The sequence below is a fragment of the Passer montanus genome, unplaced genomic scaffold, assembly GCF_014805655.1.
Source record: "Passer montanus isolate IOZ18808 unplaced genomic scaffold, ASM1480565v1 scaffold15, whole genome shotgun sequence".
Lineage (NCBI taxonomy): Eukaryota > Metazoa > Chordata > Aves > Passeriformes > Passeridae > Passer > Passer montanus.
The window spans coordinates 4,311,886-4,453,144 of record NW_024362051.1 but is presented as its reverse complement, the minus strand read 5'-3'; the positions used below and the strand labels follow the sequence as shown (position 1 = coordinate 4,453,144).

The 141,259-nt window shown below is 46.4% G+C and overlaps 3 protein-coding genes and 1 long non-coding RNA gene across 7 annotated transcripts; all 4 read left to right on the top strand.

The window, feature by feature from the left end:
- The first annotated feature begins 19,738 nt into the window (after positions 1–19,738).
- Positions 19,739–66,842, top strand: PDLIM4 (PDZ and LIM domain 4). Of its 2 annotated transcripts, none has more exons than XM_039701753.1 (7): positions 19,739–19,895; positions 33,982–34,133; positions 42,410–42,494; positions 55,864–56,042; positions 59,287–59,444; positions 63,131–63,251; positions 64,117–66,842. In XM_039701753.1, exons 1-7 carry the CDS (start codon positions 19,803–19,805, stop codon positions 64,319–64,321), a joined length of 993 nt encoding a protein of 330 aa, XP_039557687.1. In that variant the 5' UTR covers positions 19,739–19,802; the 3' UTR covers positions 64,322–66,842. The 2 variants fall into 2 exon arrangements, with proteins under 2 accessions (XP_039557687.1, XP_039557686.1); XM_039701752.1 differs by having other exon boundaries at positions 59,284–59,444.
- A 6,292-nt stretch (positions 66,843–73,134) lies between these two features.
- Positions 73,135–97,478, top strand: SLC22A4 (solute carrier family 22 member 4). 3 transcript variants are annotated; one of them, XM_039701139.1, is made up of 11 exons: positions 73,135–73,670; positions 75,411–75,491; positions 79,691–79,794; positions 81,379–81,533; positions 85,121–85,244; positions 87,128–87,254; positions 89,194–89,294; positions 90,255–90,469; positions 91,132–91,314; positions 93,725–93,860; positions 95,011–97,478. In XM_039701139.1, the coding sequence occupies exons 1-11, from the start codon at positions 73,278–73,280 to the stop codon at positions 95,084–95,086; spliced, it is 1,695 nt and encodes a 564-aa protein (XP_039557073.1). In that variant the 5' UTR covers positions 73,135–73,277; the 3' UTR covers positions 95,087–97,478. The 3 variants fall into 3 exon arrangements, with proteins under 3 accessions (XP_039557073.1, XP_039557072.1, XP_039557074.1); XM_039701138.1 differs by having other exon boundaries at positions 73,137–73,670; positions 85,073–85,244; XM_039701140.1 differs by lacking the exon at positions 75,411–75,491 and having other exon boundaries at positions 73,142–73,670; positions 85,073–85,244.
- A 671-nt stretch (positions 97,479–98,149) lies between these two features.
- LOC120498622 (solute carrier family 22 member 5-like) lies at positions 98,150–124,778 on the top strand. Its single transcript, XM_039701600.1, has 11 exons — positions 98,150–98,154; positions 98,675–99,143; positions 107,300–107,403; positions 110,025–110,179; positions 111,540–111,711; positions 112,748–112,874; positions 117,381–117,481; positions 120,328–120,542; positions 121,820–122,002; positions 122,670–122,805; positions 123,337–124,778. The coding sequence occupies exons 1-11, from the start codon at positions 98,150–98,152 to the stop codon at positions 123,422–123,424; spliced, it is 1,755 nt and encodes a 584-aa protein (XP_039557534.1). The 3' UTR covers positions 123,425–124,778.
- Positions 124,779–128,597: 3,819 nt separating this feature from the next.
- Positions 128,598–140,900, top strand: LOC120498738. Its single transcript, XR_005626720.1, has 4 exons — positions 128,598–128,773; positions 128,891–129,000; positions 136,403–136,495; positions 138,327–140,900. It is a non-coding gene; the product is annotated as an uncharacterized LOC120498738 (long non-coding RNA).
- Positions 140,901–141,259: the final 359 nt, after the last annotated feature.

Below are 141,259 nucleotides of genomic sequence, written 5' to 3'. Positions count from 1 at the left end.
ACCCACTGCGTGCTGGGTGTTTGCTGTGCCTTGACACAGCTGCGATGGCAGCTGAACTGGGGCATCAAGGCCTTGCACTGACCTGCCTCTCATTTGTGCAGGTGGAAATGCCCCGGTGAAGAAATTATGGGAACTGGCTCCTTGCCATGGCCTGGCTGCAAAATTGTGGAACTTAGTTTGTTCTAAACACATCAAGCCAGCTGTACATTAGCAGAGGGTGATTCCCAGTGGTGGAAAAGGACTTTGGAGACAGATAACGTTGGGTCTGGAGTTGGATATGACATTGAGCTCCATTCTGTCAGCACTGATGGGAATCAGCCCTGGCTATTTAAAGTACCTCCACGAGCACCAGGGAGTTCAGCAGAGGCCTCCTGTCTGCAGGACACGTGTGGAACAGTTTCACCTTCCTACTTCTTCATAGCTTGGCTTTTTATAGCTCCAGATGTGCTCATTAACTACAGAATTATTCACCTCCTCTTTGAGTCCTATTCATTCCTAAATAAAAGCAACCCAGTCATCAGACTGAAAGATGAAAAGCCATCACGGCTGACATGTGGGTGCAGACTGCAGATGCTCATGCATTAGTACATTAACACAAGATATTTATCTGGGCTGAAAGCAAATAGTATCTTTCATCTCTCAACAAAGTATTTTAGTCACATAAGGTCACAGAGAGAGAGAAGAATACATCATCCCATTTATTAATGCAAGACCATGAAAAATTATGTACTATATAAGATTGTATTATAAGGCCGTCATAAGAGGGACAATTTATAATTAAAGGTCAAAAGAAACAGAAAACTAACCCACAGAGCAGTTCTTGGCCTTCTGTGTCTCGTTCTATTTCCATGTCATTGTTTAAAGACAGAATTCTGGGCATCCTTCACAACGGGCAGCTCCTGTTCCCACAGCAACAAAATTCAACAACATTATCGGTATTTTCCATCTTAACATGCAATTTTCCCTCTGCCCAGGACAGAGGGCTCTGTCTGTGACTGATGAGGGATCCAAGCATGTGGGCAGGCAAGAACACTATAACTGTTGAATCAAAGAGAGCAACAAATTAAAGGATCAGCTTTACAAAGATCCAGGATATGGTGGTAACATCCTAACACCATGCTGGGCAGACAGAGAGCCCATGAGGCTTCTCATGTTAGTACCCAAACCCAGGCTGCTCAGGCAGCTGAGAACTGCCTTACATCAGGACAGAGCACTGAAATCAATGGATTAAAAGGTGTAAACCAGATGGAAATGATGGTGGTCAGTTCTGCTGTTGCAGTTCTGTTTCCAGTCCATTAATTTACAGCATGAAAAGTGACGAATACCTGTCTTGGGATAGTTCTCTAGTTCAAGATGCTCCCTCCTCCACTAAGCTGGGGATGTGTTATTACAAGACACATCCCCAGCATAGAACTGTGACCAAGAGGATTAGGCTGTTCTCAGAGTGGTTATAATAAAACTGATTTACACAGAGAGAGCTGTAAATGCCACTTTTGCTCCCTAAAGAACAGATTAAATAAACCCCAAAAACAAAACCAAAACAAAACAAAAACAAAAACAAAAAATCCTCAAAACAAAACAAAACAAAACAAAACAAATAAACAAGCCAAAAGCACAGAGAGGAAAAACCTGATTTCAAGCACTACTTACAAACCACAGAAAGTGACAGATCATGCCTGGTGTTTCAAAAAGTGGAATTGTCAGTGAAAAACTGTCAAAGTCCATTTGCTTTGTGTCTCTAAAGTCTCTTTGCTTTGTGCCCTAAAAAGAACCAGCTTGCATGACACACATCCTCACCAGCTGGGGCCTCTCCACAGCAGGCACAGAACAAGGGTTCCTTCAGTCCTCTCACATCCAACTCTGCTTCTGTTCCAGCACCATGCTGTGTGTCCTGGCAGGACCTGTGCAGACAGGAGTTGCTTGCCCCCCACTCATTCTCAACAGAAGTGAGCACCTGTGCCCCTAAAGAGTTAGTCCAGAAAGCCCACCCAAAGCAGCCATGGATGTACAGCACTAACCCATAAGTCAGTCCAGCAACTGGCCAAAATTCAGCTGCTGGTCTAACATCTCTCTTGTTCTGAAGGGATTTTTTCCTGGGGGTTTCATACTGAATGAGTCACTTTTCCTTTTTACCTCACAGCTCCAACTGCTTGGATGTATATCTGTCATCCCAGCCACAGCTGGGGTAATGCAGAGGTCAAAGGGATAAATAGCAGAGAGGCTTTATGAACTTTCTCCCCCACAAAAAAATCCCATGTGTAGCCAGGAAATAAAAATCACATAAAATCCATCAAATTGCTTGCTTGCATCATTGCTACTATAAAAAATTATTAAAAGTTTATATAAAATACCCTTTGTCTTTATTTTCATTTTTTTTCACCTTCTTTATGAAAGCCTGTGGAATAGGATTCCCTATGTTCCATGTTCTCCTGACATGGTGCCAAACAGCAGAGAGCAGCTGAGGCCATATTTTGTCAAACAACCCAAAAGCCAGCATACTTGGCAATGAATATGCACAAGATGCTTCTGATACAATGAGTGGGTTTCATTCCAGACCAGTCTGTTTTCATTGCTCTTAGAGTTTTCATGGCAATGGTCTGGCAGGCTGATTATTTTTATTCACAACCAAGTTAGCAATTTGGTTCTTGCTAACACTATTATTACACTAAATTATCAGGAGAGCTTGAAATCCCTGCTCACATCTGCTGTCCACTTCAGAGAGCAGAAATAAGGTCCCAGTGCTCCTAAGTTTGCAAGATATTGTCTAGAGGTGGAGTCAAGTGCATTTCTTCCTCTCTAAGTTTTCCTGACTTTATTAAGGAGCAGTTTGGAAAACAAAGCAGGGAGCTGGGAGCCAAGGAGAGCTGCTGGGAATTACTAGGGTGCAGAGCTGAGGCAGGGAAAGCCTCGCTCTGCTCCTGCAGAGGATGAAGACAAGAACATAGGTGTATGTCCTTTCAACAAGAAGACATGGATTTGTTAGAGGAGGTCCACAGGAGGTCACAAAGATGCTCCAAGGCTCCCTGTGCTCTCAGGACAGGCTGGGGGAGCAGGTTGTTCAGCCTGGAGAAAAGCAGGCTCCAGGGAGATATTAGAGCCCCTTTCAGTGCCTAAAGGGGCTTCAGGAGGACTGGAGAGGGGCTTTGGACAAAGGCCTGGAGTGACAGAACAAGAGGGAATGGCTTCAAACTGATGGAGGTTGGCTTTAGACTGGACATTAGGAAGAAATTCCTCCCTGTGAGGGTGCTGAAGCACAGGTCACCCAGAGAAGCTGTAGTTGTCCCATCCCTGGAAGTGTTCAAGATCAGGTCGGACAGGGCATGGAGCAATCTGGAATAGTGGAAGGTGTCCCTGCCCATGGCAGGGGGCTTGGATTGAGGTGATCTCTAAGGTCTCTTCCAACTCAAATCATTCCTTGACTCTCTCAGGAGGAAGCCGCGTGTCCCACAGGGAGAGGGAGGAGGAGGCAGGGCAAAGGGCTGTGACCTGCCTCAGTCCCTGCACAGCCTTCCTGCACTGGGCACAGCACAGAGCAGCCTGACTGTGTGGAGCTCTTTGCACCAGGGGATGTTTGCAGCAGAGCCAGGAAACTCCCTTTGACAAGGATGCTAACCCTAGAGAGGAGTGGTGACAAGTGAGGACGTGTTCCCTGCTCTTCCATGGCAAGCAGCTGGGGCCCCCTGCACCTCTGCCCTCCTCAATCTGTCCTGTCCCCACTGCTGCACCCACTGGGCTCCTTTTAGGAACCTGCTTGTTTCCCATGCAGATGGACACCCTCCTTGATTGGGGTCCCTGTCTGGGCCTGTCCCCTCTGTCATGTCTGGGTTCCTGGGTAAAATGGAATCCAGACTCCTGTGATGTCTGTGCCAGTAAAAATCCACATGTCAGAACCACCTCTGATTTCCTCAAAGAAATAATTAGCAGCGAGTCACTGCGTGGGGCCAGCAGTGAGCTGAGACAAATTGGCAAAGCCTCATTAACTGAGGTACTCTCCAGACTAAAGCAAGCAAAGAGGCTGAGTGAGCTGCTCACAGGAGCCCTGCGAGTGACTAATTCCACAGGCACTTTCCAGGACAGGGAAGGGCAGTGAAGGAGCTGCTCCCTGCGCTGCTCCTCAGGATTCAGCAGCCGAGGTCAGCACTGCTGGCTCCAGCCTCTCAGTGTTGTTCTTCTAAGCCAGGACTCACAGCTGCCACCACCGTGAAGGTGGTGACAGGAATTTGGGGGTTCTGGCTAAAATTTCACGCTGGGGCACAGCAATTCAAACAGCTGGAAGGGGAGGAGAGGGCAGCAGCTGAAAATAAACAGTGTTTAGCCAGGGCTCGCACAGCCCAGTACAACCAAGTGATGTAAACATGAAGCATATCTTCAGCATTTACTTGGCAGGATTCCTAATAAACAACTCTGATGGCAACCTGAACTTCTGCTGTAAAAACAGCCTCTGACACCCAAAATGCTGCAGTCTTAGACTTATAATATCCCTTTTGGCTACTGTCACACACAAAAAAGGAAAACATTTTGCTGGTTGGGCTCAATGAGTGAATAAATAAAGAGCAAATCCTTATGATCCTCTGAGTCTATTTCAAAAGTAAAAAAATACATCCAAAATGAAGATGCATTCATTTAAATGAAACATTTATATGAATTTATTAGAAACTCAAAATCTGTAGGGCATTGCTGTTGTCCTGAATTTCATTCCAGCTGCAGATTTAGTAGTCAAACACAAATTAATCAAGATTGGTTGGGTTCAACTCAAGATACACACAATACACTGGGAATTATGTAACACGTTTCTTAACAGGATCAGATTATTTTTCCTGGTCAGGTTGTTATTAATAGTAGCACTATACCAACAGTGTAGACTAGCATACATACATTTGTGAGCACCTGGTCCTAGAGCAAAAAACCAAAAAGCCTCAAGTTAACGAATAAAAAAAAATCTAATACTTTTTCCTTGGCAACCACAGCAAGTGGAATATATGATTCTTTCCACATTAAAAAAAAAAAAAAAAAAAAAAAAAAAAAAAAAAAAAGTTTCCTCAGGGTTATCCTGAAGTGAACTCCATTCCATTTAGGGCCCCAGCACAGCCTCAGCAAATTAAAACCCATCTTTCCACTAACTTTGGTGGGAACTAAGGATTTGTGAATAAAATGTTGGCACATAACTTTAACAACACAGGAATTCTGTATTGGGTCCTTTAGGGAATAATCCCTTCATTTAATGCAGCAGAAATATAGAATTGTGTGTTAGTTATTGTCCATGAAGAGAAGCGGGTGCTCCTAACGTGACTTCCAGACACTGCAGGAAATGGAGACCCTGCACAGCCTGTAAGTTCTGCAAGCAGGCTTTGTGCAGGAAAACATCCACCACAACATGTTTGATTCTCTGTGTGCTCTGTTGGAAATACCCAACTGGAAGATCAGGGAGCACTGAGAGGAGCTGCCAGCCTCTGTCTCTCCAGGCACATTCCCTCTGGGCTGACTCCTGCTGCTGCTCCCCAAGGCTCTGCTAGCGCCTGACGCAGGGAGCAGGAACGATGGGTTCCTATGAATTCACAGGACTGCAACTGGAAAGACATGGGCCATGCTTTTGTCCCCAAAGGCCTCTGTCAGGTCACTTCATTTCTACATGTCTCAGCTTTGCAACTTGGAAAACAGTTCTTCCTTCTCTCCACCTCACTAGTTTTTCAGTCTCCATCTGTTGGCCCTGGAGTCACCAGGGAGGGGGACATACCAGTTCCAGCCTGGGGCCAGGTCTGTCATCTGTCCTGGCTTTCATCTGTCCTGGCTTGAATTACTTCCAGGAGGGCAGGAAGAAAAGCCAGGACTGCAGCTGTTGACACCAGGGTCAACAGAGCTGCCCCAGTGACAAAACACTCCACCATTAGACCTGCAGATGGACAATTATTGAATGACAGAATGGTTTGGGATGGAAGAGACATTAAAGATCATGTAGTTCCAATTCCCTGCCATGGGCAGGTTGCTCTAAACACCATCCAACTGGCCTTGAACAGTTCCAGCAATGGGGAAGCCACAGCTTCTCTGGCCAACCTGTGCCAGTGTTTCACCACTGTCATAGGGAAGAATTTTTTCCTAATGTTGAATCTAAAACTCTCCTCTTTTAATTTTATACAACTTCCTCTTGTCCTGTCGCTGTCTGCCTCTGTGAAATGTCATTCTCTCTCTTTTTAATGGACATCCTTTAAGTACTGTAAGGTGGCAATGAGTTTCCCTAGAGCCTCTTCTTCTCCAAGCTGAACAACCCTGACTCTCTCATAGAGCCATAGAAAGAGGAACTATTGCCACAAAAAAATCTCCTTACAATAAAAGCCCCATTCCAGAATATCCCACTCACACCCACCATATGATTTTATTTACCATATGATTTATTGTTTATTATGATCACGCTTTATGATATAGTTGTGTTTTGCTTCTGGATGAGATAAAGCACTATTCTCAACAAAGCACATGCATTTGCACTCACCCAGAAATGTTACAGGCATTTACACATCCAGCTGTACTGTGGGATAGAGCATGGGGCATATCTGGCTGAAAATGTCCTGTGGAAATTAGGACTAAACATGTGCTGTGGCATGAGAGTGACACATTCCTGACACAGCTGGGGCTTGGTGCCTGTATGGGATGCACCATTACACCCTGGCAGGAAGGGTGTGCTGTGCCTGCACAGGGTGGACACTGCATGAACACACCAGCATCACCAAGCTACTAATGCCCTGCAGCCAGATAAGCCAGGGCTGGGGGTCCAGGGAGACAGGAATGTGGGGGTGGGGCTGGCCTCTGTGATAATATCTGCTCTGTGGTGGTCTTATGGGGGAATTCATTTCCAGTCAATGCAAAACAAATGGGGTGGTTTTATATGTCACGTAACGCTGGGCTACAAAAAGCAAAACAAGGGCAGGAACTTCATTATGCTGAGAAACATCCCTGTTTCATTAGAAACCAAATACACTTTGTCTTCAGTGACTATAAAGCAAATGCCTGGGAAATATCGCAAGCAATCCATTACTGCTCCTGGCCTGCTCCAAAAGCCACGCTGACGGGAATGCTCACATGGCTTGGACTGGAGCCAATACAAAGTCTTTAGGGGCCCCTCAGAGCACTCAGCAAAGTAAACCCCATTTAGGCTCCAGCCTCACTCAGAAACTTCATTCTCAGGCACATCCAATGGGCCAGAAAGGTTTTTCCTACACCTCAAAATTATTTGGGGGCATCTTTGCAGGATGTATCACCTGGAATTTGTGTCTGTCTGTGGACACCCACCTAAAATGTCCTGTTGCTTTTAGTGAGTGGGACAGCAGAGAAGGGACCATGCGTCCAACAAGGAAAACCCAAGTTTTATACAAAGCATCATAGAAGTGTCCCCATGCATGACAGGGCACAGCAGCCATTTGTTCAAAGTTCCAAGGTTGATGCTGGCTCACAGCACATCAGGAATTGACCCTCTGTGTTTTATACATCAATAGGAAACCCTTTTTTTATTTTTCAAAGGATGCTTAGCATTTATAATTAGAAGCTGCAAGCTTTTCATGCTGGGGACATTTAAAAAACCATTGGGCTGACTATTGTAGGCACACAACTTCACACTTTTATTCTCCTGTGGTGATGGTTGCCAGCAGCCAAAGGTTGAGGCACCTGCATTTCCTACTGACACACACCCAGGAATGCAAAGGAAGTGCCTGGGAAGGGCGATGGAAGAGAACTAGATTTCTTTATAAACTAACACGCCTCAAATGAATGCTTAAAGGAAATTACTTTAATTTCTTGCATGTAATGCTTTAGGTGAATGTGATTTGGTTGGAGGAAAAAACATAAGACAGAAAAAACCTTCCTAATAACACTTTATAGTGGAGTTACACAGTGCTGGGAGTGGGAGCTGGGAAAAGGGGAGATTTCTAGCTACAAAGAATCACAGAATCATGGAATGGTTTGGCTGGGAAGGAACATTCATGCTCATCTCAATCCAATACCCTGCCACTAGCAGGGACATCTTCCACTAAAAGCAGGGACATCTTCCACTAAAAGCAGGGACATCTTCCACTAAACCAGGTTGCTCCAAGCACTAGAACATGAAAATACATGGGACAAATTGTTAGCTAGCACAAATCAGCAGAGATGAATACACTGGACACAATGACACAGGCTGACACCAGCCAGGGATCCAGCCTCGCCAATCAGCCACCCATGAGGAGGATTACAGAAAAAAGGCCTCTGAAAACAGGAACAATAAATTTGCCACCTGGGTATAATTTGTGGAATTTGGTATTTGTTTAGGTCATCACATATTTCCTGTCAAATGAAGCGGCCATAAAGTAGCTTCATATTTTGTCTAACATCAAACAACTCCATAAATAGAGATGCATTAGCAGGAGTTCAGTTCAAACCAGAATCAGGCTTTGTGGTTTGTTTGGGTTCTGTGTCCTGCCTTCTCCTCCACTTGGGTGTGACTGAGTCAGCAGCCAAAGTCTCTTCTTGACATCGAGCTGAGGCTCAGACATGATGGGGTGTTCAATTTTGTCTCTTTTTGGCTTTTTACAGTGGGCAACCAAATCTGATGAGCTAACAGGAACCTTACATCATTACAGAGGAGAAAACTATGGGGCTAGGCTAAAAATACACATTTGGTTGTCCAAAAGGAAAGAAAAAGTGTGCTTCCCTCAGGATGTTGTAACTGTTGTGTTGGACACCAGCTGTAAGGGCCTCTTAGTCATTAATTCTGTCTTCATAGTTACAAAAATACAGAAAAGACCTAAAAAGCTCCACCACTCATTCAGTGAAGAATATTTTCCTGACAGCACTGTCCAAATTTTTTTTTGCCAAGTCCAGCGAAGGGACTTCCCCTATTTCCATTGTCAAATCCCTCACAGGAGCAGAAACTCTTGGGGATTTTTCCCTGTGGTATCTATTGTTGTCAGCTGGACTCCATCCCTGCCCGACATCACGGAGACGGCGTGTGCAGCCAGGGGGTCAGTGGGAGTGGTGGGATGGAGGCTTCGTGCTGGCTGGGGACAAGCTGCCAGCAGAGCATTTCCAAGTGAGTCATCAGCAGTTGAGCTCAGTGGCTGCAGATGCAAACAAACCTCTCTGCTGTTAACTCAGCTGTGTGCTTGCTCCATCCCAGCTTCGGTTTACAAACCACCAAGATGCTCGAGCTTTCTGTTGCATTCCAAGAGCACTATACATCTCTCCCTCAAAGAATCAAGGAATGTTTTGGGCTGGAAGGCACCTTTAAAGTTTATCTAGTCTGACCCCCTGCCATGTGCAGGGATACCTTCTACCAGAGCAGCTTACTCCAAGCCCCATCCCACCTGGCCTGGAACACTTTCAGGGATCAGGCATCCACAGCTTCCTTGGGCAGCCTGTGACAGGGTCTCAGCACCCTTCTGGGGAAGAATTCCTGCCTAATATCTAAATATAATATCTAAATATAATATCTAAATATAATCTAAATATCTAAAATCTAAACTGGCCTTGTCTTGGGCTGGTTTGTGTGGCTGCAGTATGGCTGGCCTGTGGCTTCCTGGGGAGCGGGCGGTGAGGGGCTGGAGCCACGCTGGGCTGCCTCCAGCACTAACTCAGCAATTTCACTTCCTCTGCAAAGTGTGCTCTGAAGGATATTCCTTCTGTCCTCAATTATTTTTTCAGCCTGCTTTAGAAGAACAATAGTACACCTATTTGAAAAATTTTACCAAAGCACAACTTGGAATAATACCTGGGGACCCATAAACTAAAAATCTTCATTGAACATATGTTTAAACAATTCATGCTTCTCCTGAGACATTCTGAACAGGCACAACTGACTCCACGTCCATGAAAACAGAAAAGTAAATGTCCACCTGTGCCAAGTATTTGTATTCTCCCTCCCCAGGCAGTGACACTGATGCTTTTAAAAGTAGTGCTGAAATTAAGATACTGAAGGAAGCAGTGAAAGGTTTTGGGGTGAACTAAACAAAACAATGGATCTTGGGCCAGGTGAGATTTTCCTGGGAACAGGCAAGCTGGGGCCATGGCACAGGGCTGCACAGCAGGGCACCCTCTGGCTAAGCTCAGCAGAACCATCCACAGATTGATGTTGGGGTTGCTGAGAATAAATAAAGACTTTTAGAGCACTGTGAAGATTTAAAACCAACTAAAAAAAACCAAACCAAAACAAAACAACCCATAATAAATCTTTAAATTAGAGTCATGGAAGAATTTTAAAAGCTGAGTGATTCACCCTTCCTGCTAATTTTATGAGCATCAGAATTGCTTGGTTCTGTTTGATCTTGTGACACCTCACCTTGCATGCCTAAACATTCATAAAATATCCCATTCTTTGGCAATCAAGTGTTATTTTCTGTGGTATCTTTAACAGATGAAATACCTTTGGTGGAACATCATTAGCTCTTTCTGCTAAGTGGTTATATATCCAGTTGGACCTCAGGACAATTGATGGTACAGAAGAGGACCCTCAGTCCCTAGTAGGTTTTTCAGACACATCCATCTTTTGCTTAAACCACAGGAGAGTGAACTAGGAGATTTGGTACAATTTCTAGCATGACTGTTTGTCTTGGAACTGGTTATTTAATCATTTGATGCCACGGTCTCATTTATTTGTTAAACATAATTTATTGTATGTGTGAGGACAAATTTGGAGCTAATGTTTGCAGAAGGCTCTTAAGGTTAGAGAAGCAGATGGGCGCTATTTTCTTAATAATAAATTAAAATACAGACCTATATTCATTAGCACAGTGTAATACTGTGCTTGAAGCAGACAAACAGTTAATAATATTTGCTTTTCATGCTCCTTGGATTTTAAGTGATTTTTATTATTTTGTTCAGATATAAGGCATTTTATTCCATAGTCAGGTCATAGCCTTTCCCAAGAAAAGCAGAAAAAGGCTGAAGAACATAAGGGGCCACATGTGTTAAAAAAAGAAACAGTGAGATCTGACCCTTTTTTAGGAGGAATCCCTGGTGATCCTAATGCCAACTGGACACTTGGGATAATGGCCAAAGTTCTCATTGAATCACCTTCCCACCATCACTGGTGGGATCTTTTCTATTGACATCACTGGATCTTGCATTAAAGTTTGCAATGCTGCTAGGTAAGGTTTTGTGCAGTATCACCAAACAGCCTTGCAGATTCTTAAATATCATTCAGGTTCTTTAAGCTCCAAGGGCAAGCCCTCCTCCAAATCATGCAACACAGCTCTCTCAGCCTAAATGAGTTGCCCAGATGGAGCTGAAGGCAGAGCTTTGGCCAGGCTGAGGCAGTTTCTGAGGAACCCATTTTGTTCCCTCCACTTCCTTCCACTCAAGTGAACGTCAGACCTATTTCTCTGAGTAATGACAAATCCTTCAAAATACTTCAAAGGTTTATTTCAGGCTCAGCTTTTCCACAACCCAGTAACTGGATACTTGGAATGAGGGGTAAAAGAAAATTAAATTAGCATTTGTGCAGCATCAGTTTATTCAAGGAATATGATCCAGAAGATATCCTGGGGCAATGTTCTGGAGAGACCAGAGGAGCATCTTCAGCAGCAGGATTGTGCAGCTGATCAGCCACAAAATTAATGTGCTAAGAACCTAATAATAGCAGAGGATAGATGTGCTTGAACTTCTCTGAACAGGGGTGTTGATTCACATTGTTCTCTGACTGCAGCCACCACGCTCAGTCTCAGCCCAGACTGTGTCCATTTAACCATCATTTCAGTCCCCAGTATGAATGCCTGTCACAAAACCTGCCCAATCTAATCTTGCTTGGCTGAACCCAATTCATGCAACCAGCTGAGCAGGTACAGGAGGGGTGCTGAGGAACCAGAGGAGTCCCTTCATTGCCCACAAAGCTCCAGCTGCAAAGGGCGAGCATCTACACCCTGAAACAACAAACACGGGGGAAATCCAGACAGCTCAGACCTGGGGAAACAGGTATGGAGCTGTGGGCGGGCAGCTGGAGGGCCTGACAGATGAAAGGAGCAGTGATGGATGGTGTTGTAGCAACAGTCACTGCAAAGGCAGAAAAGGAAACAAAAGAAACAGGATATGGCTGTTTAAGGAGGCTGATATGTTACATTCCTGCAAGCATTTATGAATTCCTACTTATGTGCTAGAACATAAATATTGGCAATTACTTTGAATTTTTTTTTGCCTATTCAATAAAGTCACTGCCTGTGTTCAGGGTTTGGAATTTGTGCTGTTATATTTGTGAAATCTGGGTGCACAAGTGCAAACTTCAGGAATATTAAGAGAGAACTAAGACAAGACATAGTAATTCAGAAAACCAATCTTGAATTGTTATAGAAATATTTAAAATTCTGTTGGCATGTTATTTGCCTCCTTTTGGTCTCAGTTGGTGCCCAGGAGATTCTCCCCCAGAAATGGCAGAATTTGGACCAAAGCATCTTAATTCTGGCCTGCAAGCCCTAGTAGTGAGATGAAGACTTCGTCTATTTGTTTCTTTACAGTCACCGAAAAAATAAGGAGTAAGCTAAAGCCTATGACATCAGGAAGGAGTTTTTTCATTTTGTATTATTGAGTTTCTTCATTTCTTGCTCATGGATGATAAATGCTTAATCTTCTGTCCAGTGTGAGCACCTCATTGCATTTCACCTCAAAGTTCAAGAACAATATTTTTCAAAAGATTCTTGGAAATCCTCCTCTGATGAACTGGTGAATTCAGGAAATTGGGAGAGTTCAAACTGTTAAACATATCTCTCTCCTCCAGGATAAACACCCCCAATTATGCACTGCATTTTCCATGTCCTTCTAGGGGATGTTCCCTTCCCTAAGATGTGACATAAACATGCATTAGTGAGTAGAACCTTGGTGTGAGAGATGCCTTGAGCCTCTTCTGCAAGTCCTGGAAGTGATGAAGAGAGTGGAGGGAGAAAGTATCTGCTCTAGGAGCTGAGCTGTGTGCCTCATGTCCTGTTCTCACACCCTGAGCTATTCCAGCAGCATTGTTTTGCCCTTACCATGCAGTTTACACTTTGCAGAGCACAGCCTCTTACACTAGATGAGGACTGATCCCTCTGGATCCTCCCCAGGTAGTGTATGGTACACCCTCAGCACAGCAGGAATGCTTTACATGGGGTGAGACAGCAGCTGATGGACTGGGCTAAATGAATTCCAGCAGAACATACTGGGACAAGATATCACAAAACTTGTCCCCTCTTTCTTAGCCTAATGTTTGTCCCTCTGTCCCTATCAGTTTAAGGCTGAAATGAATGGGAAAACTTCTGTGAAATCCATCTACAGGAACTTTTGTGATCAGTGAATCTTAATGCCGGCATCTGTGGAACTCAGCCTTTCAAAAAGAGTTAGTTTGCTGTACTTATCTCTGAACGATAAAAGGCAAACTCTCCTTGACCTGCATAAATTGGGAACATTCAGCTTAATTCTCTCCAGTTGCCTGCATTCTGGAGCCGTACAACACCCAAAAAAGGATGCAGCACTGTAAACAGAGTCAAGAGAGAGGGTGATAAATGCTGAAATCCCCAGGAAAGGCTGGGGAGCTCTTCTGCTGGATAGGTACAATCACTTGGATTCTACTGTGTGAAAGAAAAATGTGCCAAATTTGTTTGCAGAATATAGCAACAGCTGACATCTGTCATGATTTCACAAGGGAAAAACCAACAAAATCTCAGTGTTTAGCTGCTCAGTGAAGTGACTCACTAGACCAGAGGTTTGACTTTGTTGTTCCAGGCACCGTTTCTGATGGGAAATCAATCAGTTTAATCCCATAATAGGAACAATTATCCTTGCAGAAAAAGCAAATCCCTTGTAATCTCATCTCCTGCTTGCAATATTATGCCAGTATTTCTTTTGATTTTCTCACCTGCCATTCACTGGTCACAGTGGCATGGCTGTGAAAAGGTTACAGCTCTTGCAGGGCGAGAGCCAGGGTTAATCCTGCCCTTGTTGTCAGCAGCAGCTGAACCCGCCAGGAGGAGGTCATGCCCCTTCCAAGCAAACAGACCAGCTCCTTCCATCTGCTCCCTGTATTCCAGGCTTGCAGCTATGCAGGTGAGGTGAAAAAGACCCAAGGATCTGTTTTGGTGTGGCAGCAGTGAGTGTGGCAGGGCAGCAGGACAGTCCCCACCTGCCTGCTCTGTGCTGCCTGGCTCATCACAGCATTAGTCTCAGTCTGGGGATGAATGTCAGATGTGACAGAGAGGTCAGATGTGACCCAACAGGCACCTGCTCTGTGCTGCCTGGCTCATCACAGCATTAGTCTCAGTCTGGGGATGAAGGTGAGAGAGGTCAGATGTGACCCAACAGGCATTTGCTCATCTGTTTGCTCTGACTTCTGAGATGGAAAGTGAGACTGAGAATAGGGTGAACATTAAACCAATTCATTTTCTAGCAAAATTGGTAAGAAGGGAATTTTTTTTTTTTAAGTGGTTTGTTTGCAACATTTTGAACGTGTTGTGACCTTTCTTAGAGCCCTGATGTCAGCCTTGTTCTTGTCCACAGCCTTCTGTGGAGCTGCCATTATCAAGGACAGGCTGCTGTTGAGCTCTGATGTGAGCTGGCCACGCTGTGTCGTTGCTTCCTGGTGTTCCCCTTGGGAAATCCATCACAGCCTCTTATCTTGTGTTTAGTCTGCAGGGTTTGGGAGGTAGGGACTTGTCCTTGCTGCTTAGCGGGTCGCAAAACCTCAGCACATGAAGTTCTGGTAGATGACTGATGGCCTGATGAGCAAGACTTAGCATAACGTCTCATGAATATTTGCCAGAATAGCAGAATAAACTGCATTTTGTGTCAGACCCTGCTGCATTTTACTCTCTGAACACATCTCACAAAGGCAAAGGATTTGCCTTTGTCCCTTTTGCAACTCTGCTCCTGCTGCACAGTGTTGCAAATCAAAGATGAATCTGACCCTGTACAGCAAAGTTTCTTAGTTTTTATACACACATGGAATGTTTTGGGTTGGAAGAGACCTTAAAGATCATCTTGATCCAACACCTTGCCATGGGCAGGGACATGTTCCACTAGACCAGGTTGCTTCAATCCCTCAAATCTCCACAGCCTTGGGAGGCAGCTGGCTTCTTCACCTGAACATGATTACAGAGAAGAAACTCTACTGGAGGAATGAGATTTCTTTCATTACCCTAATGGTTTCTATCACAGCTGGATTTTTCTCTGTGGGATGCTTAGTTCCATGAGATGAACTTCTTAGAAATGATTTAGACAAACAAATGAATTAAACAGAATTCAGAATGACAGTTCCCAACACTTGGGCATCTGCCAAGGAACTTTCAAAGCCAAAATAATAACTCAGATCTGAGAGATCCTGCAAAGCCTATAAATTAAGTAATCCTTGGGAAACCTGCAGCTAAAGCTGCCATAGGGTTGAGATTTGCCTGTATTAAATCCAAGTAAGGAGTTTCAAATTTAATTGTTCACAGGATGTTGAGGCTTTGGAATTTTTTTTAACTATTAAGTAAAGAAATAAACTGGAACCCTTGAGAATCTGTTGTATGTGAATCCTCTTGGGATAGGAAGGCACCAGAAAGGACTCATTCAGGCAATGGAAATAGAAATCAAGATGAAAAAATCAAGGATTACTGATTAATGTAAGAAAGGAAAAGAGATTGTACTCTGAGAAACACTGACTACTGGGAGGGCAAATTGCACAAATGCCATGAAATATAGCTTGGAGTTCTTTACTCCCACGAGGATTTTGAATTCATATGATCAGCATCACTTTTAGAGACCTTTTCCAATCAAAAATATGAAGAGGAGTAACTAGCATTAAAAAAATACAAATAACCATTCACAACAAATGATTTTCAAACAGAAACCATGAGCCTCTGACACACAATTTTAACAGGAGTGTGTCTGTTGGTAAGGCCAACCCACAGGCTAATGGCTAGTTTGGTGCTTAAAGCTACTTTAAATCATAGAACCACAGAATGATTTGGGTTGGAAGAGATCTTAAAACTCATTCCTGTCCCCTGCCATGGGCAGGGGCACCTTCTATCATACCAGATTGCTCCAAGACCCTTCCCACATGGCTCTGAATACTTCCAGGGATGGATAACTCATGACTAGCTTCAGCCACTGAAATGGCTCTAAGCAGAAACAGCCAGAGGCCTGACTGCAATTTGTACAAGCAAGAAAATCTCCTGACTTGGAGAACTATCAAGCCATAATGATGCTTTAAGTCACTCTCATATGGACAGATGTTCAAAAACAAAGCATTGAAGGGTCATTATCAGGACTCTCAGAAAAACACAGACCTCTGCTAAGTATTGGGAGGGTGGCAGATGGAAAACGTGAATGTTCACTGAAAATGGGACACAAAGATCCACAGTTTACCCAGTCAGTCTGTGATAACAAAGGAAGGAAACTGAGAGTGTCACCGGTGGTGAAGTAGAGCCTGAATGGAATAGTCAAAAACAGAAACAAAGAGGTGATAAGTCTCTGGAATGGAAAAATACTGGAAACAAATATCAAGGAAAATATCGAGGAGGGAAAGGATAAAGTGAACAGAGTGATGAGATTGAATTCATGAACATGTTTGACCTTTGAATAATGCATGGTCTTTGTTAGAGCTTGCTGTAGGGTTTCAGCACTCAGCTGAAGAATGAGCACATTGGCAATACTGTATTTCAGCTGGATGTTGAGGCTTGCTTCCACTGCAAGGTTCAGCTGCTGTTGGTCCTGTTAATTTCTCTTAATTAGTTCCAAATAGGTTTTAGACATTACCTGAAATAGAAATGAAAAATTCTTACTGAGCAACCTGTTCTAGAGGAATGTGTCCCTGGCAGTGGAGTTGGAATAAGTTGATCTTTAAGGTCTCATCCAACCTAAGCCATTCTGTGATTCTATGATTCTATCAAAGACAAAACCAGAAATTTATGAGCCCACTTTAGGTGGTTGAAGTGAGAGCTGACTGGGTCCTTTGTAGAGTGCAGAGTCATGTCTGCTTTGCTCCAAGAAAGCACATATGAAAAGGTGTGCGAGCAGCTGAGAGAACACGGGGCACCTGTGACCCACAGACCTCTTTAGGTAATGCTCTCATTCCCTGCATCCTGGGGACATACATCCATGACAGAGGGGTGCAAAATTAGTTCCTGATACAGTTCTGAATTCTGAGAGTGCTGCTCTGCATGTGAGCACTTTCCATCAGGAGCAATGCAAATGCATATAGTTTTCTTCATAGTAAAACTGCCTCTACTTCACAGAGTCTAGTGTATTCTGGAATACAGTCTCATTTGGAATAAACACTCATACATTTATACCAATTTGGCTAATTTTGTTGTACTTGGATTAAGTTTTAGATGCGACATCAGTTCCATAAGGAGTGATCTGGGCTGAACATTCAAAAAGCCTTGAAGAGAAAGTGCCTCGGAGCCAGCAGTTTCCTGTCTACTTTTGAAATGAATACTCTAATGGAGGGGATTTCTGTGTTTTGATCATCTCTTGCCTCTGCCAGCGAATTACTTGGAACCCCTGAAGCTTTGCTGCACAGCAGAGCTGCCCTTCACAGCAGGGTGCAGTTCAGAACCCACCCAGGGAATGGAGCTCCAGCGAATGGCAGTGGGAAATGTTTGACTACAGAACAGTGGGCTTCATTTTTCCTCTTTTTTCCCATAACTCTAGCTTATTGTTGCTACTTTCCAGTAAACTTAGTGCCCTTCACAGCAAGAATTTTTTATTTTCCCTCCTAAGAGGAAGGAGATGCCATTGCTGACACGCTGCATTTGTGCACATTTTTAACTCTGTCCTTCAGAGAATCCTCTTCATCACTGAACAGTGAGAGCAGGAGAGGTGGGACACAGCCAGTCCTCCAGCTCTCTGTGAGAGGAATTTCACTGTTTGCTGGGTGGATTTTCTAACACAAGCAAGAAACCTCAGACCAGCCTACTCCCAGGCTTCTGCAAGCTGGGTGATATCATGCAGGAGTAAGGAGGTATGATTCATCACCCAGACAAAAGTCAGCCTGTGTAGCTCTGTTGGTGAAGGCAGGCGCTTGTGAGGAACAAAAAGCAGAGGAAAGCTCTGCTGGTATTGGCTGCAGCTGGACCTCTCCTCTGCAGACACCTTTCTAGCAAAGCAAACCAAGTTTATTGTGTTTCAGGTTTGTGACACAGCATGGAGACTGTACTCATGCTGCTATATCCCAAAGCTGCAGGACAGCTCAGGAGCCTATTTAAAACTCACAGCTGTGCCCCCTGTCCCAGACCAAAGCCCAGAAAAATGGGCACAGCAATGAGCCAGTCACACAAACCTTCCCATGTCACAAGCAAAGAGCATTCACAGCAAATGGCACATAAATCAATATTGCAGAAACCAGGCGGTGAGAAGGGGCTCAATGAAACTGGACTTTTTAAACAGTGAGTCCTTTGTTAGGTCCTTCTTTTTCAAGTGGGAAATTCTGGTCCAGCCCTTTCCAGGAAGAAAAGGAATACAGATATTTGGAGATTTTTTTTCTCAGCTTCTGGGGCACATGCTTTGCAGTTCTGCTGACCACCTACCCCACCTGCAACCCACCACTCTGTGCCTGCAAACCATCCCATTAAACACTCATGGCAGCATGGACATCTCCATGGTGCTCCAACAGTCACTGATCCAGCTGTACCACCAGGAAACGGAGATCCTCTGCAGTGCCAGGTGCTGCTCCAGAGACCCCTCAAGGACACAGTAATGTTGGGGTACAATGAAGGTATTCTGAGGACCTCTGCTGTGGGGACAGACTGAGACACATGGGAGCATTCAGCCTGGAGAACAGAAGGCTCTGGGGACAACTGAGAGCATCTTCCAGTGTCTAAAGGGGCTCCAGGAGAGCTGGAGAGGGACATGGAGCATGGAGCGACAGATCAAGGGGGAATGGCTGCAGACCGACACAGGGCAGGGGTAGATTGGATATTAGGAAGAAATTCCTCCCTGTGAGGGTGGGGAGGCCCTGGCACAGGGTGCCCAGAGCAGCTGTGGCTGTCCCATCCCTGGAAGTGTCCAAGGCCAGGTTGGACGGGCTTGGAGCAGCCTGGGATAGGGGAAGGTGTCCCTGCCCACAGCGGGAGGCTGGATTGAGATGACATTTCAGGTTCATGCCAAACGAAACCACTCTGTGATTCTGTGATTATTTTCTTGGAAGTTTATCCCAAGTGATGACCGTGAAAGATTCACAAACTGCTTTAAACCAAATCTGATTATTTCCTTGAACTTTTTTCTCATTCGGGAGACTTATTATAATGAATAAAACAGTCACAACCAAACGTTTACTGACCTATTGCATCATTTTCCTTCCACTGCAGGGCATGAAACTGCAGTGAGGGGAGCTTTGAGCACACCAAACGTATCCTTTATCACCAGTGAAGTACCGCAACTTTACCACTGCGAGTACTCGCTCCGAATCCCACTTATAAAAGGACCCAGGGGGAAATCCGTGCTGGAGCTCCCTCAGCGCCAGCGGAGCCGGGTCCATGCCGCCCCCCAAGGCTGGAGCTCCCTCAGCGCCAGCCAGACCCGATCCATGCCGCCCCCCAAGGCTGGAGCTCCCTCAGCGCCAGCCAGACCCGGTCCATGCCGCCCCCCAAGGCTGGAACTCCCTCATGCCTAGCCGGGCCGAGTCCATGCCGCCCCCCAAGGCTGGAGCTCCCCCAGCGCCAGCCAGACCCGGTCCATGCCGCCCCCCAAGGCTAGAGCTCCCTCAGCGCCAGCCAGACCCGGTCCATGCCGCCCCCCGGCCCGCCCTGAGGGCGGGGTGTGCGGGAGGCGGGATCGCTCCGAGCCGGCGCTCGGGAGCCGGAGCTGCCTCAGTCCGCGGGCAGGGAGCGCCCGCCGCCGCCGCTATGGCTCATTCGGTGGTCCTGCGTGGCCCTTCGCCCTGGGGCTTTCGTTTGGTGGGCGGTAAAGATTTCAGCGCCCCGCTGACCATCTCCAGGGTGAGCTGGGAGGGGTTCGGGGAGCGGCCGCAGGTGATGGGCGGCGGGGCGGGTGGTGCCCGGGGCGGCGGGCTCTGCCGGGCCCGGCGGGCAGCAGCGCTTCAACTCCAGTTTATTCTGTATGCACTCGATTGAGTGCTCCCCTCTGAGCTTTGCACTGTTTCAGCTGCTTTCCTCAGCGTTACAGCCTTCTCCATGCTTTATTTTTTTGGATGTTAATTCATAAGGATCTGCTTTCAAAGTTTTTAGTGTTCACAGGGTTTGGATTCGTGCCCTGGACTGAGTTCACAGGCTGTTGGGGTTTTTAAAGACGGCATGAGTTAAGTCAGCAAGAAGTTTCTCCATGCAGGCTGCAGTGTTCTGGGGTCTATGCGGGCTGGTAATAATTACTGTGTAAGTGTACTCACACTTGTGTTTGCCCTCACAAATATGTATTCTGGAAAATTCTTTGCTAAGATGCCACAGATAGATTGAAATGGGCTTTGTGTGTAGATACACGTGAGAAGAAACCATCCCCCAGGCAGGAGGGCTCGCGGTGAGGTGCGGTGATGGGCTGTGATGGATGAGGCGCTGGGTGTGAGCTGGGCACATCCTTGGGCCGGGAAAGGGCTGGGTGCCCTTCGCCTCCCCGGCTTGTCGGGCTCTGCAGCGCTGCCGAGCTCCCCTGGGCAGCTGCTGCTCAATTTCTGGAACAAACACCGAGTGCATTTGAAAGGAGCCGTAACTTAAAAATACTGTAGCTTAAAAATACTGCTGTAATGCGCACAAGCTGTTTGCCGTCTTTTCATTCATCTGCCAAAGCTGTGACAAAAAAAGAGAAAACATCTACCCTGAGTTTCGAAGAAATAATTATGGAAGAGAGTGTGTTTTAAAGAGGTTTAGTTTCTCTTTGAGTGCATGCATGTCTATTGCATGGCTTTGTTTCTGTTTTTACTTTGGTCTGTCCCTTTCCAAGTGCTCCAGTGAGGGCTGTTTTGGAGGAGATGGATGGAGGAGAGGGAAGGTGGGGCTGGCTGTGCAGCACGGGGGGCAGGTGTCCATACAGCTGGGGGGCTGTGCTGTGAGAGGGGCACTCAGCTTTTGGGGTTCAGCCTGAACCTCCTGGACATGGAGAGTTCTGTTTCTCCGCTGGTAACATGGGATGTATCAAAAATCACCTCCCGGCAATTGTAGAAATGTTCTTGTTGTAGAAGTGAATATCTGAACTTAGTGGAGGGAGCCAGTTTTCCTGTTACTTTAAAAAAAAAAACCAAACTGGTTTAATATTAAACAAGAAAAACCTAAGTCTGCTTCTGCCTAGATAGGTGCCTTGCCAAATTTCTTGTTTGATTCAGCAAACCTGGGAGGTGTGAGGAGGATGATTCTCCTCAGACCAGTCTTGCTGTGGATCCCCAGGAGTTGCAATGCAAGAAGCAGATGTAGGGTGTTATTCCATTTGGCAGTCTTTTAAATTGGATCCTTTTTTAATTCTGTTCCCACTCAGGAGTGGGCTGTTGCTCTGATGTGCTGTACTCTAACGGCTGCTCCTGGAGGGTGGGAAACAAATCACTAGGATGTAAATAGAGATGTAGAGTGCTCTGCTTGGGCTCTAGTCCCTAAACACAAGAAAAGACTTCACTTGCTTTGCACATAGTACCTGAACATGTTAAAGCTGGGGAAGAATTACCTTCTGCTGCAGCTCCTGGCCGTGGGGATGCAGGAAGGGGCTGCTGGAGGGCTCTCTGGGCAGCCTGGGCTTTGCTTGGTGGTGGGTCTGTGCAACCCTGCTGCTGTGCAGAGGACTGATCGTAGCTGTTGTGGTGCTATATTCCTTTTTATTTTGTAATTGTCCAGGAAATCTGTTCTTCCTGGCTTTAAGTCTTGGCAAGGGGGCTGGGGGCTTCCCATCTCCAGGAATGAGAAGCCTCCATCCCCTTTGCCCAGCCTGGCTCACAGCAGGAGACTCTTGCTAATTGTGAAGGCTTTTGGCTGACTTCTGCTTCTCTTCAAAGTGCCTTTCTTCTTTAATTTCAGTTTCATTTGTTTTATACTCAAATGCCATTAAATTACAAACATCTTTGGAAAAGCAGAAGTTCTGCCGGGAGGCAGGACCACACTCTGGGATTCCCACATCCAGCTGTGGGCCAAGATGCCAACATGTTCTGGGTGTGCTGGGCTGCCGTGGGGATGTGGGGTTGCTGTGTCCCACTGCTTGGCCCAAAGGGGGCCGAGGATCAACGTGTCACAAGGTGTTTGGGCTGCACAGCTCTGCAGGCATCCTACTTGGACTGGTTATGTTGGGAAATCAGGTTGCACTTTGGGATTTTAGGCATCCAAGGCCACCCACATTCAGGTCTGGGTGCTGGAGGCTGGAAATAATGAGAGGAGCTGCCAGGGTGAGCTGAGGAAGAGGTGCAGTGGTGCAGGGCAGAGAGGTGTCAGGCAGGGGACAAAGCTGAAGGTGGTCCACAAAATTGTCTTGTGGTAATATTGTCAAGAGATAAATGACAGTATATGGATTTGGTAGCATGGAACGTGACAATGACCCTGTCCTGCTTGGGGATGGAACTTGCCTCGCTCACAAGGGTTTACTTGGCCTTTAGCCCCTGTGAGGTGGCTGTGGCTGGGCAGGTGCTGATGGTATTCAGTCTCTCTTGCAGCTGTCTCAAATAGGCTCATGACATTAAGCAATGGTCTTTTTTTCTTGAAAACAGGTCGCTTCCCTCTGTGATTTGATAAGTCTTAAGTGACAAGGGGTAAGGATCTGATTGCTCTGCTGAGCAGCTGATGCTGAACTCTGCCCTGGAGAGGCCGGGGCTCCAGGTGGGGTGTTGAGTTCCTTGGTATTAGGATAAATGCAAATCCAAAAGGGCATGCTTAGGGCACTTCTCATACAGTCACATGAAAAGTTTGGTGTGCTATAGCTACCCTTTTATTCTGTTTCTTCTTGTATATTCAGGAGGACCCATATTGTCAGGGCTGGAGTTTGCTGGGCTGGTTTGGGGGCATGCAGCCCTGGGGGGTGATACTGGTGTGCTGTCAGCACAGGGCTCAGTTTGTTTTATACCCACTGTTACAGTGAGCTAACACCAGGTGTAGGACATGACATCATTAATGGTAACTCCTCCTAATTATATTTATGGGGGTAGGAAATGATCCAAAAGAGCTGCTTCAAGTTGACCTTAATGACTTGATAGAAAGTGGTTTTAAGATTTAATTAAATTTCTGGTAGCTGCTTTTCCTTGGTTGAGCAGCCTAATACTGGGTGCTGTGTTTGCTCTCTGTGGGAATGGGGGTTCCCTGTGGCTCTGACTCCAGTGACAACATTCCCTTTGACCAGCAGCCATGGCTCAGGAGCAGCAATGGAATAACTCACTTGGCTGTTCTCAGTGTTGTGCTTGTAACCACATCAGTGAGTGCTGTGGTTCTGTGTGGGATCACAGTTGATCTACCCCTTGCCTGGGATTAAAAGATAATCAGTCATTAGCGTAACTAGAGGAGCTGAATGCATTTAATCATTTGAACTTGCTTGTCCTGCTCCTGGAGCAGCTGATGTCATCATCTGCCCAGTTCTGCCAGTGTTAATCCATGCACTTGCTGTTTTTGTAATCATAGATAAATTACTTAGCTAAACAGATAATTGGCAAATGGACCAATTCCAGTCATTTTAAAATGAGATTTTAATACAATTTTTCCTTTATCTGCTGGCTTCAACATTAGTTTACCCGCTGGTCTCTAGCGGAGCAGCAAAAATGCAAGTTTCAGCTTTGGCTTGGAACTGTAACACAAGAAGGATGAGAAATAATTGGTCTGCAATCCATTATCCAGGTATTGTTTGAGTTAAGGTTGACTTTTAAACTTAAGCAGCTTTCACATTTGAGCAGAGACGTGTCCTGTTAAAGGTTAGGATACTTGAGAAAGAATTCTGCTGAGGAAGGAATTCCAGTAAAAGTGATTTTGTTGACTCTGTCAGGGCAGCCAGCAAATGCCCAAGTCTCTGCATTCACACAGGATCACAGCACAGAGAGCCCACTCCGTGCTATAATTCCTGGGGAGGCCTGGGGGGTTTGTTCTGGTGTGGGTGGGATGGCTGAGCAGAAGGGGCTCCCCAGAACTAGGGCTGGGAGTAACAGGTTTGGTTACCCCAGGAACTCCACATGTCTTGCTGTAGAAGGCAAGGATCAGAGATGGCAGCAAAAGGAACAGGAATTTTGTCTCTGTTTGAGATGTTAGGAGGATTTAAATTTCCATAAGGTGCGGTTTTTGTTTCATGTAGTTCTTATGTATTTGATAGTTTGTTAGATGGAAATTTTGCACTCTCTGTTCAGAGCTCCCAAATGGACTGAAGAAGCCTCTCTGTGTTGCTGAATCCCAAGGCTGTGGCCCCACCTGATTTCTGCTGACTTTCGGTGGTTTGCTGCCTGTGTAGAGCTGAGTGATGAAAGCTGTCCCTCGGTTGGTTGCATAGTGAAGTTGTTACAGTATTTCAAGTGGGATGATTATTTGAAGTGGAAGGAAATACTTTTCCTAGTCAGTTTTTGTTTTTCTCATCATTCCTATAAACTCAGGGCTGAGAGGTCTGGGTGTTTAAGTGTGAAGCTGTGCTGGTACAGAACACTTAATCTGAGCTACAGATAAGAACTAACAGAAGTATGTCACAAATAGATTTGCTGCTGAAGTGTTTCTGTCACTGAGGCTTTAATAACTGAAAGAGAAGAATAAATGCTTGTGCTGGTTCAGGAGACAGTAATGGTGGAACATACTGGAATGAAAACCTAATACTAATTACTGTAATTAAGCACCCTGATAATCCCGAGTGGGAAAGCAGGTGGAAAGAATGATTCATGTAGATCCATTTAGGCAGGGTCTGACCTTGGGGCAAGTTAACAAAATAAACCCAGCCATGAAAACACACCAGGCCTCTGCCAGGCTGGACAAAGCAGCGTAGGTTCAATGTCCCTGGTATTTGGGTTTTTTTTCTTCTCCCTCCTTTTTGTTTTAAATGGTGGTGATGTCAGTTTTCCTTGAAGATTGAAAGATTGCCTGTTGGGACAGGTATTCAAAATTATTTTGTAGAGGTGTGCACTTAAATCCCACTTGATAAAGTGGGTTAAGGAGAATAGCTAGATAACAGGCTTACTAGAACAGCCATGTTGGTGCAAGAAGCATACAGGGGGAATTATGTGCAATTATTTTTTTTTCCTAAACTTTTTTTGCTGTGTAACACAACAGGTTCAGGTATTCAAAATTATTTTGTAGAGGTGTGCACTTAAATCCCACTTGATAAAGTGGTTTAAGGAGAATAGCTAGATAACAGGCTTACTAGAACAGCCATGTTGGTGCAAGAAGCATACAGGGGGAAATATGTGCAATTATTCTTTTTTTCCTAAACTTTCCTAAACATTTGCTGTGTAACACAACAGGTGATAATCCTGGTCCTCCTGAAATTGGGTAAGTCCTTTAATTTTAATACAAATATGTCATTAATGCAGAATTAATGCAGACCAATGCAATTTAATTTCATTTTTGATAGCTTGGGGGTGAAATACATGTCACAGGAAATCCTAGAAGGAGCAATATAGTATTTCTAACTGAATTTGTTTTCCAGTTTCTGAGCTCTCAAAATGCCTTGACTTGTGGTTCTCAGGTACCCAAACACTTAGTAAAAACATTTTTATTTTTTAAGTCATCTGTAACCACAGGTTCTAAAGTGTGAAAGAAAACAGTAGCTCTCTCAAGATCTAGCAGTGTTGATAGAAAAGGTTAAAACAAACAAGTTCACAGCAAAATACTCTGCTTGATTTGTTATCAGTGCCAGGTGTGTGCCAGAGCAAACCCCGTATCTCACCGAGCTTGTTCGTGTAGTGGGTTTGTACACAGCCCCTAACACCCCACTTGCCCCAGGCCCTGGTAGATAAGGTTGTGTTTGGCTTCTACTTCACAATTTACACAAAAACTTCAAGCAAACACAGGTTTCACTGTGTTACTTGAGCAGCAGCAAAGATGTCAAGCCAGTGTGGCTGTTGAGGAACTTGTACAGCCAGGAGAAGCCCAAAACAAAACTTGCTTTCTCTCCACAGAGAACACAGCTCTATTTAAAAAAAAATAAAAAGTGCTGTTCAAGAGAATTTCAGCCAATGAGTTTTCCAAACACCATAAAGATACCTCACAGCCACACTCAATCCTTCTTGACAACCAGAGCAACTTGCATTCACACCCATTAAGCCTTAAGTAGTTTTACATATTGTGTGGATTGATGGCAGATTATGTGGCAATGACATTTTACAGCCCAAGCTTCAGAAAACAAAATATACCAGAATAAAGATTATTTCAAGTCCTTATTCTTAATTATTAGCTATGGGCAGTGCACAGCTAAAAGAGAAGCTGTCTTGTTGACTCCAGGACTGGTTGATAACAGCAGAGGAGATTGTCAGAGGGGAGGTGTGCAGGATGCTGACACTGCTCTGAATGCTGTTGTTTACCATAAGCAACAAAACACTTCAGAAACCTTTATCATGTGTACAGGGTCTGGTCCAAAAGACCAAACCCTGCAAAATACTTGACATTCACCATAAAAGCAGCTGTGTAGCAAAGGCACAAATCTCTGCACTCTGTGATTAACACCTGAGTGTGCTGCAAGAATGAAGCTTCAGGTATGCTCACCAACTGGATTAAACTTTTTACGTTGAAATTTTTTTCCTCTTTGGAGATCATTCTGTGTACATTTTCCTTTTGATAGGAAGGAGAGTGTCAGCCTGCCTTCCTGGCCAAGAGGCAGATGGTTTGGAAGGCAAACTCAAAGCAGTTCCTCCATGTCTTCTGCACAGCACTTAAGGCTTGCTCCTGAGAAGGGCTCGAGAAGCTCTGCTGCTTGTTGAGGGGGAAGACTTCACTGGAGAGCTGGCTCCTTAACCCCTGAAGAAGATGAAGTGCTTCTGGCCATAAACACTTTGTGTGATGCTGCTCAGTCTGGTCTGTGCAGTGGTGCAGTACCTGAGAGACTGCAGTGGTGCTCCAGGCACACCCACACCAAGGGCTCACTGCTGTCCCCAGGGCAGCTGTCCCTCCCTGGCCTTGTTCCTTAACAAGACAAAGTAAACACAGAGCAGATTTAAGTGCAGTAGCAGCTGTGTTGCTGAATGGGGCTGTTCTGTGCAGTACAGCAGCACAGACTCTTTAGCTTGCCTTTGGAGGTGGCAGTAAGGGGCTCCTGGTGGCCGTGACCATGGAGAGTGCTGCCAGAGCTGTGTGCCCTTGGGCTGAGCAAGAGAGCTGCTCACAACATACACCAGATGATCCTTGTGGATCCCTTCCTTGTTTTTCTCAATCCGTGTTTTGAGATATGCACATGGGTTAGTGGCAGGTTGCTCTAAAACACATGTCCAATTTCATTGATTCTCAGCCTCTTCTTTGTACAGACACCTCATACTTTGTGCTGGGTTAGGACCTACTCTATGAAACTGTTTCCAAATTTGGATTTGAATCCATTAGTACTTGGATTTAAAAGGATTTTTGAGTATCTTGCCTTTTATAATACTTGTACTCTGATTCTTTCCCTTCTATTGTTTTAAGCTTGTTTTCTTTAGTAGTTAAATTAATTCAGATTCCATGAACAGTGTTCTTCATGTACTGGGCTGTGACCTTATCTAAATAATGTCTTGATACATCAGACTTTATATAAGCAACTAGAAAAATGCAAATGAATTGGCAAGGAATTCAAGGCAGGATGCTTTGAAAAACTGAAGAGAATCCCTGGAAAGAATGTTTAAAGGGTTTAAGGAATTTATTTTCATTAGTTAATTATTTGACTCTTGGTTCTTCTTGTTTTAAAAGATGTAGCTATGTCAGATCATTCCCTTCCCCATAGCATGGAACAGACAGGCTTTGTTTAAAAGCTGAGAATTTTGTCACACTGTCATGAAAGTCTCTCAAAGACTTTAATCGGGTCCTTTTGATCACAGTTGCAGAACAGAGAATTCCCCCGGCCTTGCCTACAACAAACTACCACTGATTTAAGAGAAGAGTGCTGTGGTCTGTGTAGGCTTGTTTGGGATTGCGCCTTTTAACCCTTTAAATCCTGGCTTTGTTCACTGATGGGGTGCATTAGAGAACACTTTCAACAAAAAGTGAAGATGTGGCAGAGATAAAGCTGCCTTCATTATGGGACATGGGAATGGCCTGAATAGGCACCTTTTGTTGATTTGGATTAAAAAAATTCTGTGTGAATAAAGACTCACCTAATCTTTGCCATGACTGTGCTGAGGCCTTGCAGGCAGTGAGGAGCTGCAGCCCTCATCCTTCAATCCTGACACAGGTGACCTTAGATGCAGGTTTCTGGGGAAAAGAGCAGAACTAAAAAGGGATTAAGTTAATATTACAAATTAACCTTTTACTAAACTATTGATTGTTTCAGCTTGTGGTGTTTGCCCAATTCTAAAGTTGGCTTGAGCAAAGCTGTTTCCAAGTAGAGCCATCCTGGTGGTGGGCAGGGCTCCCATCCCTGTGAGGGCAGGGGATGCAGGCATGGGGATTTCACCCTGGCTTGAATGCTCTCCCAGCCCTGGCTCCCTTCTGTGGCCAGGCTCCAGGGCAGACAGAACACTGTGTTTCAAGAGCAAACTTCTCTTGGTGCAAATAATCTTGCTTACTAAATTAGACTGCACAGCTCCAGCAGCAACCAATTTAGGTTAAGCACAAGGCAGTTGCCCCAATGTACTTTATTTTAATGGCCTGTCATTGTCAGATGCCAGCACTCAGTAAATCCTAGCGATGCTCCAGTGGCCAGATAAGAGAGCTGCTGCTGTCTTTAGGACTGTCCCAGTCTGTTTCGTAGCATTCAGAGTATGCACTTGGCTGGAGAAGGGGGCTGCTGGAGGGTAATTGCCTTAGAGGAGAGTGGAGAGGTGGATGATAATCCTGGAAAAAGCAGTGGGGAATATGATTGAAAAAATTATTTTTAAAAATTGGTTGTGTTTATTGAGATAGAGTTCCCTGGTGGATGATTTGGCAAAAGACATGCTGTGGAGGTGATGCTTGCAGTGCTGTCACTGAACCTTCTGTGGTGACTTCTTTGGAGGCAGAGGACAGTGAAAGAAGGGCTGTCCACTGGAAGCTCTTTCTTTAAATTTGTCTTTTTCTTGCTGGGACAATAGAGGGGGTTGGGACAGACACCACTATTGGACCTCTGGTATTTTTTGAAGCTATATGGAGGACATAGAAAGATGTGACAAATGAGATGTATCCTGAGGGGATTAGGAAAAATAATATTCTTATTAGAAAAGGGGGGGGAAGTACATTCTGGCTCCCTAGAGGAACAAATCCCTGCAGGACGCGCCCTCCACAGGCATGCTGTGTGGGGAGGGGCTGCTCTCTGGGATCTGGAGGGCCTGGGGCTGCTTACCTGGGGCATGTGCTCTGCAAACACCCCTCCTGCTCTGCTCCACGGTGTCATTGCTGGGAAAGTGGTTTGTTTCTTTTAGTCTTTGTTTATAAGCTTTCTGAAGCATCTCCATGTTTTGAGCGAGAGAAGTGAGGAAGCAGCTGCTTGTTTTTGTGGAGGGGTTAAGCTCAGAGGGTTGTTCTTTATTTAATTTTGGGAGAGCAGTAGGGCTGGCAGGCGTGCACGCCGCGTTCTCAGAGCGGCAGCCGTGCTGTGCGTGCGCGGCTGCCTTGGGCAGAGAGCACACCAGAGCTTCTATGGGCATAAAAGGAGCTGTGGAAACACAAGGGCCGGGACCTCCCCAGCACATGAACTGGTTCTGCACTTATTTCATGCTTGGTTCCTTCCTGCTGAAAATGTAGCAGTGCTCAGGTGGTGGGGAGCACTGGGATCTGCCCAGCCATCTCATGAAGAGCTCACTCCAGCCCTGCCATGTCCCTGATGACAGATCCATTCCACTGGACCCATCCCTCTGAGCTGCTTTGATTCACTCACAGAAAACTTGGGGGAATGGCCTTAAGCTGAAGTAAGAAAGATTTAGATTAGATATGAGGAAAAAAATATTTCTGTGAGCATGGTGAGGCATTGGCATAGGTTGCCCAGAGAAGCTGTGGCTGTTCCATCCCTGGAATTGTTCAAGACCAGGTGGGATGGGGCTTGGAGCATCATGGTCTAGAGGAAGGTGTCCCTGCCCTTGGCAGGGTGTTGGAGCAAGATGACCTTTAGGGTCTTTTCCAACCCAAACCATTCTGTGATTCTATAAAACAATCAGCTCTTCTGGATTGCATCCCAGGCTGTGTCTCAGAACCTGCTGAGCACCAGGGATGGCACACAGGAGGAGGCTGGATGGTACTCCTGGAGCAGGTAGATATGGAGACATGGTCCTCTCCACTTTCTGCAGGTCTGGTTGGGCAACTTCACTCCAAGTCTCCATTAGCTGAATTTATGTTGTTGGAAAAATACTTTTGCATGCAAGGCAGCAGTAACCAGGAGTGTGAGTTAGCTGATGGCTGGGAGTTCACCTCAGTGCTTCATGAAGTTATGTCTTTGGAAGCTCAGAGCTTCCACAGGAGGCAGGATTCTTGTCTGATTGAAAAATAAAACCCTTTAGGGGAATTGTAATACAAATACATATGTTTCTTTAAGCCCGTGGTGTTTGCTGTGGTTTTGGGGGTTTTGCAGGGGTCTTTGGGAGCTACATGGCCTCACAGGAAGCAAGACCCCGCTGAGCTGCTGATGGCATGATGGCTTAGACCACCTCAGAATTCCCCACCTGGAACACCCAACAGATGGTGGGGCGCTGCTGCCCTGGGGCTCAGCAGGGTGTGAGGGACAGGGCTGGCTCCTTGCTGGTGTGTAGCTGCCCTGCCTGTTACAGAAAAGGACACCAGCAGCCCAAATCCTGGCAGGCAGCTAGCCCGGCAAGATGAGGCGTGGCACAGGGTGCAGCAGGTGCCAGGGCCCATAACCCACGTTGGGCCCTGGTGCATGAGCTGGGACTTGGCTTTAGGGCACTCTCTGCTGCCTGTGGTGGCTAGATAGCTCACACCCCCTGAGTTACGTATCCATCAGTCTGGGCTTGGTCTGTGCTCATTCAGCATTGATTTTTGAAATGGTGTGTTTTTGGCACAGATGGAGAACTTCAAAACCAAATAAAATCTTGCCACTGTTTTTCTTAATCCTCTCCTGTTCTCAGACATCACCTTCTTTGGAGGCCCCTTTCAAGAGCACAAGGCTGCAGTGACTTGGTGCAGGTTTTCTTTGCAGTGTTTTTAACTTCATGACCTGTCTGATTACTCTCAGATTCATGTGTGCTTCCTTGAAGTCACACACACTGTGGTTCTCACTCAGGACAGACCTGAGGGCTCTCTGGAGAGAGGCACAAGTGAGTGCCTGTGATACAAGCTCCATCCCACACCTCTGTGCACTGCCAGGCTCCAATGTCATACAATCACAGAATGCTTTGTGGGACAAGATTTTTAGGGCCATCAAGTCCAGCTGTTAACCCAGCACTGCTGAGGTCACCACTAAGCCATGTCCAAAGCAGGTAGAACCCCTGCACTAGGATTCAGGCACAGCACTGACCCATAACCAGACTTGTCAGGCTTTCTGTGGAGTGTTTGGTATCAATGGCTTTGCACAGCTGTGGGTTAGGAGAACTTAGTCTACAGTATTTTAAATATTATTCACTAAAATACAAACTTTGGGCCTGACAGACATTACAATAATGATTCCCAAGCTGTTGAGACACCGATGCTGTATCTCAAATGAATTCTTGGAGTGCAGCTCCATTTCAAGCCCTTGGTCATCTCCACAGCTAGCATAAAATGCTAATATGAAAATACTGCCAAAATAATTTGAAATAAAGCAGAAGCTTACAATAGGAAACAGCTAGGAGTCCCATTTGTGAACATCCTATTCTTCAAGGAAGCTACAACGTGGTTAAGATCAGTACAGTAGGAAAAAATCCATCAGACATCTAGACAGCACTGAATAGACAAGAACAAAATACAGCTGTCCTGGGTCAAGCTGAAGGTCTGTTAGTCTAAAAGCCTGCTGGCAGCCAGGGCTGTGGGATGGACATTGTGGGAAGCAGATAACAGCAGGCAAGAGCATGGAGGTGCTTCCTTGGAGTTGCTGGATGAGCTTTAAGTTGACTTTCTGATGAGTCTGGCAGCTTCCGTGGCTGTAAAAGGACCCTAATACCCTGTGGATGGGTACAGGGGTCAAAAAATCCCTAACAATGCCAGGGGAAAAATAATCCTGTCCTGGCTTGAAATGCCCTGTGCTAATGTGCTAATGTGTGTGGAGCTGGAAGCCGTCTCCTGTTGTTTGCTCTGCGCTGAGTCATGGGGCAGCCCCTGAGCAGTTGGTCTGGGCGGGTTTGTTGGAGCCAAACAGCCCAGCTCAAACTATTGAAGGGCAAATGGCAAATACTGATTTACTCTGACAATGCAACAAAAGCTGGAACTCGGGCTGCCAGTTCTACTTAACTGTCAGAAGTGGTTTGGAGCTTCTCAAACACCTTCAGGTTCGTGTTTCAGTGGTGCCAGTAGCTGTGGTTCTGCAGGGAGCAGGGCAGCAGGCCCTGGGGCTGTCTGCTTCTCAGGGATAGCTCTAGTGCAATCCACAGGGGCTGTTGTGGTAAGACTAAATCCTCTTTGAATTCCCTGCAAAAATAGAACAAATTGTCCCTGGAAGTGTTGAAAGCCAGGTTGGATGGGGCTTGGAGCAACCTGGGTGGAAGGTGCTACTCTGTTGGAACAAGATGATCATTAGGTGATCTTTAATCCTACAAGCCATTGTAGGATTGTATGAAATCAAGATGAAAGCTGGGAGGTGCATGTGCATGCCCCTTTTCTAAAAAAACCACCTGTTTCATGATGGCCTGTGGTGGGGGGGCTTCTGGGCACGGGGGAACTGGCCCACTTGGTCTCAGTGTCTGAAAAACTGTGCCTGGTCTGCCTGGTTGCTGTCACACACCGCTGTAAACCAAGGGGAGGTGGTGGGGAGAGCAGTGCTCCTCTTGTCTGGATTTCTCAAGCAGGGTGGGGCAGAGACCCACCACCTGAGACAGGGAATTCCATCTGTGTAAATCAAGAGTAAACAGAACCAAAGCACCAGCTTGCTTTAATGCAGTGACACATGAATAACTAAAAGTCAGGCTTGCCATAACTTCTCGGTTGATAAAATGTGTTTGGTTAGCAGATGCTGTGAATAGACTGAAGAGGAAATTAGAGGGAAAACACATAGCATGGGGTTTAACCAGACACGTTTACCTGCTCTGAATATGCCTTGCGTCATTCTGTATTACTGTAGAAATTAAAACCACATTTAGGATGATGTAAATGAAATGGTAATTTCTCAAGAACCTCTTTTATGGGCTATAGGATTGGTCTTGTTGCTGACCACAAACTGTACCTGGACCTGTCATTAGTTCCTCAGGAAAGAAGTTAGAAGTTTTATAAGGTTCTGGCTCTCTGACAAAACCAGAAGGAAAGAATTGTGGAGGCTTAAAGAGCTATGTGATATTTATAGAATAAAATCATGGAATCATTTAGGATGGAAATGATCGTAAAGATCCTCAATTCCAGCTGTTACCTCACCACTGCCAAGACTACCACTAAACCATGTTCCCGAGTGCCATATCTGCTAAATCCCTCTGGGGCTGGTGACCACGCAGGGCTAGAAAGAGACAGGACATTTGGAATGTCAGTCGAGAAGAAGTGATGTCAAATGTGACCTCTCCCCCAGGCAGGGGTGGTGGTTAAGCAGAGGAGGGTTTCATGTGCTGCTTGGGGACTGACTCTTGCAGCATTGTGAAAAGTCTGCAAGCTAAAGGAGTGCGAAGCATCTCTCTGGAAAGAGTGGATTACATTTATTTCAAGCACGAGACAAATGTGAAGATGGGACCTGGTCACACAGTGGCTGGAGTTGACTGAAATTCCTTATTTCAAAGAATGTTGTTGTAGGGGATGGCCCTTGGAGACCTGGGGCTTACCTGAGAGCTCTGACATCCAGTCTTGGGTGGTTGAGATTGGTGTAGAGAAAATACATCATCTCCAGAAATAACTGTTCCCTTTACCTGCATCTTATTCCAAGAAACTGGACTTCTTTTTAAAAAAACCCCAGAATTCTTTTAAGTAACCCTTTTTTGTTTTTTCCCAGATTAACCCTGGCAGTAAAGCAGCCATGGCAGACTTGTGCCCAGGAGATGTTATTCTGGCAATTAACGGAGAGAGCACGGACAACATGACACATCTAGAAGCTCAAAACAAGATCAAAGCATGTGTGGATCAGCTGCTGCTCTCTGTGAACAGGTTGGTTCTCTCTGATGTGCTCCTGTCTCAGTTTTGCTCAGAGGGCTTTTGGCTGGCCCTGGAGCAGATATGCTCTCAGGCTGGGTTCTTGGAGCAACCCCATCGTTCTGGGAAATTGTCCTGTGTTTTCAAAAAAATTATTTTTAATGGTTCACTGGTAGAAAAAGTGGGTTCAGTTCATTTTTACATGTGGACTATTATTTGTACCTTGTAAGGCTTGTCCAGGCTGTGGCCTGAGTTGAGTCTTTGTGGTTGTGTCAACTCAAGCAAGAGTAGCATGGGAATCAAAATGTCCTTTGGACAAACCCTTCCACTTCATTGACATCCACCCATCATTTTAAGCATCTGTTCAATAAAAAATATTTGAAGCTCCTGCCAAATTCACTTTTTAGGGTATTTCAAAGCAAAATGAAGGCATGAGTTTGGTATTGGGGTTTATTTTTTGTTTAGTTTTCTTTTTTGTGTGTGTGTTGTGGCTTTTTTGTGTATTTGTGGGGTGGTTTTGTTTGGTTTCTTTTTCGTGGTCTTTTTTTGGTTTCTATTGGAATTAATTTTATAGCAAAATCACAAATTATCCAAGCAAAATGAGTGCTCCTTATAAGGTTCATAAATGGCTAATACTATCTGGCATAAGTTTAAATAAGTGAATATAGTTTTCCACTTCAGATTAAAGAGGCATTTCCTGATATAAAGAGCTATCATTTACTGTTTATAGTTTTCTTGGAAAACCATGTAGTTCTTACTGGATGCCTGGGAAGTTGGGAAGGAGCACTGCCATAAATGGAGCAAACCCTCAGTGGTTGGTCATGGTTCCTCAGACAGGATCTCTGAGCTGCCTGGCTAAAGCCAAGTCCCCTGAGCTCAGCCCATGGTGTACAGATGATGTGACTTTGGTATTACAAAAGAAAGAAAAGGAAAGCAAGCAAAACCCCTTCACACAGGTGGAGTTTCCCATAGCCAAGGAGGGCAGTTGTTCTGCTTTCCATCTGGAGCAGTTTTAGGGAGACCAGGTGATTTTCTACCCCCAAGAGGACCTGTGCCCAGGGCAGGACCAGGGTTCCCTTCCTGACTGCCTGCAGGCTACTGGAGCTCTCCTTGGGAGAGGTGAAAATCCGTAGTGGCAGGAGGTTTTGGTGAGCCACCAGCTGCTGGGCTGGTCTGGCAGCAGAGCAGCTTCACTGGGAGTTAGAACCACGTTCTGCTGAAAGCAGCTTTCACCTGCAGTGTGGCAGGGATTATCCTCATGGATGAGGATTTCTGCTGTGTGACTTGATGGACTGGATTCCCACCTTTACACTTCGTTTTAGCCCCTGATGTCAACTGGTGGGGTTTTTTGGCTCAGACTGGACCCTTAAATATCTCTGTGCAGGTGCATCTCCTCTCCTAAGTGGTGGTTCCTGCACAGGGCAGAGGTTGTGGTCACAGTGGTCTCACAGCACTGTTGGTATGTGACTTGCTGGGGTTGGGGGTGATCTGGCTGCTTGGTTTCCCTTCCCATGGTCATTCATGACCTCAGGGTGATCTGGAAGATGCTGTGTGGAGGGTCTGTGGCTTCAAGTCGGTTTTTTCCAACTGTACCTAGCAAGGTGTGGATATTTTTAACAGTGAGACCTTTTGGTGTGTCCAGAGGAGGTGAATTTTCTAACAGAGATGTTGCTGGTGGTGGCCCACAGCTTTTCTGTGGTGCAGGGTTTGTGGGTGACATGGTTGGTCTTTGCTAAGCAGTAGGATTGCAAAGGTTGCAATTGTCAAGCCTTAAAGTCTTCATAAACACAGATTTTGAAGACTTTTGTTTCTCATAGGCAATAAATGCTCAGGGCTCTGCAAGGCAGGAACAGATGGTGAGGTGAGGAGCTGTTCAGCTTGGGGTGGCTCCTCTTGGAGGTAACACTGTTTGGTGGCTTCTCCAAGGGCGGAACTCACCTTGGCTGTGGCCAGAGATGCCTGTGAGAGTGGCATTTCTCTTGACAGGAAAAACTGAGTATTTAGGTTTTTTCTGCAGTAGGGACAGCAGCTCCAGTGATGAGCTATTAGGTCAATTTTTAGTTCGGCCCAAAGTGGGTGCACAGTGACTTGGTTCTTGGATTTCTCTCCTGTCTCCCAAGTGACCTGTGGGATCCTGTTGCCCAGCTGTTAGTCATTGCTGGAAGCACATCTGGCATTCCCTCCTAGGTGTGAGTGGATCCCTGCTCCAGGATCTGCCTCCTAGAATGTGGGGTGACCTGGTCCTGCTCAGGGAGCCATGTCCTGGGGCAATAATGAGGGGTTTTGTTGGTTTGTGTACATGTCCAGCCACTGCTGTTTGTCACAGCTCTGGATCAACACCCTGGGCCCTGCTCTGAGGCTGAGCTTCAGGAAAGCCCTGCCTGTGGTGGTGTGGATTAGGATCTTTTCCTTTGGGCAGAGGTTGCTCTTCAAGCAACATCTTTTCTGTACGCTGCCTTCAACAAAATACAGTTTGCAAGCCAACACAAAAGATTTATTTTTAAATGTGTTTGTCTGAAATACAGTTGAAATAAGAAGCCTGTCTGTTGCATGTCTTTAAGTGAGGAACTGTTTTGTCAAAGCAGGCTTCCTCCAGCCAGGCAGGAGTGTGAAGGGAAGGAAAGGAAGCTGTGCAGTGTTTCCATCCCCACGGTGCCCTCTGGACTGCTTCATTCCATGCCCTTTCTCCATCAACCCTTGACATTATGTGTTACTGAGCTAGAGAACAAGATGGGTTTTGTTTTCAGACTCTGGTCAGTAAATGCCCTTGGACTAGGAAGTTCAGTAGGAAAGTCAGAATGTGGGGAAAACAAGAAGTGGGAGTTGCTGTGGCCTGACCAAGACCAAGAATCACGCATCAATTAAAGGCAGCCATAAAATTGGGTTGGAGCTGTGTTTTGCTGCAATCACTTGAAAGTACCTTGGGTGTGGGATGGGAGACCTCATGGCATTGCTGTTCCTGCTGACACAGACTGCCAGGAAACCCTTGGCAGCACTGTCCAGACCTGCCCATCAGTGCCAGAGGGCCAGGGCGAGCCCCACAGCTTTTTCTGAACCTTTTGTCATCTGCCAGGGAGGATGAAGGCTTGTGCTGCAGCTTTCCTGAAGAAACTGGCCCTGTGCCCACATTGGGAAAACTGCTGGCAAGGGGATGTCACAGGTTTTTAAGCACGTTGGGCTCCATGGCTCTCCTGTACCCCTGGAGCCCACAGTCAGTGTTGGTATCTGTGAAGCTGCCCCTGCTCTCAGGCTGGACTAGAAGATATTTTCTTTTTTTCAAATCTTCTTGTCCTTTATCAAGGACAAATCTCTTGAGGGGGTTTTACTTCTTTCTTCATACCCTCCATTTTCTATCTCCTTTCTTGGCCAGAGCCCTGACCTCCCTGAAGTTAGTGGGTGTTTTGTCCCTGGATTTCTTTTGGATCCTGCTTTTCCCCAACATGTGCAAGTCTGTCTTTGGGCAGTGAAAGGCAAAGCAGCACAGTGGCCTTACTGTTCTGAAACAAAGTGATTGAAAATCCTCATTGGTTTACAAAAGGAGTTGATTTATGTAACTGATGCCTATGTGGGCACTGATGTAAGATGTGAGGAATTACTTGGTGTGGGCACTCCTGGAACAAGGCCTGGATGTTCAGGCTGTGGTTAATGGCTCCAGAATGGGAGGCCAAGAGTCCACATGGGCTCAGTGAGGCTGTGGGGAGGGCAGTGATGGTGCTGATTAAGATTCAGCGGGATGGTTCAGGCTGCTCTGGTGATAAATTAGGCAGCTGTTCCATCATCATCTTCCCAGCTGTTGAATCTCAAGCCAAGGTAGCACGAGATGTACTTTGCCTGCCTTAGTGCAGGAAGGGTCAGGCCAGTTATGTGGCAGCTGGCTGGAGAAAGATCCGGGGTGTTGAGCAGCCCCATGAACTATTACTCACAAACACCTGGTATAAAACTTGTTCTTTTTACTCACTGTGAAGTTGCTTCCAAGTTACACAACAAATTCCTTAAGAGGCAAGAAGTGTGTTAGTGTGCCAGGGGAGGTTTCAATTGGCTGTTGGGAAAAATTTCTTTGCTGAAAGAGTTTTCAAGCCCAGGGACCTCATTTCCCTGGAGGGATTTAAAAGACATGTGGATGTGGCACTTGGGGACAAGGTTTAGTGGTGGGCTTGGCAATGCTGGGGTAGCACTGGGGCTTGATGGTCTAAGAGGCTTTTTCAGCTTTCACATTTTTGTGATTTCCAGTCCAATCCAATTCCAGCCCTTTCTTGTGGTGACAGCCCTGGGGCTGTTGTGCACAGGGCCAGGTGGGTGCTGGACAACTGGGAGCATCGGCCTGGCCCCAGGTGCAGCCAAGAACCCCAGGGTGGTTCAGTTGAATTTATTTCCTGACTGTGGTGTCAAAGAATAAATCCTCAAAGGTTCAGCTTTGATTTCTTCTATCTAAATTATGTCCTGGAAGCAGTTTCTTCCTCCTTGGTTTGCTGTTTATGCCACTGAGTCTGCTTGGAGAATTGACTAAGAATATTATCTATCCCTGCTCTATTTAAAAAGGAGTTTCTCTGAAAGTTTGTGTAAGAAAGCCCAGTAATGAATCTACTGGACTTGTAGCCCCAAGAGTACCTGAAACCTCACGTAGTTGGTGTTCCTCCCATCTCCCTCAGTTCCTGGGGATTTTATTGGGGTCTGTTAGCTGTAAGCAGCACAGGCAAGCTGCTGGAAGATGGGAAGGATGACAATGTATGTTCTCAAGTTTCCAGTAAAAGTACAACTGAAAAAGTGAATCACAGCTTCCCCTCTGGAGCTCCTTGAAGGCTAATAGAGAGGAAACCCGGCAGCTTTCCAGAGCAATACACAATGGTTTCAGCTGAGAGGAATGAAGGAGGAGAAATCCTCCAGCTTCTTCCCATTGACTGAAGGAGCTGTGTCCTTTGGGGTGCAGAGGATGGATCCCACACCTCCTGGTTATTGGGGTGAGGTTCACAAGCCTGGGAAGTTTGGCTGTAGCTGCTTCTAGACAGAGCTCAGCTAATGGCCATGTCAGTGGTAACAATCAGCTGTGAGCACTGTGATGTGCCACAGTGGGAGGTGAAGAGCATGCTGGAGATGGGCAGGACCCTGGAGTCACCCCCCAAAGAAAGGGGGTGAAATATAGCAACCTGATGATTCTGGTGGTTTGTGGTTGCATGGTGACAGCAGTGACCTGGATCCAGGCTGGCACATCCCCAAGTGATAAATGTTAGTTTTTAGGGGATGGAGAAATAAGAAATTCGGTAAGACACAGGAATTCTTGCAACTTAAGAGCAGCTCTACAAATGTTGAGAGTGAGACTAGCAGATCACTACCAGGTGAAAAAACATTCTGGTAAAATATGTGAGCATGTGCAAGTAATCTTTGAGAATGACTGAGACATTTAGAAAGCAAATGGTGGGATAAAAGATGTCTGCAGCTTTGGGTTTTTTTGGTGATGTCCTGTTTATGGGTCCGTTTCCTATGAAGCCCTGTGTGGAAGGCCTTGCACTAACCTAGGTTAAGTTATTTTTCTTGGGATTGTCCTAGATGCCATTAAGAGAACAGAGTGGTGTAAGTGCAGGGTAATGATTTCCACATAACTGCCTTTAATCCCCTATAGCACATCTGAGAACACTTTTCCTGTCCTTGAGCTGTAAATTAAACAACTTGGAACATTTGAGTGATGCCTGATCTGTTGCCTGTGACGTATGAGAAATGTGTTGGGATTTTGCTGTTGCCTAAACACAAAGCTCTGACTGTTGGTGGGGTGAGCCTGCTGCTGGGGGTTTTGGGGTGACTCTGCTGGCCCCTGAGTCCCCCCTGCTCTGGGGGTACAGGGGACCCCCTGCTGCTGGTCCTGCTGGGGATGTGGACATGGGATGTTCCTGGCAGCTGGGGTTGGGCTGTGGGCTCCAAGCATCAGCCCCTCCTACAGTAGCTGCCTGAGCATTGTTCTCTCAGGCAGAGTAATCTCTTAATTGTTTTGGATTAGTTCAGATTACATGGTATTTTGCTGTTCCCAGGGAAAAGAGGGGGTCTCCCTGTATAAGCATAAATGCTCATTAAACTTACAACTTGACTTTCTTTTTGGTGAGGCTGGTGATTCTCCCATTCACCTTAGCTTTGCCTTTCAAAGTGCCAAGTGGGGCCCAGATTGTGCTGTATCAGCTTGTTTCAGTGTACTTCAGTTGGAAGCTGGGGCTGATGTGAGCCTGTCTGTGTTCAGACTGTTGCTGGAAGCTGTCAGAGTTGGTCTCAGTTCTTGTCACTCTGCAGAACTGATGGTGAAGCCTTGAGTTTAATCATTAAAGCATTAACCATGAATGGGCTTCTCCATGTAAACTGAAGTCTGTCCATGTCTGTCATTAAGTGTAAATATACCCATGAAGACTTTTGGAAAGCACAGGTTTATCTGCTTTCTGGTCAGACAGTGTGATCTCTGTCAGGGCTATGGAGAACTGGGAGTGCTGGCAATTCTCGTGACTGGTACCTTCACACAAGAATGAATTTACAGCTATTGCTCCTAGCTTCTGCAATCAGAATCACTTGCTAAAGCTCTGTTCTTATTTACTGGCAGGTTGAAGTCTTTGGGGATGCTTTAAGCTGTGTTTGGCATGTGGGCTCCAGAGCTGAGTGGGGGGATGTCATCCTGGACCCTCCTCAGGGTGCTGCGAGCTCTCATCAGGCTACCTCAGTGCAGGGAAAGCACAGAAATAATAATGGGATCCCTGCAATGTAATGAGGCATTTCCATTGTTCTGGGCCTCCGGATTTGATTTTCAATGTGGAAGCAATGTGCACAGCACCAGATCGTGGCAAAAAGCAAGTGGGGGTTGCTGGAAATGCTGATGTCCCTGGGAGGGACTTTGTCCCAGTTGGAAAGAGTAATTGATAAGTGAATTGTCCCAGCCTAATATCAAAAACTAACAGTAAAGATGAATTACCAGAACAAGATAACTAGCTATGAGAGTAATCACTCCCTGTTGAAAAAGCTGTAATGGCAGTAATGAGAAAAAAAATCTGAAATCCTCAGGGGCTGGATCCAAAGTGTGTTCAAGTCAGTGGGAGCCCCTGCATTTGGTGGTCAGACCCTAGATTTGTAAAGGCAGCTTTGTATGTTGACTTGTGTAGCTACAAAATACCAAAGGTACAAATCTCCTTGAGAATTCCTGGGTTAAAGTCATGCTCCCTATTTTTCAAACTTGGACTCTGCTGTTAATTTAACTCAAAGTGAATGTGGTATGTGGCAGGGGTGAGAGTCCACAAAGGATGCTTGGATGCCTCTGTGCCCATGGAACAGCACCTATTTTTGTGAAGTGGTGCATGTACAGACTGTGATGATAAACAGAATAGTTTGCATGTTGAAAGCTTTATCTTGAACTTACTAAAGTCTTCCACCTTAACCTTCTTGCATCCTGAGAAGTCTGTGGATGTACCTGCTGGACCCTGCTCAGGCCCCTGTGACTCCCTCATACCCAAAGTGCTGGAGATCTGTGCTGGAGATCACATTCCAGCCATGTCCCCAGATGCCTTTGTGGGGAAAAAATGATCAGGCACATGGAAAATCTTTGGACAGTGACAGTATTCTGCTCTGCCTTGGCAGGACTGAAGATGCATTTGGGAATGGAAACTCTATTTTTCGGGCTTTTTCTATCTGGCAGCTGTTGAAAGGGTCAGGATGATTCATACAGGGTGGTGAAAGCCTTCTCCCTGAAAGGTGTTTATAGAATTCCTGATGTGGTCTAGTACACAGGCCTGCCAGGGATTGCATGTCTATATGTATACATAGATCTATACACATGTGTAATCAGAATACTTTCAGGATTCAAGGCCAGAATAAAGGGACAAGGCCAGGAATATGCAAAACAGGAGCTACCAAGAGCCTGTATTCTGGTGTCTTGACCAAAATAAGTTTGTTTCTTTAACCCCAAACTGAGACAGAACCTTGTAGCTCAAGCATAGTTTTGAGCTTTAATAGGATAAAACTGTCATCTTCTCTATTTATCATTGTAATGTTTCTGAGGATAATTTTGGACAATTGCAAATACAATATAAACCTGCCAGGGAATTAATAGATGCTATATATATATTTGGCTTTTCCTTTTTTTTTTTTTGTTTGGCTTGTTTGTTTTAGCTTTTTTTTTATTAATTTGTTTAATTGCTTTTTTGTTTTGTTCAAAGAGCCTGTTTCTTTCTTTGGGATTTTTGTGGGTTTTGTTTGTTTGGGAGGGAGCACTTTGGTTGGGGCTTTCTTGAAAGCAGTTTAAGTAGTGTTTACTTAATTTCCCACTGCAGATCTGAAGGGAAGAGCTGGTCCCCCCCTGTCCTGGAAGATGGCAAGGCTCAAGCATACCGCATCAACATCGAGCCGGACCCACAGGTACGGCAGCTGCAGCCCTGCCCCACGTCTGCTGCTCTCCCAGCTTGCTTTTGAGGACAGGACATCCATGTCTGGAGGCTGGAAAGTCCTGTGCTCCTTCCAGAAGTGAAGGAGTTTCCATGTGTGGTTTTCAAGTTCTCTGCAGGTCTATCTGTGCTTTTCTTGGGCTGGTTCCCGCAGTGTGACAGATCTTGAGCAGATCTGGCCCAATCCCATCTGTGTCACTGCCTTCCAGCCAAGCCAGGCTTTGCTGGGTCAGCCTGCTGGGGACACAGGATGGCTGGGCAGCACGTGGAGGGTGGCATCCAGCACTGACCCCATGAGGCTGGGACCAAGCTCAGAGTTAGTGTTATTTTGGATGGAGCTCTTGGAGTCCTCTGACTGTCCAGTGCCTGCTTCCCAAGGTCCAGCACGTCCAGGGTCTGTCTGCATCTGCCTCAGCTGATGTGCCTCTACCTTGGCTGCTTCCAAAATCTGCTTCACCCTCCCAATTCTGTGACAGTGATTCACCTCCCATGATGGTGGATTTCTTTTTTTGTAATGTTCTCATCTTTTTCCTTTGGGTTTTTTTTCTCTCTCTCACTTCTTCTCTCTGTTTTGCAGCTTCTCTCTTCCCTCTGTCCTCAGCTCTGTTCCCTGGAGCCTTCTACCTGTATCCTGCCCTGCCTTACTACCCCGTCTCCTGCAGCAGCCAGGTGGTGGATGGAGCTGAGCAGGTCTCTCCATCTTTCCTACCCATCTCTAATGGCTTGTTTGCAAGGTCAGAGGTGACTCTCATTCTCCTTTGGCTTCTTGATGGAACGAGAAATGGGGTTTCTCTTCTCCCTCTCTGCTTATAAGGTACTGGATTGTCAATTTTTGCATATTCTGGTCCATGTTGTGGAGATATCTGGGGAACAAGGAGGAGACTGGGGGATAGGCAGAGGGCAGCTCCTGCTGCCTGGCTCCCCCTTGAAGTGTGCTGAGCTGGTGCACATGCTGCCAACTTTCCCCGAGCACCCAGATGGCAAGGCTCGAGCCAGCTGAGGCTCCTCACTGCTGTAGGTTGGCCACCCCTCCCAGGGCAGAGATAGAGGCCTACAGCCTTCAGACCATCAAAGTTCAGGCTGTCAGAATGCCCTGTGCTTGCCCCCAAAGCATGTGAGCTTCCTTTGGGTGATGCTGAGTGTTCAAATATTGCTCAGATGGCTGTCTCCTCCACAGAGGTGGTTAATGTCATATGCCACTCCATGCTTTTTCTCCAGCCCTGACAAAATGCCTGTGTGCAGGATCTGCTGGTTTAGCTCAACTGCTCCTTTCCAGAGAGGCTTTCAGAGTGTGCTGATGAGGGTTCCAGGGTGCCCCCTCAGCCTTCCCTGGCTCAGTTCAGAAGGAATACAAGAGCTGCAAGGGTGGGAGAGAGGGGATGATGCTGTAAGGAATGGGGTCTTCTTCAGTGAGGAATGGGGAGGAAGAACTGGCAGCAGAGAGCCCAGCGAGTGCTCAGGACGAGGGTGAGATCCCCCAAACCCATGAGAAATGGACCAGAGTGTGAGGCCATGGGGTCTGTTGGCCATTCCAGCGATGTGGAATTTGCAGATATTCTGCATTTCTGCCTAGGACAGCGGGCAGAGGCACAGCACAACAGCAGTACCAGCAGAGCTGCCTCAGTACCACACCAGCAACACGTGGGGCTGTTTGTCTTTCCTGCCCTGACTCACAGCACAGGCTGATGTGTGAGCTTGGACCTTGCATTCTGGCCATGTTTGCTTCATTTATCAATTACAGCCATCTTTTCTGACAGATATTTTTTCTTACTAGGCTTTACCTATGAATAATATTAAATGAGGAACAAATGTGCAGCAGTTTCACTGCCAGATACAACTTCCTGAGGTTTAATGCAGATTGGATTTGAATCTGGCTATTAATATATGTTACATATGGATCTTTTTAAAAATTAGACAGTTTAATAGAATATAATGAAGGGGGTAGGGATGCACTGTTCTGAATCCAGACCTACACTGAAAATATGTAAATCTGGGGAGGAGGTGTGTAAAGCAGATGTGTTTGTGGTAGGGCACCAAGAGAGGTGTGTGTACTAGGGTACACAAGTCTCTTTTTTTGGTGCCTGTATCCATGTGTTGTCTTCCTTAGTGGCTTTTTGGGTTTCCCAGAGAGGAGGTGAAGGTGGTTCCAGGCACACCTCCAGGTTGCTGTGCTGGCACCCAAGATGTGTTGGTTGACTCTTCTCCCCAAGCCGCCTGTGCCTCCAGTGTGGTTCATGCTGACAGCCTGGAACAGCAGCTGTGCTGACCCAAGTGTTATCACTGATGTCCTCTGACCTGTGTGAGGCTGAGGGTGACCATCAGCACCCAAAGAGAGCCTATCTTTGCTGCAGGCACCAGTCCCCTGGGAGCAGAGCTCCCAGGCATGGCTGGGATCCCTGTGGAGCAGTGCCAGGTGACCCAGGGCTGTCCTGTGCTGTGTTCATTCAGCCCCTCTGGCAAGGTCCCCTACTAGATTGTGAGAAGGAAAAATCTCATTGTGAAGTAATAACTTGGCTCAATATGTGCAACCTTTAGGTGCACTTCCTTGCATCTGGAAAAAAGCAATCTGCTTTGAAACACAGGGGAAAATTTATGCTGGAATTCTGCCCTCAAATCACAAAAATAGGTTGGGGGTTTGTCCCTGAAAAAGATTTTGAGAGTTTACCCCAAGTGGCCTTTGCAGTAGTGTGGAGCACATATCCTTTCTTCCTCCAGATTTTACTCTATATGCTTTTTCATCATACTGGGCAAAGATCTGTTGAAAATCTTGACTTAAAACTGCAGTAACTCTTGCCTGAAACACGCGAGCATAAGCAGAATGTCTCAGTCTGAGTGATTTGTAGGAAAATCTGTATTTCTGTTATTACAGTATAGCTTTTTAGGTGTAATCTTTGTGTTGAAGGCAATGAAATTTTGTAGTTACCTTCTGTGCAAGAGAACTTGGAAGGTGTGGAGTAGCTGGTGTTTTCCTCTCCCCTTTTTCTAAATCTGTTGTGGTTTCTCAGTTGAGCTTTTTGGTAAACCACTACTCAGAGTCCAAGAATGTGATCAATCCTCCTTATTAAAACTTTGATTATTGCCATGACTGTGGGGAATAGCTGCCCTCAAACTGAAGAAGCTGAACTGGAGAGCTGCTTTTTCACAATTAGCAGGAACAACACTGAACAGGATGAGTGAGTAACTTCTGGGAATTTTTTTTTATTTTTTTTTAAAGCAGACTTTGATTATCAGCTGGACAAGTCTGTCCTTAACAGGAAGGACCTACAGAGGAGGTCACAAATGCAGTGATGTTCAGACTTGCTAGCTAAAGAAGGGCTGCCTGTTTGTTGGACCCAGAGATGGGTGGAGGTGGGACCTGTGGGATGCTGGGGACAGCTCAGAGCTTTCTAGCCAGCAGTTAAGATTTCCGTCACACAGACATGACATCCTTGCTGACATGGTGGGATCCCCAGTCTCAGCTGGCATGGTGTTGGTGTCCTTGTGGGCCCTGGTCCAGCCACTCCTCCCCAGCAGACAGGGGGAGTGGGAGCATCCATCCATCCATCAGTTTCTGGAGATCCCACTGCTGTTGGCTTCCTGTAGCATGAGCTTGCTAGTCAAAATACTGCCATGCAGTGCTAATAAAAAGAGAGGATGTTTGTTTTCTTGTTCATTCCCAAGCTGCCAGAATTGGCAGCTCTCTGGCCCAGGGGGGCTGGAAATGTGGGCTTTGGGGACCCTGTCAGTGCTAATTGACAATAGATCAAGTGTGTGGGTGGGAGAATAATTGCAGCAGAAATTAAGCTGGCAGCACGTAGCCAGAGCTGGAATAGTATGCAAGTCCTCCCAAACATGGATTCTTGGCTGAAATAGCTGTGTGGGGTGAAAGGCTGGGTTTCCTCTGGTAGGGCAGACAGCAGAAGCACTTCCCACAGCAGTCCGTGGGGAGTGGTGTCCTGGTGCTACTGAGCTAGCAGAGCAGCCCTGTGTCATTCTCAGGAGATGCATGAGGGAGGTGCATCAGCACTCTTGGTCCTCTCTTGTGCTGTGTCCTGAGCAGTGGCTTTCCCAGCCTGACCACCCGACTGAGAGGGTGAGCTCTGGGCAGTGGGGAAGAGCCACAGCATCAGGGGAGTTGTACAGGGACCATGAGGAGGCTCTTTCTGCTCATCACTTATTAATTATTTTTCCTATGTGTTACTCTGTTCTTGACACCCAGGTCTCAGTCCACAGAGATTTGTTGTTAGTTTGCTCTGACTAAAATCAGGTGCAAGGTGTGTGGCTTGCTATGTGAAAATGCCAGCCAGAATGGGGTGAAGAGGAGGAATTGGGACAAATTTGCATCTACTGTTTAAGCAGCCTAATGCAGGCAGTGCTGGGTGTGAGCCAGGCCAGTGGAAATGTGACCACACCTTCATTTGCTCCTGTCAGAGGGGCTCAGGTGTGTGTGGCTGCAGGGCTGAGGACCTGCCACCTCTCATTGCACATGGCATCCACCCAGCATGGGCTCTGCAGCATCATTCCTGGGAGCTTTTCATACTTGCCCTGACTTCACAAACAGTATCACTGCTGATGGTGCTTGCTCCTAATTACATAAATGAAATCACATGAGGGCTTCAGGGCAGTCTGAGCCTCTGGGAACTCGGGGACAGCAGTGGTTTCCCACAGTAGAGCAGGGAGGGTAGTTGGCTGCTGACCTGTCCCATAGAACTGATTTTAAGACCCTTAAAAAGGTGTTAAATATGCTCATATTTACTTTTTGCTAGATTATAGATTTTTTTTTTTTTAATTTTTTACTAAGGGTGAATGTCTCCTTATGTAATTAACTGAGTAATGGATTTAAGTGAACTTTAATTAGATGGAGTATTTGTTTTAAGTTCTCTGTGGGTTGCTGCCAAGCAGGAAACTTCTATGTGCTTCTTTGCAAAAGCCTGGCATAGGCCATGCTGAGTTCTGTGAGCTGGGGGTTAAAGCCTCCTGACTGGAGAGATGGAATTTCCTTTCTTAGGGAGACTGACCATCCTTCCTCCCTGGCTCTTGGGGCAGGATGGGCCGTGCCTGCTTCTGGGAAAGCTCCTGCTGTGACCCCCAGTCCCAGCCAGTGGGGCACCAACCAGCACTCTCCTGAGGAAGGAGGGAGAATGTCTGCCTTGGGGAAAACAAAGGATGAGCTCATGGCCTGGCACAAACCCGGGCTCCCTTCCATGGGAACTCGCAGCTCGTTGTTTGAGGGCTGATTTAATAGCAGAAACATGCTGAATGCTGACAGCCACTGTGGGTGCATCAGCCATGAGCTCTGGGTGCTCAGGCAACATTTCACACCCAGATATTGGGGTTTTACACTACAAAAAACACTAATCTCATTTACTCGGTGAAGAGGTTACACACACATAGCATGTGCACTTGTGTTTACTTTTGCCTTTGGTATAATATTGCATCATTTGAAAGCAAAGAAATCTTCTGAGTACCATTGTAACATCAATTACCATTGTAACCTTTTATGTGAAATTGTCTGTGTATGTCTTAGGTAAATTAGCATCTTTAAGTGAGTTTTTATAGTCCTGGTATATGAAAGAGGCAAAAACAATATTAGGATAAAGGAGAGAAAAAATGGGAATGAAAATTTCAAAATAGTGTTTTCTTCTGTCCAGGTAACTTGAAGAATTGGTTCTCATTGAAGGTAGATAGGAATTATATTGAAATTATAACAGTGCGGGTTTGTTTAGGACAAAACACAGTGCTGTTGGATTGAGGGCTAACACAGACATACACTGTGTTATTTTACTTGATAACATCAGTTTCAGTGATGACTCCATTAACACAGGTAAGGAAACTGCTGCTTGTGTACTCAGAAGTGTGTTTGGAAGCATAGGTGCAGCTCAGTGTTTCTGTTCTTGTCCATCAGGAAAAACAGCTTATCCTCTTTCACTTTTCTTTCTGTCTCACTTAAGAGGAATTAACTGCTCTTGGAGGTCACTTGAGTGGATGGAGCCATCCCCAGTGGTGCAGAGAGGGATGCTGGAGGGATGCTCACGTGGTCCCTCAGGTTATCAGGCTGAAGCAGCTGCTTCCATCCCCTATAGCAGCTCGTGCCACAGAGGGCTGGGAAAGGCTGAGACATGTTTTTTAATCTACCTGAATTTGTCTTTTTTTATTAATGAGGAAAAACAAAAGGTTGGGACATTCTAAAATGAAACAATATATCATCCTGTCGCTTTTGCTGTGTTTTCTGGTGTACTTTATCCTGGCTTTTACAGAAGTAGGTTCAGATAAGGCATCCTGGTGAAATAGGCACCTTTGGTTTTAAGCATATTTTTATAGCCTGAAGCTTAGCTTGTTGCCAGTGAAACTTTTAGTTTCAGTTAGCTGCTGATAATTATGGAAAGAATATCAGACTGTGTGATACGGTAACACCTGAAAATGCAACAGTTCCCCAGCTGAGAGGAGAGTGACAGTGAGCTGGAAAACATGATATCAGGGTATAGACTGTTAAACTCACCAGGTTTGTCCTGTAAGCCAAACACCAGATGGTGAGTGAAGTGGTTCAATGGAAGCATGGACTGAAATGGGAACAGCAGCATCTTCCCTGGGAGAAAGGGGGCAGTCAGGAGGGCAGTGGACACTTTCTGTAATGGTTTCAGGTCTTTTTCCATCTGTAGTGGATATTGTTTTCTGTCAGTGGGCAAGTTAATCCAACAGCAGCCTGTGCATGGTGGGGGCATCAGTCCAACACCTGCACTGAGCAATGCCCTCCTGTTCCTGAGCTTGGAAGGTGACTCTGAGCACTGGGATCTAGGACAGCCCTCTCTAGGGTTTGGACTGTTGTTGAGCCTAGCTCTAGTGAGGTAGTCACCTGGCAGGAGCCTGCTGCTGCTGGGCAAAGGAGGAAATTTCTAGGCTCTTCTACCAAGACATTCATATAAAGCTCTCCTCTGTCTGCTGGGTAAATGCCCCTCGCACACTTATGTTAGAAATGTGCTCTCTGCACTGTGCAGGCAAGAAAAATGCAAACACATTTTAATCTTGACAGTCTTAGGTAACTTATTTCCATTGCTGTGAATTTTTGAGAGACTGCTGGGGAGCCAGGTAGGTTAAGGGATAAAGTCCTGGCATTGCAGCTCAAGTCTCTCCTGAGCTCTTTAATTTGCATGAGGGTGCAGCTTCTCCCTGGAGCTTGAGAGGAAACACCCATCAGAGCCTTGCTGATGGCTGTCCACATGGCTGCTCCAAGGTGGAGAAATGTTACTGCCCTTGGAGTGTGAGAGATTTGTCCCTGGGTTAAATGTGTGCTGGCCTTGTGCTATACAGAATCACAGAATGGTTTGGGTTGAAAGGGGCCTTAAAGCTCATCTAGTTCCACACCCCTTCCATGGCCAGGGACACCTTCCCCTATCCCAGGTTGCTCCAAGCCCCATCCAACCTGGCCTTGAACACTTCCACAGATGGGACAACCACAACTTCTCTGGGCACCCTATGCCAGGGCCTCACCACCCTCACAGGAAAGAATTTCTTCCTAATATCCCATCTGAACCTGCCCTCTGTCAGTGTGAAGCCATTCCCCCTTGTCCTGTCACTACATGCCCTTGTGCAGTACAGCCTGTCCTGGGAGTATGGGCGGGCTGGGGCTCCACCAGGCTCCAGCTTGAGTCATGTTTCACGTGAACATTGTCTGCAGCCTTTTTACAAAAAAGATCATCTGATTTTAAGAGTTTGGTCTCTTACTTAGAGAGATCTGAAAAACTAATTTGATCTTTAGCTGACAGCTGTAAAAGGAGTGTAGTGAGAAGGATGTGATGGATAAGGCTTTCCTTCAGACTGTGGTACACATTTGTTATGCTCCAGCTTAAACCCAGAAGAGTGAGGAAAGCTAAGTCTCTGTGTATAAACCACAAAGAACTTTGAAGGTTCGAAATATACCCAAAAACTAGATTAAAACCAAATGAGGCTAGATGTTGGTGCCAAAAAAAAAAAGATGTATTTTTTATTTAATAGTAAAAGAGGCAAAGAGAAAGAAAGAGAGAAAAAGAAGTGTGTGTGTGTGGGAGAGAGAGAGAGAGAAAGAGAGAGGGGTTATCAGAAGCATATCACCCATCCAGGGGTCCCAATGTCTCATTGCTTCCTTCAATCTGCTCTTCTTGGTGGTGTGGATGCCACATCATGCTGCCACATGCCAAAGAGTGCAGAATTCCATGGATTATACACTTTGGCCAGGTAGCAAAGCCCACATGCCTCCCTTGTAGGAGCCTGTTTGACACTGTCCCTTGCAACACTGAGGGTCTGTTGCATCATCTCTGGTGCAGGGTCTGGAGACCCCTTTGGGTCAAAGGTTTATTAAACCTCAACACAGCATAGGACTGAATAAGGAAGAAGGGACAGCCCTGGGAGCATGGCCCGCTGCCACAGGCTCATCCACAAAGTGGCTGCTGTGCCTTTTATACCCCTGGGGTTGCCTCAGCCAGCCCTGGCCCCTCCTGAAGTCCATCAGTCAACTCTTCTTTGCTGCCCTTGGTGGAGACCTTCTTGCAGTTTGACTGGAGGTGAGGTGTTGTCATGCCAAGCCCCCAGCAGCAGGCTTTCCTCATTCCCACTGCCCCATGCAAGGGACACATGCACACTGTCCCTCCACATGTCCCTGACAACCCAGGCTGTCTGGTGGCAACAATACTATGGGGAGAACAGAGGGTGTCCAAACAACAAACTACAGTAACATAACCATACATCAACAAAATCTCTTAACATACCCACAATATTCATCCCTAAATTGTGAGAGCCAGTCATCATACTGCCCATCTGTAACACATCTCTCCCCCACCCTTGGGTGCAAGGGTCTGTGTGAGCCTGGCAGCTGATAGGCCTGGGGCTGTGGTCTCCTCCCCAAGGTGCTAACCTTGTGCTTTGTGAATTTCCTGAGTTTCATCTTTTCTTCATCAGTGAACAGTCCAGGGCCTCACTCAAAGGCCCATTCAGGGTGTGGTGATATTCTGTGCAGCTTTTGTAATACAGTTCTAAAAGTCCTTCATGGAAATGTTTAAGTCAAAAACTGTAATATTTCAGGCTCTGACAGTGTTGAAAGGGGAGCTTGGCATATTTAAAATCTGTCTTGTAAAAGAACTCGCACACTCAGCTTATCCAGCCTCAGCAAATTAGACCTTATCTTTTTTCCTCGATCTTCTGAGCTGAGCAAAGTAATGGGATCATACTTACTAGAGCTTTTGAAAGTTAGATTGAAGGCTGCTTAGTCTGTAAAAACAGCATATACACAGAACATCTGAACTGTGCTTATAGGGAAATATGTGTTAAAATGAGTGCAGCTTTTAAAATTTATCCTTTTCTCCAAGCTTTGGGAGCAGCTTTGTCATAAGGGTTCCCCTGGGACGACTTTTGAGGCTTTTTTTGGAGAATGAATCCTGTTCCTTCAGCTATTGGCCACAGTGTGAATCACTTATTTTCACTGAAATTAAATCCATGCTGTCTGTCCCATACACCCCCCACTGTGGGATAATAATAAGATTTCCATTTCTGGGACTTTTTAACTGGTTCATTAGAGATGAAGTAGTGTCTTTACTTTTGGAAACCCTGGGGGGAAGGAGAGGAGGGAGCTGCAGCGTTGCAGTTGTCTTCTGTGCAGAGGCTGAGTCTTGGCTTGAGGGTGTCAGGATGTAGTGGGATAGGTCTTTAGGCTTAACTGCTTGGCACATGTACATGATAAGAGGACTTGCAGTAATGAAGGCAAAACTTCATCCACAGAAAGCTCTCTGCCAGGAGAGACCAGAATCAGCTGGGACTCAATTACCCAAGCTTGGAGCAAGGGAGAAAGAAGCCAGAGGAGGAGCTGAAGCAGACAGGTTTGTCCTGCTGCTGCTGCTGGATGGTGGACACAGATAACCAAACACGGTCACCAGAGGCACCTCTTCCAGGTGACTCTATGGCTGAGGGATGCTGTACCTCCTGGTGCATAAACAGCAATGCTTGTGTCTGTAATTCAGCATTTTGGCAGCAAACATGCAGCTGGCACTGGCTCGTCTTTGTCTGGTTTTGAGAAGAGGGTGAATCTGAAGAACATCAAACAGAATGGGCTGAGCCAAGCATGGCCTTCAGCTCTGTTTGAGTCTCATGTAGTGTGTGAGAACAGGACCAGCACCCCCAGGATTAGGAAAATAAACAAGATGCAGGCAATTCCTTTGGGGATGGGCACCCACATCGCAGGGACAGAGCTGCTGCTGGTCCTGACTGGGCAAATATCCCATCACCATTGCACAAGTGGGCAGATGGAGGGTGGACTTGGGGCTTGGAGGTGTAATTCAGGAGATGTTTCCAGCTCTGCAGTTTGCTCCCTAAGAAGGTTTCTTAGATACACCAAAGCCATCATTGCTCAAAGCCCTTCCAGATCATGCCATGGGTAGAGGGGCTTGCTTGGAGGTTCTAGGAACCAATGTTGGCCTATCAAATTTGCAATCTTCAGTTTTAATCTCTGGTAGTCTGGAAAAGTGAGATTAGTTATTTTGTTTGTACTTTTGGTCTTTTAACAGCCTAATTTATGACATGCTGAAGTAAATGAACTTAAAATGCCTTGGATCAGAATATGAAGTCTGATGTTCTCTAAATCTCTGTGGTCTCTAGAGCTAAGGACCTGCAGTTGAAAAAGGGTGGGAGGACAGATAGGACATTTTGCAATATGCATTGAAAATACAGCCAAGCATGAGAAAACAAATTGGGAGTTTCTGGTTTGTAGGCTGAAAGAGTTCTCCTTGGTGAGAGTTCACAGGCCAGCTCTTAAGAAAGGTTTGCAAACTCAGTTTAAGAAAGGCCATAAAAAGCAGGAACAAAATCCAGCAACAAAAAGCAAATTAGGCCTCAAAGGGGGGAAATTTGAGCTGATCTTGATTTTGACAACTGGAAAAAAATCCATCTGGTTCTGAGGGTGAATGTGTGAGTGTTTTGCACAAAGTGAAGCCTTGCAGAGATCTCACAGCCTTTGAGGGAGTGGAGACTGAGCTCTGGCCTGGGAACAGCATTTTGGGCTACACTCTTGATCCCTATGGGTGCTGCTGGGTCACCTGTGACTTTATGACATGGCTGAGCAGAGGAAAGGTGAGCTGCCACCACCCTGAACATCCTCCTCTCCCAGCGACAGGGAGCTGTTGGCAGCTGGGGGTGCCAGGCAGTGCAGGAAGGGCTCTGTTTCCTCCCTTCCATCAGGGCCTCCTTTTGGAGACTGCCCAAGCAATAAGTTTGAGCTTTATAGCAGCATTTGGTCCTGATGTACAAATTGCTGAGCTTAACAGGGACAAAGGGGCGACGCTTTACAAACTACCCTGGATTTAAGCAAGTCCATGGAGATGATGGTCTGGAGGAGGTTTCCATTCTGGAAGCAGCTGCCAGTTCCTTGCTCCCCAGCAAAGGTCTGGCAGGCACCAGTGTGCAGGAGCACGTGAGGTCAGAGGAGAGGACCCAGCCTCTCCTCCAGCCCCCCGGGACTGAGTGTGAGTCTGGCCCAGATAATTAAAGGTAATGGCTTTCTAAAAGCATTGCTGTCAGTGCTGCCACCCATATGGGCCATTGCTTTTATCCCAAAAAATGTTTATGATCCTTCTTTTCCTCTCTGCGTCATGGTTGAGTGTTTTCTTTATTTCCCTTGAAATAATAATCTAAATCTGGGAATTGTGAACCCATAGCCTGCTTGTGTGTGTGTGTATGTATATATATGTATTTTTTTAAGAATATAAATTGGGGAGCAGTTAAAATTATATTATTCCTGGCAGCAAAATTCCTTTTTTAATAGACAATTTGAAGTTATTATGTTGGAAGCAGTTTTCCCCACGTGTTTGTGCTTGTGTGGTGTGGAGGGAGCCGTGCCAAGAGGGCTCCAGGCAGCTTCTGAGGCAGGGGAGGTTGCTGGGAGCTTGCTGAAGGCTGCAGGTTTTCAGCTGATGGTAGGGAAAAAACCTCAAAGACACCATCCTTCAGTTCTTAAGTAAGCTTGGTTTTATCAATGGACATTTTGCCTTAGGAAGAATTCAAGGATTGGACTTTCAAGATCTTTTTCTAGCAGGATCTGTTTTTTACTTCTCTTAGCTATTTGTTTTTACAAGGTTTGTGAGCGCCAGTGAGTTCTCCTGTGTGCCAGGGATAGACACTTGTTTCTAATTAGTATTTATTGGATTACTTTAGTCAAAAATAAGCTTTGTATCAGAGCCCCACAATATACACTTTGTTATTTGTTCACAGGACGGTGTTTTATTTCTCTGCTTGGTTTTTTATCAGCTTCAATCTACTGAAAAGCTGGTGGAAGGCAGCTGTGTTAGGGAGCTGCCCTAGCACAAATTAAACCAGGTTAAACAGATTCCAGCTTCTTACACAGCATCTATATCTTTCATCAGTCCAGGCATGTTTGTGACTCACGTGGCTGGAAACAGCAGCCAGCATGTGTCCATGGGCTGTGTCCAGCTTCCTGCTGCTTTTCCCAGTTGCTGGAGTTAGCTCCTCTCTCCATGCTGAGTTTTTGCAGGCAAAGGCTGGCTCAGGTGACATTAGCAGTAGGTATTGCTTGGTTTATGGGTGTGGATGGGACTGACTAATAGCACACCCATGTATGTGAAATTCCATGTGTGTGGAATAACACATAGGTAATGTTTGACATTGGTAAAATGGTAGAATAATGTGGAAAATTTGTCATTTAATGGCGTCTGAGTTCCTGACTTGAGGTCATATGACAAAAAGATTTCCACAGTTTACCTTGGACTTAAAAAGCAAATGGAAATATGAATATCAAGCTAAACCCTTGACTGATGTGTTTCTCACACTGTAAATAACTAATCTTATTTGGGGAGAAAACATCCCCAAATGAACATGATCTGTGTGGACAAAGGTAGCTGCAAGTGAAAACCCCAGGACTGGTCCCTTGGCGCCGGGTGTTGCCCATCCTGCACGTGGAGCTGCCTAGCATGGGTTTATCCTGTTTTCCTGATAGAGATGGAAGGGATGGCCCTGAAATCAGGAGCACAGCAAGTGTGCTCAGAGTGATGGAACGTGGAATAAGAAGTAGACTCACAGCCTTTCTTTTAAAGAAACAGTACATATGCTTTTAGATATAAAATAAATGCAGGAGAAATAAATGCAGAATATTTGGTAGTGGCTCACCATGGAGAAACAGCAAATTCATTTAGTTGGGGACCAAGGGGAGCTGTGTAGATTCAGCACAATTTAACTGCAGGTCAAGCCTGAATTTCCTTTTCCTGCTGAACATCCCTGTTTTCCACAGCACACATAAAATGTTATTACTGCAAACTGCATGTCCCAACACAGCCCCTCCATGTACATCACACTCTATAAATCTCATGTTTTCTCCCTTCTTTCTCTTGCAGGACAGTGGCCCTGCCCAGAGCAGGAGGTCGATGCCCCATGGAGCTGGGGGCAGCCCTGTGGACAGCAAGCAGATGTTGAACATGCAGCATCACCAACCAACCCGGCTCTACACAAACAACAGCTCCGAGTCAGCCCTCCCAGGCCAGCTGGGTGGACTCCACATCACTCCTGCACACAGGTAGGACCAGGGCAGGGCTTGGCTCTGCATCTGCTGCTGCTCCTGCAAACTAAGGTTCAGGGAGTGCACAGAGGCTGTTGTGCTCCTGAGGCTCCTGAGATCATGGAATCTTAGACTCACTTCAGTTGGAAAGACCTTCAAGATCATCCTCTCTAACCATTGACCTAACTCTGCCAAGTCCAGCAAGATGCTGGGCTGGACCCCTGCTCTGTTGGTCAAGTGTAGATGGGAGGAGAAAACAAAATAACCTAACTAAACAAAACAAAGAAAAAATAAAAAGGTCTGGAGACACCAATTCCTAAACAAAATGGCCACATCTACATAGGTAGCAACTACAACATTAAATTGAAGCTTGTGATGCTGAAGCAATGCTCAGGTATGCATTTGGTGAAGGTGCTCACTCTCCAGATCTCTGTTAAGATCCTTCTGTTGCCAATGTGAGTAGGTAGATTAGTGGCCCCTAGGTACGGTCCCTCAGCTGGGATTAATGTCAAGGAAGACAAAAGGAGGAGAGGTTTAAATTGGATATTAGCAAAAATTTCTTCACCACAAAGGTTGTCAAGCCCTGGCACAGGCTGCCTAGGGCAATGGTGGAGTCACCATACTTGTAGGGACTTAACAGACATGTGGATGTTTCTCTTGGGGCCATGGTTTACTGGTGGCCTTGGTAGTGCTGGGGGAATGGTTTGGCTTGATGATCTTAGAGGACTTTTCTAACCTAAACAATTCCATGGCTCTGTGAGTGTCATAGATAATAATATTTTGGTTTTTTCAAAGTGTATCTCCAAGGCAGGATGGAGGGTACTGCCCTCCTAGGGTGGGGGGGTGGTGGTGGGGATCACCTTGCCAACGATCCAGGAGCCAATACTTGCCCTGGAAGCTGGAGATATTGGCTGAAAGGATGAACTCCAGTAACTGGGATGTTTATAAGTGTAAGAGCTGCTCAGTGCAGCTGTCCGGGAGGCTGAGAAATAAATAATGCTCCTAGGAAAGAAAAGGCTTTTGTGTAGCCAAGAATGGTTTGGGTGAATAACTCAGACTTTGAGACAAGCCAGGTTGTGGACTGGGATGCTTTCACATGACTTATGAGGATCTTGATTTATGTTCTTCCAAACTGGCAAAATGTCCTGCAAGAAAGTAATGTCTGTATCACATGCAAAGAGAGTTTCTTTTCAGCTTGGGAACTCTGTGTCTGCATGAATCTGTATTTCAGTGATGCAGCAAGCCAGCTCATTCCCTGTGCTGCTCCGGGAAAGTTATTGAAGTTGGAAAGAGGAGAACTGCACAAAAAATAGAGAACAAAATCTGGTGTTATCTGCAAATGAGCCTAAAGCCAGGACACTCACTGGGGTCTTTGAGTAGAATTGGGGCAGGAATTTTCTCTGAATTGGAGTACATTTTCTTTGATGAGGCTGGGCTGGTGTCATGGTTTGACACTGGCCAAATGCCAGACACCACTAAAGTCACTTGCTTACCCTCTTTTGTTCCTGCAGGATCCCACAGCACTGAGAGATCAATTTTGTCTTAAGTTCTGCACTGGAGAGTCGCTGGCCATGTTTCCAGCACAGGCCAGGCCCTGCAGCCATGGAGCCAGCAGTGGTAGCCATGGTGCCAGCGCTGTTTAATGCCTCTCTCCCCTGCAGGGCATGGGGAAGGAGAAACCACTGCTGCCCCTGCCCCTGTGCCTGCAGTGCAGCTGGCCAGGCGTGGCTGGGCAGGCAAGGCAAGGCTCACCACAGGCCGTGCCGAGATGGCAGCAGCCGTGGCCGTGTATCACCACAGGCCGTGCTGGGGATGGACCCCAGCAGCAGTGCCTCACCATCCCTGCAAAATCTGCCCCTGCATCGTTTTCATTTTCTTCTTAAATATGCCATCACAGAGGCATTACTAGCCTTTCTAATTGGGCCAGCAGCATATCCAACTTCAGAGCCATCAGAGATTGGTTTTGTCATGGTGGAAACTTTTAGCAGCTTCTCACAGAAGCTACCCTTGTGGCCCAAATTAACACAGCTGGCCAAAACCCCCCCTTTCCCATTGAAAATGTGTGAATTGATGTAGGAGTGAACTGTAGCAGGGTAGAGAAGCACTTGGAGCACACCTGCGGGGTTTGGACTGGCTGGGAGTCACGGGGATGGCTCTGTACCAGCATGGCTCAGCCCCAGCACCCAGGCTGGCCCTCACCTCCCACAGGGAGCAGAGCTGCTGGGCAGTCACTACCAGAATATGGAGCTCTAGCCATTCTTTGGAAGTGATTTTTGTCTGGAGGTTTTTTCTTTTCCTTTCTTTCTTTGAAAGTGAATGTTATTTCTTTTGTTTATTTGTTTAAGCAGATGTGAATATAACACTGGCGGAGAAAACGATCCAGATGATAGCTAAAGTATGTGAAGCTGATGGAGTTCAGGGCTCTTGCTATTTTTATTGGTTTTATAATGACCTTGATGACCTGCTCTATAACAAAGAAGAAGAGTCCCTTCCCCTGGAGCTGTGCTGTGTATTGGGGCCTCTGGAGCACAACAGCACTTGGATTCAGCTTTTCTCAGCAGGACATTTAAGCATGTACCTGAAATATATTAGATTCCAGACCATGCTTTTCATGTTTTGATGAATTAGACTGGAATAATGGTTTAAATTGCTGTTTGTTGTCTGTGCATCCCAAATGCTCCTCATACAGACCAGGAGGAGCTCCAGGCTGAAGGCAGGAGGTGGGGGTTACAGGGCAGCCCCAGTGTTCCCCTCCCTGGTGAGGTGGTTTTCTCAGTTAAGCTGTGCTCTGTGTTTGTGATGTATCTACAGTAACACAGCTTCACAGGAAGCACTTGTGGGTGGTGAGGGATTTTGCTGTCCTGCCTGGCACACACTCTCCAGATGCCCTTGCAAGGGGTGGGTGCATGCCCTGGCCCTACATAGTTAATGAAATGCATATTTTTTCCCATTTTATCAATACATTCCGTAGGTAGCAAAGCAATTTACAGCATTTGCAAGCAGCTGCCCTCTTTCCTGAAGGCATCTGGTAACTGGGCCAGCCCTTGCTGTGTTGCTCAATTGGAGCCCAACAGGGAACAAGTTTAACCTCCTTGGTTCAGCAACTGTTCCTGTGCCAGACGTACCTCCAGGCAGGGAAACACATGAGAACAGAGGTGCTTAATTGAATCTGTGGGAATGTGGAGATTTCAGTACCTCCCTGATGAGCTGACAGTAGCTGCTTCTGTTTGACTTGAGCCTTTCTTTCTTTGCTTTAAAGCAGCATTGACCCCGTGAAGTCTCTCCCACGGAACAGAAATGGGATTGATGTGGAGTCGGATGTCTACAAGATGCTTCAGGATTATGAAAAGCCCATTTCAGAGCCAAAGCAGTCTGGATCCTTCCGGTACTTACAGGGCATGTTGGAGGCCAGTGAGAATGGTAAGGAGGCTGGCACCCAAGCACCCTCCTGTGAGGAGACCACTGGGATGGCAGGTTTCAAATCAGTGTTTCACATACTCCTGCTTACCAAGTGTTGTGGCTGACTTGAGCCCCGTGTGAAAGCTGGGTTTGTAAGCAGCGTGGCAGCTGTTTTCTGGGATGGTTTGTGAAATGTGATGGCCTTAAGCGGTTGTGTAAGATCACTGTTGGAGAGCCTGGTCTGGTGAAGTAAATGGCATTTGCATAAGGACGTGGGATGGTCCTCAGCAAAGCAGGGATAGAGATCAGGAGCTCTTGGCTCACTTCTCAGTTCTGTCACAGCTTCCTGCCCTTGTCATTAACACATTAAATAATAAGATCCCAATCTATACATTTCAGCTTCTTTTTTTATTTTATTTGCCTTTCACTATTAAGTCTATTGGGGCTTTTATGTTCAAACTTTTAGGCTTTGCTTTACAGTTTTACAGGGCAAGACCCCTCTTCTGTTTCCTTCCAAGGGCCCCATAGTGCAATCATGTGAATCCAGGAACATCTCTTTTATGAGAAAATACCAACTGCTGTAAATCTCATTATGGAGCCGTGAGAGGTAGTGAGTTGGGCTGTTGCATTTCAGTTTCTGTTTGTCTAAAATGTTGGTGAAGTCTGTTCTTTGACTAGAAGGATGTTGGTTCGTGCTTCACAAGAAGCACAATTGCAGATAACTTTTGATCATCATGGAATTCCACCAGTACTGGTTTTCTCAGTGGGACTGAGCCATAGTTGCAAAGCATGAGATAGGATCAACCTCAGAAGCACTGGGTATATTATTATCTTTTATATTAGTATTACAGCCCCTGGATTGGCAGAAAAACTGATGTTAAATACAGGCCCTAGTTGGACCTTCAGGTCCTTCAAGACCTCCAAGAGCAAGGACAAATCTGCTGCTTCCCCAGTCTCCTTGTTAGGAAGAGTGAATGGGAAGTGACTGTGTTAATCCCAGTTAGTAACGCTGCTGCCTTCCTCCCTTCTCTGTGCCAGGGAAAGGGAACAAAATTCAAGCTTTGCTGGTTTGCTCCTGCCTCCCCCTGCATCCTGCAGCCCTTGGCTGGCAGAAACCCAGAGCTAGGAGGAAGGGAGAAAGAAAAGGCTGGGGAACAAAGAGGTACCAGGATGGGACTGTGCAGCCCGTCCTGGATGTGTGCTCCTCAGCATTCTCTTGGCTCTATCCCATCACCAGTGCAACACTGTGTGTTTGACTGGAGCCTGACAGGCTGCTTTTGGGTACCAGCCAGTATGGGACAGGCTGGGGCAGTCACTGTCACCTGGGCTCTACCATTCTCCCTCTCATTAGTGTGGAGGGGATGTGTAGCTGCCTGCAGGCACAGCCTCACTTATGCCTTGGTCATTCCAACGCTGTTTATTTCACAAGGGATGAGAAATTAGGTGAAAAGCATCTCTGCTTGGCATGAAGCTCTGTGATGTTCCAGCACATTTTCAATCCTAAGTGTTCCTGCTGGGTTTGTTTTACAGCTGCCACCCCGTTCCTTTTTCCTTAAGCCTAAAATTACACATTTTGACCTGAGCCTGCTCTGCATTCTCCTTTTAAAGTCAAGCTCTCCTCTCCCAAGGAACTGAGTGTCTTGGAAAACGACCTGTTTTATATGGAATGTGTTCCTACTGGAAGCATTAGCCCTATTGCACACCCTTAGGGAGCAATGCTTTGTGCTGAGGTGGAGGCTGGAGGAATGGCAGTGCCCACCCTCATATGCACCCATAACCCAGAAAGGACAAAAACTCCAGCCATAACAGGGATGGCATGGTTGAGGCTGTGGAGTTAAAGCATTTTGCTGCCTTGCTGAAGATCATAAATCACCATGAGACTGAGCTGGTAAATATAAGGAAGTGATACACAGTTCAAGAAGATGGGAAGCAGCCTTCTCTGCAGGGTTCATTTTGCTGTAAAATCCCGTGGGTTTTTTTCCCCTTCTTTCCTTTTTTTAAGCAGCTTATCCAAGCACTCTGTATGAGAGGCAGTGACAGCTTAACTGTTAAATGTTGGCAGATGAGGCTGTCTAGTCCAAGCACGCTGTGTCTCATGCTGGGGGAAGCCAACACTTGAGCAGTTGCTTCAGTTTATTCCCAGCAAGGCAGCGGAAGGATTCAACAAGGGGTTTGGCTGGAGCCAGCCAAGTGCTGGGGGAACTCCTGGGGTGGAGTAGCCCTGCTCTGCTCTTGGGCAGGCATTCTTGCATGTATGAAAGCTCTTGGTATTGCCAAACACTGTGTGGTATTTTGGGGAAGTGGGGTCTGGTGGGAAGTTGGTCCTTTTGGTTTACTCACTTGGCTGGAACTGCTGGCAGCGTTGGCTTCTGTGTCAGAGCCATGGCTGGAGAGGGGGGCAGTGGTGTGAAGGTGCCTGTGCACCCCAGGGGATGAGTCAGGTGTGCACCCTCCTTCCCATCTGGGCCCAGGACAATAAGCACTCCTGAGACACACTAGACAGGGGAGCAGGGGTCTCTTTTCTGAGTAACGCCCTTCAAAATGTATCTGTGGTGTGACCCTGCCCAGGGTCTGTGAGCAACCAGCAGTGATGTATCAGGCTCCAGGTACTAAAAGTTCCCTTTAGGAAAGGCAGAGATGATCCTGGAGCCATGGAAGGCTCTTGCACTGGATTTTGCTCTGAAGCTGCCAAAACTGGCACTGAGTATATGCAGATACTTAAATCAGAAGTGCTTGTGGCCTACCGAGAACTTCTGGGCATCAGGGCTTGAAGCACATGTTTACAATGGAAACACCTTGGAAGCTCAGGGAGTGTGGCAAATGAGAACTCTGGAGAATGACTTGTTCATCCAAGAGCTACTCTGCTCCTTTTCCAGACTGAGCCAACTTCCTTCTTCATGAGCTTTTCGTTTCTACGAACCTAGGCAATCACAGAGGAACCAGAGATCAATACATGCCAAGCAGACCAGCCATTTGTCAGCTGTGGTAAACCATGCAGTCAATACTGGAAGCTTTTAAGTATGCCAGGAGTTGGCAACAAGCATGTTGGTGTTGTCCAGAATCGGAGGGCAGATGGTAGATGGTCTGTAGGGAGTGGGAGCAGCAACACTGAAAATTCTGTTATGATATTTTTCATATGCACAAAATCTTCATTGCTTCCTTTGCCGTTGTTGGACCTTCATGAAAGGAGGCCTGGCGCCTCAGAAGACCTCACCTTCTATCACAGTATGTTGGTTAGATTATTTGAGCTTAAATGTGTGCTCTAGGAAGAAAAGTGGATGTGATTCTATTACTGTTTGGCTCAATTTGCCTCAGTCTTTGAAATTCTTTCATCTGTATCTCCTCGACAGATGGTAGGTCTACCAAGCGTACCTGAAATGTTGCTGTGATGGAACCTTTTTTTTTTGGTGGGGAGGGGTGGCTTTTCTGAGCTCTTCACTTTATGATTTTTAACTAAGTAGTATTACAGCCAAATTAACCTCTCATCTCTACATCACAGCTGCTTTGCATTTTGACAAGGTCCATGTCTGTTGAGCTGGTGCTGTCCTGGAACTTCCAAGGGAGTTGCAGGTCCTGTTATGACAGGCAGGCTCATCTGACTCCATAAGGGCAAAGGAGGAAAAAAAAGGAAGAAGAAGAGAGAAGAGGGGGAAACAACAGCCCTGAGAGGCTGAGTTTTTAATCTGTGTCTTTATAATTCTTGGCAGGTGAAAAACTCGACAAACTGAGCAACCCCAGGAACATCAAGTCCCCGGTGCCAAAGCTTGGTGGCCCCATGTCTGGGCTGCAGATGCTTCCCGAGTGCACCCGCTGCAGGAATGGCATCGTGTGAGTGTCATGCCTCACCAAAGCCCCCCAGTGCAGTGGGGACAGTGACACTGGGGCACGGCTGGCATGGGTCCTGCCAGGCACGTGGGTTAGAATTTACAGCAGAGTACCTTGAATGCCCTTCTGTGTTTTTCTAAACATATCTAAACCTGAGCAATATAGTTTGGATTGCCCCTTTTAAGGGAATCTCACAGGGGATGATTTATAGGATGGTTTGTGCCCTACTTATCATAGTAGCTGCCCAGGGACTATGAATAGCACCATGGCACCAAGCACTCCTTCACTGCCTTACAAGGGTTGGTGGGAGAAACACCTTGAGTGTTGAGAAGAAGACAGCTGTTTGTTTGTTGAAGAATTGCTCTCTGACAGATGGATGTTTATTTCAGAAAGTAGAGGTGTTTTTCTGCTTTGTTTGTTGTAATTTATGACCTGTTGTAAGTTATGTTCTGCTGTAATTTACATCCTGCTCAAGCCAAATTTGCTGGCTGAGTGTGAGCTGTGCTAATGCCTGAAACCATATTCTTACTGGTGCTGTGAGTGAGGGTCTCTGCTCCACAAGTCACAGTGCCTGCAGGTGCTCAGCCCCAGTCCTTGCAGGATGCTGGCTCCTGATTTTCAGACCCAGGCTGAGTGTAGATATTTAAGGCTCTGTTTTGCATCACGCTGTGGAGCAGTGCTGTGCTGCTGGGTGTGGAGCATCCCTCCCTGCAGAAGCACAGTGAAGCCACACCTGGAGTGAGGTGGCAGCTTTGGGTGGGCTGAGAACCCCTGATAACATGTCCCTGCACGCTGCTTTCCTCCACTTACTGTTTCACTCGAGGCAGCAGGAAAAGCTGTTCATGCTCCTTGTTTCTCCACCTCCCAGGGGCACCATCGTCAAGGCTCGGGACAAGCTCTACCACCCCGAGTGCTTCATGTGTGACGACTGTGGCCTCAACCTGAAGCAGAGAGGCTATTTCTTCATTGAGGAGCAGCTGTACTGCGAGACGCACGCCAAGGAGAGGGTTAAGCCCCCCGAAGGATATGACGTGGTGGCTGTTTATCCAAACGCTAAAGTTGAACTCGTCTAAGGCTGGGCTGTGCTCTGGAGAGCTGGGGTGGCCCACCCACGTGCTCCTGCCAGCTGCAAGCACTGGGGCTGTAATCAACCCCCATTACCAAAGCCCAAGTTAAAATGCCTTTTCCTAGATAAAACAGTTTACACTTGGGATCTCCAGGGAATGGTGTTGAAAGCATTCAAACAGGTTTTGCCCTTCTTTTTGACACTCTGCTTTTTGCTGTGTTGGGTTATTAGTCTGTGCTGTAATCTTATCCAAGATCTGTGTAAATATTGATTAATTCTCTACTCTCTTTCATATAAAACCTGTATTTCTTTTTTTTTTCTTTTTTGTTTTGTGCCCTCCTTCTACTGAAGATGTTTTAGAAGATGTTTTAAAAGCTCAAAGAAAATAAGGCACTTTAACAAAAGAAGCTGTCTCTTATGTCCTGACCCTAATCTCCTGTCCTGCCCCAGTGATTAAAAACCAACTCTGAGAGTCAGGACAATACCAGGGGGTGCCTCGCTCAGCTGCATCCCAGCAGATGTGCCAAGGAAGGGTGGTCTCTTAAAACAGTAATTACAGTGAAACTCTCTGGACCAGGGCAGTGCAGTTTGAGGCTGACAAGAACTGATTCGAGTTCCGAAGAGATCTCCACACTGAGTGTGTGATGAGGCCTTTTTCTTCCTCCTTCTACTCCTAATTGAATTATTCTGTCATCTAATGACCCAAGCACACCTTGAAAGGACACTGCAGCAGTCTGGAGCACCCTTTGATTATCCCCACCTCCTACATTTCTGCCCACAGCTGCCTTTGCTTTGGCCATTGTGACTATTCCCCAATTTTTGCTATACTTTTTCAGTCCTTTATTTCTGTATCCTCAGATTGCTGCTATCTGGGTCTGCCTCCCAGCAGAAAGGGGGTGATAAAATCCCTTCAGGCACTTAGGGAATAGCCAGAGCTTGGGTGATCCCCAGGTCCCAGGGCAGCAGGATTGTGTTTATACCCATCTCCCAGGGCTGTGCTTTCAGCCAGGACCATCATCCACTTTATTTGACAGGGAAAAGATTTTGTGGCTCTTGAAATGTTTCTTTGTTAGAGAAATGTGTTTTTTTTTCATGTTAGTACTTAGAGGGAGGAGAGAGAGAGTTGACTTGCTCAACTTGCTCATCCTTAGTCTTCTTCCTTCTCACTTTGAGAGAAGAAGGATGTGGGAGAGAAAAAGAAATGCTTGTGCTTGCTTTCCTGCCATGGAAAAAGAAAATAAGAAATGGGATGATGGGCAAAGGATCTCTTTCCCTCCTGGCTCTCCATACGAGGGAAAATGGGGGATTGGAGGAGGGTTGGGAGCATGATGCTCGTTGGGGCTGAGCAGGTAATTTCTTCCTACAGGTTCTGCACCCCAGAAAGGGCTTTAGGGTGTTACTGGTCTCCATCTAGACCTCTTTATGAAGTGCCTTACAGGGAAACAGCAGCTCCTGCCCCGTGCCCTGCAGCCTCCCAGCAGCCCTGGGCTCCCTCCAGCTGGGTACCACAGAGATGCTGGCTGTGTGCATTCTTGCTGGCAGGGGGACATCCACCTCCCCCTCCTTCTGCCACTGGGAATTTTTACTTATTAAAGTACAAGAAACGTGGAAATTTTTATCACAGTGCTGAACCATGTTTTTCTTGCATTTGCATGGCCTTGCTTGGTCAGTTGGACCCTCTGAAGGGGGGAATGTTTGAGACAAGTGTAAAGGAGGAGACATGGCAATCAGGTGGGAACCATTACTGCCCTGGTTTGCAGGGCTCTGCTTGGAGCTCCTTAGGGTCCCTTTGTCAGAAACGTTTATTCTGAATTCCTCTGCTATCCTTATACATTGCTGGTTTGAGCTCTGGTGCCTGTAGCTTGAGAGTTCAGGCTTCACCAAAATCCAGGACTGAACACAGCCCAGCTGCATGATGGAAGACTCACAACATGAATGACACAGGATGCCCTTCCCTGTTTTCCAGGCAGACACCTGGAGCTGCCAGTGGTGCTATTTGTCACTCCCTGGGGCTCTTGTCCCCGTTTGTCTCTACCTGCATGGGGCCATGTCCTGCAGGATGCCAGGAATCTGCAGCCCTGATACAGGGAGCACCAAGAGGTTCTTAAGTTGGTTCATTGCCCTCATTTTAAACACCCAGCTGAGCAGGCTGCTGCCAGGGCACCCTTGGTGGTCATGCTTGTCTGCCACACCAGTGGGAGTGCTGGGCATGGAGCTGTTCTTCTAATGATCCCAAGTTCCCTCCAATCAATATTTCCACATGGCATCTCATGATACCCTTTCTTAGGAGTAACCAATTCACCTGGTCCCCCTGCAGAGCTTGGAGCTGCCTCACACAGGCCCATCCCAGGGCACATGGTTTCCTGGCTTCAGGCCACCCTGTTCCTGTTGTGAGGCTTGCAGGAGCAGCCACAAGCAAGTGTCACCTTCTCTGTCACCAGATAATGCTGTTAAACTCTGTAAAATGTGGGGAGGGTACTGTTTGTATGAAACAAAAAATAAAATTGTATTATGGGTTTTGTCTCACATCACTTGGCCTTTGCCTGGTCCATATGTGGGGGTCCCCTGGCATCCAGGTGAGAAGGACGTTGGATAAACTTCAGAAAGCATCTTGGAGATACAAATTGCATCTCCATGCCAATTGCAAATGGGAATTGCTCTCTGCATTTCATTGACAGCTTGTTTGAGGTTTAGCCTGTTTTGGGGGAATTGCTGTGGAGTTCTTTTAGCTTGTGACCTGCCTGGGATCCTGCATCCTGTCAGGTGTGGAGGTGGGAAAGGCCACGGTGTCTCTGCCTGTTGTGTGATCCCCCACTGGTGCCTGGCTCCTCTCCACCAGTGTGACCCAGCTCACCCTGTGGTGGTCCAGAGCTGTGCTGCACCTGCCCCTGCACAGGGCTGAAGAATCAGTGGTTTTGGTGATGTTTAATCAGCCACAGTGACACTCCAAGGGAACCTTCTCCCACCTGATGTCCCAGGCTGTCATCAGACTGGGATCCACAGTTCTGCAGTGCTGGGGCTGTCACTGCTGTCACTGCTGGAGTGAGCTGGGCTTCTTCCCAAGGAGAGGTTTCTGCTGACCCTTGGAGTGCAGAAGCCCAGGGGGCAGTGGGAGTGTGGGGCACTGGGAGGTGAGGGCAGGCTGGGGTCAGCAGCTGTGTCAGGGGGATGTTTGCTTCTGTAGCTCAGTCTCTGTGGGTCTGGCTGTAACAGTTGATTGGGATTTAAATCACTGGTGTATGGGAAAGTCAGAAGGGCTGTGAGGTAAGTGCCTCCAATATTTCACCTAAAAGGTTTGATTTGGCAAGTGTTCATGTATGGAAATCTGTATGTGCCTAAAACATTTAAAAGACAGAACCTCTGCAGATCTGCATGTGGCAGAAAAGATTTCCATAGGGGAAAGAAAATTTCCAGTGTGGGTCTGTGTGACTCTATGTCTAATTTGTACACATATTCAGATAATTAATATGGTTATGACTCTGCAATTAGTGGTTTTTCTATTCACACATGTGTTGATATGTTTCTGTGGTTCAGCCACCACCAGCCCCTCTGCCTGGGCATTGATGCTGGGGGGCTTCAGCCCCTTGGGGTGATCCCCACTGTGAGACTGAGGGGTACAGAGAGCCTGGGCAGCTCTGGAGTCCCCCAGGCCCTCTGCTGCCCACAGAGCTACTCTGACCAACCCAACACTGGGAGCCTTCTCTCTTCTGCAGGAAAAAAGAGGCACAAGCTCCACCGTGATGAAACACAGCATTTATTAACTGAATGAGGTGGGACCAGGGCCAGACTGATTCAAGTTTTAATTGTTTAACTTTTTCCATGTATCATTAAAGTTTCTTACTTAGCCAGGCATTATTTCCATCACCACACCCCTGTTCTGCTGCAGCTTTTGTTTGGAGTTGTTTAACTTTGCTTTTGTTACTACTGGTCTGCCCCAGGGACTGAGAAATCTCAGCTTGTCTATTCTGAGGATAAATGTCCTGTGCCATAGGAAGGGGATTGAGGGGAAGAGGCTCTTTGGAAAAGTTCCCTCTCTTTCCTTTCTCATGTATGAAAGAAGCTATTTTCATTACTTTAGGGAGGAAAAAAAAATCTTCCCTACACATATAGTAAAACCCAGAAAACTGCTCCTGATTCTAGAGAAACTTATCTGCAAGTTGTTTGTCTGTGTTTCTCCCCAGCAAACACTTTCAGAGCTCTTCCAGCCAGGACCAGCTTCTCTGCCAGGACAGTTAAATATTCTGAATTTTTAGGTAGTCCTAAAGCAGCTGCTTGTGCAGGGAGCCCAGTGGGGAGGGCCTGGGCTGGGGCCAGTTCTGCTTTCAGGGCACAGGGTCACACTTCACTCTGCAAAGATACTGCTCAAGCCTGGTGCAGGCTTTTGGCTTTATTAGTGAGAATAACTATTTTCTGAAGAAACACCTTAGTCCTTCACTCCCAAACCTGAAGGTTTGCAGGAGGCCAGTGATGAGTGTGTCCTTCCCAACTGATGGACTCTGAGGAGATGCAAGCTGGCACTGTGGGGCCATGGGCTGGGAGGGCTTGGGCTCACCAGTGGGACATGGACATCACCACTGGAAAACTCAGCTGGAGGGGCTCTCCAGAGGCCACTCACACCTTGCCCCTGTCCCCAGTGTCACCAGCCACTATGACCCTCCCAAGAGGTGTTGGCATGGAGAATCCCAGCTCCCCAGGCAGCATGTCCCGGGGGTTTCCCAGCATCTGGGGGAGTGCAGGGAATGTGCAGGGAGGGCATTGGAGCATGATGTGCAGAGGAATGTATGGGATCTGTAGGGGAGATGGTGGTAAATGGGTGTGCCTGGGCTGCAGGGGCTATAAAGGGTGTGGGGAGGGGATGGGGGCAGAGGAGCTGTCTGTGCAGGGCCATGGGGCAAGGCAGAGCTCCATCCGGGCGCTGTGCTGTCTCCTGCTCCATCTAGCGATGAAAACTGAAATATCCAGCGGCTTCGAGCAGGGTGGGACAGGAGCCAGCTCTGTGAGAGTCCCGGCATGGCGGGGATGTTCCCGAGCGAGAACATCCAAATCCACCCAGAGGGCAGCGCCTGGGGAAACTTCTGGCAATGGTCTCTCCGGGAGAGGTCGTTCTACACCGTAGTGATGGGCTGGAGCATCTCGTCTCTGCTCTGGCAAGACCTCTGGCGGTTCCTTGCTCTGATGCAGCCCCGACCCAGGTCACTGAGCTCTGACCCGAAGGCTGGGGTCAGGGAAGCAGAACGTGCTCCTGCTGCACAGGAAGCGTGTGCTGGTCCCCACCAGGGCCAAAGCAACGTCCCTTCCCCGGCTGGAGTGACATTGCACCAAGCAAAATGACTGAAGTGCTTCCTGAGTGCTGGATAGCCTTGGGAAAGCTGACTTCACTGGAGCAGGTGGGCTCTGGGAGGGTTTGTCCCAAATCCTCACACACATGCTAAAGACAGGAATGCTCACTCCATCTCTTTTACAGGATTCCTACAACAAATAAGATGAAAAATCATTCACACCAAATGCTTGTCTGCTGGGCTCTGCTTAGGAGGAGAGAAGTTCATTCACCAGTACCAGGAACTGGGAAGTGATGGACATAATGCCCCTGAGAGCTCCAAATCCCACGAGCTGGATTCATCTGAGCCTCAGGCAGGTCCTGGCGCTGCTGGGGTACCTGCACTGTATTGGAGAGAGCAGAAAGGCTGCGGTGAGTCAAGAGCCTTTTTAAAGATGACTTTTTCCCAAGTGCTCTTGGTCCAGTGGGATGTGACCCTGATGGATGTGATCACCAGCCCCAGGGTTGGCCAGAGCAGGGCTGTGCCACACTCCAGCAGGGTGGCACGGGAGCTCCAGCACGTGGCACAGAGCCCCTCGGAGCACACACTGCAGGCTCACACACAAAATAGGTCTTGCTTTGCCCTGTTGATAAGTAAGTTTCCATGTGATCCAAGGACTACACAATCCACAGAACTCTAAATTATCATGTGCTTTCTTAATTCCCAGCTCTCGAGATGGCTGCTGGGAGGGTGGCACAGCTGTCCCACCACAGCAGAGGATCCCTTCAAAGGGGCTTTGCCCTAGCAGAAAGAGCAGAGCTGCTGTGGGCTGCACCACCCCAGTCTGATGCCAGCAGTGGCACACTGGATGAGGGTGATGTGACTGCACAAGCAGGAGCTGGGCTCCTCCACAGCTCAGGGCAGCTTGTGGCATCCAGCAGCCATCAGAGCAGCTTCCTCCTTCCACAAGAACCCAGTGCCTGCCCTAGAGGTGGTGTCTCAGCCATTCAAAGATGTGTTCCATCTCCCCTATAATGAAGTACTCCTCCTTTGCTCTGCCAGCTCCTTGGCATCTGGCTTCAGTTTAAATGAGCTCCCTGAGCTCATTTCCCACACACTGCTCTTCATGTAATAGCTGAAAGTGTGTTTTATAAGGCTGTGGTAAAATCATAGAATTGTTTTGGTGAAAAAAGCCCCCACCACTAAACCATGTCCCCAAGTGCCATGTCTTCATGCATGTTAAATCCCTCCAGGGATGGTGACTTCACCACTGCCTGTGCCAGTGTCACAAACAAATTTTCTCTAATTCCAACCTAAACCTCCCCTGGTACAACTTTAGGCCATTTCCTCTCACCCTATTGCTTGTTCCTTGGGAGAAGAGACCAACCCCCACCTCACTACCTCCTCTTTTCAGGGAGTTGTAGAGAGCAAAAACGTTCCCACTGAGCCTCCCATACTCCAGAGCCCCGCCTGCACCCTCAGCTGCTCTCAGAATTGTGCTCCAGCTCCTTCCCCAGCTCTGTTGCCCTTCTCTGGACACATGCACTGACCTCTTTAAGAAGGGTCAGTTGCAAGAACCAGGACTGGTCCTTCCCCTGCAGTGAATTTGCTCCACAACAGTCCAACCCATTCACTGGTCACTGTTTTAAAGTGGTTTTCATAATCTCTATGCTTGGGTTAAAGCATCCCTGATGCTGGATCGCAAGTGGGTTTTGCAAGCTGGTGAGCACCCAGCAAAAACTCTGGGCTATGGTGATTGCAGCAAGAGCTTGTGGTGCTGTGGCAGAGCTGGCTAGAACACGAGGGATTTCTATAACTGCTAATTGATGCAGGTTCACAGTATAAGAGAAAACCCCATGGTGTTTTCATGTCAAACACATGAAATTTTAATATGTTAAGCATGCATCTGCAAACCAGATAAACCTAAGCACATCATCTGCCTCTTACTGAGTCTGTGTCTAGCACTTCTGATATGCTAAATTTGCAGCCTCACAACAGTTATTTCTGAGCTCTCTGAATCAGTCCTCTGTAAGAAATTACTGTTGACTGAATAATTACTAAGATTGCATTAACATTAATGCTTAAGACAATACATTCCACATCCCTAATTTCCTCATGGGAGCAGGCATGCATTGCATTTTACTGTGGTTCTTGCACAGCCTCAGGGCAGGGCAGGTGGAGGGCTGCTGCTGCTGCTGCTGCTGCTGCTGCTGCTGCTGCTGCTGCCTGGGAACCCCTGATCTGTCCCAACTGGCCCCCACCCTGCTCTTATCACTGGGGACAGCTTAGACTGCTCAGCAGCCCAGGCCGGCACGGGGATGTCCTCTCCAAACAGGAGATATCTGATCTTCCCATGACAGGCGTGCTTCGCCCACATCCAAAGCAGCAGCAGATCGCTGCCCGGCCAGATAAATGTTGCCACATGCTTCTCCTCCCCGGGCACGGCCGGGCCATCGCTTCCACCCCGTGCTTCCTCCCCACACTCCCCCGTGGCCCTGTGTGAGCTCTGCTGCAGCGAGGGTGCCCAGCCTGCCCTCGCACATCCCGGCACGGGCATCCTCCTCTGGGCACAGCCCGACACGGGCACCGGGAGCAGGGTCCGGGCAGGGCAAGCACCGGGCTTGTTTTAGACACCAAGGCGTTTCTGAGCGCCCCCTGAGTTATCTCAGAAGACGACAGCGTTGTTCGGATTTCTGAAATGGCTTTGACAGCCATCCACGTATCGGACTGTGGGCAAAGCCAGTCACGTGTGGAGCAGGAATAGTAAATGGATTGGAGATGGGAATATAAAAAGCTCCTCTCTGGAGGCCAGAGCTGCTACAGGCTCCTTGAGCAGACACTGCTGACCTTGTCTGTTACCGAGAGTAAACACTGCTGGGAAAAAGCACTGGGCTGCATTAGGGACAAGATTTCAGGGCAGTGAGAACGTTCGATTCCTAAAGCACTGTCTGCTCCTTGTTTTCCTCTGTGCCAGTGTGTAGGAGGGCTCCCATTATTGACGTCGCTACCTTTCGTGGGATGAGCCGGGGACAGAGACGCCGCCGGGCCGGAGCTCCCAGCTGCTGGCTCCTGCTCCAGCTCCCTGTCCATTAACTCGCGATGCCCGGCAGTGCTCCGCTCCCGCGGGGGCTCCGATGCTGTGCCCCCATCCTGCGGCAGCGATACAGGGCACAGCCGGCTTTGGGTCCCCAAGGGAGGGATTCGGGGCTCGGGGAAGGCGGGGGGCGGCGGAGCCATCGCCGCGCTCCCACCAGGCGCTGATCTCGCAGGGGCAGCTGCTGCCGAGACAGCCGCCCGGGGCCGGGGCCGGGGCCGGGGCCGGTGCTGGTGCCACCCGGGCTGCTGCCGAGACAGCCGCCCGGGGCCGGGGCCGGGGGCAGCGGGCCGGGGCCGGGGCCGGGGCCGGGGCCACCCGATCCGCTCCGGCTGCGGCTGCCCAGGCAAATAAATGGAAAAAACCCGGACACGCCTCCCACGGAAAGCTGCGGAGCCGGCGGCGGAGCAGAAGCGGTGCCCGGGGGAGGCTCCGGGGATGCCGCGGGAGGCGGGGCGGGCAGGGCCGGGGCTGGCCGAGCGCCCCCGGGCCGGGACGCGCCGCCCCGCGGGGCCGGGCTGGGCCGGGCTGGGCCGGGCGGGGGCGGAGCTGCCCGTGCCGCCTCCGCGGAGCGCGGCTCCCGGGGAGACCCGCGGAGCTCCGCGCTCGTCATGCGCGACTACGATGAGACCACCGCCTTCCTGGGCGAGTGGGGCCGCTTCCAGCGCCTCGTCTTCTTTCTGCTCAGCGCCAGCATCATTCCCAATGGCTTCAACGGGATGTCGGTGGTGTTCCTGGCCGGCACGCCCGAGCACCGGTGCGTCGTGCCCCGCGGGGCCAACCTGAGCGGCGAGTGGCGCAACGCCAGCATCCCGCTGGAGCTGCGGGGCGGGCAGGAGGTGCCGAGCCGCTGCCGCCGCTACCGCCTGGCCGCGCTCGCCAACTTCTCGGCGCTGGGGCTGCGACCCGGCTCCGACGTGGAGCTGGAGGCGCTGGAGCAGGAGCCGTGCCTGGACGGCTGGGAGTACAGCCGCGATGTCTATCGCTCCACCATCGTCACCGAGGTGCGCGGCCGCGGTGCCACCCCTGCCCCGGGCCGTGCTGGGGCCAGGCCTGTCACTCTGTCCGGGGGAGGGCGAACAGGGAGCAGGAACCAGCGGGTGCCTGTGGGAAGCGGTCCGGGTGGGCACGGTGCTGCGAGCAGCGGGAGGGATGCCACAGGTAAAGGCTGACCAAGGAGCTCTCGCCCTTCCCGCTGTGTTTGCCGGCTGGTTTTACCCTGGGACAGGTTTGTGTGCAGGGGGAGGCAGAGACTGAAAATTGAAGCCCGGTGGTTCCTCCTGCCGCACGCTGAGCATTCCGGTAAATTTTCTATGTGATGGAATTGCTCGTCCTCAGTGCAGCGTTGAATGGGAACATGGATGCTTTCAGATATCCCAGCCCAGCCTGTCCGGGGCCGGAGCAGAGTGCAGCCCGCTGGCCCCACGCCCTGGGATGCCGGTGGCTTCCTGGCCGCCACCTGGGATGGGTGGGAGGCAGGTGCCGTGGTCACTCCTGCGGGAGCCGGGGCTGGCCGCAGCCAGGCTGTCCGCTCGGTTTGTGAGGCTCTGCAGTGGCATCATCTGTGCAGAGTGTCACCGGGAACAGCAGCGGTGCCGGGCAATGTGAGCGCTTGTTTGGTCTTCCGTCCGTGCCGTGGTGTGGAGGCAGAGCCGGGCTGTTCCGTAAGGCTCCACGGAGTGTGGAGCCCCGTTAGAGAAGGAAAATGATTCCTCTGAAGCTGCAGGAGTGCTGTCGCTGTTCTGCGTTGTGTGAGGGGGCTCAGGGAATAACAGGCTCGCCCTCATGCAGCAGCTGGCAGGCTCGCGGTCCCTCAGCCCAGCGTGCCCCAGGCAGCCCGGGCCACCCTCCTCATCCCTGCCGGCTCACCCTGGCAGGGGAACCCTCCTCACCAGTCCCTGTGACTCAGCTGCAGCATCTGCCACCAGAAAACCACCGCGGGATGGCACAGGCAGGAAAGGCTCCGAGTGTGTGCCCTGAGGACGCAGGGGAGGGTCTGTGCCAGGGGTGTGCAGACACAGGCTCAGCCACCGCCAGGCAGGCAGCATGTGGGCAGAGGTGTCAGCCTCCTGTCACCTGCTCTAAGGGACGTCACTGGCACATGTGACACTTGCTGTTTGTGCTGGCACTCGGTGGCTGGAGATCCCTCACAATACCAGATCCAGGGAAGCTTTCCCTGCTCCTGGCCATGGGTGAGCTGAAGCAGCAGCCTGGCTGCTGCCCACATAACCCTCAGGCTGGCACGGCTGCATGGCAGGTGCCTGGTGGCCACCACTGGCCCACACAATGCCACTCTCACTGCCAGAGGGAGGTCAGTTTATCCTGGTGTCTCTATGAAGTTATCTCTGTTTTAGAGTCAGTGCGTGCTCTGGGAGAGGCAGTAAATGAAGCAAAAGGAGGAGAAATATGATTCTTCTTAATGAACAGTAAATAATTTAGGTTGGAAGATGCCAGACAAGAGCATTCTGTGCAGTATTTGGATGGGACATAGCTGTGGGGCTTGCCACGGGGCCTGGGGCGTGCCAGCAGATTCAGAGATGGAAACCAAGTGCCAGGTTCCCATCTGTAAGCCAGATGGAAAAGAAGGATACTTGTTTTGTTTCAAAATTGTCATGGACATTTGGAAAAAATGCAGAATTTAGTTTCAAAACAAGGAAAACAGGCACTGATTAAATGCTGGAAAGAGGCAGTTTAGACAAATTTGAGATACTTATTTTTGTACCCAACATTTTTCTCTGTATTAGGAAAGACAAGCCAGGACATGCCACCAGAAGAGCTCAGTGAAGAAACAGCTTCAGAACTCAACCGAAGAACAGAACTTGATGGTACAGGATTAAGGCCTGGAGACTTCACTTGATTTGTTCAGTTGCATTTAATCCTGTTATTAAATGCTGCTTGAAGGGAAGAAGGAGATGCCAGCTCAGCACCTGTGTTGCTTGGTCTGTGAGGACATGCTGATCCCTGGGATCAGAGAATCCCAGACTGAGTTGTTTTGGTGATGTTAAAGTGGAGATGATGGGGAAAAGTGAAGGTGTCCACAGGTGATCTTTGGGCCAGGATGATGTAAGAAAGGAGCTATAAGAGTAATGGTGAGCAAGTGGAAGTGTGAGTCATTGTGGGGTCAAGAGTGATTCCTTGGCTGACATGAAGGGGCTGCAAGGTTTCCTTTTCCTACTGGCAGGCTCCTGGAGTTACATTGGTATTCTTTTCTGGAACTGAATCTACTTTTCTGTTACTTCCAGATAATGATGTTCAGATCCAACATGAATTAGAGGCTCAAGGACGGGCACGGATTTTGCCCTTCAGAGCAGACATTAGGATCCAGTTAGCTCCCTTGAGCCAGGCTGTCACCAGCACTGCTCCCTGGGGACACACTGAGCTGTTCTCCACCACTGGGGCATGGCATGTACCCCAGACACCCCTTTGGGGCCCCTGCAAAGGGCAGAGGGAGTGCCAGAGGCTCTGCTGGGGCTACTGCTCTGTCACCTGTGTCATCCTGCTCAGCCCCTCTCCCAGCTCTGGCCCTGATGTTAGTGAAGGCAGAAACCAGAAGCTTTTGGGAGAGGCAAGAGACTGGATAGGAATTGCTGTGGTTTGAAGGCATCTGAAGGTCTTTTCTGTTCTGTTCTGTTTTTTTCCATCAGTGGAGAGGAGCCCTGGAGCCCACCCTGTGCTCAGGCATGGAGGTGCTCGTGCTTGTCCCCTGTGCACTGAGCAGAGCTGCTCCCATGGCTGGACCTGGTACCCAGGGAGCAGGATGGGGCCATCTGTGAATAATTAACACTTCTTGAGTTATTCATCGTCAGCTTTCCTCTTGGAAACAAGTTCAGATTTTCCCTGGTTTGCAGCCCCACCCATTTACACAAGGCTCCACTGGTGTTTTCTCCTCTGATGTGAATGGGCTGTGCTCAGGGTGTTAATTAGTGATTTCTGATTGGCAGGGGGGCAGTCAGGGCATCTTCTCCAGCAGTTCAGTTTTTCAGAAGGCTCATCCATCTACAGTGTTCCTACCAGCAGCACTTAGCAGAACTGGCTCTTGCAGTAGCTGGGAGCTTGTCAGAAAGGGCTGTAGGGATTTGATGGGAATAAAGTGATTTAATTACAGCGTTCTTGAGCAGCTCCTATTCCTAGCATTCAGAGGCCTTACCTGGAATCTTACATGAACTTTGCTCCCCAGTTTGCTTTGCTAGGGACATTACAGAATTACTTATTTTCTGGTTAATGTATAATTAGCCCAGTAGAGACATTTTGGAAGTTCTAGCTGTAGGCACTTTTGCTGTGGCTGGGCTGCAGCTCCTGTAGCCATGGTGTGCTTGGTGCTGTCTGTGATGGATGCAGCTCTGAGGAAGGGGTCAAACAAGTCACATTTCCCTTTTCCCTGCACACTGAAGCACTGCTCAAACCTTCCCATGTTGATATGAGGTTGATCACTGTGCATGAGCCTCAGTCAGAGTGAGTGCCTGGGAGGATGGGAAGCTGGAATTTGGGAGATGAGGTGTAGCTGTATTGCTCAGGTACCATGTGATATTGGAGCTAAAATAGGTGGATTGTTCACTCATCAGCTTCAAGTATACTTAAAATCAGATGGATTTGATGTGTTTGTGTGTTTTCTGGTCAAATGCAGTGAGTTCCTGTAACCACTAACCCCTCTTTGGACAGGCAGCTGCTGTGTGCTGTTTACACATCCCCCAAATCTGAAAGACTTGACCCTGTACAGTGAATTTTTGCTGGGTATGCAGTATGTAATGGGAAAAAGTGGAGCCAACACCTGGATAGGAGGCATTTGGCACCAAGGAGGTAATGCAGTTTCATGGGCAAGTTATTATTTAGCTGGGTTTATTTTACAGCCAAAGTGCCTTTGGCACCATGGAGACATTTTGAAAACACTGATCCTTAACCTTGAGCAGCTCAGGTCTGAAGGTCCAGGAGCAGGTGCTGTGCTGGTGGCTCCAGACCAAGGTGCTGAGTGCCCAGATAATTGACAATAGTTTGTGTGAGCTGCAGGTTCTGCCATGCTGTCAGTCAGCAGCTTTCCCTGAGCGGGGCAAGGAAGGTGCAGCAGGATGAGGTGAAAGAGCTCTGCAGTGCACTTTGCATGCCATGTTTTTTGTAGCTGAATTTTGCTTTTTTTTTTAAATACTGGACTTGATTTCTACTGACTTTCTTTACAGAAATCTCTTTTTTTTCACAGGTGAAGCAGATCCTTGCATCTGTTTTTCACAACTAGCATCCTTGAATGTACCAGAGCCCCACTGACCCACATGCTCACCTGCACCTTCTCAAAACACAGTGCAGATTAGTGCAGGTGTGTGCCCACACTTCACCACCTCTCCCTTCCCAGCAGGGACAAAAAAATACCTTACAGAAAATTCTGCCACAGGGTTCTTTTTGTTCTTAATCAGATTTAAGTCTTGGAGGCACATTTTAGTCCACAAGTCTCCTTGTTCCTGCATTGAAGACGTGTGTGTTCCTCAGGAAGAGGCATGGGCTGTGTGTTTAACCTCAGCTCCTTTTTTCACAACTGCAGCTGGTGTTACTTTGCAGGCTGGGCAAAGGGCAGAGGCACTTGATTCCCCTCTGCTGGCAGCACACTTCTGTTCTGTCTGAAAATCGGCATTAATTGCATCTCTCCTGAATTACAGTCCAAAGCAAACTGCATCAGACCACACCACCTTGCCCCTTGTTCTGGGGCTTGCCTGCCTGTTCTGCAGCAGCTGTGGAGCTCACCCACCAGTCCAAAGTGGGTTGTTTTTGGCAGGGCTGGTGGTGCCATCAGGCTGTCTCTGTAACACAAGGGCTGCTCCTTGTTGCCTGCAGCAGAGTGAGGAGCCTGAGCAGCTCTGATGGCAGGTTTCTGCTCCATCCCCAAGCCTCTGCCTGTGCTTGGCCCATCCATTCTCTGAGCAAAGGGTGGCTGCTGGTGGGGCAATGGCCCCGCTCTCTGATAGCATGGCTAATTATTAAAATTATGCCACACTTTAATCTGGGATCTAACTAGCTTACCATTGTGGTAGAATTATCTGATCTGAGAGTGACATGTTTGAAGCCTCTCCCTAAGTACTCCTGGCAGGCATGCCTTAACCAGGAGATTAGTCACCAGCAAGGGAGCAAGCCTTGGCAGAGACATGCTCAGCTGTAACCTCGGTGGACGGAGGCTCATGATGCCATTTTTATTTTTTTTAAAACCTTGTCTGAGGTTATGAGTAGTTTTAGGTGGAAGTTTCCACACTGGCTCCTGTCCTAAGCCTGCAGCCACAGCCAGCTGCTGTCCTGAGGCTGTGAGTGATGGGTGACAAGTCAGTGGTGCAGGTTGTGGGGTGGAACAGAATTTGGAAACACTTCAATGCAAGAAGAGAGATTTCATTCTGTGCATCTTCTTACATATGCTTTGTCAGCCCCAGAAGTTACAGAGATGCAGCAGGTTTTGTGCTGGCAGAGGTAAACTGGAAGCTGTCCTTAGCTGGGATGGTTCCTTACCCTTCTCCATTGCTCTGTTTCACTGCTGGAAGCATCTTGGACCATGGGGAGCCAGGTCCAGGGATCTGGTGGGTACATGATGGGAGGATTGTACTGGAAACAGGTCCAGGACAGCCCCTGAGCTGCACACATGGGCTCCATCAGGTTTGGCATTGCTGGCCAGAGGCAGCAGGGCTGTGTCAGACAGCTGCTGGTGCTTTGGCCTCATGGGGGGCAGTCACTTTCCCTTCTTTTTCCTGTGCTTTAAGCAGGGCGTTCCAGCAGTGACCTTGACCAAGAAAACAGTGCTGGTGATGGGTGGAAGCGTGGCTATGGGGGAACAGAATTCCCTTGCATGGAATGTGTGCAAATGTGTGTCTCCAGACAGCCCCTGTGCTGTCCAGCAGTGACCTTGACCAAGAAAACAGTGCTGGTGATGGGTGGAAGCGTGGCTATGGGGGAACAGAATTCCATTGCATGGAATGTGTGTGTCTCCAGACAGCCCCTGTGCTAGACGAGGCTCAGCACTGCTCTGGGGCTGTGTCTGAGCCAGGACTTTCTCTTGCAGTGGAACCTGGTGTGTGAGGACGACTGGAAAGCCCCACTGACCACCTCCCTCTTCTTTGTGGGGGTCCTCATTGGCTCCTTCATCTCGGGACAGCTCTCAGACAGGTAACGCCAGGGGCACACCTGGGACATTTGTTTTAAGAGACAAAAGGAGTGAGATGTCCAGTGCTCAGAGTTCTGATCTAAATTAGGTAACTGGCCTGGCTTCTTCCAAAATCCCATCCTGGTCTACCCCAGGTGAAGGATTTCCCTCTCTCAGGCATTTCAGAGCCCAGGGACTGATCTCCACAAGGAGCCCACGTGGCTGCTTTGCAGGTTGATGCAGTGGGTTTCCCTTCACAACCCACTTCCCCTTTGTTTCTTGATCCAGCCTTTTCAGTAGTTTAAAAGATGCTGGGTTTTGTTGCACATTAACTGATAACCCCTTGTTATAGCTGCAAGATAGGAATTTGCCCTTTGAATGGAATCTCTGCATAAGAGAGATGGTTTGGTGGAAACAGAGTAAGGACATATGAGAGGAAGGAAAAAAGATAACCTGAAAATGATAGCAGTTGTCATAGCATCTCACTAAGTAGAGATAAATGTAAAAAAATCATTACAGGTATTTGATAATTGTCTCAGCAGTGTTGAGGTTTTGGCCCTGGAAGTGCTGAATGCAGAATATACATTCCCTGTGCCAATCTCTGCTCCATTCAGCCCTCAGCCCTGTGCCCATGGTGGGATCTCTGGTCCTGCTCTGACTGCTCTCTGGGAATGAGGATGTCATAAGGTAGCAGGGTTCCTCTGGGTGCTTAGTGGAGGGGTTTCAAAACTCACTGGGAATCTTAATCCTAAAGCCTCCAGCATTAAATTCCATGTGATCTGAATTTAATCGCCTGACTCCTGCCCCAGTGCAGAAGTCAGTTGGTGTTACTGTTTGAAAGGGAGATGAGATAATCACTAAATCCCAGTGGTGCCATTTCCCAGTGGGAGCATTTGAGGAAGTGTGTGTGCCCTGGTGGAGCCACTGAGAGCCTGGCTCATGCCTTCCCACAAGAGCTTCCTTGGATTATTTGGGGGTTTTGTCAGTCCAGGGTTATGCTCTGAGCCTGTCCCTGAGCAATTTCCCCATGCCTGCTCCAGAAGCCTTTCCAAGTGAAGGGTTGCTGCAGGCAGCAGGTGATGCAGCCCCTGCAGCATCTGTGCCCACAGGTATGAAAACCTGCACTGAGCTTGTCCTGCCTCTCCAGGAGCACATGCCACATAATCCTAATGCAGAGAAACTGGTGAGAGAAAGGGGGCAGTGTGTCTGGCAACTCAGACCAGAACCAGCTGACAAATCTATTTAGCACATTCAAAGCATAATGGTGTGGCAAAGTATAGGTGCCAGCAGCCTAAAATCCATCATTTCCTCACTTCCAGGTGTGTGGCTTGCAGTCTGAATGTGTCTCCCTATTATATTGTTGCCTAATCTCCTTAATCTGTCTAGTGGCTTTCTGAAGTTTCTGCTCATAGATTTTCTTCTCTATTTGTCTCATTGGTCTTGGAAATTTTAATATTTTTTAATGCATATAAAAATAATAAAATTAAGATGAACAGAACTTCAGGTTGTGCTAAGATGCATAACTTGAGATTGGATATTTGTTCTCCCTTGTGCCCTCTTACCATAACTACATGCTGTTTCAGTAATAATCTTTTTCTTTACCAAAGGTTTGGCAGGAAGAATATCCTTTTTTTGACAATGGCTGTGCAGACTGGCTTCAGTTTCCTGCAGATCTTTTCCACCAGCTGGGAGATGTTCACAGTTCTCTTTCTCATTGTGGGGATGGGACAGATCTCTAACTACGTGGTGGCCTTCATTTTGGGTATGAATATATTTGCATTAGATTACATGTTTGCTTAATGTACTGTTACTTTTTTTTTCCCTCTGAACCTGAATTATTTAATTAGACAGTGGTAAATCTGCACTGGTAAAATTCCTACATTAGGCTAGTGTGAATGTTTTTTTTCTCTGTGATTCTTCAAACCTATACTTTCTGTAGGTTTAGAGAAAAAGAAGAGAGCAGGGAGAGTCTAAATAAACATCAATTTCATTCCTCTTTGGAGACATTCAAGGCAGTGTTCAGGGTGTAGCAGCAGCAGAGGTCTGAGATACAGAAGGCTTTTGGGCTCATCCCTGCCTCCCTCTGCACCCTTTGCAGAGAGGCCAGGGCACACCTGAGTGCAAAGCCCTGGAGCAAACCAGCAGTTTCCAGGCACAGTGAGTGCCAGGGGACCAGAGCAGAGCCCCATTAGCCATGAATGCTCTCAGTGCTGAGATCAGTGATGCAGTCCCAAGTTTTGGAAGATAAGGTTTGCTTTCTTTACTATGGGGAGTGTAGGAATAAAGACCCAGCCCCTGCATGGCTACAGCTGCTGCCTGGGGACTCTGCAGGGAACAAAGGACCCCATGGGGAAGGGGACCCCACAGAGGCTCCCACTGGACATGGGGGTTTCAGATAAGGCAACTGCCCAGGCAAATTATGGGGATGAGTGATGCAGGTCTCAGGGGGGAAACTGGGATTTGCTGTCTTTAAAGTCTGTATAAATATATATTTATGGCTGGTTTTAAACCCCTGGTGTCAACATTACAATTTGTAGATCGTAATGTGAGCTAGATTAAAATTGTCCATTACTAGTTAATGCTGGTCTTTCCTACCCCATGAGGTTTAATGGGGAGAAAATAGCACTGACTTCATACTATGCTCTTCTGAACTATGAAGAGGATGCAGAATTGTGTCTCCAAGCAGCACCAGTCACTGCTGCCTGTGGCACAGGGAGGATTAAGGTCAGGCTGCCAGCAGGGAGATCCCTTGTTGCCATCACCATTGGAGCTGTTCCTGCCACTGCTGTCACAATTGCCACTGCTCCCACTGTCCTGGTAGTTAAATTCGTGTGTGGAGCTGGTGGAGCAGGAGCAAATGCCTGCCATGGGAAGGCTGGGAGGTGCAGCACTGGGTGAAGCTGGAAATCCTTGTGGAAACACATGGGTGTTGTGTAGCACAGAGGTGCAGGTTCTGATCAGGCAGGAGTTTAGCTGCCAGCTCCTGGGGAAGGTGGGCACAGCTGGATGTGGACTGGGATGCTGTCTCAGTGCTCAGCAGAAGCAAAGCTGGAAGGGAGGGCCAGGAACACCCCAGTGGGCAAATGGTCCTTCTGTAGAGAGAGGGGACTGGGTTTCCCCCAGTGCCATCAGGCTTGTTTAATGGTTAGCTGTTGTTTGCTGGCCCTTGCCCCATCGGGCTGTCTCTTCTGCCTCCCTCTCCGCTGCAGAGGTGCCACAGGCAGATTCCTGGGGCACTTGGCAGCAGTGCTGGCCACTCCCCAGCAGCCTTGAGGCTGGATCTAAGGGCAGGGTTAATCTAAACTAACTCAGACCTTGGCTTCCTCCTTTGAGTGAGCCGTCAGACCCTCATGGGTAAGGAGGGAGGTACTTACAGAGGGTCCTTCCCACCCTACACTCCACAGCCAGTGTGTCCCCATCAGCACTGGGACTTCTGCCTGTGGCAAGGCAAACCCAGGAGCTTCCAGGAGGCTGTGCATGATGGAGGTACTGAACAGGAGAATATCCCCATAAAAAGAAAAGTAACTCCTTAACAAAGCCCATCCTGATTACAGGATGTGCTGGAGATGCTCCCCTTGTTTCATCCGAGAGCAGACAGGGCTGACCTGCCCTTGGCAGGGGAGCAGTGACACCAGCACCTACAAAGGCCCCTTGAGCCTGGCTGTGCTGCAGCCCTGGCACCCTCCATCCCCTAGTGCAGTGGGTTTTTTCCCAAGTTCAGCACAGGTTTCTCTTGTCACTCAAACTCTGAACATCCAGACCTCTGTTGCCTCCCCATGTGTAGCTCAGACCCTGTTTCAGCATCCTTGGCCACCCAGGCTCATGCTGCCCTTTGCACTATTGCCCACCTTCATGGAAATAGTTCCCCCTGAGCTCTTGGTGAAATTCTGTAGTCCATGTTAGGGTTTTTTCAACCACCTGCTGTGAAATTTCTCTCTTAGCTTTAGTGTCAGTTGTTCTCTGTGCTCAAAACTGTTGTGTTCAGGTTCTGGGATTGGAAAACACTACAGAGGTTTGTGGAGGCATGTTGGTGTTGTACAAGAACTGTTAGTCCATGGCCAGGAGAATGAGGGAGGAGGAGAGGCAGAAGAGATGTCATCTCATACTAGCTTTGAATTGACACAAATTGTAATGTAACAGCTAACAGGCTTATACCAATGTTTCCAGTATCAGACTTCTCCAAATAAAGCCCCTCTAAACAAGAGCAAGTCAAGAGGAAGATGGTATTGTTTATCCCCACACACTCATTTTAGCCCAGCAAATTCTTATTTTCAGGTTTTTTTACTGTGATTTTCTTCAGTTACTCCAGGTTTCTGAAATGAGAATTCATGTAACTATCTAATAGGAGGGTTTTCCAGTCTTGGGTATTTTTTTTCCATCTTCTCTTCAATAATAAATGTTGGAGTTCTTGCCATGATACACAGCCCAAGTACACTCTCCACACTTTGTGACTCTCAGTTTGCCCAGTGTTGTTTGTGTTTTAACTGAGTCCAGATCAAACTGTGGCAGGTAGGACCCTTGCAGTGCTGCTAATGTGAAGGAGAGCTCTGCAGACCAGGGGCTGAGAGCTCAAGGAGAAGTGAGGTGGACCTGAGGGCTTCACTGGATTTTGTTAAGGAGTGGCTGGGTGTTTTATTATAAAAGAATTGAGGTGCTGTGGAAGGCTTAGAACTGGCTGAGTTTTCATTACTCGATATTAGGTTGCTGCATGGTGCAATGGCTGTAGGATGCTTTCCCTGACTGCTGCCTGGCTACTGGAACAGTAACATTGCTAGAGGATGGCATCTTCCCTGGTTCTGTCCTTCAGCCCCTGGTGTGCTGATCCAACATTCCAACCTTCCTTCAGTTCCCAAAAATAGGTGGGAAATTTGTTTCCACCTCACCTTACCGCAAATTCACATCCTTCCATCCCATGCCAGTCTGTGTGCTCAGACCTTTGCTCTTTGAGAAGTGCCCAGCAGTGAATTAATCTTAAATCCGGATGGGTTAAGTGGGGCAGCAGGATGTGTCCTAGGCGAGTGTGTGGGGAAGGCTCCTGGAAGTCTGCCAGCCATCCCCCATGCCTGTCCTTATCTGTGTCTGCCAAGGCATTAATCAAAGCAAACAGAAGTAGCTTCTTTATCTGAAGGTTCCCAATACTCCCAGCAGCTTTTCTGTACAGGCGTGTCTGTGCTGTGGTGCTCTTTTCTAAGATTGTTTAGCTTATTTTTTTTTTGTTTGTTTGTAAATGCAATAAAGTATTTAGTCATGCTTGAAAACCAAGAGTTAAAATGCTAATCCAACCTCCCTTGTTTTAAACAGGCACAGAAATTCTTGGCAAATCAGTTCGTATTCTGTTCTCTACATTAGGAGTTTGCATATTTTTTGCAATTGGCTACATGTTGCTGCCACTGTTTGCTTTCTTCATCCGAGACTGGCGGATGCTGCTGCTGGCGCTCACTGTCCCGGGGCTGTTCTGCATCCCGCTCTGGTGGTGAGTCCATGCCAGGCCACGCTTCCCCTCCCTCCTCCCGCTGGTGCTCTGTGTGCTGGGTGGTGGCAGAGGGGCAGGGAGGAGGGCCACTCTTCTGTTCACCCTGTGGGAAGGCTCTGCCTTGAGGGGGCATTGTTTGTTTGGTGTTTCTTGCCAATTTTAAGTCGAGTAACTACCTAGAGAGCCTCGCTGGTGCTGTGTACTTGCAGTCCTGCTCTTTTTAGCTGGAGAGAAGCACTGAAGAAGGACAGCCCTATTCCGTTGCTGCCTTGGGCATCTGCTGTTTTCTAAAGGGACAGGTGTTTGAAAATAGGAAAGGAAAAGCAAAGTATCACTCACACTCTTAATTCACAACAGGAAGAGTTCTTTCATATTATTCAGGGAACTCCTTTCTTTTTGCTATCTTGAAAAAGTTACATCTATAAGTGAACAATTGGGATCTTTATAACAGTTGAGTGATTTAGACACACTCTTCTATAGTCTAAAACACTTCCTGCATGTCCCAGTCTTGTAAGAAGTATCTGCTGATGGTTTGTTGCTTAGTTGGGGTTTTTTTCAACCTCAGTCTTCAAACCAAACCTTTAAAATGGTTTTCATCTCCACCTCTGCTGTCATTGGATTTTAAAGACAGTCTGATTCTGTTTAAGGGTCAGTTTGCTTATTTCAAATTCCTTCATCACAGCAGCATTTCCCTCTGCACCAAGCACTGTTCTCTGGGGAGGCTGGTTCTGGGTGAGAGCCTCTCAGATGTCTGCTATAAAACAGGCACTGTGAGGCTCAGGAAATTTGTCCCCACAGCGTGGCTTCAGAGTCCTGCTTCGAAATCTATGGGCTGGGAATTCCCAGGACTTTCAAAAGCTTACACTTAAAAGAGCCAAAAACTTCCTCTGAGGCACTTTGGGGCCTGTGTTGGTGTAGAAGGGGATCAAGGTGCCCTGGCAAAGCTCTGCCAAGGCAGGTTGGTGTCAGCTGGCATTTTGGCATGTGGACCCACTGCTTCCACGGGCCATGTGATTTGCACATCCCTCTGCTCTGTACAGTTCTTGCTCTTTTACTCATTTCCCTTCCAAATTCTCCAGAAGGTTCCCTGTATTATCTCTGCAGTCTCAAGATCCTCAGCTTTCCCAGTAAGAAGAGCAGTGGAGGCAGCTCATCTTACAGAAAGTCCCATTAGATTAATGATCAGATATAAATCATCTGATGTTTGTAATTATTGACCTGGCTTTTAGTCAGTCTTTGGGGCTCATCAGAAAAGGAGTGCCTGACCTGCATTTTTCCAAGAAGAGGAAAAAGTGCTGCTGTCTAAAGGGAGCAAGATAGCATCTGTTAAGACCAAAGTTAAACTTCAGCAAGGTTAAAGTTTTCTGTCCTGCACTTGGTGTTAATTCATTCAACATGTGCCTGTAATTGATTAGAAAATGTCATCAACTCTGCAAGGGAACACTGCCCCTGCCCTCTGCCTGGGAGAATCTGCCTCAGAGCTGTGGTAACATGGTGAGGTTTGTATATAACATTCCTATGACACAGAACCTTTAAATACATGCTGTGCATATTTAAAGCATTTCCACATTGTGTGCAGTTTCCTAAGAATATTTTTGATTCACACTGGCTAAGCTACTGCCATCCTTTGTGTCTATCTGGTGACATCTGGTGGACATCAAATATTCCTTAAAAAACAACCACTGAGGACAAAGCGTCCACTTTAGCATGACAATAGGTCCCATGTATTTGAATTACATTGCCCACATGCTTCTGTGCTGGCTGTCTCCTGCTGCAAGCAATCTGTGAGATCCGAGTGTAACTCCTAGGCACAATAAATCTGTTATTTATACCTTGTTACTTTTGGGAAAACATTGAATCATTTATTCTGAAACTTATTATAGGATCATTCCTGAGTCTCCTCGGTGGCTGATCTCCCAGGGAAGATATAAGGAGGCAGAAGCTATTATCCAAAAGGCTGCAAAAATGAATGGCATTCCAGCCCCAGCTGTGCTTTTTGACACTGCAGAGGTATGTTCCATACATCCTGGTACTTTATCTCGCTGGCACTTCCCCATTTGGCCGGCTGACTTGTTGGGAAATGCCAGCAAAGAGCTGGTTTGCACCAGCAGCTCTTGGGCTGGCAGTGACTGTTGGCCTTTGGTAAGTGCTGGGTTAGCAAAGTGATCAGAGAGTTCAAAGTGAGAACCCAGAGGGAGTTTTTATTTGTTTGCTTTTCACAGTAAAATTCTCTTCCTCAGCAGTGGTTTATTGTGGTTTTCAAAGCAAGGGTGACCCAGATTGCTTCATCCTTTGGGCGCTGCAAAGACCCAAGGAGAATGTGTTTGTGCCCATTTCAGTTTGGTGCTTTTGTAGCAGTTTGCAGTTCAGCAAGAGCCCTTTGCAGGGGGGCTGTGTGGGGGACCCTGAGTCAGCATCCACACGAGCTGGGTCTCTGTGGAGCCTGAGGGACTCCTCAGGTTGCCCAAACCAGCCAAAGCACCTGAGTGCTACAAGGGGACTTGAAAACCATGATGTGAGTGAAGACAGTGTAGAACATCAAGCTCTTCTTCAAAGCTGGTTTTTCTGTATGTCATACCTGTTGGTTAAAAGAAGAAAGTCTAGTGCAAACCTGGCAGCCCAGCAAGCCAGGGAGCAGCACAGCCACAGTGGGATGGCTGGTTCCTGTGCTCATCTCTCCCTCTACTGGCTCTGCCCTCACTGGAGCTCCTCACAAAGGCACATTTTATTTGTGCAGACTCTCCAGCCCTGCGTCAGCAGTGACAGTGTGTCTCTAGGTCGGATCTCCCTCTGCTGCCTTATACTGCCACCTTTGTTTTGTGGCAGAGAGAGCAGAAAGCAAAGCGCCGTGCCTCTGCAGGACAAAGATGCTGGGAGTTCCCCCTCCCCTGGGAAGGATCCATCACTTGACTGTCACACTTATATTTTGGCTGAAGATCTCTTTCCCAAGTGAAAGTTTTAGTGTAAATTGAAGTGCATGTTCCAATTATGGGAAGCTCATTCTACACCAGCCGTGGAAAAGCACTTCCCTTACTTCACAGCCAGGCCTCAGATGTCATTCAAACTAGGGATTACTTTTTTGGACTGCAGCATTTTATCATTCCTGCATATTTTCTTAAACCAAGGAGACACTCACTTGCTTCATGGAAATTTTATGTGCCAAAATGTCCGTACAAAAAAGCCTGAGGAAGATATCTGCATGCCAAGTCTCATGTTGGAAGTATTTTTCAAACATTAATAGAAAGACTCCTTGGAAACCATCATCTATTCCTAGAAAAGGGTATCTCCTGGATAGTCCTGTGGGGAGAAGCAGGGTGGTTTGTTCTTTGGGCCTGGGGGAAGCCTGGCCACAAGTTCTGGCTTTGCCCTAGCAAGGGCAAAGTGTGCAGGCAGAAAGGAACCCTAATGCCACCCAGAAGATTCCTGCTTCAAGCCTCAAACTAGACCCTCCATCTCCAGTCAGAGGTGGTGGATGCTCCTGCGATGTGCCCTGGCCTCACCAACCTTTCTCATCTGTTGCTCCCCCTGTCAGGGTGCTGGCAGGCAGCAAAACTGGCTGATTCCCTACATCCATTTCACATCACTTATGAAGGCTTAAGAGAGTCGAATGGACAGTGCAGAGAATGGACAGAACAATGCCTCTGGTGCTGAGGTTACCTGTGGAAGCACCCTGTGATGTCCTTAAGGAAACGTTAACTCATCTGCCTGGTCAGCTGATTCACCTTTCTAATTAATCTTCGTGGTGCAGTGGAAACTCCCATGAGTACAGCTGGGTGCAAAGACAAGCTCCACCTGAGGACTGTGCTCCCTGGTGCAGAAGTGGCCCTTGGGCTGACCACTTACCCCTGATAGTCATAACTCCATAACTGCCTGGACTGTGGGTAGCAGAGGTTGTTATGCTCTTAGGTGTGTGGGAATTTTTTTGGTTTTGTTTTCCTTTTTCCTTCAGATGCAGGATTCGAAGCCTCAGCAGCAGCAGAAGGCTATCCTTCTGGACCTATTTCGAACCCGAAACATTGCAACTATTACTATTATGTCATTACTTTTGTGGTAAGGAAATGTGTATTCCTAAAGTACCCAGGCAATAGAACAGTTTCTGATTTGAGGGCACATGCCACAGGTTTAGATAATAAGTCTGAGCCTTGGAGCCCAGCTCCAGTGGTCCTTGGCTGGTACATGGCCCTCAGTGTCCTCACACCCACACTGCATTAATACACAAGAATATGGAGACAGTAGCCTTGACTCAGATGTAAAATAGTTAGAAAACTATACGTAACAACTTCTGTATTTTTAAGTACGTTGCTTTTTTTTTTTTTTTAATGCTCCCCATCTCTGTAATCTCTATTTGAAGAGAAATGTTCTTGAAGCAAAGGCAGCAACTCAGTGACATAACAAGAGCCAGACCCATGGCCAGCATTTTTGTTCTGTTCTGTACTGTGCCCATCTCAGTGATGGTCCCTGCCTGGGCATGAGAAATGAGGACCCAATAATGCTGTATAGACAATCCAGAACTCTTTTCTGTCCATATTCACTCCAGCAGAAAGGAATTGGCTAGCACATTTGGTAAGGCATTCCTGAGATCTGAAATCTGATCATCCAGCTCTCTGTGAAGATTAAATAAGACATAACAGAACTGCTGAGGGTGGGAGATCCTGACACTAGCTACAAGTAGGAATGCAGTTGGCTTGGGAAGCTTGCAAGAGTTTCATTGTGTTGTTGAGTCCATTGCAGTGAAAAGTCTTTGTAAACAACTTCCACAAAACTTTTTACTTGATGTAGTGTATGCAGGAAGGACAGAGAAATCTGAGGTGTCTTCAAGCTGCTGTGGATATGATCACTGAATGGGATGACAGAATTAGAAAGAGGGAGTTGCCACTGAGACTTTTTTAAGCCACAGTGCCTGTGGCAGTGCTTTGCGATATCCTGTTTTTGTAACAACATCTGAGGCAGCACTGGAGGCGTTCAGAGACTGCTGTTTCTGGAATAATTTGTTTTTATTGCTTTTCTCAGGTTTTTCACATCAGTTGGTTACTTTGGCCTATCCCTCAGCACTCCAGACTGGCATGGAAATGCCTACATCAACTGTTTCCTCTCGGCTGTTATTGAAGTTCCAGCGTATGTGATCGCCTGGCTTCTCCTCCGCTCCCTCCCACGGCGCTACTCCCTGTCTGGCGTCTTGTTCTTAGGGGGAAGTGTTGTCCTCTTCATTCAGCTGGTTCCTGCAGGTACAAAATTAAACGTGTGACTTAAGTATATGAAACATTCAAAATATGTTGTGGTACTGCATAACAGTTCTGCAGAATTACTGGAAACCAGGATCAAGTTTAGAATTCGAGGTCAAGTTTATGCTGATCCCTTGCAGCCTTAGGTTTTTTCTTTTGCATTTATATATGCTGAGTCACACTCGACTCTCATTTATTGTGTCAAATTACTGAGCTTTATATAGTTCAGGGGGAACCAAGTTCTAAAATAAAAGCTGAAAGTGTACTGTGATTTATCTGGTTGTGCTTCCAGGTGACAAAAGCCTGCATCTGGATTTCACTGTGTGTAAATCTCCACAGGATTTTGTGAAAAAGGGGTTGGTTCAAGCTTCTAGTTTATTGCTGTGTAATACAGAGTTTTGTTCCTTTCAAGAATGCTGTTTTACTTGAAGACAACCAAAATCTGAAAAATACAAAATAACCTGAGCATCTACATTATGCTTAGTGGGGAGTTTGAAGTCATCTAGGGATGGGATTAATACTTTTTATAATTAAAAAACCCTGAAGCGCCCAACTTGTGACCTTTTGGAAAATCACAGCAATACAGTCTTTTGGATGTAGGAATAATACAGGTAATAAGCACAGAGTGTTGTTTATTCACCTTGATTTTATTTTTTCTCCTCCAGAACTGAATGTCCTCTCTGTTGGACTGGTGATGCTTGGGAAGTTTGGCATCACAGCAGCGTTCTCAATGCTTTATGTCTACAACGTGGAGCTCTACCCAACGCTGGTGCGAAACATGGCAGTGGGAGCGACTTCCACGGCCTCCAGGCTGGGCAGCATCATTGCTCCTTACTTCGTTTACCTGGGTGAGAGCTCCTTCTTCATGCCTTGCACCACACAACTGCCCAGAGAAGCTGTCTGAGCTTCTGCAGTGCAGGCTCAGCTTTAAGTCCCTTCACTTTTGTTTTCAGTTCCTTCTCTCAGCTTGGGTGTGAGTTCACCATCACATGTGGTAGAAATTAAATGGAGCTCCCTGGGCTTCATAGAAGATAAGGCATTTAATTCCTTTAGGGACCATTCATGTATCAGTGAAGTGGGTTAGAGCTGGTCCAATACAGTGATGATGTTTATAAACTGCACGAGCAGTGTGGCTGAAATGATAATCACATCTCGGGATGCCAGTTAGTTTCCCAGGAGAGTGTGACAAGAAGTGGTCTTGCAAGTAAGGAAATGCAGCAGTAGGAAATGGAAATTCATTGCATGGTACTGTCCCTGTGCATCCTGAGCTAGGTATGTTGGCAGGTGGGAATCCAAACATTCCCAGGATTTGTGCTCTCTAAAATAATACATGGAAAACATACAGGTTAAGTGGCATGAAAATGCATTTACTTGAAGTGTTGTGTGGGGTTTTTTTGTGGTTTGTTTTTGTTTTTTGGTTTTTTTTAGTTTCTAAGCCAGTCATCTCAGCATTCATTCATTTTGCTTTTTCTTATTGCTCAATATTTCTGTAAGCAGAATTATTAATTTCCTCAAAGGCTTTTTTTGACACTCGATGCCATCACATTATGAGTGCTGCACATATATTAACTGACAAATATTTTTTTGTTTGATTTGGTTTTTTGTTTAATACATAAAATACATGTTCCTCATGTTGCAGACAGGAAAGAGTGATAGAGGTTAGGGGACTAAGGGTGAAAGTGAATACCTTCTGTTCAGTCTGGGGTGCTCAATCTCCTCTTTCTTTCATTCACACGTGATTTATTTCCTTCTGCTGTCACTGGACCCATGTCAGCTCTCTGCCCATAATGAGTGTTGCTTCCTGCTGAGATCTTTGATACAACATGAGCTTCACTTTGCTGGCTTTGACAGAACACTGCTGATGTACTGCTGAGGGGTTTGTGCTGATTCTCCATGCCAGGAAAGTGGGGAGATGAATATCTGTAACTAATCAGTGTTGACTCACCTCTGCATTCCAGTGTAACTGGAACACACTGTACCAAAAATGATGAAAATACCTTGTCTTTGTTTCATACTTGTGCAGTGCAAATGTGAAGTAAAAGGGTCAGCAGGACTGTGACTCTCCTGAAGGTCTCCAGTCTCCATTGCAGCACTAAGGGAGAAATGTAGACAAAATTACATTTTTACTGATTGTTTTTTGTGGGTTTGTGGGGTTTTTTCCTCCCAGGTATCCACAGGCTCAGTCTTTAAAAAAATCTTGTTCTAGACATCAAAATAGTTTCTTAAACTTTAAGAGATTTGAGGAGAAACTTGTCAGCTGTAGCTATTTGCTACAGCTAAATTAGGACCTTGCAGTTCCACCAGCTCAAAAACACAGAGGAGATCAGATCACAAACTTTGGCTCTGTGAGACATACCCAGGGGTTCTCTCTTTAATCTGGATTTATTCCATACATTATAAAGCATATTGCTCTGTCCCAGCTATAAAATAAAGCTGTCAAGTCCAGTTTGGTACTTTCTCTATCTTCAGTACCTTTAACTCCTAGCTAATCCCTTTTCTGAAAGACCTTTTCAGTGCTGTGCTGTTGTGACTTGAGGATCTTGCATCCTGTCTAAACAGTTGTGTGCCAGCTTGAGGCTGCTGGCAGAGGCTGCTGCCTTCAAGTCCAAAATAATTTTCTGAGTAGACTAAGGTCAGAGCCTCATGTGTGTGTTGGGAAGCCTGATGTTCTCTCCCTTTGCAGCAAGGAAGGATTTAAGGCAGTTCCCCATTAATGAGGTGTTAGTCTGTAACTGACCTGTTCAGATGATTTACTCTCTTCCCTTCTTTTGCATCAGCCCAGCAGGGTACATGATCTCAGGCAGTGATTAGTGCTTCACTGCTTAGAGGCAATTTTATTCCCCCATATTATTTAACAGAGGATTTGGTTCTTGATGACAGTGTGGTACTGAAGGCTCCAGCAGAGCTATTGCCTTGCAAAGATGTTGATTATCCCAGTTGAAAATATTTAAAAAAACCACAAACAAACAAAAAATTACCCAAGTTTTTAGCTGCTACACAAGTGTGGAGGTTAGCATGAAATTATGGCAGGTGTGGCCATGTTCAACAGCACATGTTGAAGCTTTAAAATTGAAAAGTCCTTTTGCTGGCAGGTAATAGATGTAATTCAACTTTGGATTCACCTTTGATACTGATGAATCTCTCAGATAATTACTCCAATTAATTCTGCATTACAGCAATGTCTGGAATATAAACTTTACATGTGGGTTTGTCAGTTGTGGACATTGAGTGCTGTTGGAATGTTCTGTGTTCTGCCAGGTGCCTATGACAGATTCCTACCATACATCCTGATGGGGAGCCTGACTGTGCTGATTGGGATCCTGACCCTGTTTCTCCCTGAGAGCTTTGGCAATCCACTGCCCGAGAGCTTTGAGCAGATGATGAAGGTGAAATGGTAAGGCAGCTTTTATTCATCCTTCTTCACAGGAGTTTAGAACACAGTCCCATTTCACAATCGGGAAAGATGTTTCTTCAGGTCCACTGCAAAACTTCAAAGCTCTCAAAGTGCCCTTCAAATTGTTTTCTTTGACTGTTGGGTTGTTAATTTGACAGACAATGACATCATACAATTTCTCCAGAATGTCTAAACCTGAGAGCTGATGTGTTCTGGCAAAGCAAGGCTGACCTTCACAGCACCTTGAAGCTGTTGCTTCAGATGTCCAGACATTTTCCACCCTATTCTATCATTTACTCTCCTTAACCTTTTATTTAAACTATTCCTTTAAACTGTTTATTTAGTAGGATTATATGCATTATGAGACCCTTCATTTTTCCAGTGTAAGTTCTTTCGGTACTGTTCTAAATTAAATGCAGGATTTCAACATTCTAGTCTCTTCCTGGGCAGCCAGAGACAGGCCAGGACAGCTTTTCCTCTGGTTTATATGATTTAGCTGTAAGTTATGACAGTTCTCTCGTCCCACCAACACTGCTATTTAGGGTACCCCAAGCAAATATTTCTGCTCAAATCTATGCACTTCCACTACAGTGTGAGAAAAATTCTTAGAGCAGCAGAGGGGAACTGAATTAATCAAAGAGCAGCTGCATAGCCACCATTTAGCTCAGTGAGAACTGGTATTGGAACAGAATTTGCCCCTGTAAACAATAATAGCTTGAAAAAGCTAGAATTCTCTGTATCTAATTCCTGGTCAGCATAAGGAGCTGTCATTATGCTTTCAGAAAGAGAAAAATTGCTAGGTCTTTCCTTGAGAAAGGACATGTTGCTCTTTATCACAATTCTTATATGTCTCACGTATGGCTTTTCAGCCCTGTAGCTGGAAATCCCAGATTCAAACCAGATTCCCCTTGGAGGCTTCTTGGATCAACAGCCTGAAGGAACTGAATTATAGTTGCTGAATGATGTTCAAGTTCCAAGCGTTGTTTGCTGCACTGCTGCTGCCATCCAGCCAGGCACACTGTGCAGAACATTATATTTCATCTAAAGTTTATACCAGCAGTGTAACACGGTTATTGCAGTGGTGCTTGTAGGAGAGGGAAGTGTCTGATGATATCATCAAAAATGTTCTCAGTCTTTTACTTGCTTTCAGTTTCAGAAATGAGCAACAAACCACTGGCATTAGGAGTTCCAAGGAGAGTCCTAAAAGTCTGATAACACCTTTGTGAAGAAAGACACACCTCTCAGAGGGGCTGAAAGAAGAACACAGTCATCTCAAAATGCATTTGCTGCCAGAGGAAAATGAACAAAACCCAACAGCTACTGCACCACAGTCATTGTCCCCCGTGCTGCTGTCCCCAGATGATGTAGTACACTGAGCAGATGCTGTCTGCTCCTGTAGGACCATTAGTCTGTCATTCCGTGTCCTGTTCCCTGGCCTTTGTCAGCAGTCACAGCCCCTGCTGAGGAACGGGGGCCTGCCTGTGCTGAACACAAGCCAAGGAGTAAGCTGGAAGTGAGCCTTAGAAATACCACAGCAGTGACTCCAGGCAGTCAGGTACTCGATAAAAGCTGCTGAAAGGGAAAAGAAAAAAAAAAAAAGCAAACCTAATGCTGGTGTTTTTTCTCACTTTGTGTGTTGACTGGAGGAAGGGGAGCTGGGTGTCTGCCTTTCCTGAAAGAAAGATCCTGGCCTCCCTTGAAGTCTATGACCAAAGCCCATAGACTAAGTGGAGTCAAAATTCATTTGTAGCAGAGGAGACACAGACTTCCCTGTAAGGACATGGGTTTAAAACACACCATCAGAGTGGCTTTAGATGTCACTTGCTTTTCCCAGGACCTGGGATCCCCCTGTTCCTGTAAAAGCTGCTGCTCTTTCATAAAGCCTGAGCCCACCCAAAACCCTCAGCTTTGTGAATCTTCAGCATCTTTGGGGAAGGGGAAAATCTTGAGCACTGAGAAAGGACTGTAGTTTGCTGACTTTCTGGTGGGTCACACCCACTTTCAACAGAAAAGTGAGCTGTAGCAAGTCCGTGATCCTGTCCCAATGTGCCATGCATTATAGCTTTCAGGTTTTTAGTGGTATGTGGGCATAAGCAGTTTTTTAGCTCTCTTGGGGTGGTGTTTTTTCTTTTTCACAAAGTATTTAATTTCTTCTTTGAATACATACCACTTTGTTCTGCACCTTCAGAGAACACTCACTGCAGTTTCAAAAGCTTTCACAAAACCTTTGTAGCATTTACAAACTTAAAAGCGATTTGATGCTCACAAAAATCTGATTTTCTGTACTGGATATGTTGACCTGCAGCTATTAAAAATTTAAAAGGACTAATTTGGGACCACAGGGTTTTATTAAAAAAAAAAAAACAGAAAAAAACCAAAAACCCAAACACCAACAAAAACCAGTGTTTTGTTTTCCAAATCCTACAGATTATGTATGTTTGCTTTTTTGGTTTAAGTTCAGCAAAACTCGATTGGATGACGATAAATGTAGAGCTCAGAGTTGTGCTACTACTGTTTTATGAACACTACATTGTTTGAAGAGTGTGATTCCTCTTATTTTTTTATTTATTGGCTGTATGTGCACTTCTTGGTCACTTTAAGTCTGTCAGACTTGGTAGACTGATTTTTCTCCTCTATAAATAAAAATCAGCCCTGCTTCACCTTTTGTAAGGGCTAACAAAAGCACAGTGTCTCATCTCTAATGCATGAGTTCAGGGTAGGTTGTCTTGTGCTGGCTCTTGGCACAAGAATGAGGCTCTCCCTGAAGTCCAAGCACAAATATTAAGCTTTATAACGACTGCAAGGAACTTGTGCAATTAACTCAAGCTGCTTTTGGGAGTTGAAATACTATTTTTAATTTCCTGCAGTTATGCTTTTGCCATAAATGTAACATGGCATAAGAGAACCTGTGACTCCTGATCTTCTCATCCCTTCTCAATCAGTTTCTCTAATAACAGCAGTATTTAACCTTACAGAGTTAATCTAAAGATGTACTGTTTAGATGTAACTTAATTTCTCAAGAAAGCCTTTTTATCAGCATAGGACAGGTTTGAGGACTTGAGTTAAATATAGGTGGCCAAATTTTTATGAGGATTGTTATTTTGAGACTTATTTTATGTCATCGTAGGCTTGGGTATTTCTAAAAGGTAAATATTTTTGTACTCTTGAACCTTTCAGTATCTTAAAACCTGTTTTTCCTTTTTAAATAAGAAAAAATACAGTGTTTTTAAAAATACAGTGTTTTAACCAGTCTCATTTTTCTTACTTAAACCATTGATCTCAGGCTAGTGTCACACTTTAGTATTTTTTGTAGCAGATTTGATAATATTTCAGGGGGGTGGAATGTCCTTATAACAACATCACATAATTTGAAGGCCTTATGGAGTCTGAGCATAGTGGAAATGAGGGAAACCCCAGCTGGATTGTTCTTACTGACATGGGGGTCATCTCCCTGTCCCTCGTCTGTAACCTCTGTCACATTTTCTGGGGTCTCTCTGTGCAGCCTTGGATCCTCAGCTGACTTGCTGGATCTGCTAATAATTGTATGAAGCTGTAGTAATTGTCAGTCATTGCCCTCAGTTTTCATTGCAATAAAAATGTGCACTGACATTGTTTCAACCTGCTGCCTTTGTGGATTCTGTTTGAAGAGCAAGTCTCTGAACTTTATTTTAAATAAGTAAATAAATAGTGTATTGCCAAGAATTTTAAATAAATAATAAAATGTATTTAGTGTGGATCAGGCATGGAAAAAAAATCCTGAAATAAGCTATTTTACCAATTAAATTCTTCCACGCAAAATTGTGATGGTGTGGTACTGTTTTTCTGCCTTTCAGGTGCTAATCTCTTAAAGACCCTGGCCAGGCTTAAGGATGATTTTGTGATTTAACTCCTATTAGGTCATTCATTTTCTACCTTTGAGATTTTTCACAGCTCTGTGATTCCAACCCAGGATAAAAGATAATTTTAAATACAAGTGTTCAAAAAATGCCATAAAAGGTGCACTATTTTTTTTAATCGGTTAAGAGGTGGGGAAAAATATCAGCCACAAAAAGCCACCTGAAAATGTGAATTAGCCTTATGAAGAGCAGGACCAAGTTTCTGCAGTGATACAATTCAGCTTTTGACATAGCCTTATGAAGAGCAGGACCAAGTTTCTGCAGTGATACAATTCAGCTTTTGAACTGACATCTATGGGACTCTGTGAGCTTCCTGCCAGTGCCACTAGGTACTGAGTGGGATTTTGGGCCTAGGGTTAGTATATTATTTATTAAATTTATTTGTCGTGAAGCATGTAGTACGCATTGCCTGAGAAAATAGTGTCAGGGTCAGGAAAGCTTTTTCACAGCTTTAGCTGAGCCTGCTGAAGGGACAGTGGCAGCTGCGGGAAGGTGCTACAGAGTGATACCAGGAACCCTTTCTCTCCTGGACTCACAACTGCCCTGCTTGGGGGAGCAGGACACTCCATGAAGCTCCTGGCTCACCCGTGGTGCTGACCCAAAGCAAGGTTTCACGGAAGCCCCAGCCGGTTCCTTGTGTGCCTGCAGCAGCCCGGTTACCCTGAGGGGAGCGGCTGCCGGGGTGCCGAGCCCAGGCCCCGGCCGGGGTCTGAGGGACGGGGCGCTCTGACACCATGGAAGGTACAAGACACTGCTCGGTCACGGGTTGGACGCGACGATCTGCGGGGTCCTTTCCAACCTCACTGACTGTAATTCATCTCCACCCTGGTTTTTTAATTCTTTGGGCAGTAACTACGAGATCCGAGGCCTGTATTAATGCCCGTTCCCGATCACGAAGGGCCCGGGACCTGTCCCCAGCCCTGGGCCGGGCGGGCGCTGGAAGCCGGCCCCAGGCCCGGAGCCCCGCGTGGAGGGCCGGGAGGAGCGGGCCGGCTCTGGGGACTACGACGCGGCCACCGCCTTCCTGGGCGAGTGGGGCCGCTTCCAGCGCCTCGTCTTCTTTCTGCTCAGCGCCAGCATCATTCCCAATGGCTTCAACGGCCTCTCCATCGTGTTCCTGGCCGGCACGCCCGAGCACCGGTGCGTCGTGCCCCGCGGGGCCAACCTGAGCGGCGAGTGGCGCAACGCCAGCATCCCGCTGGAGCTGCGGGGCGGGCAGGAGGTGCCGAGCCGCTGCCGCCGCTACCGCCTGGCCGCGCTCGCCAACTTCTCGGCGCTGGGGCTGCGACCCGGCTCCGACGTGGAGCTGGAGGCGCTGGAGCAGGAGCCGTGCCTGGACGGCTGGGAGTACAGCCGCGATGTCTATCGCTCCACCATCGTCACCGAGGTGCGCGGGAGCGGGAGGGGAGCCCCCGGCATTCCCCGGTTATCGCAGTGCCCGTGCAGCTCCGCCGCGTTCCGGGCTTTCTGCCGGCACATTGATCTGCTGCTAAGCCCGCCGTGCCGAGTTTGTTTTGAGGTCTTCTGTTCACTTTCATTTGCGTAAGAACGAGGAAGGAGATTTTTATAGTGAGGGTGGTGAGACACTGGAACAGGTTGTCCAGGAGGTTGTGGATCCCTGATGTTCAGTGCCGGGTTGGATAAGGCCTTGAGCAACCTGGTCTAGTGAGAGGTGTCCCTGTCCATGGCAGGGACTAGATGATCTTTATAAGGTCCATTCCAATCCCTTCACATTGTTTGTTTCTATAACGAACTTCCAGGTGCAGCCTGTTTCCTTACCCAGCGAAACTGGTCACACTGTGCAAATGCCTCTTGGTTTATCAGCTGTCTGTGCAAGGGGCTGGAGCAGGGTCAGCACTGCGTTCAGCTTGCTTGGTGTGACAGAGATATCTCTTTGAACATCAACAGTATTTGTTTTCTTTCTTTAAAAAAATAAAGGTGGTGGAACTCATGGAATCTCAGGGTGGTTTGTGTTGGAAGGGGCCTTAAGGAACATCTAGTTCCAGCCCCCCATCATGGGCAGGAACACCTTCCACTAGACCAGGTTGTTCCAAGCCCTGTTCAGCCTTGCCTTGAGCATTTCTAGGGATGGGGCATTCATAGCTTCTGTGGGCAGCCTGTGCCAATGTGTCACCACTCTCACGGTTTGGAGTCATCCTGAGTTGTGCAAGATGCATGGATTGAGGAGGCCTGGTTTGATGTTTTTATTCAAAGGACCCTGAACTTTGCTGTGTGCCCACAGTGCCTCTGCTTTGTCCCTGTGCTCACGTGCTGGGGCAGGTCATGTTTGTGTCTGTGCAGGTACACTGCTTGAGTCAAGCCTGGGGTGTGAGCAGCCTACGAAAGGTGAAGCTGTGCTGGAGCTCCATAAAAAATCTGCCATGATTTCTTGTTTTGGAAACTGCGTTGTGATCAGTGTTTGGGTAGTGATGGGTGTGAGTACTAAATGACCATAAGCTGATCTGGGCACAGAGGACTAAGGTGACTTGGGGAACATGGAAGAGGAGCCATGGCAGCACAAGGAGGATTAGAGATGGGAACACGGCAGTTGTAGGAAACTCAGTGAAGGGTCTGAAGGATTCTGACAAGTGCAAGGCATTGCCTCATCTGTTCCTAAAGAATTGCTGTCGTACTGGAGAGGAAAGCTGCTCGGAATGTCTCAGCTCCAGCGCTTGCTGAAATGCACTGTTGTGAAAGGCTGAGTACTCTCAGGGCAGTGTAAGGCAGCTGGCATCTTCACGGGCAGGCCTTTCACAGGGGCACACATGGGTGTTGTTCTGAGTCTGTGCTACGATGGTTATCCTGGCTTAGATGTGCTGCTTTGTCTTGATGTTAATTAAAATGTCTTGAGCTATTGGAGTATCGTCCAGTTTTACATTCTATAAGAAAAGGAGCTGCTCATGAGTGCTGAGACTCCGCCGCCCTGGCTCTGTGTGACTTGGCAGATGTCCCGTGTCCGTGGGAGGCAATGTTTGTCTGCCCAGGCATCATGCACTGAGGCAGTATTTTTTTTTCTCGTCTAATATTAATGCTTCTGAGGGCGTTTTGCAAGAGCTGTGGCCTTTCACACACTTACAGGTTTTCAGTGTTTAACTTGTTTAATTTCTTGGCTTGGTGGTACTGCTTTCATGGTTAACTAATCTTGTGTTTAGTTGCATATCTCTAACTTGTTGAATAATCATGAGGACCTTTGTCCCAGATTTCCATAGCTGACACTGGGAGGGGGAAGGGGGATTTTTTTTTTAAGAAAGGTTTTTGCTGAATCTCTCATGACTTTAGAGAAACCTTGTTTATGGTTCTGCTTTTCAGGGGAGGCTTAAAACATTCAGTTCTCTCCCACTTGAAGAGAGACTTTCTTTTCTCAGAGACTAACAACAGAAGGTTGTTATTAGCCAGTCTGCAGTATTTAACCAGCTCTGGTGTAACAAAATCCCTTTCTGTCTTTTATTTTTTGAAATGCTGTAGCTCAGGGCATAGGAAGGGCTTTATTTTGGCTCAATAAACCAACTGTGTCATTCCAATTCCTCCACGAGTCCTGTAAAAAATGAATGTAGGAGTAGTAAAAGTTCATACATGGTAGTAAAAGGGCTAAACCAGGAGTAATTAAGGGAAAATATTAACTTCTGCCAGTCATGGCTGTTATGGGGCTATACCAGGAGTAGAATTGAGCAGTGGAGTTAAGGGCATGAGTGCACTAGAAATATGATATAATGAGGTGTTAGGTGATACATCAGTCAGAACATTTTAGTTCACACAAGAGTAATTCTTAAACAGTGAACCATAAACAGATGCTGAATTTTGGATACACTTACTCATCCTCAGCTTCTAAAAAGGTGTTGTATTGTTCCTCAGTTTGAAATCAGTGCAGGTGGTGTATGCCAGATTTGCATGCCTTGTGTCTGTTTTGCTATAGGCAAACTTTAGGGCCTGTTGGCTTTTGCAGGGGAAGGATGCACATGGTGGGACTTGCCAGGTGTCTAGAGGCTGGTTAGGTGCAGGGCTGGTGCTCCTTCCTGTGTGGGTGTTCAGAGAGAGAAAGTTCTGGGCAGAGATGGGGGCCCAGAGGTTTCCATTGTGTACACCCCAGGGATTCAGGTGCCCTGCTATGCTGTCACACAGTCCCTGGAGATGAGTGGGCTATGCCAGGGCTTCAGGAGGCAAGGGGAGACTGCAGCAGTGCCAGGTGCAGGACACAGATGGGCTCTGGGGCACAGCTGGTTATCCAGAGGTTTCGGTGTTCACCCTGTTGGAAGGCAGAGGGATGTATTGTTTCACTTGGCCAAAATAAAAACACAGGCTTATGCTGGACATTGTCATTTATAGAGTCATAGAATCATGGAATGGTTTGGGTTGGGAGGGACTTTAGAGCTATTTCCACCCCTGCTGGCGTGGGCAGGGACACCTTCCTCTAGAGCAGGCTGTTGCAGGAGTGGGGCCAGCAGCTGAATTGTAAATTAACCCTGTCATCCAGGTCCGGCTCTCACCCAGCTCTTCATTAATGTTAGGCACCTCCATTATTTATCATCTTTTAAAACAGGTGCTTCTTTTTTATTGTTGTAGGTTAATATCTGTTTATCACTGTGGCTGAAGTTCGTAGTCATAACTTTGCAGCCCCAGGAGCTGAAAAGGCTCTTTGCAGCTTTGAAAAAGCTTAGTATTACTAGTCTTGTCAGAAGAAGGAAAAGAAAGTCTGGTTTTCATTTAATAAGTAAATACAAATGTCTGACAGATAAACAAAGGTGTTTGTAAAATGCTGGGTTTTTCAAGATGTGATTTAAAAAGCACATAATGCAGTAGTGTTTGGAATTGTACAAAGTACAGCTATTTCTGACATCGCAACATAAAGTAAGATTAATGTTGTCAAAGAATAATAGGCTTGCAGTTGATATTGTTACATGGAAACAGTGCTCTTTTAGAGGCACTGTGGACACTTAGTGACAAAGTAAAATTCCCTTTATGTGGTCTTTACTTTTAAATTCAAACTCACCTCAGGTGACAGCAGTGCCCTGTTTCCTTTTTCTCCAGCCATCTCGAAAATGTGATGTATGGGGAACGGTTCCATTTCTGCACTGGAATTGTAAAATATTTTGCAATTTCCTTCCTGTTCTATGCAAGTTTTAGTTCTGTAAAAATATAAAACAACTAGAGGAGGGAAAACTAAGCAGAATGTGTATTTTGTAGACACAGACTTCTGTTTGCTTTAGGTGATAAGTTTCAATGTAACATCTATGCCTTTTAAGTATTTGGAATATACAAATGTGTTTTTAGAGGAAAGGGTGTTTAATAACACTCAGAGCTTTCAAGTAAGCAGAGAATACTTGTATGGATGTAAACAAAATCAGATTCAGCATCAAAGGTTGTCAGTACTTGGTTGTGTGACTGAGTTTTTTTGAAAAACCTGCCTCTACTTGCTGAGAGAAGCAAGTGGAAGGAGGGAATACAGGCTACTGGACCAGCTTCAAAAAGTCTTGATTTTTAAAAAGAAAATATTAATACATGGAACTAGCCACTTAATTTTTCAATTATGCTTGTTATTCTCAGCAAGACACAAGAAGAGTTAAAAAAAATAAAGGAATGGGAAGACACAGTATCTTGTAGTTGTAAAAATTGTTTTGTCTATAAGGCTTTTCCTTGTAGGGCAGGAGTATAACCAGGAGAGGCTCCTGAAGTTTTGTATTTGTCACAGTCCAGCTTTGATTAGGGTTCTTGTAGTGGGATTAGGGAAGGGCCTTGACTTTGTGGGAGGGAGGAGATTTGATGGAGTAGTTTATAGAGTTTTAATTCCTCTCAGTTTTGTCACTAGGCTTGCCTTTCTAGCGAGGGATTTGCAGACATGGTTCCAGGCAGCTGGCATGTAAGAGATAAAGCAGAGAGGTGTATAAGTGATGACTCTAAGTACCTGGGACTGTTTGATACTTGGGCCCCAAACCTGTGCTTGAGAAGCAACTGCTTCAGTCCCTCTCCTTTTTGGTCCCCCTGCCTTCTAAGCCAAGCTGTCCACATTCCTGGCCATCTCCATAGCCTGTCCTCTTTTCCCCATCCCAGCTGTCCTCAGCAGCACTGGCATCAGCCAAGGATCTGCTTGCAGAGGTGCATAAGCACAGCTCGGCTCCAGCACAAAGGGAGCATTTGTGCTGGGTGTGAGGCTGCTGACAGGCATCACCCTGGCCTGATGAATTGCCTGGGAAGTAGAAAAATCACAAAGTATCTATTAGATGAGTAAGAAGACAAGTTTAAATTGCAACAGAGGGTGTCCTGAAGTTATAACAAAATAGATCAAGAGTGCTCTGTTCTGTTGGGTACCAGTGTTGAGCAGCTTCACAATCAGCAGCTGCTCTTCGAAAACAGAGTGGAAATGTTTTTCTTCTGTTTGAAGCCCAGATACCTTGCCAAGGTTAACCTTATCTTGTTCACTGGGGCAAAAGCTGTTACAGCTAGCAGACTAGTTTATAAGATACTAAGAAGTGAAAATAGCACATTATTCTAGAGCACTAGGTCACGATATGCTGTGTCCAAACAGCACTACCAGCAGCAGGGGTTGATTAGCAACTACTGCTGGGACACTTGCTCTTTGCCATGCTGATCTAGCAGTGTTGCCTCGGTGACTTCCTCTTGGACAATGTGCAGTTGAGGGAAGGGTATAGTTGCACAATGATTCTGGAAGGATGATGCTATCATCACTGACAAGCAGTGTAATAAACCTTATAGGTGTGTCATTAATGAGTTGAAGACTTCAACATTTATTTACTGGGGCAAAGGCTAACAGACCTTAAAATCCCTTTGTTCTAATTGTTGTGCTTCTGTGGAGTCTGTAAATAACTGGTATTGTACAACAAGGTAGTTCTACTTTGGAAATTTGATGTTGAAGTTCACTTTAATAAATGCCTGGTTCAAGTGGTCTTCAGCATGACAGCTCCTCACTGTGCTGTAACAGAGGGGCCAGAAAAACAAGCTGGTAATCATTGCCACATTTGAATGCCCAGTATGTTTCCACCTGCCAATGCAAGAAGGTTTTGGCAGAGCTGTGCTAAACATTTAATACCATGAACTTTTCCAAGAAAGGTGTCCACCTCAGTGATCTGCAGAAAATGTTTGTTATAGGACACAAACATGCCAGTGTCTGGAAATCCAAGTGTTGTTCAATCCTTGTGCCAAAGTGCAGGGTGTAGGACAGATGAAAGGAGATGGTGGACTCACAGGCACAGGGTGATCAGCTGGAAAGTAAAGATTTATTTAGTAATGACAGACTAATCACCAAGACAGATTTTAGTTCTGTTATTGAGGATGTCTGACTGCAGTAGTTGATGCAAAGATAACTTGTGAGTAGGCAAGTCTTTATAACAACAGGATTGTATTTGTGGTGTTTGTTTCTCTGATAGGTGTTATCATATAAAGGCATATGATAACCCCTGAAACCTTTGGCCTGTATAAATTATAAATTTCATAACAGTCATTTGCTGGTATTTCCACATTGCCAGGTATATTTTACAGAAGCTTCCTAGCTGGCTTAGCCTCTGTGGTCATGACAGGCTCAAGCTTTCTTTAATCTATAATGAAGTATAGCTTTTGTTGAATAATACAGATTTAAATGTTAATTATTGTTCATAATTTCAATGATGTGGATAACTGTAGTAAGTTCAATTCCTTACCATGAGTGGGATACATTTATTCACACATTGGAAAGCCCCAGTTCTGGAAGGAATTTCTGTAGTGATGGCTAATGGATGGTGGTGGTGGGATGTGCTGGGGCACTGCCTGGACTGCTGGTGCCTGAGCTCCAGGTGCTGCGAGGCTGGAAAGGCCTGGGGAGGAAAATGAAACCTGATAGAAGGAGAGATTTTTCAGACATAAAACCACAAACAGATTTATCAATGGAGGAGTTATGAAATTACATTAATACCATTACAAATTGGAAAAAGGTGCATATTTACCTTAAAAATAATATTTACGATAACTGCCTTATAAATTTAAGGTAATGCAAGGGCTGGCACCTAGAGTTAGAGCTGATGAGAGTGTAGCCTGTGTGAATGACCGTAATTCATGTCTGGAACAGTTGCCAGTTCTAGTTCAAAACTGGGTGCTATTCAATGAAATAAACGATGGCTCAGTTGCATTTTGACACGGAATCTGGCAGTAGAAGGCCATTGCTGGTGTTGTTCATCCTGTGCATAGATTTAAGTGATCCTCCATCCTTAAAACATGGACTAGGATGTAGTTCTGGTGTGGCTGTAAGAGGCTGAGGGCTCTGAGATTCGTGGAGTCACAGGCTTAGTGCTGAGGAGATGGGCTGGCAGACAGTGAACCAACAGCAGCATTCCAACGTGGAGGAGCTGGGACACACAGCAACTGCTTTGTGTTTATCATGAGCAGATCAAAGCATGGAAGGGTGTTTCCTTCAATGAATTGAAAAATATACTCAATTATTTGTAACTGGGGGACAAGGAGGATTAATTACTCAAGTCAGGGTGAATATTTTCATTTTGGCCTTTTTAATACAGATTAAAACCTAAAATTTTCCATTGCTAAAACATCAGAAGGGGCCTTGAGGGAGTTGTTTCAATAACTATGCTCAGGAGGGTTTGGTCTCACATCAGAAGCATCTCTTGCCTCCCAGTTCCTCTCCTGCAGGGCTGCAGCACCTCTGGCAGCAGGCACTGGGAGAGCTCTGGGAAACTGGTTTTATGTCCTCCAGTCAGAACATAGCTGTGGAGGAGGGGACGAGAGATCCCTGCTGGGTTTTGTCCTTTCTTCTAATATTTACACATTTTTCCCCCTGAAAACCAAAATAGAACTAAAAGTCTTTTACTAATAGTTGTTTATGTAGATGGAAAAATAACATGAGTGCTGCTTCAAAAACATCTGACTGAGCTGGGTAGGATCTTGAAAAATATTGAAGACTTTATTTAATAAATATTTTCTTTTATTCCTCATTTTTGTTTTAATTTTGGAAATCTTTGTTGGGTGTATATTTCAATTTGTATTTCAAAGATTCTAATTGAGTCCCAGTGAAAAATGAGCAGTCTCCTGTCTCTCAAAACCATATAAAAATGTAATAAAAAAACTTTTTCTTTATATATTGTCGTTTCTATAGTTCAATTTTTCTTAAATTAGGAGTGTGAATTTTTAATGGGAAACATTACTATATGCAGGGAAATTATGTTTAGAAACTATTTACAAGGTCATGCAGTGACAAGACAAGGGGGAATGGCTTCATGCTGACAGAGGGCAGGATTATATCGGATATTAGGAGGAAACTCTTCCCTGTGAGGGTGGTGAGGCCCTGGCACAGGGTGCTCAGAGGAGCTGTGGCTGCCCATCCCAGAAGTTGCCAAGGCCAGGCTGGATGGGGCTTGGAGCAACCTGGGATAGGGGAAGCTGTCCCTGCCCATGGCAGGTGGTTGGAATGAGATGGTCCTTAAGGCCCCTTACAGCCCAAACCATTCTGTAATTCTGTTCTCATTCCTTCCAAACCAGCTCAGCAGAGTTTAGGAGGGAGGGGAAATCCTGTTTATTAAAAGACTTTCCAATTCTCTCTCCCTGCAGTGGAATCTCGTATGTGCCAACGACTGGAAGGGACCCCTGAGCACCTCCCTGTTTTTTGTGGGTGTCCTGCTGGGATCATTCATCTCAGGACAGCTCTCAGACAAGTAAAGTATATACACCAGAGCTGCTGTCTCTTTGATGCTCATTGTAGGCATTTCTGGTATATCAGCTTTCCTACTAGTGTCTTTCTGCAACTACTAACGTGTCTGTTCTGTGACTGTCTAACCTGAGTGTACAGAGAGTGGGTAGAGAAATGTGCTGAGCTAGAACAGAATGTCACAAAGATTGTTAGTAGGTGTTATCTACATCTGCTTGTTCTCAACAATGAAGTCACTCTACAGCAAACTGGTTTTTTTATGCCAGAAAACAGGTGCTGGAGATAAGTTTTGTCTGGAAAAATCTAATCTGTTACATTATCTTCTATTTATTTTGGACTATGTTCAGAGGGATCCCTGACTCTCGTTTTCTTTTTCGTTTAAACTGGGATTATTCTTTTTATAAACTATAGCTGCTCTTTCTCATCATCAAATACAGCATTTAAGTCCAATGATCTGTATTTGTGGAAGCATAAATGCTGTTCAGCTGTACTCCAGAGAAGCAAGGCTTTCTTGTTTATCAGTACAAACATTAAAAAAAAAGGAAGACACCATTAATTTCTGTGATGCCAATAGTTGTTTGTGTTTTGTAAAGCTCAGTTTTCTGATTCTCTCCCTGGGATTTGCTGTGCATTGTGCCCTTTCTGATTCCCTGAGAACAATATGTGGTTCTCTAATTTGCTGGTACTTGCAAAGTTTCTGTTTCACTGAAACATGATCTCTCTCCACAAATCTTCTGGCATCATTTAGGGCCTTTCCATAGCTTCCTGCCTATCCGGTTGGACTGATCTCAAGCTTAGAGACAGTGATTTTTAAAAATTAACCAGGCCTCCTGTACTTCTCTCCACAGCTATATGCTATGTTTTTTGTCTAAAAAAATCCCTGGGCAGGCCTGTGATCCTGCCCTCTGCCTGGTTCCTCCCCTCCCAGTCCTTTTTCCCCCTGCACAGCCAGCAGCCTGCTGGCCTCCACACCCCCTCAGGACACCCTTGTCTGCCTTTGTCAGCTCCTCAGCCTTCTCTGGTAGGAAGTCGAGTGAGCTCCAGAAACCTCCTGGGTTGTGTCCTGGAGTGTTCCAAGCCCTTATGATGGCAGTGCCTCTGGACACGAGGAGGTGTCCTGTGGTGCTCTGCAGCAGGCCCCGTTTGCCTTTTTCTGAGCAGGTGGCTGCAGCACCCACGCTGGCCTCCCTGCTGATCCCAGCCCACGATCTCAGCTGGCTTGTCACTCATCCCCAGCCCAGCTCCATGCCCTCCCATGTCCAGAAACCTCCTGGGTTGTGTCCTGGAGTGATGGCCAGTGCCTCTGGACACGAGGAGGTGTCCTGTGGTGCTCTGCAGCAGGCCCCGTTTGCCTTTTTCTGAGCAGGTGGCTGCAGCACCCACGCTGGCCTCCCTGCTGATCCCAGCCCACGATCTCAGCTGGCTTGTCACTCATCCCCAGCCCAGCTCCATGCCCTCCCATGTGAGAGGTGATTCCCTTCTTCCCTGAGTCTCTCACCACCTTTTCCTGGAGCTGCTCCTTCAGAAGGTTCAGGTGTTTCCTTCCAAAGAGCTCCTTGTCTGCTACAAGGATGTCCCATGGTGACTACCTGGCAGGTGAAGCAGGAGCTGTTCTGGTGCCAGAATCCATGAGCTTCCTACCTTCACACTGCTGGCAGTGTGCTGCAGCTCCTTCCCCTGGCAGCACGGATCCTCAGCAGGTGCAGTGAGGAGGCCATCGGTGCAGCCCATGCAGTCACTGAGGGACTGCAAGCTCAGGGTCAAGAGCTCCTTCTCCCCTGAGGAGAATGCTCCAGCAAAGCTGCCTGCAGTGTTCTGCGCTGCAGTGAGCCTGACATGAAGGTTGAGAAGGTATTTGGGAGTTTCAAGTTACAGTCAGTTCTTTGTGACCCACAGTGATGCCCCCAACACCAGCTGTAGATCTGCAGGTCAACACAGACTTTGGAGCTGTGACACCTGCACTCAGCACACCCTGTCCCAGCAGTGTGGGGCTGCCTGGGCCAGGACAGCAGCAACCACTCTTACAGCAGCTTCACAGGTTGAGTTTAGTTTCTTTTCTCCTTGGCTTTTGGGGTTTTGTTAGTACTTCATCAGGAGGTCCTCTAGAATCCCTTAATTTTGTTCATATTTAAGCCCAAAGGGAATGAAGATTGTGGCATGGGATCATTGACTGCCAATAGCATCTTCCAAATCTGAGTTTTACCTCTCTTCCAGAAGCCTTTCTTCTTTTTCTTTTTTAACCTGTTGATCTGACAGGGAACATGTGCTCCTTGGAGGAGGAGAAGCGTTGGATACCCTTGCACTTTAAGTAACTTGTTCCTGATGATTTGTTTCACTGCTCATCCTGTCAGTAAGAAAGGAATAGTGTTCCAGCACATACTTGAAGACAACTTAACTAGCAGCCCTTAGAATATTAATTTCTCTTGGCCAGTGATGTTTTTAATGTGTTTAGAATCGTTGTGCCTGTGTCGCATTTCCTGAACCTCTGGTTTTTGCAGAAGTTTTGTATCTCCTTAAGTATGCATATAAGTAATTTTATTTTTCTGTTCCTGTAGATTTCGTTCATGATGTTGTTTAATCATATTTTTTTTTCCCCTTCTCTTTCTTTTTTTAATCTGTCCATGGAAGGTTTGGCAGGAAGAATGTGCTGTTTGCAACTCTGGCAATGCAGACTGGCTTCAGTTTCATACAGGTCTTCTCTACCAGCTGGGAGATGTTTTCAGTGTTGTTTGTGCTGGTTGGCATGGGACAGATATCTAACTACGTGGCAGCATTTGTTCTTGGTATGAAAGTCCTGCTGATCACTGCATGTGTCCTTTCACCTTGTGCTTTTCCTGCTCCTTTTCAGTACTGACTTAGGGTTGATTTGTTTTGCCAAGCAACACTGTTAAGAGTGTGGCCTCACCATGCATGAATAACTTAACTTCTCCTTGGAAGCTTCCAGCTGATAGAGGTGCAATTTGAATTATTTCTATGGTTTACTGTCCTAAAAGAGGCAAAACCCCAGAAACTGACTATTTGAAATAAAGTCCATCTTTTAGTTAGAGAGATAATACATGTGAAATGTGATTTTTTGGGGATTGGAACTAGATGGTCTTTAAAGTCCCTTCTAATCCAAACCATTCCATGATTCTATGATTTTTCTGGGATTTCTGATGTCCATTTTGGGGCCTAAATACCTGTTTAATTTAAAAATGGCAAACGAACCAAGATGGGTAGAGTGATTTTTATAGTCCTCTTTAAATAGCCTATAGTAAAAATTTAACTGTCATCATGACTTTTGCTTTGTATACTTTCAAGCTAACTAAGACCATATTTAATCATGGGAATGTGAATTACCTCATGGAATCTGAGATTTTAGAAAAATTAATCTTATTTACAGTGACTTCATTGTCGAAAATACCAAATGATGGCAAGAAATTATTTCTGAGCCAAGGAAGGCCAGTTCAGGAATGAAAGCAGTGCTTAGATAATCTCACTGCACATAGCCTGCTGCAACTGCTGGCATCTTCTTAGATTTCCATGGAAATAAAAAAGATTGTATTTTTTTCCCTGTCTCTTGATTTGCAGGTCCCAAAACATTTCAGAGGAGGGCACTGACCCCTGTTCATGCATTTAATTCCCCTGGCAGTAGCCTAATCTCTGTGACCACATGAATTCCATGTCTATCCAAAACACTGTGAGGGGGTTTTTTGGCTAAATAGTCTTTTAGAAGGTGATACAGGTTGTGAACTTAGTTGAGGTACCTCTGAATTATTATTTAAAGAAGCTGGTCACTCTTCATAAGCTGGACAGGATTCTGGACATCAAGCTACATTTAAGTGTTGAGAATGTCAGGTGATTTAATCTCCTTAGGTAAAATGTGAGATTCCAAAATGATAAAATTACAGAAATATGAGCTACATCTTGAGCTACAGAAATGCTATGTGGCCCAGTTCTCATTCTTTTACACATATAACTACCTCCATTGGTGCAGGATCACAGCATGAAGCAGCTCTGTGGTGCCTCTCCAACTGGACAGCAAAGTGCTACATCCTGCAACTCTGCAGTGCATTTCACAGCCAATTGCTAGGGGTGTTTTTATTGAGTTACGTGGTTGCTATTAAGTGAAAATGCCAATAATCCCTTTGCTGTTTTGAACAGGCACAGAAATCCTTGGCAAGTCAGTCCGAGTGCTGTTCTGCACCCTGGGGGTGTGCATCTTTTATGCCTTTGGTTACATGTTGCTGCCTCTGTTCGCTTTCTTCATCCGCGACTGGCGGATGCTGCTGCTGGCGCTCACCCTGCCCGGGCTGCTCTGCATCCCGCTCTGGTGGTGAGTATCACTGACTTACAGCACTGTAGTCTTTACAAGGTCCTGTCTGCAGATTTTTAAGATGATGAAGCTAATGAAATTCAGGAATGGGTAGGTGAAGAATGGATCTTGTATCCTTTACTCTCCCAGTTGTTTAGCTGTCGGTCTGTGGCATTGTATGTGATCTGACTGATGCCTGAAAAGCCTACTCTTCATGTTCTATAGGCTTCTGTAAAATTAAGTGTTGCACCTGCAAAGAAAGCAAAACTTGTTTAGCTGTCGGTCTGTGGCATTGTATGTGATCTGACTGATGCCTGTTCTATAGGCTTCTGTAAAATTAAGTCTTGCACCTGCAAAGAAAGCAAAAAATGGTCAATAAAACTCATACTTCTGCACCAACTGAAATCCACAGGCTTTTAAGTATAGGTGTGAACTAAGGGCAGAAGGAAAAAACCTGGGAATTGGTAGGGTGACACAGATATGACAAACTACGAAACAGTACTTGCACAGCTGTGGTACTTCCATGTTTTCTTCTGTAGTTATTAAAATACTACTTTTGAGTGGCATGTAAAGCTGAAATAGTCCACGTGGTGGTGGTGTTGCTCCACTTACAGTAGCAGTTGTGTTTGTGCTTCCATCTCGGTTCTTATGCAATCGAATGACTGGTCTCTGACTTGTCTTTCTGTCACAAAATTTACAGTTACTAATTGTCTATGTGTTAGCCTCTAAGGATATGTTTCTTAACCTACAGCCTGCTGCTTGTTTGTTCACATTTCTGAATTTCTTAAATTAATCCCGTACTTGGAACGTTTAGATTGCTCTTTTTTTCTGAGTCACTGCTAATTCCTTCAGCACTTCTGAAATCCATAAGGGCATATTAGTCTGGTCTTGTTCCTTACACTAGTCTGCTCTTGTAAATCTGATTTCTGTTGTCACTGCACTAATTCCTGCAAGATGTGGCATGTTTAGAGATCTTTCTGCCTGGAACAATGTGTTGGTCCCTTCAGCAGATCTTTCTGTGGAAATGCAGGTTTGTTATTCTGAACCTTCTCTGCAGGGTCATTCCAGAGTCTCCACGGTGGCTGATCTCCCAGGGGAGGTTTCAGGAGGCAGAAGACATTGTCCGAAAAGCTGCAAAAACTAATGGCATTACAGCCCCAGATGTAATATTTGACCCTAGTGAGGTAAGACTTGTTTAGCAGTCCACTTGTTTGCTGGACTTAATGTAAAGCAATTAATTCCATACAGATGGATGGAGTTATGCCTGCACTGCATTCTGTGCTTCTCAAGTGGGTGAAAGATCATGGTTTTCTGCTGAAAAGCACAATACCCTTGCCCTTCATTGCAAAGCCTTTGTGGTCCCATTCCCACAGGAATGCCAACAGGCATCCTAATGCAGACATCTTTTTCATCCAGTTTACAGCTGCCCTTTTTCCTTTTAAACTCTATTTTTCAGGGGAAGGTAATGAATTTGAGGTGCATATTGCTTAGTGATCTAAATATTTGCACCAAACAGATTCTGTGCTTATTCAGTCTATAATATAACTCTGTATAAGTCTAACACAGGGCTAATCCTGGCCAGTGACGTTGGAAATATTGTTATTCTAGTTCATACTCAACTGCAATTTCTAATCCATGTTAGGAAAAGCAAAACTTGAGCCCCTTTCAGGTAAAGTAGTGACGGGTATCTTTCCCATCTCTTTCTTCCTACATGCTCCTGTTTCCTCTGGAAATCTTCCCTTTGTCTGAGCTGAAGGGTGCCCTTAAGGTGTAGAAGCAGTTCCATAGACATTCAAACATGACCTCAGAAAGTCAAGACAGACAAACTGTTTGTATATTCCAGGAGAATGGGCACCTGGACAGATCTCCAGAATCTGTCTGGGCAGTTGCTGGTTGACAGTGTCTTGTGATTGTCATGGTTTGACGCTGGCCCAATGCCAGGCACCCAGGAGTGCTCATGCTCTCCTGCTACAGCTGAGCAGTGCAGAGGGAAAAAAAAATATTGAACATTTTGTGAGTGAGATAAAGACTGGGGAAAATATTTCAAGGGCAAAACAGGCTCAACTTAAAGTTGCAAAGTGGATTTATTACTAACAGAGTCAGAGGAAGATAATGAAAAGTAAAATAAACCCTTAAAACACTTTTTCCCACTAACAGTGCAGGGAGGCGGCGTGGGGGTTTTGGTCAGGTCATCACTGAGATTTTCTTCTGCTGCTCCAGGAGAAGTGTCCTTCCCCTGTGAGACTGTGGGGTCTGTCCCACAGGAGACAGTTCTCCATGAACTTCTCCAGAGTGGCTCCGCTGTCACAAGCAGCAGCCAAACCACACCTGCTGTGAATGTGAACTCCCCCCACGAGCAGCAGTCCTGTTAAAACTGCTGGGATGTGAATTCCCCCCATGGCCACACAGCCCTCCCAAAACTGCTGTGGCGTGGGTCTCTCTTTCCACAGGGTGCAGTCCTCCAAGGACAGGCTGCTCCAGCCTGGAAGCAGGGCCCTCTCTCTCCACTGGGTCTTCCACTGGATCACAGCCTCCCCTCCTCCACTGACCTTGGTGTCTCCAGGTTGTTTCCCTCACATGTTCTCACCTCCTCCTCTTCTCTGGCTAGAAGAAAAATTGCGTGTGTCTCACTTCATTTTGCTTTTCTTCTCAAATCTGTTTTCACAGCAAATCTGTTATCACAGAGGCATTACCAGCCTCTCTCATTGCCCAGCCCTGGCCAGCAGCATGTCCATCTCCAGAGCCATCAGGATTTGGCTCTGCTGGACATGGTGGAAGCTTCCAGCAGCTTCCCACTGGAGCCATCTTTGTAACCTCCCTGCTATGAAAAAAAGAGGCCATGCCAAACCAATACAGTCCTTTAAGTAAAATACATCTAATATATACAATGAGTATAATATACTCATTTGCTTTACAATGTCTCTGTTCTGAGCTAAGGAGAATGGGAAGCCATTAAGCTGTAGGTGTTTGCTACTGAGGTTGAAACAGCTTCCCTTGTGTTGAAGTCAGCTGAGGTACAGACAAAGCAATATCTCTATTAGGAGATAGTAGGGCAAACATCCTGGTCTTACTGGAGCAGAGTAAGAATGCCAAGAAAACACACTTCTTCTGATACCTTTTCCTCTGCATCTTTCTTAGAATACATATTTTCCTTTTTCTTCTTCTTCTCTCTCATGCTGTGGCCATGAAAACTCATCTATTGCCAGCACTGCAGCAGGAAAATAGAAAATAAGCTCTGGCTCCAACACCTGCCTAAGATCACTGCTCCTGGAATCTTCTCTCTTCTTCTTAGAAAGAAACATTGATGTGTTTGCTGTCTCTGAATGGGGTTGGATAGTGAAGGAGCAGAAGGCAGGGGCAAGAATAGGGATTTTATTCCAAGAAATGCTGGACAAGGAGAAATGCTGATGCAGCAGGGTGGACTGGAGAATGTGGTGTGCATTTACAGACATTAGCATGTCAGCTTACAAAAACATACTAATTTCCTGACCATCAAAGGAAAATGAGCTTGATGAACATGCAGAATTCCTGTCCATCTCTTTCCTTTCTAAGGTAAATGTAATATTGTGGCCAAAAGATCTGTGCAAATCTCCTCTGCACCAGTGTTTACGCTGTTCTTGTGTCTGCTCTCTGAAGAGCTGGAAAGCAGAAGGCTTACAGCCTCTTGAGGGTTTAGGAAGCATGTTTATGCTGCAGAGAGGTTCTCAGAAATCTGGCTGGCCCTTTGCCTTCCTCATTTGGAATGTGTGTCTGGGATGGAGGAGCCAACCAAGCTGATGGCTGGAGGGTCCCTCAAGCCTGTGCAGCTGGAGAGCAGCAACTGCAGAATTTTGACTCCAGAGATTTCAAGACAGTTGAGTTCCAGCAGGTGATGAATCACAAACCAGCTGTGGAGCACAAATAGGGCCTGGTTGGTTAAGAAGGGATAGAAATGTTTGGATGATAAGTTTAATTTCAAAGCATCATTTTGGTTTCCCTGCCCTTCTCTCATAGCTTCTTGTTTGAGCCTGCCCTGGTAAAGATTATGTTGTCTGTTTATCCAGCTCTTAAAAGACAAAGACCCTTTTTCTCATCAACTGACTAACAGACTGAATTTTTCTCTTCCTGGTTTTGTTTTATGGTTTGCTTGTTTCTTTCTTTTTTTTTTTTTTTCTTGTTTCTTGGCAACAAATAGTGGCATGTGGAAGGATCATGTGATTTATGAGAAAGGGCTGTGAGCTGTGAAGTGACTACAGTTTGTGTGATGTAAGTTTGGCTTCAGGCAGAGTGAAAGCTATCAAAGGTAAAGCACTGTTTGGCTTTTGTAGAAAATGGGATTGATTAAAGCAAATACACAGAAATTTGGTGTGTGCCAGACTGCTATTTCATTATCCAGATCTTCAGAACCAATTGTCACTTGGAAAGAATTTTCATGTTAGTGCAGAAGTTAGAGAAACTGCAGGTTGTTTTATCAGGGCTGATAGTTTCAATCAATGGAATTTGTTCTCTTAAATCGCCTTTTCCATATTTTGAAAAATCTTTCCCTTGGTCCCCCTCTTTAGGAGTCTAAATAAAGTCCTAATTTTAAAAAAATTATTTCTTTTTTTACAGTCTTACCAAGCACAGAACTTGTTCTCATACTTTGTGGATGAATACCATTGCATTGTTTACATGGAAGTGATTTCATGTTGAAGGGCTGGAAAGTTTAATGGGGAAAGGAGAAGATTGTTGTCTTTTTGTTTACATTCTTAGAAAATAATCTCAAAACCAGACTAGATAATGATGGGCACTCTTCAGCTCATTAGCCACTTTGTCTCATTACTTTGTCTTATTACTCTTAGGTCCAGCTTGAGTAGTCATTGTCTAACTCTGCCCTGCTGCAGTTTATTGCAGCAGTTCTTGTTAACTGTTGCTGTGTCTGCAATGGACAGTTTATCACTTTGTTTTCCTGATATTTGAAGACTATTCTGTGTCTTTCAAGATGTCCTTGGTCTTCTGGCCCTTAGGCTAAAGAAACCCTCTACTTTTTTTCAAATCTCTCACCATCCTTGTTACTCTCTTCTAGTCTGAGTGCAGTCCATTCTCCAGGTGCAGTGCTCAAAACGGGATGTAAGAACCCTTCCAGTAGTGACATATAAATCGTGAATTAATGCTGTTGCTTTATAATTCAAATAACAAAAAGCAGTTGTTTTGTGAAGCCTCAGACAAAGAAAATTATTGCTATAGAATCATAGAATGTGCTGAGCTGGCAGGGACCCACACAGATGATCGAGTCCAACTCCTGGCCTTGCACAAGACACCCCAAGAGTCACACCAAGTGCCTGAGATCCTTGTCCAAGTGCTTCCTGGGCTCTGTCAGGCTTGGTGCTGTGACCATTCCCTGGGGAGCCTGTTCCAGTGCCCAGCCACCCTCTTTCTGATACCCAACATAAACATTCCCTGACTCAGCTTCATGCAATTTCCTTGAGTCCTGCCACTGGTCACGAGAGTTAAGAGTTTCAGTCTAAATGTTAAGTGACTTTCAACTAGAGAGGAGCTTCTACTTTCACAAGTAGTTGCCTCTTACATGTGTTTTGTTAGACCTCTTTTGTTAAACCTCTTTCAGTAGATCAAAAATACTGAGGTGTAAGTTAGTGGTAGGACTTAGTTTCATAATCATTATTTTTGCAGGAAGTTGAAGTTCCCATCTTTTGTTGTTTGCTCTTTTACAGCTACAAGATGTGAATTCCCAGAAGCAACAGACGTACACTATTTTGGATCTAATGAGAACTCGAAATATCCTAACTATCACAATTATGTCAGTGCTTCTTTGGTAAGCAAGTGTGATTCAGGAGTATGTAACTTTAAATGCTACGGTATTCTGAAGAGATCCAGACAAAACCAGCTCAAAAATCAATGACTAGCTGGCTGAAAGAACAAAATTCTGGTTACATAAGTCCTTGATTTTGGTGACAGCGTAGAAACGTGTGGGTTGGTGTTCCTTTCTGAAAGAGTCAGGCTTATCCTGAACTGAGCAAGAATCCAAACAGCTGGCAGTGGATGTGTGGGAATGCTGCTTGATCCTGGGCCTTGGGGAAAGTTCTTCTTACTGTAACAAAGTCATTTTAGAGGAATGAGTCATACCCTACCCCCAGTCAGAGAACTTCTGCCCAGGGATCCGAATGTGATGCATGACTTAGGGAAGAATCTTTCCATATTTTGTATTAGCTCTTAAAGGGATAATGCTGCCTTTTCAGTTCTCATCTGAGATTTCCCTATATTTTCCTGATATCTGCTTTGTCTACTTGTCATCTTCAGCTTGGTTTTCACTAGCTGAAGCCATGCTTTATGCTCAGTTTGATTAAATGGTGGTTATTTCCTTACCAGAAATCTCAGTAAAGCTGTAAACAGAGAGGGTAACTGAAAACCTGCCAGAGGATATACAAGTGAGGTTTAATTAGTGCATGTACCTAATGACCAAACCAAGAAGGTCTCTCAAGTGCTTGGGAGCCAAATAAGTTTGTATGCTGTCTTTTTGAACAATGTTCCTGTTCCTTAGTGAGGCAGAGCCTCAGGAGTTCAGTCCACTGACCTGCCAGCACATACAAGATGATGTGGCATCTTAGGTCAAAGGATGATTTGGCTTATATTTAAGCCAGATTCTCTGGCCCATCACCAAGCACAAGGCCAAGCCACAAACACGCTGAGGAGGGAACTTGTGCAAAAAAAAGCAGCTCAAAAAGAAGAGTAATGTTGGTTCCTTGTAGAAATGTCAGTAAGGTGCCTATATAATGTCTTACTGCTCAAGGCCAGTCACTGACTCTCATGTTTGGTTGGAGGTGAGACTGCCCCACTCCTCATCTGCTTGATGTGGGGCAGTAGCTCCTGGGCACAGCCAGTTTTGGGTGTGTGGTTGTAGAAATCAAAGGCAAAACCTGTTTGAACAGCATTTCTGGTAGGATGAAGCAACTGAGAGAAGCACTGACATGACAGTATGTAATCCATTCTAATGGATTCAGTAACCCATACTGAAGGGCTTTTTACCACATCAAAAATCAAGTTTTATGATAGGCAGGAAGAGTCAAAGAGGTACCATTGACTTGCACACTCTTACCTCCTCTTGCAGAAAAGTATTTGGTTAAGTTGGCCAATTTTTTCACTATTCTAATTTGTATATCAGTGACCTAATCTCCTTTAAATTAATTTCCCAGTATATAAAAATATAATATCTTGTGCTTCCTCACAGCACATAGTTTTCCAGCCCATGGTACACTGATGGTATATTCTGTGTCGTGAATTAAAAGTTCTCACAAAAAAAGGGCTATAAAAGAGGATAGCTGCAGACAGTAATATATCAGCTTTACATAGTGCTGTGTTTTGTTAATTTTGACTAAGTAACAGGCCATTAAACTATTCCCTTTGCAGGGTTTGCACCAGGGATGAAGTCGTTTGGCTTCTTGGCACCCTAGGTTGTTTAAATACCACTGAAGTTTTTCTACAAAATATGTAACTATATTAAGGTTTGCCAATGTAATGAGCTAAGGCAATCTGCTACCAAAAGGGAGTTCCAGCATTAGAGTTTGTATATAAAAATAACTCCATGGAGCACAGGGGTTTGAAAAACACTGCAGAACTACTTCTGAGAAGAATGGCTATGGGCAGGGCACCACAGCAGCAGGGGTCACTCTCAGCTGTGTCACTTCATGCCTTCCCAGGTGCACTAAGCAGCTTTATTTTAAGCAACTGGACCATGAAGGCTCTTTCAGTAATATTCAGTGAGGAGGAGGAAGAGCTAATCTTTTGTCAGTAGTGCACTTGGTGCTGTGCAGAGGTTTTGCTCCAGTTTCTCTTACAAGGTAGATGCTGGTGGAGATGAAGTGCCAAGTGTTCTGTGCGTCATGTTTGCACCTGGACATGTCCTGATCCACTGCTCATTATTTCCTTATTTACCACGTTATACTTGTTGGTAAAAGCTTAACCTTCTCTACGCAGCATCTCCCAAGACAGGACAGAGTTTGTCTCCAAGGCCAGTTGTGTATTACATGGAAGCCAGCTGTCAGCTGGCACAAAGTTAAGATGGCAGTGATCCAGCCACCAAGCTCTGTCCTGATGCACTGACCAGCCCAGGCAGCCAGCTAGGCCAGTGTGATTTGGATGCTGCCCAGCCAGCTTGGAGCATGGCAGAGAAAATCACAGGCTGTTTGGGCCTGCCAGGGTGCCATACTCCTCCTCTCTGACTTTATACAGAAAGCATGGAGCATAATGGCCCAGAAACCATGCTCTCCACCCAGAGCTTCCTGGTAAACAAAATGGAAAGCTGCTGTAGGCCTCAGCAGCAGTAAAATTCAGTAGCTCAGACTTTCAGGTTAAGGCTATAAATGATAGCAATGGGAACTACTGCATTACTGCGGTGTGAATGATCATTGCTTTCTTCCCAGGGTAATATATATTTTTCTTTGAATTCAAGAGCAGTGTGAAAGATCAAAAGTATCTGCATGGTTTAATTGTTGACTTGCTGTTTCTGAAGTCAGCACTTCAGCTGCTTCAGGAGTGAACAAGTCTGCCAGATGCTCAATTTACCTTACAGAGCCATTTCTGTGCTTGATGGAAATGTGAGAGAGGTTCATGGCAACCTGAGGAAGAAGAGAGATTTATTTGACCTGCTATTGTTTCTTTCAGGATGATAATCTCAGTTGGCTATTTTGGACTTTCTCTTGACACACCTAACTTGCACGGAGACGTGTATGTGAACTGCTTCCTGTCAGCAGTGATTGAGGTCCCAGCCTACGTCATCTCCTGGCTGCTGCTCCGCAATCTCCCCCGACGGTACTCAATGGCTGCTGCGTTATTCTTGGGAGGCTGTGTTCTTCTCTTCATTCAGCTGGTGCCTTCACGTATGGAATCATTAGTTGATCTCACATATCTATGATAGGTGACGTGCAGTACCTTGCACGGGGCAGATGTGGAGGAAAAGTGTCCTGAGGGGCCTAAATACAGACACTCGTGTCCTGTCTTTGCCCCTCTTCTTTGGCTCTCAGTGCTGCTGCACAAGTAGCTGCCACAACAGGACATTCAGATTCAGTTTGAAAGGTGGGTCATTGGCTTTGGGATCTGTTGGGATTAGAATTGTAGTCCAGTTCTGCCTCTAAACTACATCTCTGGCAGGGTGTCCTGGTAAGGTCCAGGTGTAAAACCAGGACTAGACCAACCAGAATTTGGTAAGTGGAAGTTACCAAGGGGCTGCAGAACTCACTTCCCAAACAGCTATTGTTGACTTCAGAGTTTGTTTAAAGAGTTACTTTAAATGGAGTCATTGTGGAAGTATTTTTGATAAGCAGAGATGTTTGTACTGAATTTGTGTTGATAGTTAAAATAATATGTAGCTACTGGGAAGGAGGGCCAAGCAACATTTATTGGATCTCAAACCATACGTATCTTTAGTCCAGTTAGATTAACAGGGCTATGGAGTCATTACTGATAACAATATTGAATATAACAGGAGGTGGTGTTGCCTAGGACTCATTTGTAAATCAAAGATATACAAAAGATTGCACACATATTACCTGTATAATATAAGCAAGGCAAGAACTGCAATTTGTGTGCTGCATTCTCAGGTTTGGGTGGTTTGTTCCCCTGTTCTTTGAGTTGATTGGACACTGATATGATCTGGTTTGATTTTCAAATCTTAACTGCCCCAGTTAAAGTCAACCCAACGTCCTAGAATTAAATTATTATAGCTAAGAATGTTAATGGAACAAAGAATGTAGCTAAGAATGTTAACGAAAAACCAGGGGTTTAGGAAACCCAAAATAAAATAATTTGCTTCAAATGTCTTACTTTGTTCACTTTATTAAAAAGGGCTATATGGCATTTTCTGCAATAGCAGAGGTCTGGCCCCTGAAACCTGAGAGGATCTCAGCAGTTCTGGCTCTGTTCTCCTTATTTTTCACTTGGCAGGAAGCCTTGTTCTCAAGAGAAAATGGAAATGTTGACTTCTAGTAATTTAAAAAACAAAACATTAAAAAAGAACATTGCTTATATTTGTGGATATTTACAGGGAAAAAAGACACCAGATATTGGAGTTAATTAGGCAAGAGTTACACAAACACACAGGAGTTAAGGGATACAATGAACTGCAGGAGCCTGAGCCCTGGCTGTGTTTGGATTTCAGATCTCCGTGCGCTGTCTATTCTGCTGGTGATGTTGGGCAAGTTTGGAATCACATCTGCCTTCTCCATGGTTTATGTTTACACGGCTGAGCTCTACCCAACAGTAGTAAGAAACATGGGAGTTGGAGCAAGTTCCATGGCCTCCAGACTGGGCAGCATCCTCTCACCTTACTTTGTTTACCTTGGTGAGTCACCTGGGCTGCTGGAGAGATGCTCCAGGGACTCAATTCTCTTGCCTCAATCGGAATCACATCTGCCTTCTCCATGGTTTATGTTTACACGGCTGAGCTCTACCCAACAGTAGTAAGAAACATGGGAGTTGGAGCAAGTTCCATGGCCTCCAGACTGGGCAGCATCCTCTCACCTTACTTTGTTTACCTTGGTGAGTCACCTGGGCTGCTGGAGAGATGCTCCAGGGACTCAATTCTCTTGCCTCAAGGCAAGTGCCTCAAGGACACTTCTTAGAGCTATTGATTCCCACTCCCTTGAGTTCCTACAACCACAGTTATAACAACATACACGTTGAATGTCAGGCTGTGATGGGGGTTGGTTGGTTTTGTTTTTACTGAAAGCACAGATCTTACACAGGTAAAGCCCTGAACCTTGGTACAAACATTACCACAGAACCACAGAATGGATTGGGTTGGAAGGAAACTTCCATATCATCTCATTCCACCTCCCTGCCATGGGCAGGGATACTTGCACCAGACCAGGCTGCCCCATGCCCTGTCCAACCTGGTCTTGAGCTCTTCAGGGATGGGGCATCCACAGCATCTCTGGGCAATTATCAGAAACTTAGATGCAGCATTTTTTTTTCTTTCCTTTTTTTTTCTTTTTTTGTGCTTTACATAGGTGCCTATGATCGATTCTTGCCTTACATCCTGATGGGGAGCCTGACTGTGCTGTCAGGAATTCTCACACTATTCCTGCCTGAAAGCTATGGTATGCCTCTTCCTGACACCATTGATCAAATGCTGCGGGTGAAAGGGTAAGTGCCACCTCATTTAACACTCCTCTGCTCTGGGTATGGTCAGAGGGAGAGGCTGATTTTGGCAGCAAAGGTAGTACTCTGTTGAAAATACAAAAGCTTAGCTGAAGTCTTGGTCCCTCTTCCCAAGTGTAAATGTTCATGTGGACATCTCTCAGCTCCAAATTTATCATTTGACTCTGATGACTTAATAAAAGTAGATCTGAGGAATCCATTCTAAAAGTCTGTTGCTTTATCAAGGTATAGGGACATGTAGGTCCTGAAAGTCTCCTAAGTGCTGGGGAAGGGCTGAACTCTTCCAGTTTAGTTCAGCTGATCTGAAAGGCACAGAGCATTTGGCCTTTTGCCATGGCTCTGATTGAAGATGGCACATGAGTACAGATGTGGTGTAAGAAAGGGACCTTTTCAACTGAAGTCAACAGGATATTAAAATTAGAAGGCTGTAATGTCAGACAGGACTCAGATTTTTTTTTTCTAAGTTCTCTCATCTGTTTTTAAAGTTATTTTATTTTTTCTTTCTTCATCCTCCAGGTTAGAATACAGACCTCCATCTAGTAGCACAAGGGATACCAAGGAGGAAGAAGAAAATCCAGAGATTTTTAAAAGCACAGCTTTTTGATGGAACTCCTGTGTATTTCCTGGTGGACTGAAAGTTAAATGGACTTTTCTTCTAAAATTTATCCTAGAAAGGGCTAGTGACAACACTTTGTTTTCTGTAATTTGAACCTTATTTATTAATTTAAACACCGTGTTCCCTACATTCTCTTTTTATATGAACATAAATACTTTGTAGCCTTCAATGAGATTTTTCAGCCACGGTTGAGTTCATGCAGTAGTACCATGGAGCAGAATCTGATCAATCTTTTGTAACTTTCCACATAGTTCAGCTGAAAGATACTTGAAAATTAGTTCAAGGGCTGGCAGGGGGCCTGGATTCTTCAGTGAACCTCCTCCAGAGCTAATGCTTACATCAAGAGGTAAAAATTGCCTGAAAAAATTGCTTTTGGTTCCTTGACTTCTGTTTGTGGACAGGAAACTTATTTATTATTATAGGTTTATGACAACGTGCCTCTCTGTGATCTTGCTCAAATGACTTTGCATATGCTGAATTTGTTACCAAACTGAGAAAGATGCAAAGAAAGATTTTGAGAATTAATTCTAACCTGTTATGTTTTAACTCAGCATAGACTGAAAGGATTGCCTTGCACAAAGTATTTAGCACTGAAATTTTGTTCACAAAATTCACTTGATTCCAATGCTGGATTTCAACTATACCTTCTTGGTGAAGTTGTTTACATCTGACCTTGGATATGGCCTTTTTTCAGGCTGGATTTATTCTAAATAATGCAAATGGTTTCACCTGTGTGTAAAGGGAGTGGTGTTTGGCATTCTCCCTTTTCAATGTGTGGTGAAAGTTTTATGTATAAATTGTTTTAATGTTTTCTGTGCAATTTGGATGATGGAAACAATTCTCCTGTCTTTGTTCTGTGTTTTTCCCACTCATACACACATGCACACAATTAATATATTTAGTTGTAAATTTTCATGTTAATCATGCCACTGCACTGACCTCATGGTGGAATGTACTGAGAACAAAACTCAGAATATATCTCTGACCCATGATTCTCCATCTTCAAGTGTCAGCTATATGATTGCTGTGAGGTCTGTTCATTCTAAGTTTCACTTAACTTATGTAATCAGTGAATTGCTTTTAAATTGTTTAAAAAAACCCAACAAACCCACAAATCTTGTTGTCAGTCTGCCAAGAAACCATTCCTTGTGTTATGGAAGTTTGGCATTACCTGTGTTTCTTTAAATACACAATATGTACACAGAGTCTCATTTGTGTTATGCTGGTTACAGTGTGACAAATGTGAGTGGTGAAAGGTTTCTCTCTCATGGCACTTGTGTTTTGTTTTGTCTTGTTAAATTAAGACAATAATAATAAACAGCCTAAACCTTTGTAGCCTAAACTCTCAGGGTCCTTTACTGCAGCAGCTGGTTGGGGAAATTTTGCATTTTCCTGTGGCGTTTAAATATACAGGTGGTGTTGGCTGATTCCAGTCTTTCATTAATCAATATCCCAAATTCTGACCTTGGTAACAGACTCCAGCAATAGTGAAATAAATGGGACTGAAGTGTACCTTGGACTGCTTGCCACAGGAAGAAAGTAGAAAATGCTGTATAGACAATAGTGGTTTGGTTGGGTTAAATTCTTCCTAACAGTGTCTTGAGTTCTACGGTTCACTTCTAGTTCTAGGTGAACTTCTAGTTCACTTCAGTACTAGGTGTTTCATTTCTTGGTTCAGTTCTTCACTTTTTCTTCACTTTTCCTGCATTTTCTCACCTCTTTATTTAGGATTTGCATTTACAAATGCAGCAAGGAGCTGACCAATGTCCCCAGGTCAGAGAATGATACCAACAAGCACAGTGTTGTCAGCTTTTCCAAGGAAAAACATCCAAAGCTTGGTGCAGGTTCAGTGTCACTCCTGTTTAGTAGGTTGACAAGCCCTGAGCAGGCAGGTTTAAAATGCAGTGTGTGGTTTGAGGCTACTGCCAAAATTGAGACTCTGGATTTTACAAGCCTCGCTGTACATCACAGGACAGCCTTGACATGAACAAATACATGTCAGGATAGTGCATGTAACAGCCAGTGCCCCTTGCCTGAAAACATGACCTGATCTGTTAGGTTTACCACCTTTTTGAAATACCCATTGCAAACATAAGAGTATGTTGTAAAACATAGTACAAATAGTTTTCTTTGTAAGCCTTATGTTTAGGAACTGGAACAGTGAGAAGCAGATTTTTTTGTGTGTGTTGAAGAATGACCTGGTAACTGCAGGAATCTGAGGCAAAACACATTTAGCTGCAACTTCCTTGTAAGGAATTTGCCAATGTAAACAACCATGTCCCATAAGGCTCTTCCTGTAAACAGCTTCAGAAAATACCCTGAAATGTAAAATAAGTGCTTCCTTGAGAGATTATTTAGTCTGGAAATTCCAGTCCTAAAGTGCAGTGTCAATTTAACACCTGATTTAGCTGTAATTTCTTACCCACTGTTTTATCAAAGTATGTGCCTTGAAAGAGAGACATTTTTTCTTGAATATTTAAATATTTTTATGTTTACTGAAGTTCTTTGTGAGGTTTTCTGTTGTTATTGTTGGTTTGGAATTTTTTTTTTAAATCCAGATTGGGGAATTTTCTGGTTGTGACTAATACTACAAAAATCAATGGCAATCACTTCATGTCAAAGAAAGGTTTTTTCCCTTGCTTATGTTTTGAAAAACAAAGATTGAGTCAGAAATGTGGAACATAATTGATATAGCAGACTGGGTTATTTTATACTTACTGTGTTATCCTACTCTTTTCAAGTTCAGTTCTAAGCCAAAGATCTTGTTCTGGTACGTAACAGGCATCTCCAAAAGGAACTGAGGAAATATTTCAATAAACAAGATAGAGATAAAAGGACCTGATACAGTAATGGGCAAATCTTAGAGTGGTGTCCATGCTGGCAACAGATAAGATTTGCAGCACAGAGTACCTGCAGAATAGGGAGAAAGGACAGAACTGACCTTTGGAAGAGGAATTGTGATAAACCTGTGAGCTTGTGCTGCAGAGGAAGAAGATGAACAGACTTTGACACTCAGACTGACCTTAACCAGGGAAATCCTGCATGGTTTGGGTGCCTATAACCTGTATCACAGCAGCAATGCATGTTTCAGTTACCTGGTTAGGGAGGATTCCCTGTTGCCAGAGAACAATCACACTGCCTTATCTTCACCAAGGGAAGTAGCATATGGCCTTGGGGACAAGGATCCAGGATCCTTTCCAGCTCTCAGGCTGACTCCTGTCATCATCTCAGCCATGTCAGATAATCTTGTGACTTCTGTTGCTTTGCTTGGAAATGCCATTAACTCAAAAGATACTACACCTACTTGTGATGTTCGTGCTCCACACGTGATTGCTCTAACAATTTCTGACTCTCCTGACAGTGAATGTAATGCTCCCATAAGCATCATTTAGTACTTCATATTCCACGATGGGGCAACTTTGGCTGACTTCTGACACTGTTTTGTGAAGAGGTGTGAACTCCTCCTCCCTTTGCAAGTGAGCATTTGGGGTGGATGGGTACACAGGGATGGAGTGCATTGCCTGGGGAGCTGGACTGCAACACCTGTTTCAGTATTTGTGGAATAGAACCTTAGTCCTCACAGTTATAAATTATTTTCTTAAAACACAGAATCCGCTTAGGACCATAAAGCCTTAGGTAGACATGCTTTTGGGAGTACCTTAAACCAGTAATGGCTACAGCCTTGTACATAGAAAGATATCAATTTCTTCTAAGAATGTAAATATTCCTAGCTGTACCTACATTGATTCTTACCCTAGGTTTTTTAATAGAGAAATGCTTGTTATTTGTAAAATTACGAATAAAATGTCTGGAATTATCTTTAAAATGATTTTAAATTATTTTTTTTCATCTTCATGTTTAGAAATATATCCTAGTATCCTTTGAAAGGCTCTTGGTATGAAGTTTCATTGTTTAACAGCCAGTCTGAGATCCCTTGGACTGTCTGTACCCTGGATCTTTGTGTAAGAGCTCTCTGTGTACATCCAAATAGCAACAGGCCTGCAGTGCCCAGGAGCCCATCAGCCCAGAGCCCAGCAAGAGGAGCAGCAGCACTTGTGCAACGCAGATGTGCTGCCCAGGATCTGAGCAGAACAAAAGCAGAATGATTACCCTCTTAGAATAAACAGCAGGTCAAGAGACAAGATTCTGCCCCTCTATTCTTGTGAGACCCCAGCTGCCATGCTGTGTCCAGCTCTGGGGTCCCCAGCATCAGAAGGACGTGGAGCTGCTGGAGCCAGTCCAGAGGAGGCCCTGGAGATGCTCTGAGGGCTGGAGCCCCAATGCTCTGCAGCTGGGCTGGGAGAGCTGGGGGTGCTCACCTGGAGAAGAGAAGGCTCCAGGGAGTCCTGAGAGCCCCTGCCAGGGCCTAAAGGGACTCCAGGAGAGTGGGAGAGGGGATTTGGACAAGGGCATGGAGTGACAGGGTAAGGGGAAATGGCTTCAAACTGTCAAGGACAAGGTTAGATTAGAGATTGAAAAGAAATTCTCAACTGTGGAGGGGCAAGTGCCTACTGGAACAAGTCGCCCAGACAAGCTGTGGCTGGCCAATCTCTGGAAATATTCAAGGTGAGGTTGCAGGGCTTAAAACAATCTGATCTAGTGGAAGGTGTCCCTGCCATGGCAGGGGTTGAAATGAGATCAGCTTTAATATCCCTTCTAACCCAAACCAGTCTGTGGTTTCATGTAAAACCCCTGGTGCCTCTAGCAGCCTGTTCGCAGTGGTTTTTCTTACATTTGGGGTCATTCTTCTGAACAGAGTCTGGGAGCAGCATTCCAGAAATTCTTGTTCAGAAACAAATGCTTCTGAGAAAAAAAAAAAAATCTCCAAAACCAGAGTCTGCACTGTGCAAAGCCAGTAGTTTCTGGAGATGATGTCCATAACTGCAGGGAGACAGTTTTTCTGTCTCACTTGCACTGTAAATCTTTGAATCCTCACAGCAAGTCTTACCTGTGTCACTTGACTCTTTGCCTGACTTCTAACAAACTACAAGTGTACTGCCTCCTAGGTCAGCTTTACTTCGAGGCAATGTAAATAATGACTGATAAGCAGCAACTGTCCAAGAACACCAGGTAATTGATTACCTGAAGAAAATACCTTAAAAGCCTGCAGTCACTGAGTGAGCATTCCTGGTAGCAGCTGCTGCCTCCTCCTGGAGTGAGCAGCTGTGCAGGAGGGTATTGCAGACCAGCTGAGGAGGATGTTCCTCGTTCCTGCAAAGCACTTCTGAGAGTCCCAGCTATTCTCCCCTTGGCTGTGTCAGTGCCGGCTTTCTGCTACAAGTGAGACTTCTTGAAGTATCTTAATTGTGACCATCTGGAGGGTTCTTTGCCCCTGGGGTGAGCCAACTTAATTCTCTTTTGATTTATTCATTAATTGTTCTTAGCCATAAGAACTCCTCAGTGCTCTGATAGCTTTATCCAAGCCACCAGAGTTCATGCAGCTCCTGCTCTCAGTTGCAGAGAGGGTATTGGTCAGAGGGGGCTCTCCTGTTATGGGACTGCAGCCTTCCCATGAAGAAAGCTTCTCCCACCACTCCAAGTGCCTTCTCGTCAAGTCCCAAGAGGTAAATGACCTTGTGGGAGCTGGGTCTGCCTTATCTACAGGGACTCACAGAATCGTTCCGGTGGGGAAAGGCCTCTAAAACCATCCAGTCCAACCATTTCCCCAGCAGCACTGCCAAGCCCACCACTAAACCCCGTCCCCAGGTGCCACATCTACACATCTGTTAGAGCCCTCCCCTCGGTGAGCAGCCTTAGTGCTTCTTCACCTGCCCTTCTGCAGGTCAGGGGAAGGAAAATCGCGGCCGGGCGCCTGGGGAAGAGATGAGCCCGCAGTGTCAGAGGCGGCCGGGGGAGCCGCTTTGCTCCTTGTGCCCCGGCTCCGGGCCGGTGCCCCTGGCCCCCATCCCCTACTCCCCCAGGCCTCTCCCCGAGGGCGGCCGGCAGCCGAGGCCGCAGCTCCTTCGCATTGGAAGGGAAAGCGAAAGCGGTGCGGGGCGTCACACGGAGCGGGGCCGGGGCTGGGCCGTGAGGGGAGCAGAGCGGGCCGGGAGCGGAGCGGGCCGTGAGGGGAGCGGGCCGGGGGCTGCGGGCCTGGCAGCGGGGATGGAGCGAGCGGCTGCCGGCCAGTCCCTGCCCGGCCCCTCGGCGCTCCCTTCTCATCCTCCTCCTCCTCCTCCTCCCGGGCTCGGGAGCGGCGCCGCCCGTTCGGGGGTCCCACACCGCTCCGATCCCGCACCGCTCCGATCCCGCACCGCTCCGATCCCGCACCGCTCCAGTCCCGCACCTCAGGGGCTGCGTCTCGTGAGCTCCCGGTGAAGAGAAGCCGGGAGTCTGGAAGCCTGACCTTCGTGTTTATCTCTCGAAAGTAGTAAGATACTGGCGTAGATGTCCTAGAGAAGCTGTGGGTGCCTGTTCAAGGCCAGGTCGAATGGGGCTTGGAGCAGCTTGGTCTGTTCCTGCCCTTGGCTGGGTGTGGACTGAACGAGCTTTAGGGTCCTGGTGACCCACAGCATGCTGTGCTTCTGTGATTCTGTGATTCTCTTCGGGGGTTTCTTTGGTGCAGGTGTTTCCCAGAGTGCTGGGGAGCTGGTCGCTGCTGCCCAGTGCTCTGATGCTTCAGTTTATTCCACAACAAGTTCCTATCTTCAGGTTTTCAGTTGCTGACAATTCTGCCAGCTTTAGTTGTTTGAGCTGAAAGTGTTGTGACCTGGGTGACTGCCTCAGCTTGGCTTTCCTTTCTGTGTTCATTTCTTTTCTTCCATCCAAGAGGGAGGCAAGGACTGACCCTTGGCTCTCAGATGGCTGTAGTTCTGCTGACCTTTCCCTGGAGCAGCACTGCCTGCCCAATCTCCTTCTTAACTCCAGCAAGGAATTTATATCTGGGAAGGGGGAACAGATTTTGTAAAGATCTCTTGCCCAAGTATAAGCTGATTTGCAGAAATTATAATAAACTATAAATTTAATTTCTTTCTGTCCTGTCTCAAGGCTATTGATTGTAGCTCTGGTACAGATTGCTGCTGGTGGAGCCAGAGTGTGAAGAAAAGGTCAAGAACCTGAAGGGGGTGAAGCATTAATGTGGCTTTAGCAGACACTGCTGGGATAAGGGGCTAATGCTGAGGTTGGACTAAGACTACACTATAAATTGCTGAGGATGGAGACCAGTGAGGACAGGGTTCTTTACCTTTGCCTTGGCAGATGAAATTCAGTTTGTTCCTCTAGCAACAGCTGTAATCAATATATAAATGCAAAAGCCAATAACTGTATTGTCGTCTATAACAAGAGGAAACCTGGAGGGGGCTATTTCTAGAAGAGAGATGCAGGAGAGCAGAAGTGGGCTGGGTCTGGCAGAGAAACCGCAGGTGGGTTTGACTGAAGAAACAGGCAAAGGAGATGTGAGCTGTCATCCCCTGAGGGGCAGTTAAGCTGCTAAAAGTGTTCCATTACTTCAGAGGAGTTTGAGTCAGTCCCCTTTGCCTTATAGAGCCTTTGCTTTTATTTTAGCAAAACATGTCGACAATTTACATTGCCCAAGTAAACCTCTCCGAGCTAAAACCGCATCCCTGGAGAAAAGGGAACGCCTTGTGTGGCTTTATTGACTTTCATGGTTGTGGTGAAGAGCCTCAGGGCAGCCTCTCTTCTCTCTTTACCTCTGTCGGCTGATGGGAAGGATACTCTTGGAGAGAAGGTGGTTTCGTGGGTGAGATGTTTTTGTTCTAAGTGAACCCTACTTAAGGAGATTTATACTCTAGTTATACAACTTAAATGGTGCTCATCTCCTATACAATTAACACGGTGATTAAACTGAATAAAGCCCACTTACCTGGCTTTCCTTTACAAACATCTTATTACAATCATCAGCAAATTAGCATGACTGAAGGGCTGTAAAACCAGTTTTCTGAGTGTTACAGGGAAGGGATCACCTTGAATAACATAGCACTGTGTTGAGTGGCTCAGAGGTGGCTGCTGACCCCTGGACATGGCTCCGGCTCCACAGATGAAACAGCTTTTGCCTTTGCACCCTCTGATGGTGGAAGGTGCAGAACAAGAAGATTTGGAGGTGACAAACTTTAAACCTCTGCCTTCTTTTCTCTGGGTTTCCCATAAGAATTGTTGAAAGGCATTTGTTATATTCTGGCCACCTAAAGCATTTACCTGGTGACCTCCATGTCCTGCAAACTTAGAAAACGTCCTTCCCGGGGACGATTGAAATACTGCTCCTTCCTGGGGAATGTGGGCTGTGAGCCTCGGAAATCAAAGATGCAGGGGTCCTGGGCTCATGTGGCCCAGGCTGCAGAGCCGCGATGCTGAGGGACAGCCTGCACGGTGCTGCCAGCCCGGCCGGTGCGCCTGGGCAGCTGCTAATTACCTGCTGGTCATCAGAGGCAGTGACACCCTGATGGGAAGAACTGAACGGGCCTTTCTGGAAGCGTGACATTGATTTTAGCATGGTGTCAATGTGCCTTTAATGTATTCGGCTATCACTGTCGGTGCCTCTCTGGCAAGGCTTTTCACAAGCCTTGTGAAGTCCTCAGGAGCCCAAATCCAGCCGCCATCCTTTCTTTGTTGAGGGGTGATTAATACTGTCATTGAGGTTAGTGATGATGCAGATGGCTGGAGCTGATAAAGCTGAACTGGCTCTGTGCCCCTGTAAGAGAGGGGTAACTGCAAGCTCCAGGGAGAAAACTGCAGGCAGACGTTATAATTCCAAACGAATTATTTGCATGGGGCAGTGTTCCTTGCCTGGGAGTGCTGCCACCTCTGCCAGCAGTGCCAGTGGAGGATGGACCAGTTCCCCCAGCCCTGTTTGCATCTCAGCAATGCCGTGGCTGCTGCTCCCTCCAGAGGAGCTTAACTGAGCAGTGCAGAAACCAGCTGTTTGTTTGTGCTGAGATAATGCAATGGACAAGGGATAAGATACAGAAATTGATTGTTTTATCTGCTCAACCCTTGGAGTTCAGCCTCTGGGAGGAGCCAGAATGGGTATGGAGGAGGAGCCTGGTCAGGGACAGTCCTGCTCGATTTCTCCTCTTCACTACCATACACCAATTTTCTCATCCTGATATTTTCCCCTCCCTTAGAAGAAAGAAAAGGCACAGCCAAAAGCTTTCTTGAGGAGGTCAGTAAGCATGGCAGCAGCCATTCCATTCTGAAAGTTGCTTTTCTGAAACAATAAACAGCATTGCATAAAATAGCTGACGCTTCCCATGCAGCTCTGCATCATCTTTTTCTGGACAATAAAATTGTAGTTTGGAACAGCCTGGTGATAAAAAGCATCAATATGGGAGGTGCCTTGGCACATGAAGGAGCTCTGGAGCAGCTGGCTCCAACAGAGCTTTAATTTGTACCAAATGTGCACTGCAAATAAAAGCAGCTCGTGCTGGGCAGAAATCAAGGCAGTGACTGTCCCCCTGAGCTGGGTACTGGTGGGGCCACACCACAAACCCTGGGTTCAGTTTTGGGCCCCTTGTGACAAGAAAGACACTGAGGGGCTGAAGTGTGTGCAGAGAAGGGCAGCAGAGCTGGGGAAGGTCTGGAGCACAAGTCTGCTGAGGAGCAGCCGAGGGAGCTGGGGGCACACAGCCTGGACAAAAGGGGGCTCGGGGGAGCTTCTCACTCTCCACCACTCCCTGACAGGAGTCAGGAGCCATGGGAGGATCAGTCTCTGCTCACAGATAACTGATAGAACAAGAGGAAAGAGCCTCAGACTTGAGGGGGTTTGGGTTGGATATTAGGAAAAATGTCTTCCCAGGAAGGGCTGTCAAGCCCCTGCCCGTGTCCCTGGCACATCCCATGTCCCTCCTGCCACGGAGCCGCCACCGTTCGCAGTGCGGGGTCACAGCTGCTGCTTTCAGGCACTGACACCCCAGGGAGGGTCAGCTGGGAAATTTGATTTTTGCAGATAGGTTTGAGTGGTGAGACATCCCTTCTCTCTCTGAACTACCCTCTTTCCTGGTTGGGTGTTGCCTAAAGGAGATGGAGAAAAGTCCTGGTTTCACCCTGGTGGGGAGGAGCTCTCCCTGTGGCTTCCTCTCCAGGAAGCCCTCAAGATGACCCCCAAGGTTTCCAACTTTCCTCTTTGCTTTTGAGAGAAAAACATTTGCTAAGTGCTTTTCCTCCTGTTCAGCAAATTGCTTAAATTGTTGATTCTCAGCCCATTTTAAATGGGGTTTTGAATTCTGCCCTGGATACAGCATTCAGTGCCTGCTCCAGTGAAGCCAGGCCTGTGACCTTGATTGCAGGAATTGCATCATTAGCTCAGAGTTGGTTTGTTATTTGAGGAGAATGGAGGGTGCTGTTTCCCAGCATAAACAGAATTGAGACAGTTTTAGGAAAAAAAAGTTTATCTATTTGTTGAAGTACATCTTCCTCTGCAATTTCTTTTGTCTGTTTACCTTTGTTTACAACTAAGAACTTACATGGGGAAAGGGACAAAAAAAGACTATGTGAGTATTCAGTGATAGGATATTTCTCTTTTATAGACATCAAACCTGCTTGATAATGTCTGTTCTTTTGCCTTGGAAACATCCTGGGAAAAAGAAAAGAAAATCCCTGGTGGCTAACACTATTTTTTTGGCAAGTAATACAGGTGGAGTATTGATAAGCTTTTGAACTGGGAGTTGTGTCTGTAGCTGTTGCTCACTCTGCACTGTGGGCTGTAGAAGTCCTGGTCCTGGGTGTCCCTGTCAAGGCAGAGGTACCCTGTCCCCTTCTCCAGTGCCTTCTTCCCATTAGAGGGCATTTGGGCTGCACTGGAGCATCCAGCTCTTACCCAGCTCTGTGTCTCTTCACTGGGGGCACAGAGCCAGGCTTGCTAGACCACCTTGTAAATTCACTCAAACTCAGGGCTGGATGCCTTGGCAGACCTTGCAGCTGTGTTTCTGACCCTGGGCATGGCTGGGATGAGTTCTGCTGTATTGGCCCCACCACTGGAGCCAGACTGGTGCTGCTGCTGCACGTTGGGTCCTGGTGTCTCTGGGGCTATTTTGAGCCCAGTGAAGGTGAGCCTAAGAGCATGACTGTATTATGGCCTCAGGCAGGAAGGATTGTAGCTTTCAAGTGAGTTTTTTGTTTGTTAGGGCTTGTAATGTTGACGTATTTGATTTGGACCTATTTGCAAAAGTGTCAGGTTTCCTCCTGGCACTGATGTTTCTAAGGACAGATTGCATTGCAGTGCAGAGACAGCCCTGAGGACTCCAGTCGGTGTTAGCAGAAGCTTTCCTTTGTTAGTGTTGTGTTCTTGGAGGACACACCCTGCTAAGGAAAGAAAAAACAAAGATTAAAAAAATAGGAGCAGTATTCTGCGTTGCTTTTAGTGCTGGTTTGAAGCTGATCAGCAAATGTCAGTTTGGAGAAGGTCTTCTGACAAGGGCCTGGAGTGACAGGACAAGGGGGAACGGGCTTCAGACTGGGAGAGGGCAGGGTTATATTGAATTTTGGGAAGAAATTCTGCCTGGAAAGGGTAGTGAGGCTCTGGCACAGAATGCTCAGAAAAGCTTGGAAGTTCTGAAGGCCTGGCTGGATGGGGCTTGGAGGAACCTGGTCTGGTGGAAGGTGTCCCTGCCCATGGAGATGGGGTTGGAGCAAGATGAGCTTTAGGATCCCTTCCAACCCAAGCCATTCTGTGTTTATGCCACTTTGACGATGATAAAAGCACAGGGAGCTGGCAGGAGGCAGGCAAGCTGATAAAGCTGGGGTTCCTGCTGCTGGGTCGTTCCTGCTCCTGAGATCTGCTTGTTACTGCTGCTGCATCTTGAATTGTGCCATCAAATCCTGTAAGCTTTCAGCTTTCAGTGTAACTGGGAAAACCTGGCAATAAGGGAAGGAGAAATAACTCAGTGCAGGCAGGTGCTGGAGATGTTATTACTGCTGCTGCATCTTGAATTGTGCCATCAAATCCTGTAAGCTTTCAGTGTAACTTGGAAAACCTGGCAATAAGAGGAGAAAAAACTCCGTGCATGCAGGTGCTGGAGATGTTTGTGTGTGCCAGTACCACAGCAGGCCAGCAGAACACCACGCTGTCACTGTCACACAGCTGGGCTGTGAAAGCCTCACCACAGAGGCTGCATTAAGCAAGAAAGAGACACCCTGGGAATAAACCCTGTAGTCTGAAGGAGGAAACCCCACCACAAGGATCAGGGTCACTCTTGAGGAGTGTCCATGATCATTTCAAACCTGGCAGGGTGGGGAGCCATGTGAAGGGTCACTGTGCCATAAATAGGGAGTTATGATGTGCTGTGTGAACCATGAGTCATCAGAATGTAAAATATTGCTTCCTGTAGATGAGGGTGAGGTAGCAGAGGCGTGCAGAGCTGAGGGGTGAACAGGATGGGGGGATGGGGGCACTGTTTTGGTGTGGTCTGGGTAAAGAAACAACTCAGCCCAAAGCGAGGTACAAATGTATACCCATGTGCCAGAAGATGGCAAAGCTAAAGTATTTTACTGCTCACAGAAGGCTGCAGCAGTGTTTAACCCACTGAAAGTTAAAAATATCACCAAGGGAGTTTGTCTGAAATGAAAATAATGGCTAGAAGTAAACAGTTTTATCAAAAACTCAGGTTTTCTGCTAAAAATCCCCCAGATTGGCAGGAAAGTTTTGTTTTTTTCCTGGTGCTAACTCAAGGAAGTGGGCAGACTGCTTCATAGCTGATTAGTTGCAGCCTAAAAGCAATCATAATTTTGGTTTCTGGACTGCATACAAAAAAACCTACTCTGATATCCAGGTATTATAAAATAAATTCATGAAAATTTAAACCATATTGCTAAATTACTTCTGTTCTTAAAGCATGATAAAGCATTGTTAATGGTGATGTATTTGATTTAATGATTATTTAACAAACCTGGCTTGCACTTTGGGTTTGCAGTTGTGTTACAGCCAATATTTCCTAGAGTTATTTATATAATTTAGCTTTAATTTAGTCTTACTAAATTTAAAACTTTAGTTTAACCCTGTGATAACCATTCCAGTTGCCTTGTGGAGCATCTTCTTCTGTCCCAGACTCCAGTGACAGGAAGAAATGATCCAAGTACCTCTGACCTTGCCTTCAATCTACAAAGCAGGTACACAGCAGAACCCAGCAGAATGCTGCTCAGAAACTGCCTTTCTCTGGGGAAGCACCAAAATCCATGCCCTTTTAGCTCTGGAGGGGACAAGTTTGCTCTACAGAGAGTTTTTGATGGGCTCTTATTAAATACGTTGGGTCTGCCCTGCTCCACCCACCTGGGAACTGGCACTGCTGCAAGTGGCCCAGGCAGATAGGAATGATGCCAAGGCTAAATGCCTTCTGGTTGACCCAGGAAGAGTAAAAATGTTGAGTTCAGGATAGAGGGAAACATCTCACAACAGAAGATGTTCCTAAAGCAGCCATTTCTCCTAGCAGCATTGAAATTGCATGGAGCATACTGGGACTGCACATCTTCCTTCTCACATATAGGCTGTCTCTCTCACATATAGGCTGTCCTTCTCACATATAGACTATGACATACAGACTGTCACATTTTTCACTCTCGCAGCTCTGTTGCAAACATCCAGCAGTGGCCCTTGTCAAATAATCTCTAGAACGCACAGCCATTGCTTCCCCTTGCCTCACGTAAGTCACACCAAACTCACCGGTGCCTTCTGTGTCTGTTCTCCACTGTGTCTCCCATCGTGCTGTCTGGACCTCAGCGCCTAAATGTAAGGGAAATTATTTTCACATAGAGCTGGAAGAAGAATAGGTGGCTGCACCTTGAACTTGGCAGGTGAGCGAGTGGCAGCCGTGCTCCTCTGGCAGCCTGTCCGCTGCACACACCAGCTTCTTGCTCTACAGCTTCATTCTTTGCCTTTTTAACCTGTTGCACATTCATTCTCCCAGAGCAGAATCATCGTCTACTTCTCACACAGAGCACTCTGCTGGAAGCAGAGAGCTCCTGAGCATTGCTTCTGCCAAAACACACCTGGGCCATGCAGTTTCCTTCTCAGTGCTACGTGCCTCCACATTCTGCCTCTCTTGCTGTCTGAATATAAACAAAAACTTCTCAGCTGTGTCTCGCACAGAGAAGTGTGACAGGACAACAAGCTTGCTTGGCACTTGCACCTCAAACTTGAGGAAACTTTTATTCGCAGCACATTCCTGATGCAGTCTGCTTTCCAACATGCAAAGTGCCATCAGATCTCCAAGTTCTCTGCATGGTCCTTCTCAGCTTGAAGTACCACGGCACACATTACGGCCTCCCCAGGACTGAAAATCCAGAGAGACACAGGAAAATGTGACAGGACATATATGTGAGAAGGAAGGCCTTGTCCCAGTGTGCTCTGCACGATTTAAATGCTGTTAGGAGAAATGGCTATGTTAGGAATGTCTTCTGTCATGAGATTTATTTTTCTGTGAGCTGCTTGGACTCAGCAGCACTGAAGCTGTGTGAAAGTGATCGTGCTGTGAATATCAGGTTTCTCGGGAAGAGGGAAGGTTAGCAAATGCCTTGTTCCCTGGCAGATCTTGCAGTCTGAACTTCAGCTGGAAATGCTTTAATTGACTGTGCTGATGCTACATATGTAGTTGAGAAGGGAAATGTGAGTCAGTAATGTGTTTTGTCTAGTTTACAAACTGCATAAGGACTATGAAGGCCAGTGCTGGTTTTTTGTTGAAGGACTTTTTTTGCAAGCAGCTTCTGGATGTCTTGAAGGGGTTGGGGTCTGTGAGAGTGGCATGGTACATAGGGCTTGAGAGAAAGTGTGTATTTCCGGGGAGGTGGACGCAGTTCAGTGGGTGCAAATTACATGTTGAGCAGCTGATGGCACAGAAAAGGCTCTAAAAGGAAGAGGCTGTGCTGCAATTGCCTTTCCTTTTGCAGCCGATAAACTGCTCAGCCAACAATGAAATGATTCCTCTTCCTTCCTCCCTACATGCAGGATCCCATTCTGTCAGTGCCCAAGAGCCAGGATCCACAGCAGAGCTCTTCCACGAACTGCTCCCACACAAACGGGGCCCGGGCAGAAAAGAGCTTGGCTTTGTCCTGGGCACTGTCAGTGCTCATCAAAACAACCACACGATGGTGGTGTCCGCTCGAAAAAGAAGGAAACACACTGAGCACGGCTCAAAAGCACCCGCCCAGGACACAGCCAAGTCGGAAACGGCCCTGCTCTCAAATCAACTGTGTCAGGACAAAAACGTTTGGTGATCTTCCCCTTCCAAGTGCACACTCTTCTTTGCACCCCCCTCAAAGGGCAACACAAACTCTTTTACCCAACAAAGCTTTTCACTCTCGAAGAGTGAAACTTCTAACAAACTTGAGAACATCTGTCAAAAACAGAGCTCACAAAAGTGCCAGCTGAAAAAGCTCTTGCTGCCTACATTTCAACTGCACCCATCAAGCTAGCAGCACACATCCTGCTATCAGCACTTCTCAGCTCTAGGTACCATCCTAAGCCTTCAGTCTCACAGTCAGGATCCAAATGGAGCAGCACCAGGGTCTGCTCACACACTAAGGCTAACAGGACAGAAAGTGGAACAGCTTGGTGTCTGCATTCCCACTGACAGTTCAACAGCTCTAACCCAGAGAACTGCCTATTGGGAAAAGTCTTTAAATTCACTAGGCTCACCCTAAGTGTGCGTCCAAACTTGCTTTCTTTGCCAAAGAGAGGAACTAGAAGCCCATCTCAAGAGAAATGGCGTCCCCTCCTCCAAAATACAAAGCTTCCAGTGACTGATCCCATACAAAAGTGCCAGAACACTGTTTACCTGCCCGGGGCACTGGATCAGCTGCACACCAAGCCTCAGTGTAGCTGTTTACCTTGTCCAAAACAAGCGTGCTTCCAGAATTTCAAGAAGGTCACCTCTGAGAAGTGGGAACTACATGCCAAATTGAATCTTTCAGGAGACAACCTTCCAAAGATGGATACTGACTCCATAATAATACACACTGAGGCAGTGCTTTCACACCAAATATGCCAGGACAGAAAGTTGCGACTGCTGTTGACCTGCACAACACAGCTTCTTATCTGCACCTCCAACACTTGGGTTACATGCTTTCCTTCCCATGAAAAAGCATTGCCATTCTCATTCAGGAACCTGGCGAGCAGAAGTTGCATACCCTGTCTCCAGTATTGAACATGTCCAACAATGGCTCCTACACAGAAGGAGCCAGGACAGAAATGTCTTGCTGGACTATACCTTCCCATGGTCCCTTGACATCTGCCCTACCAACACTGGCACTATGTCCTTTGCTTCCCAAGGAAAAGCACTCTGAGGCTCCCGGCCATGCCTTGCCTTCAGTACCTTGCCTAGTTTTCCCAGCCTGCCCTGGCTTTGCTTGCCTTGCCTACGGCAGTCTTGCCTCGCCCTACCCAGAGCTTCCTGGCTTTGCTTTGCCTTGCCTACCACTCCTTGCCTTGCCTTCCACGCAGGGCAGGCAACTGTGGGCAAGTCAAGGTACAGGTGGGCAAGGTCAGAGAAGAGGGGAAAGCAGATGGAGTGGTAGGCAGGAGCAGGCCCAGAAGGGGCAAGGCTGGGCACAGGAGGGTAAGCCCACTGAAGGGTAAGGCAGGCAGAAACAGGAAGGGCTAGGCAAGGCAAGGCCCTGGAGGAAAACAGAAGGCAGGTCAAGGGTGGGGCATTCAAGGGAGTGTGAGGCTGGGGAGGGTTTGCAGGGTAAGGCAAGGAGACTGTTGGGATTCCCAAGGCAAGGCAAATAAGATGTGCCTTCAAGAATTGCTGGCATACAAAAACAGCCAGGCACAGAATGCTCTGTCTGGCCTTGATCCCACATGGGCTGTCTCTAATCTGCACCTAAAGCACCTGGGCCACCTGCTTTCCTGTGTATGCAAAAGAACTGTTATTCTGGTCCCAGAGCCCAAGAGCAAAATTTGGGTTGCCTGTCCAGTATTTAACACATGCAAGTGCTGATTCCACACCAAAAATGCCCAGAAAGGCAGATCTGGCTGCCTGGGACCTCCCTATGGCTTCTTCTCACATGCTTCTGGAGCACTGGGGTTATTGATCAGCCTTGGGAGTCCTCAGGGGAGCAGGCAGGGCAGGACAGGGCTGGGACATGCCCAGAGAAATGGGGTCATGGATTCCAGGTGAGGGAGGAGTGAGCAAAGCAACAGAAGGCAAGGCAGGGGTTCAAAGGCAAGGCAAGACAATCAGTGGCTTTGCAAGGAAACAAAAGAAAGAGGTAGGCAAGGCAATTGAGTGTTAGAAGGAGAAGGAAAAAAAGGTTGACCTGGACAAGTGGGAAGGGAAGTCAGGTATGAGTGAGCAAGTCAATACAAAACAGTGCAGGGAAGGAAGGCTAAGGGAAGGCTACAGACTGCACAGCAAGGCAAAGAAAAGGAAGGGACAGGAAAGGCAAGGAAATGCAAACAAGGTGAAGGCCTGGAGGTAAGGCTCTGGAGGAAAGCAGTAGGCAGGTCAAGGGTGGGGAATGCAAGAGAATGCAAAGCAAGGGAGGATCAGCAGGGCAAGGCAAGGAAACCTGGGGTGCCAAGGCAAGGCAAGTGGCAGGTACATTGAAGGATTGCTGGTACACAAAAGTAGCCAGGAAGCAGTAGGCAGGTCAAGGGTGGGGAATGGGTGGGTCAAGGGTGGGGAAGCAAGGGAGGATCAGCAGGGCAAGGCAAGGAAACCTGGGGTGCCAAGGCAAGGCAAGTGGCAGGTACATTGAAGGATTGCTGGTACACAAAAGTAGCCAGGACAGACTGCTCTGTCTGGCCTTGATCTCACGTGGCCATCTCTAATCTGCACTTAAAACACTTGGGCTACCTGCTTTCCCACGTGTGCAAAAGAACTGTCATTCTGGAGCCCAAGGGCAAAATGTGAATTTTGTGTCCAAAATTGGAGACAT

Bases quoted from the DNA above. Each gene is read 5' to 3' on its own strand.
- PDLIM4 (XM_039701752.1), top strand. From the start codon at position 19,803: ATGGCTCATTCGGTGGTCCTGCGTGGCCCTTCGCCCTGGGGCTTTCGT. The intron at 34,134-42,409 runs GTTGGTTCTCTC...TTCCCACTGCAG, and splicing joins CTGCTGCTCTCTGTGAACAG to ATCTGAAGGGAAGAGCTGGT. The intron at 63,252-64,116 runs GTGAGTGTCATG...TCCACCTCCCAG, and splicing joins CGCTGCAGGAATGGCATCGT to GGGCACCATCGTCAAGGCTC.
- SLC22A4 (XM_039701138.1), top strand. From the start codon at position 73,278: ATGCGCGACTACGATGAGACCACCGCCTTCCTGGGCGAGTGGGGCCGC. The intron at 85,245-87,127 runs GTGAGTCCATGC...AACTTATTATAG, and splicing joins TTCTGCATCCCGCTCTGGTG to GATCATTCCTGAGTCTCCTC. The intron at 87,255-89,193 runs GTATGTTCCATA...TTTTTCCTTCAG, and splicing joins TGCTTTTTGACACTGCAGAG to ATGCAGGATTCGAAGCCTCA.
- LOC120498622 (XM_039701600.1), top strand. The intron at 111,712-112,747 runs GTGAGTATCACT...CCTTCTCTGCAG, and splicing joins CTCTGCATCCCGCTCTGGTG to GGTCATTCCAGAGTCTCCAC. The intron at 120,543-121,819 runs GTATGGAATCAT...TTTGGATTTCAG, and splicing joins CATTCAGCTGGTGCCTTCAC to ATCTCCGTGCGCTGTCTATT.